At 43.0% G+C, this 144,179-nt stretch overlaps 1 protein-coding gene across 3 annotated transcripts; it reads left to right on the top strand.

Annotated features, from left to right (window-relative positions):
• Window positions 1-68,075: 68,075 nt before the first annotated feature.
• On the top strand, window positions 68,076-130,016 carry LOC117506595 (rho GTPase-activating protein 40). 3 transcript variants are annotated; one of them, XM_034166110.1, is made up of 15 exons: window positions 68,076-68,221; window positions 95,500-95,726; window positions 96,218-96,438; window positions 98,934-99,012; window positions 100,788-100,945; window positions 101,475-101,640; window positions 106,075-106,166; window positions 106,547-106,624; window positions 109,519-109,678; window positions 111,890-111,972; window positions 120,127-120,333; window positions 122,096-122,239; window positions 122,482-122,633; window positions 126,596-126,651; window positions 126,939-130,016. In XM_034166110.1, the coding sequence occupies exons 1-15, from the start codon at window positions 68,154-68,156 to the stop codon at window positions 127,043-127,045; spliced, it is 1,998 nt and encodes a 665-aa protein (XP_034022001.1). In that variant the 5' UTR covers window positions 68,076-68,153; the 3' UTR covers window positions 127,046-130,016. The 3 variants fall into 3 exon arrangements, with proteins under 3 accessions (XP_034022001.1, XP_034022000.1, XP_034021999.1); XM_034166109.1 differs by lacking the exon at window positions 68,076-68,221 and adding an exon at window positions 69,922-70,199 and having other exon boundaries at window positions 100,800-100,945; XM_034166108.1 differs by lacking the exon at window positions 68,076-68,221 and adding an exon at window positions 69,922-70,199.
• Window positions 130,017-144,179: the final 14,163 nt, after the last annotated feature.

Below are 144,179 nucleotides of genomic sequence, written 5' to 3'. Positions count from 1 at the left end.
GGCACAATCGTACGGACGGTGCGGGGAAGGGTGAGTGCCAGATCCTTGCTGAAGACGTCAGCAAGATCATGGTACTCAACCGGCACTGCCGTCAGATTGTGAGGGACTTTGACCTCCTCCTTAGCCTGTAAACCGGGAGGAACCGAGGATCCTAAACACACCCGATGGCAGGTTTCGCTCCACTGAACCACCACTCCAGACGGCCAATCAATCCGGGGATTGTGCTTCAACATCCATGGGATGCCCAAAATCACGCGGGAGGTAGAAGGAGTTACAAAAAACTCAATCTCCTCCCGATGGTTTCCAGACACCACCAGAGTTACTGGTTGTGTCTTGTGTGTGAGTAAAGGGAGGAGGGTGCCATCTAGTGCCCACACCTGCAATGGCGAAGGAAGCGCCACCAGAGGGAGCCCTACCTCCCTTGCCCATCTGCTGTCTAGCAGATTCCCTTCTGACCCCGTGTCCACCAGTGCTGGGGCTTGAAGGGTTAAATCCCCGCTCAGGATTGTGACTGGGAGTCATGTGGCAATCTGTGTGTGTCTCACTTGAATGTTTTGACCCCCCCTTAGCCCAGTCTCTAAGGGCGAGTGTTGTCGTTTTGGCCGTTTGGGGCAGTTTTTCTGTATGTGCTCCTTTGAGCTGCAGAAAAAACACTCCCCGCGGATCAGCCTCCTCATTTTGGCCCTGTGCGTTTCCCTAACAACGTCAGCAGGGGGAGCTGTTGCCCCACAAAGCGCTGCGGCTGCTGTGGAGCGTGGGGAGGGCGGCCCCTTTTCGAACCCGGAAGGGAGAGGGGCGGCGCGTATCCGGTCACGTCCTTCGGCTCGCTCCCGACGGCGTTCCTCCAACCGATTGTCTAACCGTATAATGAGATCGATAAGCCCATCTAAATCTTGCGGTTCCTCCTTAGCTACCAGCTGCTCCTTCAGAACCAACGACAGTCCGTTTATGAAGGTGGCGCAGAACGCAACGTTATTCCAGCCGGACCTCGCAGCCGCGATGCGGAAGTTGACTGCATAAGCGGCTGCGCTCTCGCATCCCTGTCTCATTGACAGCAGCACAGTTGAAGCGGTCTCTCCTCTGTTAGGGTGATCAAACACTGTTCTGAACTCCCCCACAAACCCAGTGTATGCTGATAACAACCGTGAGTTCTGTTCCCAGAGCGCCGTAGCCCAGGCGTGTGCCTTACCCCGAAGCAGAGCAATCACATAAGCTATTTTACTAGCATCTGACGCGTACATGACGGGACGTTGTGCGAAGACGAGCGAACACTGCATAAGAAAGTCCGCGCACGTCTCCACACAACCTCCGTACGCCTCAGGAGGGCTTATGTATGCTTCAGGGGATGGTGGGAGGGGTTGTTGAACCACCACTGGAACGTTCATATCCTGCACAGGGTCGGCAGGAGGACGAGCTGCAGCAGCGCCCTGAGCGCTCGCCGCCATCTGCGCGGAGAGAGCCTCCACCCTGCGGTTCAGGAGGATGTTTTTCTCAGTCATTTGATCCAACCGAGCCGTAAAGGCGGTGAGAATGTGCTGCAGCTCACCAATCACGCCTCCTGCAGACACCTGCGCTCCCTGCTCTCCCATTGGTCGTTCAACAGCCGGGTGACGCCCCTCGGAGTCCATGACGCTGGCCGAGATATCCTGTTGTGAAAGTGTAGTGACACGGACCCACAACAGGGGGCGCAAATGAACGGTCAATAGATGAGCCAAAAAGTAACAATTTAATGTTGATGTCTGTCCTGAGAAGGGCCGGAACCACACGATTTCCGCCACCACCGAACCTGGTTAATACTGGAGCCGCCAAGTCCCGAATTCCCAGGTGATCACCGTCTCCGACTGTCGGATCTGGTACTGCTGGCGAGAACAAAGACAGTCAAGTGTGGGTGTGTGTACACCCAGTAACAACAACGGTGGGAATGCCACCTCCACCTCTCACTCAATATGTGATGAGTACCGCAGTGATTCCTCAAGGGAAAAGAGTGCCGTCCTGCACTCACTCAGCTTCCACAAAAAGAGGAACCGGTACTCCTGCAAACACTCACAATATACAGATATATTGTAACACAAAACGGCTGAGGATATTACCTTCAATGAAGTACGATATCTCGGCGATGAGGTGGAGATGACGTCTGGGTTTTATGGAGTGAGGTGATGAAGAATGAGTGACAGCTGTCAGGAAGTAATGAGTAACAGCTGTCACTCCCGGCTGTGTCCGTGGCGGCAGCGCCCTCTCGTGCCTGAAGCCCGCACTTCAGGCAGGGCGCCCTCTGGTGGTGGGCCAGCAGTACCTCCTCTTCTGGCGGCCCACACAACACAGACGTCACCAACATTTACAGGAACAGACCCATAATCGACATTCTCAGCAATTCTGTCTACATTGAGGTGAAGACCCACCAGACTCATGCAGCTATGTATACAGAGACACAATGATTCTGCAACATTTTTGGCCACACCATAGATATTTTCTCATTCCTCCTCAAGTACACTAATCCTCGCTGGACCCGGTCTGTCGAGAATAAAGCCATGAAGGCCAATACCTCCTCGGCGGTATATCTTTCACCTCTGCTATTTATGTGTTTCTGTTCTGTTCTTGCTCTTGTTTCAATTTTCTGGCTTACCTTGGCCTCCTGTGTGCATTAATGACCATTCAGCATCAACCCCAGGAATACTCCCAAAGTTCAAAATCCAAGTCGTCAACTCATTTGAACCTGCATTCACAATCCAAGATGGCTGCTCTGAGCATCACCAGTAGTGAAACCTGCCATTTTCAGTTTTGTTTTTTTTTTTTTTAACATTTCTGTCTGTTTTTGTGACCAATGTAATAAATTGTGCACATAGTACTGTCCTACTGCTGTCTGTGGACATGTTGCTCCACCATATTTATGTGTGAAATACCGTGCTACTATTGGCTAACATGGTAGATGTTGCTAACAACAACAGCTAGCTGCATTGTGCTACAAACTGAGCAGTAAATCACATTTATGTAGCATCTATGCCATCTGTCCTTTCTCCTTGGTGGACCACAATTTTTTTAGCACTCTATACTTCAAAAATTTTGGATTTTGTGTGAAAACTGTAGCACATTTAACTCAGGCGATGTCATTCCCATTTGTGATTTAGGTGTTCTAAGGTACATGGAACGGGTGTATTTCACCCCATTAAAAGGCCTCAAAAATCATGCACAAATGTGTCCAGCCCCCTAAAAATGTGGAAACGGGCCTATAGAGAAAAAAATCAGGTGATCTGCAGCCCTCTTGTTGAAGGAGCATCAAGGAAAAAACAATTATCAGAACTCATTGCTTGGTGCTTAATCTACACAGGTACACTCAACAAAAATATAAACGCAACACAAACCAGTCTAAATCTGTGATAGTGAACACTTCTCCTTTGCTGAGATAATCCATCCCACCTCACAGGTGTGCCATATCAAGATGCTGATTAGACACCATGATTAGTGCACAGGTGTGCCTTAGACTACCCTCAATAAAAGGCCACTCTGAAAGGTGCAGTTTTATCACACAGCACAATGCCACAGATGTCGCAAGATTTGAGGGAGCGTGCAATTGGCATGCTGACAGCAGGAATGTCAACCAGAGCTGTTGCTCGTGTATTGAATGTTCATTTCTCTACCATAAGCCGTCTCCAAAGGCGTTTCAGAGAATTTGGCAGTACATCCAACCAGCCTCACAACCGCAGACCACGTGTAACCACACCAGCCCAGGACCTCCACATCCAGCATGTTCACCTCCAAAATCGTCTGAGACCAGCCACTCGGACAGCTGCTGAAACAATCACAAACTGTCAGAAACCGTCTCAGGGAAGCTCATCTGCATGCTCGTCGTCCTCATTGGGGTCTCGACCTGACTCCAGTTCGTCGTCGCAACTTCACACAGCCATTGAAGAGGAGTGGACCAACATTCCACAGGCCACAATTGACAACCTGATCAACTCTATGCGAAGGAGATGTGTTGCACTGCATGAGGCAAATGGTGGTCACACCAGATACTGACTGGTATCCCCCCCCCCCCCCCCAATAAAACAAAACTGCACCTTTCAGAGTGGCCTTTTATTGTGGGCAGTCTAAGGCACACCTGTGCGCTAATCATGGTGTCTAATCAGCATCTTGATATGGCACACCTGTGAGGTGGGATGGATTATCTCAGCAAAGGAGAAGTGCTCACTGTCACAGATTTAGACTGGTTTGTGAACAATATTTGAGGGAAATGGTGATATTGTGTATGTGGAAAAAGTTTTAGATCTTTGAGTTTATCTCATACAAAATGGGAGCAAAACCAAAAGTGTTGCGTTTATATTTTTGTTGAGTATATAACTCTGCCTGCCACTGAACAGTCTTTTTGTCCCACATTGATCCACCATCTCTTTTATGTATCACTCACTTCCCATCCTTTTTTTTTTGTACTTCACTTTCTGTCAGGTGAAGAGTGCCAAGTCAATACCATGGCTGTCTCATCAAATACCTCCTTAGCACATTAAGAAGATTGCTATTATCAACCAGTTTTTGCAATCAATTACATTATAATCAGGCTGTAATTTATCATGGGGCAGTTTAAGCACATAAGCATTATTTTTTTTTTTTTTGGAGCACAACAGCATTTAATATTGATCTGACGCTGGTGGTTAACAGCACTTAGTGAAAAGTTGAGATGTCAGTACCACAACTGATGGTCCTTGGGTATTAATGTGGCTGTTTGAGGCATTCACTCTGCAGATTCTATGCTTTTATACACACTTTTATGGTCCATGTTTTCTGTGTAAGGTATGACACCATATCAGCACACATAAACACTACTTTTCACCAAAAGTAGATAGTACACTTCAAATGCTATTTGCACCATTGTTCTCTCTCAATATCTCTCTCTGCACACTTCACAGTTTACGCCATTAAATGGTACAATTTCATAAATGACTATCTGGTCATTGGAAATTTGGAAATTTTCTTTCCAAAGTTGGTATTTCAGATTCTCATCCACATGCACAATGCTTAAGGACATAGCCGCCGCTCAGACACGAACAAATGACTGGAAGAACACTATGCACGCACAAGTGGCGTGCAATGCCTGATGGGCCATGTATGAATTATAGCGCCTTGATTTCTCCTAATAGTCTGCCTCACAACAATACCCCCTATCCTCCATACAGTTTTGTGCTAATCTCCTTCTATTCAGGACATTTATTTCCTTACTGTAATGTATTGTTTTTAATTAAATTGAAAGATTATGCAGCATGCCCATCTTCTAACCTCTATGAATGCTGCAATATTTATTCCAACTGAATTGCCTGGAACATGTAAATATGCATAACTAACAGCTTTTGTGCACACGTATAAACAATATATTTGTGTTTAGTGACTGAAATGATTTCATTCTGACTGAAAATATTCCTTCAAGTAAAAGTACCTACACGTTAGATGCATTTACTGTGGTGCAATGGTGACTGGTGTTCTAAACTTTACACAAGCACTTCATTTGGGTGAATAAACCAAGTATAAATGCCACATTACTTGGATTTATGCACCTAGAAATTTCCTTGTGCTTTTTAATGGCCCTCACATCCTCCAACAAAAAATGATGTATGTTGTGAGGCCACAACTGCTGACAATTAACAGACCTGGATGATTGAGGTTGGACAGTCAGTCAGCAGCTGGAATGAGCTCATCATAGAGGCTGTGCCTTGCACAAGGTTTACGCCATCCACAGTGTTTGGTGTTGTGTACACACGTCAATAGAAATCAAATTACGTTTGATGCTACCAGCCATTAAATAGAGAGTCACATAGTTATTCAACACCTTATCTTATTTATATTTTGTGTGCTCAATATTAGCGTAATCTAAATGTTGTTGCTTTTGGAGGTGGCGTGTTAAATCAGTAAAGGTAATGATTTAGTAAAACATTAAAAATGTTATTCATTGAAGATATTTTCTGGCATATGAAACATTTTTCTTATTTTCCTTTTGACTTCAGATGAGTTTAAAGGGATTAAGAATGCAGCACCAAGTAATTTATGAACTGAAATTGTTCATAGACCCTCATAGCGTTCCACTTGCAGTGCACAGGAGTGCAAAAGAGTTATGGAGATGCAAATTCGACAGTTGCAAATGACACATGCTGTCACCTTGGTCATTCAGCTGTCAAATAGAGTTACGTTACTGGCATGGGAAACTGAAATACTGTCTGCACTTGAATTATCTTTCAGGTCCAAACTTCCTGGAGAAGGAGCACATTTCCACATCAGACACACTCAGAAATTTAAATGAAGTGAGAAAGCAATAGTAATTCTACAAAACTGACCTGTCATCTCTGGTTACTTCTGCAGATGATTTGCAATCCAGAGGGAGAGAAAATACATTTTTATGACCCCTCACGCTCACTAGTTAAATGCATCATGCAGGAGCAAAAATAAATAAATAAATACAAATTAATTTTGATAATACATGAGTAGCCCTGGAATTTAAATAATAAACATCCTTCACCACATTGTTTTACTATTGCAAACACTAAACATAAACTACAGATAATGTGAACCCACACACAATGCTTTTGCAGGCAGTAATGACATTTTTATTTTTTTTTTATTTTCTGCTGTACAAGCTTTTCTCTGAGAAATGGAGACATGGTGTCAGTAATGGGTTCAGTGGGTGAATGTCGCTTTAGTTTGTGCATATTACTAATGGCTGTGTTGAAAGGCGACTTCCTCTTCTCCGTATGTGGGGGAAAAACAAATTCTATTTACATTTATATTCTTGAATTTAATTTTCATGAGTGTAAATAAGATAATTTGTCGGTATTTTCTAGGTTTTATAAACATGTTTTTCTTTGAATCGACAGTGGCTCCATTATGTTTAGGATATGTTTGCAGATTTCTGTGACAATGATTATTGCATATCTGCTGGACCAAGAATAGGAAATCAGTCCTCTTTAAAAATCTTGGATGAAATATATGAATAGAAACTGGCAACAGGCCAGTTTCTACTGCCGGTTTCTACTGGCCACCATGTCCCTACGAATAGCAGCAAGGCTTCACATGCAACTAGACAGGCCTGTCTGTTCTTATTTTGTGTTGGGTTGTTGTCTGTGTTAAAAGTTGACAACATAGTCCAAAACAGGAGGTTCACTAGTCCTCATCTGTATCTATCTGAACCCAAAATTCCAAAGCTGAATATGCAGTAGTTTTTATAGAGCTGGATGAGATATGGCATGTTGAATACTATATTCTACAACTTCCATTTATGTAATTTCATTTTTAAGTGGTTAGTACAATATAGGTATACATTTTTTAAAATAGCAGTCTTAAAAAGCAGATAGCATAGGGCAGTTAGTTCAGTAGAGCTGGCCTGCCAATAAGTAGACCTGGGTTTGAATTCTGCTCATGCTACCTGTCTGTGTCCTTGGACAAGACAGTCTACATTATCTCAGTCCACCCAGCTGTAAGCGGGTGCCACGCTCAGCTGGGGAAGTAGCCTGTGTCGGTCTGGCGTCCCATCCAGGGATAGTCATAGACTCACATCCGCTTGATGCTGCAGAATCTGGAAATAAGCACAGGCATCAATGGGCCTCAAGGCTTATAGATTATAGTATTTCATTCTGAATTAATGACAGCTTTATAGTTAGGCATCACTTATCACTGTTCGAAAATGAAACACTTTCAAAGTCTTAAGTATTTGAGCAACTATCAGAACAACACATGCTCTGAATGATCTGTGTGTTTAGACGCTGTTCAGTCTCCTGAATATCGAGTAGTTCAGAACTTGTGCCTCATCACTGTTGTGCCTCAACAAACTGTTTAAAGTAATATACCAGTAACCTTTCCAGCTGTTTTTACAATGTAGTAAACCTAAAAATAAAGCCTTAAATAAACTGTAACCTTGCAGAAAGTGTTATTGAGGCACTCACTCACTCATCTTCAACTGCTTGCTCCAATTAAGGGTCATAGGGGGCTGGAGACTATCCCGCAGTCATAGGGCATGAGGTGGGGTACACCCTGGACAGGTTGCCAGTCTGTTGAAGGGCCACATATACAACCCCAATTCCAATGCAGTCGGCACATTATGAAGCGCAAAACACGACAATGGAGACCCCGGACTGTTGAACAATTGAAGTCTTCCTATAAAAATTAAAGTCATACATCAAGCAAGAATGGGAAAGAATTCCTCCTACAAAGCTTCAACAGTTAGTGTCCTCAGTTCCCAAATGCTTATTGAGTGTTGTTAGAAGGAAAGGTGATGTAACACAGTGGTAAACATACCACTGTCCCAGCTTTTTTGAAATGTGTTGCAGGCATCCATTTCAAAATGAGCAAATATTTGCACAAAAACAATAAATTTATCAGTTTGAAAATTAAATATCTTGTCTTTTTGGTGTATTCAGTTGAATATAGGTTGAAGAGGATTTGCAAATCATTGTATTTTGTTTTTATTTACATTTCGCACAACATCCCAACTTCATTGGAATTAGGGTTGTAGACAAACCATTATCGAGGCATTATGTTTCAAATATCTCAATAAGAAAATTATGTTCTTGCCATTAACATTGGTACTATCTATATATAAATAACCAAGTGGCCACTGTGTGCGTGCATGCATGTGTGTGTATGGCTTCGATCACAGAGAAACTGGGGAGAGCTGACATTTACAAACATGTTACAAACACTGATCTTACACTCCAACCTTAACAAAACAGAAAAAAACCTCAGTCATTCCATGTGCGTTCATTAGATTACTTTTATGCACAATAGCATAAAAGTGGACAGTTTTTACCTTAGCATTTACAGTGCTACAAGTGATGCACACACAGTCCTTCTCAATCCTTTAATTCATTAAATTAATGGACAGTGAACAATCTTACTACATAACAGTGGAGACACCAGGTGTTAATCCTGCTGTCATAGCAATCAGCACACTTCCAACTACATCTTTGTGGTACCTTTGCTTTGATCATGCAGAGTTGTTCCCACTTCTCAAATGCACCCTGTCAATAGCAATGCACAAGAACTTGAAATACTTGTGCTTTAAAAGTGCTGGCAAGTGTCACTTTTACTGGTTGATTTTATGTTATGCCCACAACTCACCTGTGACAAACGAGGTGACTTTCTCTAGCTCTAGCCCTTTTGCACTGAAAACATAGCAACGTGTAGTCGGACATATCTAAAATGCCTCTTTGCTTTCTGATCCAGATTATTCTGCCAAGCCTTCATTCTCTTTTATCTTAAAGCAACAAAAAATAATTTCTCTCCTCTTTTTCCTTTTGTTATTGTATCAGTGTTCTTTATTTTGCATACTAATGACTGCAAATGTTTCAGTGGCTATAGCAAGTTATAATAACTTTCTATTTCTGTTTTGCAACATATAAAAATGATACATCAGCCTTCCAAATCTCAACCACCAACAATAACAGCAGAGGTTATAATTCAGTCTCTGCTGGAGGCATTCTGCAATTTTTCTGCAGCTACAGGCTTCTGTTGGAGTTCCACTGGGGTTTAGGAAGGAGAACAGTCACTGGTTTTCCTCTAACACAAACCACTGGAATGTGACTGGAGCAAACTTGTGACTACAGAGAAGTGAAGTGAAGAAATGTAGTCCTGTGAGACCGTTAACTCACAGCTGCTCCAAAAAACTGCAGTCGTCTCTGCTGCACCACTTATTTCCTCTTCAGCTATTCCTGTAACTTACAGCTGCAAAAAAAGAGTTCTCACTCGAGTTACTGTGCTAAAGAAGCAGCAACTATACAGAATTAAATCTGGGAAATTAAGTTTGTTCATATGACGGAAAAAAAAAATTAAACTGGAAGCGCAACTTTTGATTTTGCACATTTAAAATATGTTTTATAATAATAACAACAATAATAACAACAATAATAACAATAATAACAATAATAATAATAGACTGTGTGTTGTGTGGGCAGCTGAAGAGGAGGTACTGCTGGCCCACCACCACCAGAGGGCGCCCTGCCTGGAGTGCGGGCTCCAGGCACTAGGGGGCGCTGCTGCCTTGCAGGAGCAGCCAGAGTGACAGCTGTCACCCATCACCTGCGACAGCTGTCATCAATCATCGGATCTGCAGGGGTATATCAGCAGGACGGCATCTCCACCTCATTGCAGCGATATCGCTCTACCAAAGAGGTAACGTTCTCAGCCGATTCTATTGTCTTCCTGACAGTGATACTTTGTTGCTTGTGTGCAGACAGTGAGTAGTACAGCTGGAGACTGTATTGGACGTTTTTGGATAAGTACTCACATTCTTACACTACAGTATTTTTCTGACGAGAGGTGGAGGTGGTGTTTCCACCCTACGTGTTGCTGGGTGCTGCCGCACCCACACCTGACTGTTTCTGTTCCTCGCCAGCAGTACCGGATCCGACGAGCGGAGGCAGTGGCCACCTGGGAGTTCGGGACTTGGCGGCTCCAGTATTCCCGGTGTTCGGTGGCGGAGGAAATCGGGTGGTTCCGGTTCGACTTGGACAGACGTCTCCTATCTTCGAGCCTGCCCACACGACACCGTTGACATTTGGCTTATTTCGACATTGTAATCAGTTGTGTTTGTTGTGTGTGTTCCACAACAGTAAAGCTTTGTTATTTGACTTCCTCCATTGTCCGTTCATTTGCGCCCCCTGTTGTGGGTCCGTGTTCCTACACTTTCCCAACAGGATATCTCGGCCAACGTCATGGATCCCGAGGGGCGTCAACCGGCTGTTGAACGGCCAATGGAAGAACAGGGCGCACAGGCATCCGCAGGAGGAGTGATTGGTGAGTTGCAGCGGATCCTCACCACTTTCACGGCTCGGTTGGATCTAATGACCGAGCAGAACGTCCTCCTTAACCGCAGGGTGGAGGCTCTCACCGCGCAGGTAGAGGCGCGCCCTCAGGGCGCTGCTGCGGCTCTCCCTCCTGTCGACCCTGTGCGTAACAGTGACGTTCCACAGGTCGTTCAACGACCCCCCCCACCTTCCCCGGAAGCATACATAAGCCCTCCAGAGCCATACGGAGGTTGTGTGGAGACGTGTGCGGACTTCCTTATGCAGTGTTCGCTCGTCTTCGCACAACGTCCTGTCATGTACGCGACTGATGCTAGCAAGATAGCTTATGTTATAAACCTGCTTCGCGGTGAGGCACGCGCTTGGGCTACAGCGCTCTGGGAGCAGAATTCACGGCTCCTTCAGACATATGATGGGTTTGTGAGGGAGTTCAGAACAGTGTTCGATCACCCAAATAGAGGAGAGACCGCTTCAGCCGTGCTGCTGTCAATGAGACAGGGGCGCCGGAGCGCAGCTGCCTATGCAGTCGACTTCCGCATCGCGGCTGCGAGGTCCGGCTGGAATAGCACTGCCCTCCGCGCCGCCTTTGTAAACGGACTGTCATTGGTTCTTAAGGAGCACCTGGTGGCTAAGGACGAACCGCGGGATTTAGATGGGTTTATTGATCTCGTCATACGATTAGACAATCGGTTAGAAGAACGCCGTCGGGAACGAGACGAAGGGCGTGGCCGGGCACGCGCCGTCCCTCTCCCTTCCGGTTCCGACTGCGCTCCGCCCTCCCCACACTCCATGGCCCCTGCGCTCCGTGTGGTTACAGCTCCCCCTGCTGACGAAGCTATGGACACGAGCAGGGCCACATTTAGGGCACCAGCTACACAGAGGAGGCTGGCCCGCGGGGCGTGTTTTGTTTGTGGCTCGGTAGAGCATCAGGTAAGAGACTGCCCCGAGCGGTTAAACACCAACGCCCGCCCCTAGAAACTGGGCTAGGGGTGGGCCGAGACATTCACGTGGGACACACCCACATTGCCACACGACTCCCAGTTACAATCCTTTATGAGGATTCAACCCTGAAGGCCCCAGCACTGGTGGACACGGGCTCTGAAGGGAATCTGTTAGACAGCAGATGGGCCAGGGAGATAGGGCTCCCTCTGGTGGCGCTTACCTCGCCTGTGCAGGTGCGAGCACTAGATGGCTCCCTACTCCCTCCAATCACGCATAAGACACCACCTGTAACTCTGGTGGTGTCAGGAAATCACCGGGAGGAGATCGAGTTTATTGTGACTCCTGCTACCTCCCGAGTGATTTTAGGGTTTCCCTGGATGTTAAAACACAATCCCCGGATCGATTGGCCGTCCGGGGTAGTGGTTCAGTGGAGCGAGACCTGCCATCGGGTATGTTTAGGTTCCTCGGTTCCTCCCGGTCCCCAGGCTAAGGAGGAGGTCAGAGTCCCGCCCAATCTGGGGACGGTGCCGGTGGAGTACCACGACCTTGTTGATGTGTTCAGCAAGGATCTGGCGCTCACCCTTCCCCCCCACCGTCCGTACGATTGTGCCATTGATTTGGTTCCAGGCGGTGAGTTCCCGTCCAGCAGGCTGTACAACCTCTCACGGCCTGAGCGCGAATCAATGGAGACCTACATCCGGGACTCCTTAGCCGCCGGGGTGATCCGGAATTCCACCTCCCCGATGGGTGCAGGTTTCTTTTTTGTGGGTAAAAAAGACGGCAGACTTCGTCCATGCATTGATTATAGGGGACTGAACAAAATCACGGTTCGTAATCGATACCCGTTGCCCCTGTTGGATTCGGTGTTCACGCCCCTGCATGGAGCCCGAATATTCACCAAGCTCGATCTTAGAAATGCGTATCACCTGGTTCGGATCCGGAAGGGAGACGAGTGGAAGACGGCATTCAACACCCCCTTAGGTCACTTTGAGTACCTGGTCATGCCGTTCGGTCTTATAAACGCCCCCGCGACGTTCCAAGCTTTGGTTAATGATGTCTTGCGGGATTTCCTGCACCGGTTCGTCTTCGTATACCTAGACGATATACTCATCTTTTCTCCGGACCCTGAGACCCATGTCCAGCATGTACGTCAGGTCCTGCAGCGGTTGTTGGAGAACCGGCTGTTTGTGAAGGGCGAGAAGTGTGAGTTCCACCGCACATCCTTGTCCTTCCTGGGGTTCATCATCTCCTCCAACTCCGTCGCTCCTGATCCGGCCAAGATGGCGGCGGTGAGAGACTGGCCCCAACCCACAAGCCGTAGGAAGCTGCAACAGTTCCTCGGCTTTGCAAATTTCTACAGGAGGTTCATTAAGGGCTACAGTCAGGTAGTTAGCCCCTTGACAGCCCTGACCTCACCAAAAGTCCCCTTCACCTGGTCGGATCGTTGCGATGCCGCGTTCAAGGAGTTGAAACGGCGCTTCTCGTCTGCACCCGTTCTGGTGCAGCCCGATCCTAGTCGCCAGTTAGTGGTTGAAGCGGACGCCTCGGACTCAGGGATAGGAGCCGTGCTGTCCCAGAGCGGGAAGACCGATAAGGTCCTTCACCCGTGTGCCTATTTTTCCCGTAGGTTGACCCCGGCCGAACGGAACTATGACGTCGGCAATCGAGAACTCCTTGCGGTGAAAGAGGCTCTTGAAGAGTGGAGACATCTGTTGGAGGGAACATCCGTGCCATTCACGGTTTTCACTGACCACCGGAACCTGGAGTATATCAGGACCGCCAAGCGGCTGAATCCCAGGCAAGCCCGCTGGTCACTGTTCTTCGGCCATTTTGACTTCCGGATCACCTACCGTCCCGGGACCAAAAACCAGAGATCGGATGCCTTGTCCCGGGTACATGAAGACGAAGTCAAAACGGAGTTGTCGGATCCACCGGAACCCATCATCCCGGAGTCCACTATCGTGGCCACCCTCACCTGGGACGTAGAGAGAACCGTCCGGGAGGCCCTGGCACGAAGCCCGGACCCCGGAACCGGGCCGAAGAATAGACTTTACGTCCCACCAGAAGCTAGGGCTGCAGTCCTGGACTTCTGTCACGGCTCTAAGCTCTCCTGTCATCCAGGGGTGCGAAGAACCGTGGCAGTTGTCCGGCAGCGCTTCTGGTGGGCGTCCCTGGAGGCCGACGTCCGGGATTATATCCAGGCCTGTACCACCTGCGCCAGGGGCAAGGCCGACCATCGCAAGGTTTCGGGATTGCTACAGCCGCTGCCTGTGCCTCATCGCCCCTGGTCTCACATCGGCCTGGATTTTGTCACGGGCCTCCCGCCGTCCCAGGGCAACACCGTCATCCTCACGTCCTCATCATCCTTCGTGGCCCTCCCGAAGCTCCCAACGGCCCAGGAGACAGCGGACCTCCTGGTCCACCACGTCGTCCGGCTGCATGGGATCCCCACAGACATCGTCTCCGATCGCGGTCCCCAGTTCTCCTCGCACGTCTGGAGGAGCTTCTGCCGGGAACTGGGGGCCACGGTCAGTCTCTCATCCGGGTATCATCCCCAAACCAACCGGCAAGCAGAACGGGCCAACCAAGAGATGGAGCAGACCCTGCGTTGCATGACAGCCGCGCACCCGGCGGCCTGGAGTACCCATCTGGCCTGGATCGAGTATGCCCACAACAGCCAAGTGTCGTCATCCACCGGCCTCTCCCCTTTTGAGGTGTGTCTAGGGTATCAGCCCCCGTTGTTTCCGGTGGTTGAGGGAGAGGTCGGTGTGCCCTCAGTCCAGGCCCACCTGCGGAAGTGCCATCGGGTGTGGCGAGCCACCCGTTCTGCTTTGCTGAAGGCCCGGATGAGGACAAAGGCCCATGCAGACCGTCGGCGGACCCCGGCCCCTACGTATCGTCCAGGGCAGGAAGTGTGGTTGTCAACCAAGGACATTCCACTCCAAGTGGCCTCCCCGAAACTACAGGAACGATACATAGGTCCCTTTAAAATCCTCAAGGTCATCAGTCCCGCCGCAGTGAGGCTTCAGCTTCCGGCCTCACTGCGGATCCATCCCGTGTTTCACGTGTCAAGGATCAAACCACATCACACCTCACCCCTCTGTACTCCGGGTCCGGCACCACCTCCTGCCCGGATCATCGATGGCGAGCCGGCTTGGACTGTGCGCCGGCTTTTGGATGTCCGACGGATGGGCCGGGGCTTCCAGTATTTGGTGGACTGGGAGGGGTACGGCCCCGAAGAACGCTCCTGGGTGAAGAAGAGCTTCATCCTGGACCCGGCCCTCCTGGCCGACTTCTACCGCCGCCACCCGGACAAGCCTGGTCGGGCGCCAGGAGGTGCCCGTTGAGGGGGGGGTCCTGTTGTGTGGGCCGCTGAAGAGGAGGTACTGCTGGCCCACCACTACCAGAGGGCGCCCTGCCTGGAGTGCGGGCTCCAGGCACTAGGGGGCGCTGCCGCCTTGCAGGAGCAGCCAGAGTGACAGCTGTCACCCATCACCTGCGACAGCTGTCATCAATCATCGGATCTGCAGGGGTATATCAGCAGGACGGCATCTCCACCTCATTGCTGAGATATCGCTCTACCAAAGAGGTAACGTTCTCAGCCGATTCTATTGTCTTCCTGACAGTGATACTTTGTTGCTTGTGTGCAGACAGTGAGTAGTACAGCTGGAGACTGTATTGGACGTTTTTGGATAAGTACTCACATTCTTACACTACAGTATTTTTCTGACGAGAGGTGGAGGTGGTGTTTCCACCCTACGTGTTGCTGGGTGCTGCCGCACCCACACCTGACTGTTTCTGTTCCTCGCCAGCAGTACCGGATCCGACGAGCGGAGGCAGTGGCCACCTGGGAGTTCGGGACTTGGCGGCTCCAGTATTCCCGGGGTTCGGTGGCGGAGGAAATCGGGTGGTTCCGGTTCGACTTAGACAGACGTCTCCTATCTTCGAGCCTGCCCACACGACACCGTTGACATTTGGCTTATTTCGACATTGTAATCAGTTGTGTTTGTTGTGCGTGTTTCACAACAGTAAAGCTTTGTTATTTGACTTCCTCCATTGTCCGTTCATTTGCGCCCCCTGTTGTGGGTCCGTGTTCCTACACTTTCCCAACACTGTGGGGTGTGCCCCCCCTGGGGAGTGCCAGAGTTCTTCAGTCGGGTGCAAAAAAATAACTGTAAACACTGTTAACCAACAAAAGAAGAAGGGGAAAAAAGGGGGGAAAAAAACATTGTTAGCTAACATGCCAGGAGCAAAATGGATAAATTTTTAGTGTGTAAATCTACCAGTGAGAAGACAAGTTTAGGGCAACAAAAAAAGAATAGAGGATGATCTTTGGTTGCTCCTCTCCACAGTGCGTCCCTGCATCAGCCGCCTGTGTGCGTCAAAGGCCCAGACTCACTGCTCAAACCAAACAAGCGGTGAGACTAGATGAGACTAAATATGTATAAAAGTTTAATTAATATTATCTATGTTAAAATGTGTTACTTATCTCAACACCGTTTAAAAACACACAGAGATGTTTAAATGTTAAAAAATGGTGTTCAAAATATGACAAAAGGTAGAAATAGAAAGTTCTTTAAAAACATGTTTAAAATGTTTGAAAAGGGTGTAAAATGTGTCCGTGCTCCGTGCATAGACAGTTCCTTAAATACACATAAATATATTTAAAATGTGTTTAACATGTGTAAAAGAATAAAGAAACACGAAGATGTTTAAATTGTGTGTATGTGTGTCGGGGGGGCGAGACTATTCATTTGTTCTCTGGGGGGGGTGGAGGGAGGGAGGGAGACTCACCCTCCCACACTTTGAAAACCCTTGATCCATAGGCTTTTTTTTTCTACTTTAGTTTTAACCCCACCACCACCACCACCCAAAAATTCAAAAAAAAAAAAAAAAAAAAAAAATTACAGGCCTGAAGCGATAATATTCAAACAGGGGGGAAAAGAAAAAAGTTGCTTACGCATTTCATTTATTTAAACACATTGTTATATTTTTAGGCTATTAAAAGTAAGTTCAGCTTCTTCCCCTTTTTTTCCATGATGCATCTACATGTTGATTTTGCACAAGTTTTACACCAGATGCCGTTCCTGATGCAACTCCAAATTGCATACAGGATTACATTGGTGTATTTTATTTCATTCCACTTATTGCATATTAACAAACCTTTCCCAAACTGAATCCCATTCAGCTGCACGTTTTCATTGAGGCTGCTGGACGGGTTCTCCAAACAGAAAAACCTGAGCCTCTACGTTTGATTACGTTATATCTTTGCTTGTACAAGAGCTCCATCTGGTGGCTGAATTAAGACAATCGTCAACATTTGTAGCTGAAACATACAGCATATGTTGGAAAAATTCTATTCATCTTATGTCATGACTCGACTTCACCATGACTGTCTTTGTGTTCTGACAGCGGGTTTTCTTTTTCAAACACTGCTCAGACTCCTCTGTAGTACCCCCATTAGTACCCAAAGACATGCTGATGCTCTCACACAGTTTTGCCTCAGTAGGCCATTCCATGCAGCTGGGTCATTACTCTGGGAAATCTGCACTTCTGAGCGCTTCATGCTGACTCAGTGCACACATATAACCAGAGTGCTGAATGTGGAAGAAGTCTCGCTCACTTCACTAATGATGGAATGAATCCAGGTGGAGGGGAATTACACAGGATTGAAGTGGGACATGTAGCCTGTGAGTGGATGGAGGTCAACATTTTGACTTTTGTTAGGTGTTCAATCCACGCCATCCACCAGGAGGCAGGGGTGCACTAATATGCACATACTAGCGTGTCCTAGTCTAGATTGGTCCAGCAGCAGATGAATGGGTCAAGGTCATTGAGGTTACAGTGAAAGAATTTGATTTTAATCCTGATTTGGACTAAACATGGCACAAATATGTTGGTGGATTCCAGGATTACCCTCTGCAAGTTCAGCCAGAGGTCACTCATTTAGGTAAAAATCAAGTTTACGAGTATATGGCACAAAAGTCAGATTTCCACCACGCAATGACTTGTGTTGTTTACCAAGAAATTCTATCCTAAACAAAGTGACCACATCCTTATCGATACTATACTTACCCAACTTATCTGTCACAGGCTTCAGCATGTCCAAGGTCTTCTCCAGCAGCTAAGGTCCTCAACACAGAGGCATCATGCTCAGAGAAATCCTCACATTTCACCTGGCTGTAGCAGATAAATACTTTCTTTCAAGAGGTGGGGATGGACCGGAGAGGTACTGGGTGGTTGCCATCCAGGATTCAAGGCGGTTCTGTACTGTGGTGGATGTGGCAACACCATGGCACCAGGACATGTTCCCAGAGCTGACCGAGACTGCTAACCCATTCACTCTCGTTCATTCTTTACAAAATTAATTATTCATACACTCTAACAAATGAGCCACTTTCTCAACCAGAAAAACTGATGTAACAATTTGCATAGATTTTTCAAAAGTTATTTCAACTTTCAACTGAGTTAATGCCACAAGACGTCTCTAGTTGAGATTAAATAACTTTAAAAAAATCTTTGCAAATTGTTACAATTTTCCACTCTTGTCAAAAACTCATGTAAAACGCAGATGCACACACTCCTGCAGATGCTGTTAAAACATATGGTTTATGATTGATTGATTGAGGGGCTTTATTGAACATGTAGAAATTGTACGTAAGACAAGGATCTTAATAATAAATGAAACAATGCTAATATAGGGTATTTTAGCATTGCATTATATTTATAATGTGGATGACAGCTGTGACTTTCAAACATAAGGAAATATTGCCTGACAGATTGAACGATTGAGAATTTTGGTTACTGGGGTGATTAATGTGTGATTAAGCTCTTTCAGCATAAAAGCATCTATACCAAATACATCCTTTGTTCTGGATGATTTGAGAGATGTTACTATCTGTGAAACTTCATGTTCTGAGATATGATCATAATTCAAATGAAGAAGCAAATTTGAAAATGAAAAAAAACATTTCTGTTATTGCTTTTTATTTTTAAATTTACTTTTTCATTTGAATTATGATCACCAGATGTGAGACTCCTTTTACTGAAAGCTAGATCTGTAATATTTTTGGTCCAGGACTTACACTCAACAAAAATATAAACGCAACACTTTTGGTTTTGCTCCCATTTTGTATGAGATGAACTCAAAGATCTAAAACTTTTTCCACATACACAATATCACCATTTCCCTCAAATATTGTTCACAAACCAGTCTAAATCTGTGATAGTGAGCACTTCTCCTTTGCTGAGATAATCCATCCCACCTCACAGGTGTGCCATATCAAGATGCTGATTAGACACCATGATTAGTGCACAGGTGTGCCTTAGACTGCCCACAATAAAAGGCCACTCTGAAAGGTGCAGTTTTGTTTTATTGGGGGGGATACCAGTCAGTATCTGGTGTGACCACCATTTGCCTCATGCAGTGCAACACATCTCCTTCGCATAGAGTTGATCAGGTTGTCAATTGTGGCCTGTGGAATGTTGGTCCACTCCTCTTCAATGGCTGTGCGAAGTTGCTGGATATTGGCAGGAACTGGTACACGCTGTCGTATACGCCGGTCCAGAGCATCCCAAACATGCTCAGTGGGTGACATGTCCGGTGAGTATGCCGGCCATGCAAGAACTGGGACATTTTCAGCTTCCAAGAATTGTGTATAGATCCTTGCAACATGGGGCCATGCATTATCCTGCTGCAACATGAGGTGATGTTCTTGGATGTATGGCACAACAATGGGCCTCAGGATCTCGTCATGGTATCTCTGTGCATTCAAAATGCCATCAATAAAATGCACCTGTGTTCTTCGTCCATAACAGATGCCTGCCCATACCATAACCCCACCGCCACCATGGGCCACTCGATCCACAACATTGACATCAGAAAACCGCTCACCCACACGACGCCACACACGCTGTCTGCCATCTGCCCTGAACAGTGTGAACCAGGATTCATCCGTGAAGAGAACACCTCTCCAACGTGCCAAACGCCAGCGAATGTGAGCATCTGCCCACTCAAGTCGGTTACGACGACGAACTGGAGTCAGGTCGAGACCCCGATGAGGACGACGAGCATGCAGATGAGCTTCCCTGAGACGGTTTCTGACAGTTTGTGCAGAAATTCTTTGGTTATGTGTAACCGGTAGTGACTGACTCTGCGTTGTTTGAAGAAGAGTCTCAGACGTGGGTATCTTTGGAGGTCGTCTCCATTTAATTTCTGACAAACAATGAAATAAAAAAAATAAAAATCCTCCAGTCAGTGGCTTCAACACAACATGCCCCTACACAAATGACACAGATATGTTTCAGCATATCGTAGGTACTTTATAACAAACCTAAACTAGCCGATAAACTTAAAAAAAATGCAATTAACCAAGGCTAAAACAGAAATTCCCTCCTGAGTGCAAGACGACTTACCTCTCCCTCGGACATCAGTAACAAAAGGGGAGAGGAAAGGCGCGAAAACGCTACTTATAGAGGGCGGTGTCACATTAAAATGTGAACGTAAGGGGACAGGTGCATATTGAAGTTCCACATACTGACCTGGAGGCCCAACCTGTCAGGTATTAGCTAAAATAAATGAATAAAAATAAAATCAAGGTTACACAGATTTTGTGTAATTATACCAATAACTAATGTACAGCATATTTTTGCATACACACATTGTTGCTGCATAAACGCAACAGCTCTGGTTGACATTCCTGCTGTCAGCATGCCAATTGCACGCTCCCTCAAATCTTGCGACATCTGTGGCATTGTGCTGTGTGATAAAACTGCACCTTTCAGAGTGGCCTTTTATTGTGGGCAGTCTAAGGCACACCTGTGCACTAATCATGGTGTCTAATCAGCATCTTGATATGGCACACCTGTGAGGTGGGATGGATTATCTCAGCAAAGGAGAAGTGCTCACTATCACAGATTTAGACTGGTTTGTGAACAATATTTGAGGGAAATGGTGATATTGTGTATGTGGAAAAAGTTTTAGATCTTTGAGTTCATCTCATACAAAATGGGAGTAAAACCAAACGTGTTGCGTTTATATTTTTGTTGAGTGTATATTGTTGGATGAAAAACACTGGGTGATAGTAAATACAGAGCTGATGAAGAAGTTATTAAAGGCATCTGCTACCCAGTGTTGCCACAGTTACTTTGAAAAAGTAATCCAATTATTGATTACTCCTTGAAAAAGTAACTTAGTTACTTGATTACTCAATTTTAAAAGTAACTGTTAGATTACTAGTTACTTTATTAGTTACTTTCAGCAGCTACCAACAACAACCCCCCACCACTTCAACATGAAAATGATAACCTGTTTTGCCAATACTCACTTTCTAGTCACCCTTTCTTGACTTCAATGAACATAAATTCTTGTTTTATGACAAATAAAGACATCTTTCTTGACCTCATATTTAACTGTTGATGGCACTGTAACGGTAAAACTTACAATTTCTAACCTGCATTGTTTATAAATGTAACTATTAAATTCTTTTTAACATTTATCTAACATTTAAATTATGTTGAAACATTTTAGTTGTTGAAATTATTATTATTACTATTATTATTGTTATTATTTGTTGTGTGGGCCGCTGAAGAGGAGGTACTGCTGGCCCACCACCACCAGATGGCGCCCTGCTTGGAGTGCGGGCTTCAAGCATGAGAGGGCGCTGGAGCCACTGGGAGTGACAGCTGTCACTCTTCATCAGCACCAGCTGTCACTCAGTCAACTCATCACCATCACCATAAAGGCCGGACTACAACTCCACCTCCTCGCCGAGAAATCAGCTACCTTGGAGGTAATTTCTCTGCTGACTTAAAACTGAATAATAGTCTGAACTCTTTTGCAGCCGTTTTCCTGTGGTGTTTCCTTATCTGCGGGATTGGCGTTTGGTGTGATCAGCGACGGCTTCGCTTCACACCCCAACCAGATAAGTGGTTAGACAGGAGCTGCACGAGTATGTGACTGGAGGTGGAGGTGCTCCCTCCTTACTGAACACAGACTGTGGGATTACTGAGTGTGCGTACTCACACTCACCTGTGCTGTTTCTGTTCTCTGCCAGCAGTACCGGGTCTGACAGGTGAAGACGGTGACCACCTGGGGACCCAGGACTTGGCGGCCGTGGTGTTCTTCAGGTCCGTTGGCGGTGAGGGCCGTGTGGGATCTGGCTCGGTTCTGGACGGGCGTCTCCTATCCTCAAGCCTGCCCACACGTCACCCAACGTGTAATTGACTGTAGTCCCAAACTAATTGTTGTCTGTATTCCATTGTGCACAATTTACAACATTAAATTGTTACTGTTTGGCTTATCCATTGCCCGTTCTTTTACGCCCCCTGTTGTGGGTCCGTGTTCCTACACTTTCACAACAGGATTTCTCGGCCAGCGTCATGGATCCCGAGGGGTGTCAACCATCGCTTGAACAGCCAATGGAAGAGCGAGGTGCACAGGCGCCAGCAGGAGGCGTGTTAGGTGAGCTGCAGCACATCTTAACCGCTTTTACTGCTCGGTTGGACTTAGTTACCGAGCAGAGCATTGTTCTCAATCAAAGGATGGAGGCTCTCACCGCCCAGGTGGAAGCGCATGCTCAGGGCGCTGCTGCAGCACCTCCTCCTGCTGACCGAATGCCAGAGACAGACATTCCACTGGTCGTTCAATGAACCCCCCCCACCTTCCCCTGAAGCATACATAAGCGGAGGCTGTGTGGAGACGTGCGCGGACTTCTTGATGCAGTGCTCGCTTGTCTTTTCACAGCGTCCCGTCATGTACGCGTCAGACGCTAGCTGGGTGGCTTACGTTATAAATTTGCTTCGAGGAGAGGCACGCGCCTGGGCTACGGCGCTCTGGGAGCAGAATTCACGGCTCCTAACGGTTTACACTGAGTTTGTGAGGGAGTTCCAACAGGTGTTCGACCACCCTCATAGAGGCGAGACCGCTTCAAGCGTGCTGCTGTCGATACGACACGGGTGTCGGAGCACAGCGAAGTATGCAGTCGACTTCCGCATCGCGGCAGCACGAGCCGGCTGGAATGCTGTTGCGCTCCGCGCCGCCTTTGTAAACGGACTGTCTCTGGTCCTTAAGGAGCACCTGGTGGCGAAGGACGAGCCGCGGGATTTAGACGGGCTTATCGACCTGGTTATACGGTTAGACAACCGATTAACAGAACACAGACGGGAGCGAGACAAAGGGCGTGGTCAGGCACAAGCCGTCCCTCTTCCTCCCAGGTCCGAAAGGGAGCCGACTCACGCTGCCCCCACACCGTCCGCACTCACGCTGCCCCCACACCGTCCGTATGATTGTGCCATTGATTTGATACCGGGCGCTGAGTACCCGTCCAGCAGGCTGTACAACCTCTCACGTCTGGAACGCGAATCAATGGAGACCTACATCCGGGACTCGTTAGCTGCCGGGTTGATCCGGAACTCCACCTCCCCGATGGGTGCTGGTTTCTTTTTTGTGGGCAAGAAGGACAGCGGACTCCGTCCATGCATTGATTACAGAGGGCTGAACGAGATCACGGTTCGCAACCGATACCCGTTGCGTCTGTTAGATTCAGTGTTCACGCCCTTGCATGGAGCCAAAATTTTCACAAAATTGGATCTTAGGAATGCTTATCACCTGGTTCGGATCCGGGAGGGAGACGAGTGGAAGACGGCATTCAACACCCCGTTAGGTCACTTTGAGTACCTGGTCATGCCGGTTCGGCCTCACCAATGCGCCCGCGACGTTCCAAGCGTTGGTTAATGACGTCTTGCGGGACTTCCTGCATCGGTTTGTCTTCGTATATCTAGACGATATACTCATCTTTTCTCCGGATCCTGAGCCCCATGTCAAGCATGTACGTCAGGTCCTACAGTGGTTGTTGGAGAACCGGCTGTTTGTGAAGGGTGAGAAGTGCGAGTTCCACCGCACTTCTTTGTCCTTCCTGGGGTTCATAATCTCCTCCAACTCCGTCGCCCCTGATCCGGGCAAGGTTGCGGCGGTGAGAGATTGGCCCCAACCAACAAACCGTAGGAAACTGCAACAGTTCCTTGGTTTTGCAAATTTCTACCGGAGGTTCATCAAGGGCTACAGTCAGGTAGTTAGCCCCCTGACAGCCCTGACCTCCACAAAAGTCCCCTTCACCTGGTCGGATCGGTGCGAAGCCGCGTTTAGGGAGTTGAAACGCCGGTTCTCGACTGCACCGGTTCTGGTGCAGCCCGATCCCAATCGCCAGTTTGTAGTTGAAGTGGACGCCTCTGACTCAGGGATAGGAGCCGTGCTATCCCAGAACGGGAAGTCTGACAAGGTTCTCCATCCATGTGCCTACTTTTCCCGCAGGTTGACCCCGGCTGAAAGGAACTATGACGTCGGCAATAGGGAACTTCTTGCGGTGAAGGAGGCTCTTGAGGAGTGGAGACACCTGTTGGAGGGAGCATCGGTACCATTTACGGTTTTCACGGACCATCGGAACCTGGAGTACATTCGGACCACCAGGCGTCTGAACCCCAGGCAAGCCCGCTGGTCGCTGTTCTTCGGGCGTTTTGACTTCCGGATCACCTACCGCCCCGGGACGAAAAACCAACGATCTGACGCCCTGTCCCGGGTGCATGAAGAGGAGGTCAAGACCGAGCTGTCAGACCCGACGGAAACCATCATCCCTGAGTCCACTGTTGTGGCCACCCTCACCTGGGACGTGGAGAAGACCGTCCGGGAGGCCCTGACACGGAGCCTGGACCCGGGGACAGGTCCGAAGAACAAAATGTACGTCCCACCAGAGGCCAGGGCTGCGGTCCTCGACTTCTGTCATGGTTCCAAGCTCTCCTGTCATCCAGGGGTGCGAAGGACCGTGGCAGTGGTCCGGCAGCGCTTCTGGTGGGCGTCTATGGAAGCTGACGTCCGGGAGTATGTCCAGGCCTGCACCACCTGTGCCAGGGGCAAAGCCGACCACCACAAGGCCCAAGGCCTCCTCCAGCCTCTGCCCGTGCCTCATCGCCCCTGGTCTCACATCGGCCTGGACTTTGTCACGGGCCTCCCGCCGTCCCAGGGCATGACTACCATCCTCACGATAGTGGACCAGTTCTCCAAGGTGGCCCACTTCGTGGCCCTCCCGAAGCTCCCGACGGCCCATGAGACTGCAGACCTCCTGGTCCACCATGTCGTGCGTCTGCATGGGATTCCATCAGACATTGTCTCGGATCGTGGTCCTCAGTTCTCCTCCCAGGTCTGGAGGAGTTTCTGCAGGGGACTGGGGGCCACCGTAAGTCTCTCGTCTGGGTACCACCCCCAGACGAACGGGCAGGCAGAGCGGACGAACCAGGAACTGGAGCAGGCCCTCCGCTGTGTGACCTCCGCGCACCCGACGGCCTGGAGTGACCATCTGGCCTGGATCGAGTACGCTCATAATAGCCAAGTTTCATCTGCCACCGGCCTCTCCCCGTTTGAGGTGTGTTTGGGGTACCAGCCCCCATTGTTTCCGCTAGTGGAGGGAGAGGTCGGGGTGTCCTCGGTCCAGGCCCATCTGAGGAAGTGCCGTCGGGTGTGGCATACCGCCCGCTCTGCCCTGCTCAGAGCCCGGACGAGGGCTAAGGCCCATGCAGACCGCCGGCGTTCCCCAGCCCTTGCATACCAGCCCGGGCAGGAGGTTTGGCTATCCACAAAGGACATCCCCCTGCAGGTGGAATCCCAGAAGCTCAAGGACAGGTACATAGGACCCTTTACCATACTCAAAGTCCTCAGTCCGGCCGCAGTGAAGCTGAAGCTACCAGCTTGACTGCGGATTCATCCAGTGTTCCATGTTTCACGGATCAAACCCTACCACACATCAGCTCTCTGCACCCCCGGACCGGCGCCGCCTCCTGCCCGGATCATAGATGGAGAGCCTGCCTGGACCATGCGCAGGCTCCTGGATGTCCGTCGAAAGGGCCGGGGGTTCCAGTATTTGGTGGACTGGGAGGGGTATGGACCCGAAGAACGCTCTTGGGTGAAGAGGAGCTTCATCCTGGACCCGGCCCTCCTGACCGACTTCTACCGGCGGCACCCGGACAAGCCTGGTCGGGCGCCAGGAGGCGCCCGTTGAGGGGGGGTCCTGTTGTGTGGGCCGCTGAAGAGGAGGTACTGCTGGCCCACCACCACCAGATGGCGCCCTGCTTGGAGTGCGGGCTTCAAGCACGAGAGGGCGCCGGAGCCACTGGGAGTGACAGCTGTCACTCTTCATCAGCACCAAATGTCACTCAGTCAACTCATCACCATCACCATAAAGGCCGGATTGCAACTCCACCTCCTCGCCGAGAAATCAGCTACCAGGACTTGGCAGCTCCGGTGTTCTTCAGGTCCGTTGGCGGTGAGGGCCGTGTGGGATCCGGCTCGGTTCTGGACGGGCGTCTCCTATCCTCAAGCCTGCCCACACGTCACCCAACGTGTAATTGACTGTAGTCCCAAACTAATTGTTGTCTGTATTCCGTTGTGCACAATTTACAACATTAAATTGTTACTGTTTGGCTTATCCATTGCCCGTTCTTTTACGCCCTCTGTTGTGGGTCCGTGTTCCTACACTTTCACAACAATTATTATTATTATAAGTAGTAGTAGTATGTAGTAAGTAGTATGTAAGTAGTATGAAAAAAAATGTCTTCAAAAGTGGACCTTTAATCTAGGGGTGCTGTGGGGGGCAGTGCTCCCCACGCCCCGTTTCTCTCTGGATTTGCCCCTGGATTGCTGTCTGAGCAGGACGAATTGATAACGTCTATTTATAGAGAAAATACGACCAGACTGACAGGTAAGAAAGTTTTATCAGCATTTGTTTTTCACATCATGTCATCCTCAGAAAGAGAGTTTGCGCATTTGGGTGAAAAAAGTTAGTATTTGTTATTTAGGTGTCGCGGGTCTTCAGCTGTTTTTAGTGAGGCGACACAGAGCGGCTCAGAGTTTTAATGGAAAAAAGCGCTCAGTGCAGGTGTGCAGGTGTCGCCGCACTTTGACAGACAACAACTGTTTTTTCAATTCGGAGCTGGATGAAAAGCTGACAGCATGAAACACAAAGTGGGCGAAGTGGGCCTTTCAGTGAACCCCGACCTCCCTCTGCCCACGGGCCAGGTTAATGCTGCGATACACCCAAAATACAAAAATAATAGTAATGCACAGTGATTTCAAGAAGTAACTTTAATCTGATTTGGAAAGATGAACGTGGTAGATTAGTCATTACTGAAAAAAGCAGTCAGATTAGAGTAACGTGTTACTAAGCAGCACATTACTTCATCATTCTTTCAGGAGGAGTAACAGGAAGACAGAGGATGGGAAGGAGAGGAGCAGTTGTAGCCAATTGTCTCTTACTTCTACTAGAGGTGGGCAGATCGATCCTAATATTGATAATACCAATAATACTCAATAATTCAATACTTTTTTCTCTCCCGCACGCACTGACTGCTGCGAAAGCAGATTCATCAAAGGCTACTCTCTGTAAGAGCAGCGCTGCGCTGTGTCACACAACATGGAGCAGCGCACCCTTGTATTGTGGTTTGTCAGCCCTCTACCTCAGGAGATTTTGTTTTAAGTTGTGTTGAGTGATATTTTTTTAAACAAAAATGTTGATTGTGATAAAAAAAGTATTTTGTTGTCACGTACAATGTTTGACGAAATTCTGTCCTAGGTCTTTTGGATCCTTTGGATCTATGAAGCTTAAATATGAAAAAGTATCAGTATCTATATCAATATTGGCGATACTGGGCCTGTATTTACTTGGTATCAGATCAATACAAAAACTCCCGGTATCGCCCACCTCTAACTTCTACTGGTGATACTCTGTGTGCTTCTTACCCTGTGTGCTGCTATCCAATGCTGCTGGAACCTCAATTTCCCTGAGGGAGTCTTCCCAAGGGATTAATGCAGTTCTCTCTAATGTAATCCTTACATCTTTCTTTCCTTTCTTCCCTCCTCCTTTGATCCTTCCTTTTGTCATTCAAATGAATGACATTTTCCTTCCTTCCATCTTTCCTTCTTTCTTCCCTTTTTTTCCATCATTCCTTCCTCCTTTCCATCCACTCTTCCTATTTTGTTTCTCTCTCTCTTTTTTTTTACACATACCATTTAAATTCCACTCAGTCCCATGCTGGTGAGCTCAAAATCCTACCTGTCGTACTTTGGTGCCCTGACTTAATTCCAAAGCAGGATAATGCCATGAATGAACAGACAGGTGGATAAATGTGTCAAGTCGTATTTACTCCTACCAAGTATGATTTACTTTCCATTTTTTGCATCCACAACATCCCCTAGGACCTGTCTTTTAGCTGATCCAAACTTTTGCATTTTTGACCTTATTGTTGTGTGGGCCGCTGAAGAGGAGGTACTGCTGGCCCACCACCAGAAGGCGCCCTGCCTGAAGTGCGGGCTTCAGGCACGAGAGGGCGCTGCCGCCTCAGGAACAAGCCGCGGTTGGAGGAACGCCGTCGGGAATGAGATGAAGGACGTGGCCGGGCGCGCGCCGTCCCTCTTCCTTCCGGGACCGAGAAAGGTCCGCCCTTCCCACGCTCCCTGGCCTCTACGTCCCGTGGGGCGACAGCTCCCCCTGCTGATGAAGCTATGGACATGAGCAGGGCCACATTTAGACCACCTAATAGACAGAGGAGGTTTCCACGCGGGGCGTGTTTTGTTTGTGGCTCAATGGAGCATCAATTGAGCGATTGCCCCGAACGGTTAAACACCAATGCCCGCCCCTAGAGACTGGGCTTAGGGTGGGCCAAAAAATTCACGTGGGACACACACATATTGCCGCACGACTCCCAGTTACAATCCTTAGCGGGGATTTAACCCTTCAGGCCCCAGCACTGGTAGACACAGGGTCAGAAGGGAATCTGTTAGACAGCAGATGGGCCAGAGAGGTAGGGCTCCCTCTGGTGGCGCTACCTACACCATTGCAGGTGCGAGCACTAGATGGCACCCTACTCCCTTTAATCACACACAAGACACCACCAGTAACTCTGGTAGTGTCAGGGAATCATAGGGAGGAGATTGAGTTTTTTGTGACTCCTTCTACCTCCCGTGTGATTCTGGGGTTCCCCTGGATGATGAAACACAATCCCCGGATTGATTGGCCGTCCGGCGTGGTGGTACAGTGGAGCGAAACCTGCCATCGGATGTGTTTGGGATCCTCGGTTAGTCCCGGTTCCCAGGCTAAGGAGCAGGTCCAAGTTCCCCCCAATCTGTCGGCGGTGCCGGTTGAGTACCACGATCTTGCTGACGTTTTTAGCAAGGATCGGGCACTCACTCTTCCCCCGCACCGTCCATATGATTGTGCCATTGATTTGTTGCCAGGCGTGGAGTTTCCGTCCAGCAGGCTGTACAACCTCTCCCGACCTGAGCGCGAATCGATGGAGACCTACATCCGGGACTCCTTAGCTGCCGGGCTGATCCGTAACTCCACCTCTCCGATGGGAGCAGGTTTCTTTTTTGTGGGAAAAAAACATGGCGGTCTTCGTCCATGCATTGATTATCGGGGGCTGAACGAGATCACGGTTCGCAACCGATACCCGTTGCCTTTGTTGGATTCAGTGTTCACCCCCCTGCATGGAGCCAAAATCTTCACAAAGTTGGATCTTAGGAACGCATACCACCTAGTTCGGATCCGGAAGGGAGACGAATGGAAGACGGCATTTAACACCCCGTTAGGTCATTTTGAGTACCTGGTCATGCCGTTCGGCCTCACTAACGCCCCCGCGACGTTCCAAGCTTTGGTTAATGACGTCTTGCGGGACTTCCTGCACCGATTCGTCTTCGTATATCTGGATGATATACTCATCTTTTCTCCGGACCCTGAGACCCATGTACGGCATGTACGTCAGGTCCTGCAGCGGTTGTTGGAGAACCGGTTGTTTGTGAAGGGCGAGAAGTGTGAGTTTCACCGCACTTCTTTGTCCTTCCTGGGGTTTATCATCTCCTCCAACTCTGTCGCCCCGGATCCGGCCAAGGTCGCAGCGGTGAGAGACTGGCCCCAACCTACAAGCCGTAGGAAGCTGCAACAGTTCCTCGGCTTCGCAAATTTCTACAGGAGGTTCATTAAGGGGTATAGTCAGGTAGTTAGCCCCCTGACGGCCCTGACCTCACCAAAAGTTCCCTTCACCTGCTTGGATCGGTGCAAAGTCGCGTTTAGGGAGTTGAAACGCCGGTTCTCGACTGCACCGGTCTTGGTGCAGCCCGATCCTGGTCGCCAGTTTGTGGTTGAAGTGGACGCCTCTGACTCAGGGATAGGAGCCGTGCTATCCCAGAGCGGAGAAACTGATAAGGTTCTTCACCCGCGTGCCTATTTTTCCCGCAGGTTGAAACCCAGCAGAGCGGAACTATGACGTGGGCAATCGAGAGCTCCTTGCGGTGAAAGAGGCCCTTGAGGAGTGGAGACACCTGCTGGAGGGAGCGTCAGTGCCTTTCACGGTTTTCACTGACCACCGGAACCTGGAGTATATCAGGACCGCCAAGCGACTGAACCCCAGGCAAGCCCGTTTTTTTCTTCCGGATCACCTACCGCCCCGGGACCAAAAACCAAAGATCGGATGCCCTGTCCGGGGTGCATGAACAGGAAGTCAAGACCGAGCTGTCGGATCCACCGGAACCCATCCTCCCGGAGTCCACTATCGTGGCTGCTCTGACCTGGGACGTGGAGAAGACCGTCCGGGAGGCCCTGGCACGGAGCCCGGATCCCGGAACAGGGCCGAAGAACAGACTATACGTCCCACCAGAAGCCAGAGCAGCCGTTCTGGACTTCTGTCACGGGTCCAAGCTCTCCTGCCACCCAGGGGTGCGTAGGACCGTGGCAGTGGTCCGGCAGCGCTTCTGGTGGGCGTCCCTGGAGACTGATGTCCGGGCTTACATCCAGGCCTGCACCACCTGCGCCAGGGGCAAGGCTGACCACCAGAAGGCACAGGGACTTCTACAGCCACTTCCTGTGCCTCACCGCCCCTGGTCCCACATCGGTCTGGATTTTGTCACGGGCCTCCCGCCGCCTACCGCAGGGAGGCTCCAACTCCCGGCCTCACTGCGGATCCATCCGGTCTTTCATGTCTCCAGGATAAAACCGCATCACACCTCGCCCCTCTGTGCACCCGGTCCAGCGCCGCCTCCTGCACGTATTATCGACGGGGAGCCGGCTTGGACAGTTCGCCGGCTCTTGGACGTCCGTCGAATGGGCCGGGGTTTCCAGTATTTGGTGGACTGGGAGGGGTATGGACCCGAAGAACGCTCCTGGGTGAAGAGGAGCTTCATCCTGGACCCGGCCCTCCTGGCCGATTTCTATCGTCGTCACCCGGACAAGCCTGGTCGGGCGCCAGGAGGCGCCCGTTGAGGGGGGGGTCCTGTTGTGTGGGCCGCTGAAGAGGAGGTACTGCTGGCCCACCACCAGAAGGCGCCCTGCCTGAAGTGCGGGCTTCAGGCACGAGGGGACGCTGCCGCCCCAGGAACAAGCCGTGGTGACAGCTGTCACCCATCATCCGTGACAGCTGTCACTAATCATCACATCTGGTATAAAAGCAGGAAGACACCTCCACCAAACTGCCGAGATATCATCTTCATCTGGAGGTAATACTCTCAGCCTTTTGTGATTTATAAATCTGTTATTGTGAGTGTTTGCAGGAGAACCGGTCGTTTTTACGGAGGCTGTGCAAGACGGCGCTCCTTTTCATCTGAGACCGCTGCAACGTGTTGAGTGAGAGGTGGAGGTGGCATTCCCACCATTGTTACTGGGTGTTCACACACCCACCCTTTGACTGTCTTTTGCTTTCTGCCAGCAGTACCAGATCCGACACGCCGGGAAGGTGGCCACCTGGGGACTCCGGGACTTGGTGGCTCCAGTATTCCTCGGGTTCAGGTGGCGGTGGAAATCGTGTAGTTCCGGTTCGTTTCCAGACGGGCGTCTCCTATCGTCGAGCCTGCCCACATGACACCTTTATTAATTGACTGTTGCACATTCTGAATCTGCTGTGTTTGGTTGTGACATTCACAACAGTAAAGTGTTATAATTTGTCTCCTTCCATTGTCCGTTCATTTACGCCCCCTGTTGTGGGTCCGTGTCACTACACTTTCCCAACACTTATACAAGCTGAGAAATAAATCATAATTTATGGGTATGTGATTTTGGTGAAATCGGCTCTAGGGCTTAAGCGGCCACCTCCAGTGTTGATATACGAAGGCAACACAGTAAGTATATGTTTACATTTAAATATATTTCTCAGTAAATATATTTCTAAAGGTGTTATTGACATGAAATTTTCACTGGATGTCAGTAACACCCAAGTAATCCAAACATACAAAGAAACAACACTTTAAATTTTAAAATATTGATGAACAGTGCGGTAAATAGTCCCAATTTTTTCTGTGAGTACAACAGGTTTATTTCTATTTTTTTAATTAAAAAAATGTGATGTTGCTCCCTTCAGACAGGTTTGGGATGTTGTCGTGGTTTTGAAAGAAATGAAGCAAAGCACAGGTTCTACCAGGAATACTCAGTTTTCAGCTCGTCTCACATTTGCACAATGTTTCGTCCCACAATCCTGACTCACCTTTTGCCTGTTTATAAACACTGTCTGAGGCTTTGCTTCCTCCACCCCGCCACCTCCTGGTTGCTTGCGGACGTGCCTCTGTGTTCTGCGGCCTCCCATTGGTCTCCCGTTTGGCCACCGTCCTGAGCTGCGCCCTCCTCCACCCCACTGCCACCAGTTGGTCCCCATCCGATGCCAGGGAGGTCGGCTCCACTCCTGCCTTCTTCCGATGGCAGGATTCGAATGTAATATACCCTGACACCATCAGGAAAGGTGACCAGCCCCAAAACAAAGACTATCGCGTTTGTACAATTTTATTTATGGGATAAATGTACAAGTCGTTTTCCTCAGGAATCTTAATGGTAGAACGTGAGCAATACTCAGACAATCCTTGTATTGGGGACGATAAAAGGCCACCCAAAAATGTCCTGAAATGTCAAATGGTACAATGCCACAGATGACACAAGTCATGAGGGAGTGCGCCATTGGCATGCTTAATGCTGGGATGCCGACTAGAGCTGTTGCCACACAGTGTAATGTCCACTTTCGGGAATTTACAGACAATCGACCACACCCTCGCAGACCACACACTAACACCCCAGCTCAGGCTCGGTATATCCGACTCCTCCAAAGAGTGGCACAATATTCCACAGGTCACAATTGACAAGCTTGTGAGATCCATTCACAGGAGATGTACCTCAATGTGATGCAAACTGAGGCCACGCAAAATCCTGACTAGCAAATTTTGACACATGACCCACCACCCCACCCACTTCCTGCCCACGCATTGTAATGAATTTCGTGAGATCCAAAGTATGTCGACTGAACTGAGTAATTTCTTTAACCCTATAAGTGTACAAAATATTTAAAAACGTCTGCTGTTGTGTTTAGAATTTTGTTCAGTATATATTCAGGTTTGAGTCTGCATAGTTGGGTTGGCTTGTTTTACGCAGGATGCCCTTCCTGACGCAACCCTCCTCATTTATCCGGGCTTGGGACCGGCACTCAGAATGTACTGGCTGCAAAGGATCAGATGGTGGAAGCTGAAGGAGGAAGACTGGTGTGTGAAATTTAGCGAGCAGGTGAGAGAAGCACTAGTTGGAGGGGAAGCAATTTTGGACAATTGGAAGAGTACTGCAGATGTGGTGAGGGAGACAGCTAGGGCAGTACTGGGTATGACATCTGGACAGTGGAAGGAAGACAAGGAGACTTGGTGGTGGAATGAAGAGGTCCAGGAAAGCATAAGGAGAAAGAGGTTGGCGAAAAAGTTTTGGGATAGTCGGAGAGATGAAGAAAGTAGACAGGAGTACAAGGAGATGCGGCGTAAGGCGAGAAGTGGCAAAAGCAAAGGAAAAGGCATATTGCGAGCTGTACAAGAAGTTGAATAGTAAGGAAGGAGAAAAGGACTTGTACCGATTGGCCAGACAAAGGGACAGAGCTGGAAAGGATGTGCAGCAGGTTAGGGTGGTAAGAGATGCACATGGTAATGTGCTGACAAGTGAAGAGTGTGTGCTGAGAAGGTAGAGGGAATATTTCGAAGAGTTGATGAATAAAGAAAATGAGTGAGAGAAAAGGCTGGATGATGTGGTGAGAGTAAATCAGGAAGTAAAAGAGATTAGCAAGGAAGAAGTGAGGGCTGCTATGAAGAGGGTGAAGAGTGGAAAGGCAGTTGGTCCAGATGACATTCCAATGGAGGCATGGAAATATCTAGGAGAGATGGCAGTAGAGTTTCTAACCAGATTGTTTAATAAAATCTTGGAAAGTGAGAGGATGCCTGAGGAGTGGAGACGAAGTGTGCTGGTTCCTATTTTCAAGAACAAGGGTGATGTGCAGAGCTGCAGTAACTACAGAGGCATAAAGCTGATCAGCCACAGCATGAAGTTATGGGAAAGAGTAGTAGAAGCTAGGCTTAGAAAACAGGTGAAGATCTGTGAGCAGCAATATGGTTTCATGCCGAGAAAGAGCACTACAGATGCAAAGTTTGCTCTGAGAATACTGTTGGAAAAGTACAGAGAAGGACAGAAAGAGTTACATTGTGTGTTTGTGGACTTAGAAAAAGCTTATGATAGGGTGCCAAGAGAAGAGTTGTGGCATTGTATGAGGAAGTCTGGAGTGGCAGAGAAGTATGTTAGGGTAGTACAGGACATGTACAAGAATAGTGTGACAGCGGTGAGATGCGCAGTCGGAATGACAGACTCATTCAAGGTGGAGGTGGGATTACACCAAGGATCAGCTCTGAGTCCTTTCTTGTTTGAAGAGAGTAGAGAGCAAGTTGAGTCTAGTCTGGAGAAGTGGAGATATGCTTTGGAGAGAAGGGGAATGAAAGTCAGTAGAAGCAAGACTGAGTACATGTGTGTGAATGAGAGGGAGCCCAGTGGAATAGTGCAGTTACAAGGAGTAGAAGTGGTGAAAGTAGATGAGTTTAAATATTTGGGGTCAACTGTTCAAAGTAATGGACAGTGTGGTAGAGAGGTGAAGAAGAGAGTGCAGGCAGGGTGGAGTGGGTGGAGAAAGGTGGCAGGAGTGATTTGTGACTGAAGAATATCAGCAAGAGTGAAGGGGAAAGTTTACAAAACAGTAGTGAGAGCAGCTATGTTGTATGGTTTAGAGACGGTGGCACTAACAAAAAGACAGGAGGCAGAGCTGGAGGTGGCAGAGCTGAAGATGTTGAGATTCTCTTTGGGAGTGACAAGAATGGACAAGATTAGGAATGAACATATCAGAGGGACAGCTCAGGTGGGACGGTTTGGAGACAAAGTCAGAGAGGTGAGATTGAGATGGTTTGGACATGTGCAGAGGAGGGACCCAGGGTATATAGGGAGAAGGATGCTGAGGATGGAGCCACCAGGCAGGAGGAGAAGAGGGAGACCAAAGAGGAGGTTCATGGATGTGCTGAGAGAGGACATGCAGGTGGTTGGTGTGACAGAGGAAGATACAGAGGACAGGGTGAGATGGAAACGATTGATCTGCTGTGGCGACCCCTAACGGGAACAGCCGAAAGACAAAGAAGAAGATATATTCAGGTTTGAATCACTGAATGCGAAAATGAAAATGAGTCAGTATTTTCACGTCTGGCACACCACATGAAACAATTGCTTTAGAAAATGATGTAGTATTTAGAAATACTCAAAACAATAAATTAAATCAAATACCTTCACACAATGACGAGCCAAAATCACCTTCTCAAATTTGGCCACTTTAGATTCAAGTTAAATAGATTTGGCATTAATATAGTACAGTTTACAACAGTTCACAGACATCCAACACAATCCTCGGTTTGATTCCACTTCAGAATGGTGAAGTCAGTAAAGGTGATCTTGACCAAAGTACTTGTGTGTGTGTGTGTGTGTGTGTGTGTGTGTGTGTGTGTGTGTGTGTGTGTGTGTGTGTGTGTGTGTGTGTGTGTGTGTGTGTGTGTGTGTGTGTGTGTGTGTCTGTGAAAGAATGTAAGCCATTACTAGGGAGGGGTGTTATTTCAAAAAATGTGGAAATCTACAAATGTTTGCATGGAATATGGAAATATACACGGAATAAACCATAGCAGGATAAATTTTGGGTCATTTGGTTCCAAAAACCCATATGGACGGAGCGTTTGAAAATTTCAAGTAACGCGTGTGTCGTATATGTGCTGTTGACGTAGAAAACCACTCTGTTGCTTATAATTAGTTCATTGTGGCCATGTCATTCTTTACATGTGATGATTATACTCAAATGATGTTCCTGAAATAAAAACTACATAGATTTTGTTTGTTACAATTGATCCTAACATACACTCAACAAAAATATAAACGCAACACTTTTGGTTTTGCTCCCATTTTGTATGAGATGAACTCAAAGATCTAAAACTTTTTCCACATACACAATATCACCATTTCCCTCAAATATTGCTCACAAACCAGTCTAAATCTGTGATAGTGAGCACTTCTCCTTTGCTGAGATAATCCATCCCACCTCACAGGTGTGCCATACCAAGATGCTGATTAGACACAATAATTAGTGCACAGGTGTGCCTTAGACTGCCCACAATAAAAGGCCACTCTGAAAGGTGCAGTTTTATCACACAGCACAATGCCACAGATGTCACAAGATTTGAGGGAGCGTGCAATTGGCATGCTGACAGCAGGAATGTCAACCAGAGCTGTTGCTCGTGTATTGAATGTTCATTTCTCTACCATAAGCCGTCTCCAAAGGCGTTTCAGAGAATTTGGCAGTACATCCAACCAGCCTCACAACCGCAGACCACGTGTAACCACACCAGCCCAGGACCTCCACATCCAGCATGTCCACCTCCAAGATCATCTGAGACCAGCCACTCGGACAGCTGCTGGAACAATCAGTTTGCATAACCAAAGAATTTCTGCACAAACTGTCAGAAATCGTCTCAGGGAAGCTCATCTGCATGCTCGTCGTCCTCATCGGGGTCTCGACCTGACTCCAGTTTGTCGTCGTAACCGACTTGAGTGGGCAAATGCTCACATTCGCTGGCGTTTGGCACATTGGAGAGGTGTTCTCCTCACGGATGATGCAAAGGAGATGTGTTGCACTGCATGAGGCAAATGGTGGTCACACCAGATACTGACAGGTATCCCCCCCCAATAAAACAAAACTGCACCTTTCAGAGTGGCCTTTTATTGTGGGCAGTCTAAGGCACACCTGTGCACTAATCATGGTGTCTAATCAGCATCTTGATATGGCACACCTGTGAGGTGGGATGGATTATCTCACCAAAGGAGAAGTGCTCACTATCACAGATTTAGACTGGTTTGTGAACAATATTTGAGGGAAATGGTGATATTGTGTATGTGGAAAAAGTTTTATATCTTTGAGTTCATCTCATACAAAATGGGAGCAAAACCAAAAGTGTTGCGTTTATATTTTTGTTGAGTATATATACTGAAATTAGTTTTTTTGTCAATTACTCTTAAAAAACACCAGATAGGCTTATTGTTACTATAGAAGTTGAATATAAACGTGGGGTCAAGCAACATTTGGAGACAAATTTCAAGTCTCTAGGTGCAGCGGTTCCCAAGATATCACATTTTCGTCGATATTTTTGGCGATTTTTGAACCTGATATCTTCACTGGCTCTGTCCATATGGGTTTTTGGAACCAAATGACCCAAAATTTACCCTGCTATGGTTTATTCCGTGTATATTTCCATATTCCATGCAAACATTTATAGATTTCCAAATTTTTTGAAATAACACTCCTCCCTACCATTTACTGTAAATGTTTTGAGCACCTGTATCAGATGGTCAAACGCTAAAAAATGCAATTCATTTAACCCTCAAAACAACATCCCCCCCCAGAGAAAGTAAAAAATTCCTGGCTACACACCTGAACATAACTGACAACAGTTATGAATGAATTGGCAAAAAAAGAAAGAAGTTTTGTCCGCACTGTTTCTATTTAAAATAAAAATAAAATAAAAATAAAAAACAGCTTGTGGTGCATTGTGTCCATGAATGGCTTTCAGCGGGAGACATAATCATCTGCAGGCATATTCTGTGTCTCCATGGAAACAGGGAGCAGCTATAGGAGGACTGGACCAACAGAAGGGGGCGCAAGCTGATGTGCAGGAGGCGGGTAGACGGCCAGGCCTCATGTGGGGGGATTCTTGGGCTGAAACAATAGCAGGAAAAGACTGGGCTGCTTCACTGGCTCCCTGAACCCTGGATCATCACGCTCTCCTTTCTCTCTGTGTGTGTATGTGTCTGATACACACATATGCATACATGCATATATGTGTGTTATATACATATAAATACAAGCATATGTGTGTGTGTGTGTGTGTGTGTGTGTGTGTGTGTGTGTGTGTGTGTGTGTGTGTGTGTGATACACACATATACGTACTTGCATATGCGTATGTTGTGTTAGAGAATGTGAAGGGCCCACACACGCACACACACACACACACACACACACACACACACACACACACACACACACACACACACACACACACACACACACACACACACACACACACACACACACACACACTCACTCACTCAGCACTGGAAAGTGTGCGGCCTGTCTCTAAGTATGCTGAAGGGACAATGAAAACAAAAACAGGATGCCAGAAAGAATTAATCTGTCCATGAGGAATGATCCGGCCACCTAAAAGCTGCAAGCGGACACAAATACGGCTGGGTGGAATCCATTTACAGGATATGTTTGGAATGTGTCTGTGAATCTTGTACTCGTCTGCAGATATGACCGAATCATTTAAGCATGTGCGCACACACACACACACACACACACACACACACACACACACACACACACACACACACACACACACACACACACACACACACACACACACACACACACACACACACACAGATATACTCCACACGTTACACTATTGCCCAACTCACTCTATGACGTAATTCGTACCATAATTCTCTGAGGCCCAAATCTGTGTCTGCTATTTAGTTAATTAGTCTGTCCAGTGAAAATGTCAAAACTACACATGTGCAGGCAATATGTTAAATTACCTGAAAATGTGCAAAATTGTAAGTATGTTTTTAAGGGCATTCTAAAACCCATTGCTCAAAATGGAGGCGCTCACTTCCTGCTAATGTTTGCCTGTAAAGCCCCTTTCACATCGGACCTGCTTTGAGTTGCTTCGTGTGATGACGTGACAACGCAGGAATGCCTGCGTCAGGTGCGTGCAGCAGGGGGGCAGAGAGGAGGTGAGAAGGCAGAGGAGAACCTGCAGACAATCTGGCTGCAGCCAGACTGTGCACTCTGATTTCTCTTCTAGTTTATATTTGTTCTTGTGCTGAGCTGGAGGACTGTGCTCTGATTTCTGTTATAGTTTATGTTTCTTCCTTTGACCGTGAGCTGTGTGCGCACTTGCACACGTGCGCGCGAACGAACGGTCCATGTGTAAATGCGGAGATGTCTGGAGTTATACTTGATGTGGACATGTCCTGTCTCTGGTAATCAGCCTGTGAGCAGGACTCATTAAAAATGCACAAGATGCTATGAAAATTGTCCAGTCTTCTAGATTTGAATATTTCAAATTCTAATAACCTACTTTTCAGGATATCCTTGACTTTGGTGACCTTGAGAGGTCGTTGACCTTTTAGATTGCTCCGTTCAACTTCATTTCACAGAGAGCTTGTTGAGTATCAATTAAAATGTTTTTAATTATTTGTCAAACTGTGTCCCAAGTTTAGATAATCTCCTTTTGTTAATATAACATTTATGAAAATACCTTACTTGACCTTTGTGACCTTGAGTGATTACATAATTAGCCCTGTGGGTATGACTGTTAATTCATGCACGAGCATATGTTTGTGTCTAAACACATCACTAAATCAGCACTAAAACACGTATCACTAAATCAGCACTAAAACACGTATCACTCACAATGAAAGCAACCCTACCAGACAGAAGCTTGATTTGAAGGATGAGAACAACACCTTAGCCAACTTGCAACGTTTTCTTGTCTTTGCGGATGAACAAGACAAAATCTGCAAAATGTTGCAACAAAGGATGTGGTACCAGAGAGCAGCAGCGATGATCTACTCAAGGCTTGTTAGAAAGGTCAAGATCAGCTGATAGAATTTGTCAGGGACAGACTTGAAATTGGCGAAGATGGCAGGACAACAGTTGCTTTCACCGAACGTTTGTGCAAGAACAAGTATCTTACCTTTGCTTCTCTCTTTGACATAAAGCACAAAGTATCTACAACCACAAAGATGGTTGTATGTGCAGATAGGAAATTTCTGCAACGGGTACTCACTGCATGTCAGGTTGGAAGGGATGTGAACTTGGAGGAAATCCTCCAAGTTCATCAAGGAAAGCATGAGCTGCTGCCTTCTCCTCCATCTCTGGCAGATATGAAAGGAGAACTTTGATCTGGTCAGAAGTCTGTCTTGGGGGAGTCATTGATTGGAGTTATTCCTTGTCCTGAGTGAGTCCCTGACTTCCAGGGAAATTGGTACTAATGGAACTATCATCATTGATGGTCAGGCACATGTCGTTACAATGAGTAAACCATCAAAGGCCAGAACCTTTGGTGATTTGGCTGATATGTTTGTGAACTCCATCATGAACTTGGGGACATTGTTCAGTCGCATTGATGTTACCATCGACAGATATTATGATCTCTCCATTAAAAGTGGTACAAGAGCCAAAAGTTCTCACAAAGTTGTAGCAGTACAACGTGAGATCAAAAGCAGAGATGTTCCCTTGCCCTTGAAATGGGACAATTTCATGACACACAATCAGAACAAGGCAGATTTGGCAAGGCTTCTATCCCAGCCACTGTTGCTGTAGATACCACAAGACAAAGTCATCATAGTTGCAGGTGGTTTCACTGATGAGGAACAGGTGGAATCCTCTGCTGGTTACATCAACACACAGGAGTTGGAGGCCAAACATGAAGAAGCTGACACAAGAATGGTGCTGCATTGCATCAAGAGTCAAGCATCAGGTGTTGTTGTTGCCTCTCGTGATACAGATGTCCTGGTTTTGCTGCTGACCCACTTCAACAAGATGTCCTGCAAGAAGGTTCAGATGAAAACAGGAACAGCAAAGAAACTGAAGTACATCCCCATTCATGCAATTGCAGCAAGTCTTGGAGATGATATACTCGATGCACTTCCACCATTTCATGGTATCACAGGTTGTGACCCCACATCATTTCTAGCTGGTCATAGCAAGAAATCCTGCTTTAAGACGTTCAAGGAGTGCTGCAACCTGCTGTCAAGTCTTGGCAAAGGGAATCTCAGTGACCACATCACTGCAGATGCAGAGGCATTCATTTTCAAAGTCTTCAAGACTGACTGCGTTTCATCGGACAGAGCTAGGGTGACACTTTTCACTCAGACACATTTGCCTGAAACCTTGCCACCAACCCATGATGCCCTGTCATTTCACATACAGAGAGCTCATTACCAAGCAGCTGTGTGGAACCAAGCAGACCTACATCAACCTGTACTGCCTCCACCGCAATCCATGGGATGGAAAACTGAAAATGGAGCACTGGTACCAGTTCTGATTTCCAATGTTTCTGTACCACAGAGGCTTGTCAGTTTAGTTATCTGTCGTTGTACAACTCATTGCATGAAAGGTAATTGCACATGCAAAAAAAAAAAACTTCAGTGCACCGCTACATGTAGTTGCCATGCATCTGTCTGTAGAAACAAGGCGGAGTAAATACAAAGCCGTGAACAACATTATGAGCTTCAGTTGGATGACCTCTCAAGGTCGCCAGGGGTCAAATAAGTTTCCAAAGTGATGAAATGATACCAAGATTGTATATTGAAAATGCATGATACCAGAATGTGTGACATTAAACAACATTTTGATTTGGAAAAAACTGTACTCTTGCAAGCACAAATTAAGTTGAAGGAAGCAACCTCTCAAGGTCACCAAAGGTCAAGGACATCCTGAAAAGTTGGTAATTAGAATTTGAAGTATTCAAATCTAGACGACTGGACAATTTTCTTAGCATCTTGTGCATTTTTAATGAGGTCAGGTTGATACATGCTCAGAGTGGGATTTCTGGTCAGGTCAAGAGGTACAAAGTTCAGTGATGTATCAAGGTCATCAGAGGACAGATACAGTTTGGCAAATGGCAGATTTGGAATCAGCACACCCAAACTGACAAAGTAACTATTTGTCAAGTTTTACTCAAAAATGCCTGTAGGTGACAACATTTCAAATTTTGGCACCAGTCTATTGAGGGGAGAGCGAGGAACTGCCTGCAGCCAGCCAGTTTTTTTTTTTTTTTTTTTTTTTTTATGTTCACATGTGGGTGTGCGAACAAATCGTCCGTGAGTGGACTGGAGATGTCCAGACTTTTTACTGGATGTGGACATGTTCTGTCTCTGGCAATCAGTCTGTGAGCAGGACTTTTATGGACTTTAGTTAAACATACAACCCCTGGCAAAAATTATGGAATCACCGGCCTCGGAGGATGTTCATTCAGTTGTTTAATTTTGTAGAAAAAAAGCAGATCACAGACATGACACAAAACTAAAGTCATTTCAAATGGCAACTTTCTGGTTTTAAGAAACACTATAAGAAATCAAGAAAAAAAAAATTGTGGCAGTCAGTAACAGTTACTTTTTTAGACCAAGCAGAGGGAAAAAAAATATGGAATCACTCAATTCTGAGGAAAAAATTATGGAATCACCCTGTAAATTTTCATCCCCAAAACTAACACCTGCATTAAATCAGATCTGCTCATTAGTCTGCATCTAAAACGGAGTGATCACACCTTGGAGAGCTGTTGCACCAAGTGGACTGACATGAATCATGGCTCCAACACGAGAGATGTCAATTGAAACAAAGGAGAGGATTATCAAACTCTTAAAAGAGGGTAAATCATCACGCAATGTTGCAAAAGATGTTGGTTGTTCACAGTCAGCTGTGTCTAAACTCTGGACCAAATACAAACAACATGGGAAGGTTGTTAAAGGCAAACATACTGGTAGACCAAGGAAGACATCAAAGCGTCAAGACAGAAGCAATATGTCTCAAAAATCGAAAATGCACAACAAAACAAATGAGGAACGAATGGGAGGAAACTGGAGTCAACGTCTGTGACCGAACTGTAAGAAACCACCTAAAGGAAATGGGATTTACATACAGAAAAGTTAAACGAAAGCCATCATTAGCACCTAAACAGAACAAAACAAGGTTACAATGGGCTAAGGAAAAGCAATCGTGAACTGTGGATGACCGGATAAAAGTCATATTCAGTGATGAATCTCGAATCTGCATTGGGCAAGGTGATGATGCTGGAACTTTTGTTTGGTGCCGTTCCAATGAGATTTATAAAGATGACTGCCTGAAGAGAACATGTAAATTTCCACAGTCATTGATGATATGGGGCCGCATGTCAGGTAAAGGCACTAGGGAGATGGCTGTCATTACATCATCAATAAATGCACAAGTTTACGTTGATATTTTGGACACTTTTCTTATCCCATCAATTGAAAGGATGTTTGGGGATGATGAAATCATTTTTCAAGATGATAATGCATCTTGCCATACAGCAAAAACTGCGAAAACATTCCTTGCAAGAAGACACGTAGGGTCAATGTCATGGCACAGGGTCAATGTCAATGAGCAGATCTGATTTGATGCAGGTGTTAGTTTTGAGGATGAAAATTTACAGGGTAATTCCATAATTTTTTCCTCAGAATTGAGTGATTCCATATTTTTTTCCTCTGCTTGGTCTAAAAAAGTAACCGTTACTGACTGCCATAATTTTTTTTTCTTGATTTCTTATAGTGTTTCTTAAAGCCAGAAAGTTGCCATTTGAAATGACTTTAGTTTTGTGTCATGTCTGTGATCTGCTTTTTTTTCTACAAAATTAAACAACTGAATGAACATCCTCCGAGGCTGGTGATTCCATAACTTTTGCCAGGGGTTGTAGTTGTGAGAGAATTTAAGAGCGAGGAGCTGCAGCAGCAGCTGTCAGGCTGCAATCACCATTTTTTTTTCTGTGCTCTTTGAATGTGTAGTTTTACTGCATTGTGTACATGGTATAAAAACAGTCCTGCATGATTTATACTTCAGGAACAATGGAACACAGCAGGAATCATCATCATTTGCATCAGGTAATATTGTATTGTAAGAGTGTGGCTTCCAGTCACGTTGAGTGTCATCGCTATGCCCTGACTTGTGTTGAAACCACTTCCTTTCTACGTCAAGCACAGGACGCAAAAAAATTAAACATGTTTAAAATGTGGAACAACACTGAACTGTAACTTACCAATGTTAAAATAATCATACGTATATTATTGTAGAACTTACAAATGACTGTAGTTTAAACACAGAAAAACTGTAATACCACAAACTGTACAATACAGTTAGACTTTATAAATGAGAATTTTCTCAAATTTGGTAAAATACTGATAATTAAGGGTTTGAAGAAAGCAGCGATGTGTCTGTTTAAACTACATTTTGAGGATATTTAAACATAAGGTGACCGTTTTGCAGAGATTTTATCTTCGAAATAGACAATCAAATTACAACAGGCTTACACTGTAAAGTTTACATATTTTATGTAAAACTATTTACATATTGACTGTAATTTTTACAGAATTCCCCTGGCAACCACAGCTGTCAGAATTTTTCCGTAAAAACAAGGGATTTTTTTTTTTTTTTTACAGTGGATATAGTGTTTTCAGGTGATGTCACAAACCCTGCATCTGTTTTTAGGGGTCAGATGCTGTCATGGTGAATTATTATTGCATTGGCGGCGGCCACACTCGTTAGAGAGCCGACTTGCTTTACTATAGACTGCTGAAGGTGATCAGGAATCAGGGCGAAATTTGTGGAAAAACTGCATGAGAATGTAATTGTCTACAATATGACTTCTTTAATAATTATCTTATTGGTTCCGAGACCATTTTATTTTTAAATTTGTGCATTGAACATTAAAATCTGAATGAGAAACCACAAATCAAACATTTTTAAGCTGTTTTAAACCTGGTGGAGCTCCAGGCTGTTAATTAACAATCGTTAAGCCGAACAGAGCCTGAACATTGGTAAAACCACAATCTCCTCCATTTAAGATTTGACAGTGACCGATATTAAAGCAAGTTAACTTTCGTTTGAAAAGTATTTAACATTTATCTTACCTGCATGTGTGGCACAGCAGCAGGAAACATTAATGTAGGAGTAGAAGAAAAACAAGAGCAATCCGAGATTTCTGACGTCTGGCAAGGGTTGACAAGGACTCAAAATAACAGATATGCTGTTTACATCTTGACCCGGCTTCAGATTCCACAACATAATGCAATAATTGCATGCTGATCCAGAATGGTCCGACTGATCAAGATGCTGCAATCTGATAATTAATTCACAAGCTGAAACAAAATAGTGTCTTCCTGATTTTGATTTTACATTATAATGTCGTATCTGTGAAGTAATTTTGACATAATCCTTAAAAGTCTACAAAGTGAAATCCTGAGACAGAATCTGGATCCAGATCACCTCCAGAATTTAATGGGGTCTTCCAAGGCTTAACATTAATGTGCAGTGAAAATTTGATGAAAATCCGTTAAGTAGTTTTAACGTAATCTGCCAAATCCGACAAAGTGGAGTGTACAAATTGAAATCCTGTGTTGTGTGGGCCGCTGAAGAGGAGGTACTGCTGGCCCACCACCACCAGAGGGCGCCCTGCCTGGAGTGCGGGCTCCAGGCACCAGAGGGCGCTGCCGCCGACGAAGGCTGTCAGGATGACAGCTGTCACCCATTACTGGACACAGCTGACTGCACTCAGGACGGAGTATATCAGCAGGACAGCGTCTCCACCTCAGTGCCGAGATATCGCCTTGAGCCTAAGGTAATCTTCTCTGCAGCTTATTTAAGTAAAATATTATAATACGTGTTAAACCTTTCAGGACAGCTGACTACCGAAAGCCGAGTGATCGGATAAGTACTCACCTTCCTGCTTATTGTGACAAGAGGTGGAGGCGGCTTGCCCCTCTCATCTACTGGGTGCGGTCGCATCCCAACCTGTGTGTTTGTGTTCTTTCCCGCCAGCAGTACCGGATCCGACGAGCGAAGGCAGTGGCCACCTGGGAATTCGGGACTTGGCGGTTCCAGTACTTCTGGGTTTCGGTGGCAGAGGAAATCTGGGTGGTTCCGGTTCGACTAGGACGGACGTCTCCTACCTTCGGGCCTGCCCACAGGACACCAGCAGATTTCGGCTTACACCTCCAAATTGTGAATTATTGTATCAGTTGTGCTGATTTCACAACAGTAAAACTTGTTATTCACCTTTCTCCATTGTCCGTTCATTGCGCCCCCTGTTGTGGGTCCGTGTACCTACACTTTCACAACATCCTGATCCAGAATCTGGATCCAGATCACCTCCAAAATTCAGTGGCGTCTTCCATGGTCTAATATCTGTCTGTGGTGCAAATTTGGTGAGAATCCGTTAAGTAGTTTTGACATAATCCTTAAAAGTAGCAGGAGGTGGTAAAATCACAAGTCAGAATTTCAATACATCCACTTGGGAAATGATTCACAATATTAATACCAGCATTTTTGTTGGGAAAGTGTCGGTACACGGACCCACAACAGGGGGCGCAAATGAATGGACAATGGAGGAAGTCAAATAACAACACTTTACTGTTGTGAATGGGCACAACAAATACAACAGATTACAATAATGGACAAAAAGCCAAATCACAAAAGGTGTCGTGTGGGCAGGCTCGAAGATAGGAGACGTCCGTCCAAAGTAGAACCGGAACCACACGATTTCCTCCGCCACCAGACCCCGGGAATACTGGAGCCGCCAAGTCCCGAATTCCCAGGTGGCCACTGCCTCCGCGTGTCGGACCTGGTACTGCTGGCGAGGAACAAAGAGACAATTAAATGAGGGCGCGTTTGCACCCAGCAATCCGCACGGCAGGGAAAACTACCTCCACCTCTCGTTGGAAAAGAAGTCTGTTACAACGCACAAAGTCACAAGAAGGTTTACTGTCACACAGTTAGCTGAGTACGTTACCTTCCAGGTAGAACGATATCTCGGCAAAGAGGTGGAGACGTCGTCCTGCTGATATTCCCCTGCTGATCAGATGAGTAGTAACAGCTGTTGCAGGTGATGCGTGACAGCTGTCACCCTGGCTGCTCCTGTGCGGCGACTGCGCCCTCTCGTGCCTGAAGCCCGCACTTCAGGCAGGGCGCCCTCTGGTGGTGGGCCAGCAGTACCTCCTCTTCTGGCGGCCCACACAACAATTTTGGCATCAAAATTAATCCTATATCTTGAAAATAACCCCCCACCCCTTGAATGTAACAAAGTATGGTCTATTTTCAATTATCTGGCTATTCCGCTATGTGTAAAGTTTGTCCATGCTCTTCAAAAACTTTATAAACACAATTCTTTCACAAAGGTTTTATTTCAGTAACACTGTGTGAATAACAGAACTTAGGAGGAGGCCATGCTTTTCAAAAACTTTAAAAACATAAACCATTGTCAAAGGTTTTATTTCAGTCACACTGTGTGAATAACAGAACTTAGGAGGAGGCCATGCTCTTCAAAAACTTTAAAAACATAAACCATTGTCAATGGTTTTATTTCAGTCACACTGTGTGAATAACAGAACTTAGGAGGAGGCCATGCTCTTCAAAAACTTTAAAAACATAAACCATTGTCAAAGGTTTTATTTCAGTAACACTGTGTGAATAACAGAACTTAGGAGGAGGCCATGCTCTTCAAAAACTTTAAAAACATAAACCATTGTCAAAGGTTTTATTTCAGTAACATTGTGTGAATAACAGAACTTAGGAGGAGGCCATGCTTTTCAAAAACTTTAAAAACATAAACCATTGTCAAAGGTTTTATTTCAGTCACACTGTGTGAATAACAGAACTTAGGAGGAGGCCATGCTCTTCAAAAACTTTAAAAACATAAACCATTGTCAAAGGTTTTATTTCAGTAACACAGTGTGAATAACAGAACTTAGGAGGAGGCCATGCTTTTCAAAAACTTTAAAAACATAAACCATTGTCAAAGGTTTTATTTCAGTAACACTGTGTGAATAACAGAACTTAGGAGGAGGCCATGCTCTTCAAAAACTTTAAAAACATAAACCATTGTCAAAGGTTTTATTTCAGTAACACTGTGTGAATAACAGAACTTAGGAGGAGGCCATGCTTTTCAAAAACTTTAAAAACATAAACCATTGTCAAAGGTTTTATTTCAGTCACACTGTGAATAACAGAACTTAGGAGGAGGCCATGCTCTTCAAAAACTTTAAAAACATAAACCATTGTCAATGGTTTTATTTCAGTCACACTGTGAATAACAGAACTTAGGAGGAGGCCATGCTCTTCAAAAACTTTAAAAACATAAACCATTGTCAGTGGTTTTATTTCAGTCACACTGTTAGCCTGAGATCTTGTTTTTGGCTTGACCACGACACTTGATTTACTACAACTTGCCATGCTGTGACTTGAAATAACATGTGTAACTGCATGATCACTGTAATAATATCAGTACTTATGTAGCTTTTGTGACTTCTCTAAAACAAGTACTACCAAGTCAGGAGCATTATATATCATAACCTTGAATGCTGTGTTCAATGCAGGGTTCATCAAAACTAATCATGAAGTCAAAACAATTACATTCTAATATTTTGAAAGATGTTACAATTACAGTATATATTGCAGTTTTCTTTTTTGCATGGGGTGGGTTTTTTTTGTCATGGTAGACACCCACTTCCTATAAGAAATATCTCCCAAATTACACAATGTACAATCTCTGAAGTGGATGTAAGATGTAAAAAAAAAAAAAAAAGAAAAGAAAAAAAATTCTACCATTACCACCTCCTGCTATTAAAAGTCTAAATAAAGTGAAATATTGATCCAGAATCTGGATCTGCATCACCTCCAAAATTTAATGGAGTCTTCCATGTGGTGAAAATTTGTCAAATTCTATGCAGTAGTTTTCACGTAATCCTGTTAACAGACATACAGACAAATAAATAAATAAACATCAATGATTTTGTTACGTCGTTGGCCTACATAATAATCTGTGCTGTGATTGTGCTGAAATGTTACTTTCCCATTTGTCCCCCACAATCCGTGGCACTTTTTCTTTGACCCAGCCACAAAGATACTGGTTATAGACATCCAAGCTTTTGTAGTTTTTCAAGTTGTCTGAGAGGTCCAGCTGAAAAGAATAAATAATTCACAATGCCCATGTCCATAACACCACCTCTGTGACCAGCAGATGACAGGATTTTACACGATCTTCATCACCAATTAAATTCATTTCATAGCGCGATCCTGCTTCACTGCTGAGTCCATGTCTATATCTCACAGCTGTCTCGCAAAGATTTGCAATGTTTTCGCAAACGTTCGCCATTGGGATGGGTAGAATGTATGCTTCCTCTAAATATTGTTTACTCGCCGATGCTGCCAACATTTCCAAAATGGCTGGCACCCCAAAAATTCTGATGTCAGTAAAAACACTCTATAGGCTTGGACTGCAATTCTGAATTATCTTTTGTTAGTGGCCAGCTTTTTTTGCTGTTTTAGTGATTAATAATTTTGTTTTGGATTATTACTGCCACACCCTTTGTCACTCGGGGTCACCACAGCAGATCTGAGGGGGATCTGCTATAACATTACTATAATGTTAGCTACTATTAATATTATTATTATTTCTTGTGGTTGGAGTTTCTCACCATTATGATGTGAACTTTTCACATTATAAGAATAGAAAATATAACATTAAGGTGAAAAGTCTCAGTCTGTCATAATAATGTGAAAATATCTCATTATGTGAAAGGTGTCACATTAAAATGTGAGAGGATTCATGGGAGCAACTTTTTTCTTCTTCAATTTTTATTTATTTATGTATTTAACAGGTGTGGTAGCACCTTGCTTCCATATGCAGTTCATTTTTTTTGTGGTTATTTTTCAGTTTAGTTAGCTTTGCTCTTTGTTTTATGATTTATGATTAGGATTATATTTATATATGTTTAGTTCTGATTACTTCAATTTTACCAACATTTCTTGAGAAGAGGTTAAGTTTTCACTCACTGAGTGCAATGTTGAAAAATGTTGAGATCTCAGAATGCAAAAGATGGAGAACCACCGCCTTCTTTTTCTGGGTCAGGCTCAAAACTTCTCAGTCGCCCCTAGTGCATGTAATTAAAGACGTAGGAATCTGTATTACAGTCCACCCAGCTGCAACCTTGACTGGGGAGGTTATGTACAATGGACTGTGTCCCATCCAGGGGGAGTCGTAGACGCTCATCTGATTGATGCTACATTATCCAGGGATAATGCTGCGTGCAGAACTCTTTGAAACTTGGAAAGACCCCGCATCACAGGAAACTTGACCAATTGTACATGTACCGGTAATGTGAATATATTACATATAGCAGTAATGTTAAAAATTCATTCATTGATGCCTTGACAACATTAGTAATGTTGTCTCAATAGTTGCAAATGCAATTGCCATGGCTGTGACGTCATCTCGGATTCCTCAGGTTGATCAATTTCCTCACGAGATCGTGAGCCAAAATTCTGGCCCATTGGAGCATTCAAGGCATTTTTCCCCAAGCTGGAGGTTGGAATCTCCAAGCTTCGGAGCGTTTTGAATGCAGCATAAGCACCAATAGGCCTGTATAGAACCTCTTCAGTCTATATGAACTTTTACCAAACATACTGGAAGTTAATGAAAATACAGTTGTCAAAAACATAACATATATAAACACAACATATTTTTCCAACTGAAATAGTATGTTTTCTCAACTATACATTGCACTGTATTCTGAGGGTGTTTCCACATTGTTTTTATTATTATTATTTATTTTTGCACATTGGTGGCCAAGTGGTTAACACACTTGGTTTCAGTGCAGAAGGTTCCGGGTTCAAATCCCACCCCTGCCACATTTCTCCATGTAATGTGGAGTTGCGTCAGGAAGGGCATCCAGCGTAAAACCTGTGCCAATTCAACATGCAGATCCACCTTGGATTTGCTGTGGCGACCCCGAGTGTAAACAAGGGAGCAGACAAAAGGACTTACTTACAGTTAAAGGAACCCCAAAAGAATCTGAGCACTTGGATTTATGATTGAAGAAACACCACAAGAAAAGGTTCTGTGTCATTTTAAAATGTGCCCATGCACAATTTCACATTTCCCCATGTTGTTATCAGGTTCCTAAAATAGCGAAAGATTGACCACCACCTGGTATATGAAGAGCAGTAACTACAAGATGTGACCACTATATTGTCTTGTATCATCATGGCAATCAATTCAAGTGTGAATTCACTCACTCACTCATCTTCAACCGCTTACTCCAATTAAGGGGGGGGGGGGGGGGTCCCAGCAGTCACATGGTGTGAGGCAGGGTACACCCTGGACAAGACACCAGTCTGTCGCAGGGCCACACATAGACAAACAAACACATTTACACACACACACACACACACCTATGGACAATTTAAAGTTTCCAATCCACCCAACCTCCATGTCTATGGATCAGGAGGGAACCCACGCAAACACATGGAGAACATGCAAACTCCACACAGAATGGTCACAGGTGGGAATCGATGACCTTCTTGCTGTGAGACAACAGTGCTAACCACTAATCCACCGTGCTGCCTGCAAGTGTAAATTGAAAAGTCTAAATCTCTGCATCTGTGAGCAGTTTTCTGTATAGTTACTGTCGTGGTGTACTTTTCCACTTGTTCATTTTTAACTCTCATTTCAATTTTTTTCTCAGTTCAATTAAAAAAAAAAGAATCACAACATGAAGTAGCTCCCTGATTGAACACAGTTCCACTACTCTTGCTTTGGGCCAAATGATTTTGTTTTTAAAATGATGCACAGTGTTGGTTTTGCTTTGGTACACACATTTTTGAACAATGTCACATTTTGATTTGGCTGTTTTTTTGTCTTCTTGCAGACTAGATGAATTTCTGCAAACATAGAGCAAAGTGCTTTATTATTTTTACATGACCAGATACTATTTCTGTCTCACTTCCTCTTCATGCTTTCAGAACAAGGTCAACTGTACTGCTGAGATATATTAATGTAATAAACACTGATGGCAACTCCCACATCCCTGTAGGTGCAAAGCAGGAATTTCTCCACTGCAGCACAGTCCTGTCATTGTGCCTGTGTTTGAAACTGAACATCCATGACAGTTTTTTTTTTTTCACTCCATACAAATGAGTGCTCCTGACGACTAAACACCACACTCTAAATTCGGGCTTTGCTATATTTTTCTATTTAAATATTGAGCTTTACTGTTCATTGAATGATGTTGTGTTTGCTGGATTAACAACAAATACATCAGATGAATAATGGAAGTCCAGTATTTGCAAAAACGTTTGTGTCTGTGCACATTTGCTGCACATATTATTCACGTGCAATTTCATTTGTAATTAAACTTGAAATGAGAGCCTGCATGACTGTCTTTTACTATGTAATTTCTATTCAAACAAAAGCACAGCAAAAGCAGTCTTAGACTTTTTTTTATCACCTCTCTCTATTTTCTGCTATGTTGAACTTCCCCTTTTCTCGCCCCTCCCCTTACCTGCATCGCTTGCCAGGAGGTGGATAAGCAGCGCACGAGGCAGAGCTAACTGTCACATGCCTTCTGCAGGGTCACGTTCAAACACTTCTTCTGCTCCAGGCGTATCGAACATCAAATTTGTTTTACCTGCTTATTCCAATTAAGGGTCACAGGGGAGTTGGAACCTATCCCAGCAGTCACAGCACCAGATTAAGGGGTACACCCTGGACAGGACACCAGTCTATGGCAGTGCCACACATAGACAGGCAAACACATTCACACTCGTAGGTACAACTACGGTCACTTTAGAGTGTCCAGTTCATCAAACCTGCACGTCTTTGGAGGTGGGAGGAAGCCGAAGCACCCGGAGGGAACCCACACAAGCACAGGGACAACGTGCAAACTCCACACAGAAAGGACCAGGCAGGACGCAATCCCAGAAATATCATGCTGTGAGGCAACAGTGCTAACCACTATGCCACCGTGCCTCCCCATTGACCATTTTCTGATCAGATGATTTGAAATTTTTTATTTTCTTTAGTCTGACCTCAACGTACATTTGCATCTAAAGGTAACAGGTAATGCTTGGTTCATGCCATGCATGTCCTCCAAGTTTTTAACCTCTGCAAATGAAGTTGGAGGAGGTTATGTTTTCGCCCGTTTGTTTGAGATGAGATGAGATATATTTTATTGATCTCACAGTGGAGAAATTATGTTTACACTCCAGTTACCTCAGACAGCAATTAGCCCACAATTATTACTTGTTTACCATAATAATGGCACACATCAGAATTAAAGACAGCATTGAGGCAAGTGGGTGAAGGCCAGGCAGCAACCCTGAGATGCGCCGCCATCAGCTTGGGGGGAGGAACGGAGGCCAGCTGCAGCTAAAACTGCACCGCCCCCGCAGAAGGGGAAAGACGCCGGAGTGGGAAGTGTTGATGGGGGTGGGAGGGGGATGGAACATGCTTCAGTCCTGTGAAAACAGTTTATTGTCTTTGTGAGTTGAGATAAGAAACAGCCAATGTTCCCCAGGCCGAAGAAATTCCTCTGGAGGGAAAACAGTCGGGCAATTTGACCTTCAGGCTTGATAAGCCTGTAATGTTGTGGTTTGAGCAGTGAAAAACACTTTTAACAGTTCCACTTGAACAACCAAACCCCAATTATGAATTAAGAATATTCCCAATTATGAATTAAGAATATTCACCGGCCTCTGAAATCTTCACTCCAACTGCAAGGCATGCATCAGCTCTAAGATGTCATCCAATTTGCGTCTGAGTTAAAGAGTCATCGCAGTCTGAGAATGCACTGCCTTGCCAACCTCGTTAATCATGACGGACAAGCGAGGGGCCGTGGTTCTTGATGCCGCTGTCCAATTTTCCGGTAGATCAGGGCAGCACATAAGCCAAAAAGTACCAGTCCTGCTACCATAAGACCAAAAATGAATAAATCCTCGACGTCCTCAACAGAGAAAGGTACAAAGCATGCAATATGCCAAGAACTCCAGGAGTCGAGAACATAGCCCACAGGATGCGTTCCATCTGGGCAGGTAGGATCCCCTGGTCCTGACCTTGTAGAAAAAAAGGTGTTAATAGTGTTCAGAGACCAGCTGATCAATTCCATGGTTAATCCCATAGTAGTCCAATAGATCCAGTATCCAATATAATTTGAGGAATTCACAGTCTGGTGAAGTAGGGACTTGAAGGTTAAAGCAGAGAGCAGAGATAAGGGAGAGTGGAGGAGATGCGACCGCCCTCGTTGGAGTCCCAAGCTGTTTGTCTGTTTGTGAAAAGGAGCCCACAATTTTTCATATATCATTATGACATTTTTCCTGAAGATTCATATCCTGATAGACAAGAAGTGATTGTTTTCAAGGTTCATAAGTCAAAGGTCAAAGTCAGGATAAATCTTGGAAAAAAAAATCCCTATCTGTAACATTGAGTGAATTTTCAAAAATTCATACCTCTGTCATAAAAGATAAGATTTCTTTTGTTTTTGAGAGTGTTATGTAGGATGTAGGATAACCTTTATCAACTGACAAAGTTTGATGCAGATCTGATTCAGATTACAGATTTTGTGGCCATTTAAATTTAACATTGAAAACCCATTTAATGGATATTTTACATTATATGTAAATCGAACACGCCCCAATCACTCTCATATCTGAAAGTGAGGTGCAGACTGGCACTCACTATCGTCTGACAAAGTTTGATCTGGATCTGATCCGGATTGTGGATTTTGTAAACATTTGAATTTAATATTGAACAGCCCATTTGGTGTACACTTTGCATTATATCTCATTCAAAAGTGCCTCAATCACTCTCATTTTTCTGTTCTGGATTTAGTTACACCACCAAAATTGGATGGAGGTTCCAATTTTATGCCTGTTTGTCTCTCTTCCAGTTATCAGCCAGAAACCAAGTGCCAAAAAGCAGTGACAAATTGTCCGAAGCAGAGATAACCAATGTTCTGTGAAAATTACATGAAAAAGAATTCAGAAACCAAAAAAGTTGAAAAACACCACAAAAAAAAAAAAAAACTTTGACTCAACTAAATGCATAGTCCTGACATTTGATCATATCTAATTTAGATTATGAAAAGCCACTTGTAACAGGACTTTGACCCAAGTTAAAAATTTGTGGAATTGGAAACTAGTGTTGGTGGAGGTTTGCACTCTACGGTGCTTTAGTATGAAAATGGGTTACAGTGGTTTTCAAATTGTGAGGCAGAGTTCTTCGGGGGAGGGGGGGGAAGGGATGGGTATGGATAACTGGTTCTTTTCAAGAATCGCTAAGAAATGATTTGATCCACCGACATCAATAGCCTTTTTGCTTAACAATTCCCTTATCAGTCCTTCAGAGCAGCTTTTGAGGGTGTTTGTCAGGAAAATGATCATTTCTTGATGTTGATTACAGACCCTGCAGCTGGTCTGTAATCAACTGCTTCTGCAGCAGCTGTTCTTGCACCTTGATCCAACGAAGCAGTGCTCCCACCCACTGCTTCGTTGGATCATTGCTTCGCTGCTTTTCAGAAGTTGCAAGTCCGCCTCTTAACCCCTCTCAAAGTCATTTAAAGATGTCAGTCGTGAGTCACTTTTGTGCGGATTAAAGTCACTAACTGAAACTCATGTCTTGAAGAAGAAATGAGAATTGTCTACTATTCCATTTGCACAGCTCCAAACGCTGCGCGACTCTCTGCCGAGTCAAGTTAGAGTCCAGCCAGAATTAATAACTTCAAAAGGAATCACCATTTTAAATCAAATGACACCTCTTTCCAAACATTGTAACACAGGCAACAAACTACAACAGACTAAATAAAACATTTTTGTTTTTGTTTGCCCAAAATGAGTCGTCCTGCGTTCTTTATGAATTATATTGATGTTGACGTGCAGCACAGCTGGCTGAGCTCATCTCAGAGGTATGGATTTACATTCATGCCATTAATGTCTGAAAGGAAATGCTTTTCGAAAAACTACAGATTTTTTTTTTTTTATGTCCAGAGATCAAGCATCCAGTGACCAATTTCATTTATTTACTTTAACACTCAATAAAATGTTATTGACATAGAAAACCTGTAAAACCTACTTTTAGTACACAGAAAATTCACAGGAGGTATTGATAAGGGAATCAGTAAGGAATAATGGCATCGATATCAATAAAATCTTATCAATACCCATCCCTGTTTGAATTAATATTATTTATGTTAAAATGTGTTAGTTATGCCAAACACTTTTAAAAACACAGAGATGTTTAAATGTTAAAAAAAACTATGTTTAAAATATGACAAAAGGTAAAAAATAGAAGAATAGAAAGTTCTTTAAAAACACGTTTAAAATGTTTGAAAACGGTGTAAAATGTGTGAAAGAATAGAAAGTTCTTTAAAAACATGTTTATATCAAGGCTGTTGGACAAAGAAGGCTGGAGACAAATGCAGGACTCGACAACGTAGCTCTGGTTCAATGAGGCATTTACTAAAAGGCTCAGCAGGGTTCGGTACACAGAGAGGAAGTCCATGAGAAGCAAACAAATAAAAAACATCAGGCAATGGTGTGGTTGATATAACAGGCAGGTGGTCAAAACACAACGTGGAAGCAGGGCACAGGGCACAACGATCAATCAATCAATCAACTTTTTTCTTATATAGCGCCAAATCACAACAAACAGTTGCCCCAAGGCGCTCTGGCGAAAAAACAGTGCAACCAGTGGTGTTTAAATACTCCCAGTGATACACTGTAGATAGGAAACATGTGTGGAAACATCCAGAACAGGGCGTGACCCAACCAGAGTGAAATACCCCCACCACGCTCAAAGAAAGGTAGACAAGAGAAATGGGGACCAGAAAACCCAAGCAAGACACACCCAGCCAGAAAAATAACATAATCCAAAAACAAAACCCAACAGCACAATATAAGACAAAACACAATACATGACAGTTTAAAATGTTTACAAAGGCTGTAAAATGTGTAAATGCATAGACATTTTCTTAAAAACAGACAAATACTTTTAAAATGTGTTTAAGATGTGTAAAAGAATAAAAAGAAACACACGAAGATGCTGAAATTGTGTGTGTGTGTGTGTGTGTGTGTGTGTGTGTGTGTGTGTGTGTGTGTGTGTGTGTGTGTGTGTGTGTGTGTGTGTGTGTGTGTGTGTGTGTGTGTGTGTGTGTCAGGGGTGGGGGGCAGCTATTCATTTGTTCTGTGAGGGGGGTTCACTCTGCCACACTTTGAAATCCCCTGGGTTAGTATGTGTTTGACCATTACCAAACAAACACTGGTGAGACAGGCAAGCAGCATGTGTCAAAGAAAGCAGTCGAGGAAAAGCGGGGAAAAGTTGTGTCCTCCCTCATCTATGTTGACTGAGCTACAGTCAAACCAGTTTTAAGACATGATTGGACAGATGCCAGACTGCAGAGAATCCTCTAGTGATTCTTCTACAGATTCAACAACATGTAACCATGACATTTGAATGAGTGCGACTGAATGTACTTTAATCAATGACTAAATGAAAATATTTTATATTGCCTTGAATCAACTCTTATAATTATGTGAATTAACTCTGTTATTCTTGATCAATTTGAATATTTATTGAATAGCTTAACAGGGTTGGTGTAACAATGTCAATGTATTTTGAATGGGTCCATGTGCTCTCAGTGCAAAATTTGGTGTATACTGCTGAAATAAACTTTTCACCTTGCTGAAAGGGGGAAATCTTACCTAACATATAAATAGTTCATTTCACAGAAATAATTAATGCAAACTTGTGAACTTTTCTTCTCATATGACAAGAAGGTTGAGCTATTTGGGGCATTCAGTGACTTTACTGCATGCCCTCCTCTGTAATTTTGGAATAGTTCACAATTAATTCAGAATCCCCCCCCCCCCACACACACACACACACATACACACACACACTACACTTCTTATACAATGTACAGTTGTATGTAACAGTTTGGGCACCCCTGATGATTTCCATGATTTTCCTTTATAAATCATTGGTTGTTTGGATCAGAAATTTCAGTTAAATATATCGACGAACACACTGATATTTGAGAAGTGAAATGAAGTTTCTAGTATTTACAGAAAATGTGCAATAATTATTTAAACAAAATTAGGCAGGTGCATAAATTTGGGCACCCCAACAGAAAAAATATATCAATATTTAGTCAATCCTCCTTTTGCAGAAATAACAGCCTCTAAATGCTTCCTATAGCTTCCAATGAGAGTCTGGATTCTGGAAGAAGGTATTTTGGACCATTCTTCTTTACAAAAAATCTCAGGTTTGTTGGTTTCTGAGCATGGACAGCCCACTTAAAATCACACCACAGATTTTCAATATTATTCAGGTCTGTGGACTGAGATGACCATTCCAGAACATTGTACTTGTTCTGTTCTGTGTGCCGACGCGGCCCGGAGGACCCGAACCAGCGTCTGACCAGACCCAGCGTTAAAAGAACAGAGAGCGGTTTCAAGAAAACAGATTTATTAACCAACTATGTGATAATGTGCAAAAGGGAGCAGCGGTCTGGGAGGACAGCGCGCGCAAATGGACGGGAGCCACAAATGTTCTGGACTCAGTAACCCTGCCGACACCCCCCCAGGCGGCTGCACGGACCACCGAGTCTGTGAAGAGGAGAACGAGGTTAGTCAGCCCAAACCTTCAACTCAGAGGGAAGTTCACACCAGCATGTACTCAGCAAACACTTCCAGGCTTACGTTAAAGGTAGCGCCTCACCGCAAGTGCCAACCAACACTTTCCATGAACGGCGGTGAGGAGCGAACCAAACAATTAACGTAACACGCTCAATTACAGCTGTTAATTATTAGAAACCATAAACATTAAGGTACCTCAGGAAGTGCGCAGTACAGCTTGAGAACCTCACTTCTCCTCTCTCACAGACACGTGCGTCAAACCTGGAGCGGTCCTCAGCGTCTGTTGTAATGAAGCTGATCTCTCCAAGTCAGCCTCACACGGATGGCACAAAGGTAATCCTCTGGCAAAGAAGCCCTGTATCTTCAGGGCTTAAATCCAGCAGGCCTCATCAGGGAATGCACTCCAGCTGTTCTCCTGTTGATCTGCACGTGTAGACAGGCAGCAGGTGCAGGCAATGAGTAAGGTTCTCTGATCCTCTGCACACTTCATCTCTTCTCAACTCAGGACCAAATGCAAACCACCTGGGGAGACACAGAGAAAGCAGGCCCAGCCAAACACCCCCCACTCCATGACAATAACCCCCCCCCCCCAGAACCACCTGGGGAGACAGAGAAACACAGGGCCAGCCAAACACCCCCCAATCCATAACATGTTCCTCTGCATGAATGCCTTAGTAGATTTTGAACAGTGTTTAGGATCGTTGTCTTGTTGAAAGATCCAGCCCCGGCGCAACATCAGCTTTGTCACTGATTCATGAACATTGTTCTCATGAATCTGCTGATATTGACTGGAATCTATGTGACCCTCAACTTTACCAGCACTGGTCACACAGCCCCCCAGCATGATGGAACCACCTCCAAATTTTACTGTGGGTAGCAAGTGTCTTTACTGGAATGCTCTGTTCTTTTTCAGCCATGCATACTGCCCCTTGTTATGTCCAAATAACTCAATTTTAGTTTCATCAGTCCACAGCACCTTATTTTAAAATGAAGCTGGCTTGTCCAAAGGTGCTTTAGCATACCTCAAGTGACTCTGTTTGTGGCGTGTATGCAGAAAAGGCTTCCTATGCATTACAGCATCTCCTTGTGCAAAGTGCGCTGTATAGTTGAACGATGCACAGAGACACTATCTGCAGCAAGATCATGTTGTAGGTCTTTGGAGCAGGTCTATGGGTTGACTCTGACTGTTCTCATCATCCTTTGCTTCAGCTTATCTGAGATGTTTCTTGGCCTGCCACTTCGGGCCTTAACTAGTACTGTGCCTGCAGTCTTCCATTTCCTCACTATGTTCCTCACAGTGGAAACTGACAGCTGAAATCTCTTTTTGTAACCTTTCCCTAAACCCTGAGGTTGAACAATCTTTGTTTTCAGGTCATTTGAGAGTTGTTTAGAGGCTCCCATGTTGCAACTCATTAGAAGAGATACAAAGAGGGGAAACATTTGCAAATGGCCACCTTAAATACCCTTTCTCATGATTGGATTCACCTGTGTAAGGAGGTCAAGGGTCAATGAGCTTACCAAACCAATTTTGTGTTCCAGTAATTAGTGCTACATAACTCAGCCACATGGGGTGTGCAGCCAGTACATTCTGAGTGCTGGTCCCAAGCCCGGATAAATGAGGAGGGTTGCGTCAGGATGGGCATCCGGCGTAAAACAAGCCAACCCAACTATGCAGACTCAGAATCGAATTCCCATACCGGATCGGTCGCGGCTCGGGTTAACAACGTCCGCCACCGGTGCTATTGCCCAACAGGGTGCCGGTGGAAATTGGGCTACTGCTGGGCGAAGACGATGAAGAAGAGGAGGAAAACGTTGCCACAAACAGCGGGAGAAGAAGAAAACTAGAAGGGTGGAAATGAGAGTGGGGACTTTGAATGTTGGTAGTATGACTGGTAAAGGGAGAGAGCTGGCTGATATGATGGAGAGGAGAAAGGTAGACATATTGTGTGTGCAAGAGACCAAGTGGAAGGGAAGTAAGAGCAGGAGCATTGGCGGTGGGTACAAGTTGTTGTACCATGGTGAGGACAGGAAGAGAAATGGTGTTGGGGTAATTTTAAAGGAAGAGTATGTTAAAAGTGTGTTGGAGGTTAAGCAAGTGTCTGACAGGGTGATGAGTGTGAAGTTGGAAATTGAAGGGGTGATGATGAATATCATCAGTGCATATGTGTTGTGAAAGTGTAGTGACACGGACCCACAACATGGGGCGCAAATGAACGGCCAATAGATGGGCCAAAAAGTAACAATTTAATGTTGTGAAACGTGCACAACGAATATACAGACAACCTCAGAATATAATTACAGTCAAATCACAAAGGTGACGTGTGGGCAGGCTCGAGGATAGAAGACGTCTGTCCTGAGATGAACCGGAACCACACGATTTCCTCCGCCACCGAACCCAGAGAATACTGGAGCCGCCAAGTCCCGAATTCCCAGGTGATCACCATCCCCGACTGTCGGATCTGGTACTGCTGGCGAGAACAAAGACAGTCAAGTGTGGGTGTGTGTACACCCAGTAACAATAACGGTGGGAATGCCACCTCCACCTCTCACTCAATATGCTGATGTGTTTGCAGTGATCCCTCAGAGAAAAAGAGTGCCGTCCTGCACTCACTCAGCTTCCACAAAACAAGGAACCGGTACGCCTGCAAACACTCACAATGTACAGATTACAGATAAACACAAAAAGGCTGAGGATATTACCTACAATGAAGTACGATATCTCGGCAACGAGGTGGAGATGATGTCTGGTCTTTATGGAGTGTGATGATGAAGAATGTGTGACAGCTGTCAGGAATTAATGAGTGACAGCTGTCACTCCCGGCTGTGTCCGTGGCGGCAGCGCCCTCTCGTGCCTGAAGCCCGCACTTCAGGCAGGGCGCCCCTTGGTGGTGGGCCAGCAGTACCTCTTCTGGTGGCCCAAGAAGTAGACAGGAGTACAAGGAGATGCGGCGTAAGGCGAAAAGAGAAGTGGCAAAAGCAAAGGAAAAGGCATATTGCGAGCTGTACAAGAAGTTGAATAGTAAGGAAGGAGAAAAAGACTTGTACCGATTGGCCAGACAAAGGGACAGAGCTGGAAAGGATGTGCAGCAGGTTAGGGTGGTAAAAGATGCACATGGTAATGTGCTGACAAGTGAGGAGTGTGTGCTGAGAAGGTGGAGGGAATATTTTGCAGAGTTGATGAATAAAGAAAATGAGCAAGAGAAAAGGCTGGATGATGTGGTGAGAGTAAATCAGGAAGTACAACAGATTAGCAAGGAAGAAGTGAGGGCTGCTATGAAGAGGATGAAGAGTGGAAAGGCAGTTGGTCCAGATGACATTCCAGTGGAGGCATGGAAATGTCTAGGAGAGATGGCAGTAGAGTTTCTAACCAGATTGTTTAATAAAATCTTGGAAAGTGAGAGGATGCCTGAGAAGTGTAGACGAAGTGTGCTGGTTTCTATTTTCAAGAACAAGTGTGATGTGCAGAGCTGCAGTAACTACAGAGGCATAAAGCTGATCAGCCACAGCATGAAGTTATGGGAAAGAGTATTAGAAGCTGTGCTTAGAAAACAGGTGAAGATCTGTGAGCAGCAATATGGTTTCATGCCGAGAAAGAGCACTACAGATGCAATGTTTGCTCTGAGAATACTGTTGGAAAAGGACAGAGAAGGACAGAAAGCGTTACATTGTGTGTTTGTGGACTTAGAAAAAGCTTATGATAGGATGCCAAGAGAAGAGCTGTGGTATTGTATGAGGAAGTCTGGAGTGGCAGAGAAGTATGTTAGGGTAGTGCAGGACGTACAAGAATAGTGTAACAGCGGTGAGATGCGCATTCGGAATGACAGACTCATTCAAGGTGGAGGTGGGATTACACCAAGGATCAGCTCTGAGTCCTTTCTTGTTTGCAGTGGTGATGGACAGGTTGACGGATGAGATCAGACAGGAGTCCCCATGGACTATGATGTTTGCAGATGACATTGTGATCTGTAGTGAGAGTAGAGAGCAAGTTGAGTCTAGTCTGGAGAAGTGGAGATATGCTTTGGAGAGAAGGGGAATGAAAGTCAGTAGAAGCAAGACTGAGTACATGTGTGTGAATGAGAGGGAGCCCAGTGGAATAGTGCAGTTACAAGGAATAGAAGTGGTGAAAGTAGATGAGTTTAAATATTTGGGGTCAACTGTTCAAAGTAATGGAGAGTGTGGTAGAGATGTGAAGAAGAGAGTGCAGGCAGGGTGGAGTGGGTGGAGAAAGGTGGCAGGAGTGATTTGTGACTGAAGAATATCAGCAAGAGTGAAGGGGAAAGTTTACAAAACAGTAGTGAGAGCAGCTATGTTGTACGGTTTAGAGACGGTGGCACTAACAAAAAGACAGGAGGCAGAGCTGGAGGTGGCAGAGCTGAAGATGTTGAGATTCTCTTTTGGAGTGACAAGAATGGACAAGATTAGGAATGACCATATCAGAGGGACAGCTCAGGTGGGACGGTTTGGAGACAAAGTCAGAGAGGTGAGATTGAGATGGTTTGGACATGTGCAGAGGAGGGACCCTTGGTATATAGGGAGAAGGATGCTGAGGATGGATCCACCAGGCAGGAGGAGAAGAGGGAGGCCAAAGAGGAGGTTCATGGATGTGCTGAGAGAGGACATGCAGGTGGTTGGTGTGACAGAGGAAGATACAGAGGACAGGGTGAGATGGAAACGATTGATCTGTTGTGGCGACCCCTAACGGGAACAGCCGAAAGACAAAGACGTAATTAGTGCTACATGTATTCAAATCAATAAAATGACAAGGGTGCCCAAATTTATGCACCTGCCCAATTGTGTTTAAATAATTATTGCACGCTTTCTGTAGAAACTTAATTTCACTTCTCAAATATCAGTGTGTTCGTCTATGAAATATTTAACTGAAATTTCTGATCCAGACAACCAATGATTTATAAAGAAAAATCATGAAAATTATCAGGGGTGCCCAAACTTTTGCATACAACTGTAGATGTTTCAATGTTTCCACTGATTGGTACCACACCAAACTAGAACTAGGATTCAATGAGCTGAGTTTCTTCCAGTTGACATGAGAAGACATTTTCACCATCTTTGCATTGCTGTTGGTCAATACCCCCCTGAAGCAAGTTGAAGAAATTAGATTAAAATGCATGTAAGATCAAAGCCAGTGATTTTAATTTAAACATGTATTTATTGTCTTTCAGCTATGGGGAGGTGATGATCTAGTGGTTAAGCTTGAGGCCAAGTGGGGTTCAAACCCCACTCAGACCAGACATTCACTAATTCATTAAGACGTTCCTTTTAGGACCTTGTTCAAGGTCTGAAAAGGAAACTAAAGCTCCATATAAATGCAGCCCATTTACCATCATTATCATGTTTGCAATGGCCAGTTCTCCTAACACAGGGGTGGACAACTTGTTCCAGAAAGGGCCAAGAGGGTGCAGGTTTTCTTTGCAGCCACTGACTCCACCAGGTGACTGATTCCATGTGCTCAAAGTGATGTTAATCAGTGAAATCACCTGGTTGGCTGGTTTGAGTGACCAGCCATGGTGTGTTGACACTTTTTTAAAATTCATTTTGCTCATGTGTTGACACTGTAGGGGATCAGAGGCCCAAACTGCAGCTTTTTTTTTTTTTTTGCATTTTATTACAAATAGTTGTAATGCAGCCGGTCTGCTCTGTGTCAGCCTGATCTCATCAGATCTCAGAAGCTAAGCAGTGCAGGATCTGATTAGTACTTGCATGGGAGACCTCTTTGGAAAACCAGCTGCTGTGTGTGTTTCTCCAGGTGAAACTGGAGTTGTGTCAGCAAGGGCATCCAGCGTAAAACCTGTACCAAATACAATGCGGATCTGGTTGTATCCGCCAAACAATACGGGAGCAGCCGAATGGACAACAACATTACAAATAGCTGTAATAATATGACTTATTGTGTGGTTAATTCTATGAACGGATCATCTAAGATGTGTGTGCACTGGTGTTTGCACTGAGTGAAATTAATGTATGATGTAAATTTGGATGCTAACTATGTTGCCAGATGTATCAGGTATCAGTTGTAGTAGTAGTTAATCCATGTTTACTGTGGAAATAATTGGGACATAATTTTTAATACCCACACCAAAGCCAAACCATTATGAAAACCACAGCTGAGCCCCCAAAATATGATGTAATAAACACCTGAACCAAGCTGAGCTTGTTGGTGTTCAAGCTTCATTTGTCCTGTTCAGGTTATGCACTGTTTTACCCACAATCCACCTCTTTACCATATATGAACTACAACCCTGGCAAAAATTATGGAATCACCGGCCTCGGAGGATGTTCATTCAGTTGTTTAATTTTGTAGAAAAAAAGCAGATCACAGACATGACACAAAACTAAAGTCATTTCAAATGGCAACTTTCTGGCTTTAAGAAACACTATAAGAAATCAGGAAAAAAAATTGTGGCAGTCAATAACGGTTACTTTTTTAGACCAAGCAGAGGGAAAAAAATATGGACTCACTCAATTCTGAGGAATAAATTTTGGAATCACCCTGTAAATTTTCATCCCCAAAATTAACACCTGCATCAAATCAGATCTGCTCGTTAGTCTGCATCTAAAAAGGAGTGATCACACCTTGGAGAGCTGTTGCACCAAGAAGACTGACATGAATCATGTCTCCAACATGAGAGATGTCAATTGAAACAAAGGAGAGGATTATCAAACTCTTAAAAGAGGGTAAATCATCATGCAATGTTGCAGAAGATGTTGGTTGTTCACAGTCAGCTGTGTCTAAACTCTGGACCAAATACAAACAACATGGGAAGGTTGTTAAAGGCAAACATACTGGTAGACCAAGGAAGACATCAAAGCGTCAAGACAGAAAACTTAAAGCAATATGTCTCAAAAATTGAAAATGCACAACAAAACAAATGAGGAACGAATGGGAGGAAACTGGAGTCAACGTCTGTGACCGAACTGTAAGAAACCGCCTAAAGGAAATGGGATTTACATACAGAAAAGCTAAACGAAAGCCATCATTAACACCTAAATAGAAAAAAACAAGGTTACAATGGGCTAAGGAAAAGCAATCGTGGACTGTGGATGACTGGATGAAAGTCATATTCAGTGATGAATCTCGAATCTGCATTGGGCAAGGTGATGATGGTGGAACTTTTGTTTGGTGCCGTTCCAATGAGATTTATAAAGATGACTGCCTAAGAGAACATGTAAATTTCCACAGTCATTGATGATATGGGGCTGCATGTCAGGTAAAGGCACTGGGGAGATGGCTGTCATTACATCATCAATAAATGCACAAGTTTACGTTGATATTTTGGACACTTTTCTTATCCCATCAATTGAAAGGATGTTTGGGGATGATGAAATCATTTTTCAAGATGATAATGCATCTTGCCATAGAGCAAAAACTGTGAAAACATTCCTTGCAAAAGGACACATAGGGTCAATGTCATGGCCTGCCAATAGTCTGGATCTTAACCCAATTGAAAATCTTTGGTGGATGTTGAAGAAAATGGTCCATGACAAGGCTCCAACCTGCAAAGCTGATCTGGCAACAGCAATCAGAGAAAGGTGGAGCCAGATTGATAAAGAGTACTGTTTGTCACTCATTAAGTCCATGCCTCAAAGACTGCAAGCTGTTATAAAAGCCAGTGGTGGTGCAACAAAATACTAGTGATGTGTTGGAGCGTTCTTTTGTTTTTCATGATTCCATAATTTTTTCCTCAGAATTGGGTGATTCCATATTTTTTTTCCCTTTGCTTGGTCTAAAAAAGTAACCATTTCCTGATGTCTTATAGTGTTTCTTAAAGCCAGAAAGTTGCCATTTGAAATGACTTTAGTTTTGTGTCATGTCTGTGATCTGCTTTTTTTCTACAAAATTAAACAACTGAATGAACATCCTCCGAGGCCGGTGATTCCATAATTTTTGCCAGGGGTTGTACACACACACACACACACACACACACACACACACACACACACACACACACACACACACACACACACACACACACACACACACACACACACACACACACACACACACACACACACACTTTACATATAGGATAAATCAATGTTTTTGAGAGTTAAAACCTACAGATAACAGGGAGAAGTAAAATAACCTGACATTCAAAGACTCGGGTTCACTGCTGGCAAGGTCACATTTGCAAATGACATCGGTGTGTGAGTGTGTGTGTGAATGGGTGAATGCAAGGCATTACTGTAAAGCACTTTGAGCTTCTGATACAGATGGAAAAGTGCTTTATAAATGAAGTCCACTTACCATTTAAGCCTCTTTCACACTGGGCCAACGTAGAGTTGCATAATGCACTATACCAACTATGCCAAGTTTATGCAACCCTGCGCAGAGCTTATGCAGCCCTACGTGGCAATACTCTGAGGGACGCAAAGGGGTCCGCGAAATGGATGAAAAAAATTAAACATGTTTAATTTTTCGTGGACATTCTGCATAGAGCACTGCATTCAGTGCTCTGTGCAGGTCTGTGCAACACTTCGTTACTGTATGCAAGTCTTTGCAACACTGCGCTACTGTACACCATGCCTCCGGAACTGTACGCTACCCTACACCAGACCGGCAAAAAAATCCTTTCAGGTTTTTTTGTCAGTAAATACCTGCATATATTTTATTCATCCCCATGGACTCTGCTGAACTTTGCTGGCTTTGAACCAACAAAAGCACAAAAGAAGAAGAGTCAGGCCATGTTTTCCCCCTACGTGCAACATACACAGCCATTCCTGCGTAATAGATACGCAGCACAATGCAACTCTATGCAGGCCCCGTGTGAAAGGGCTTTACCAAATAAGAGTTTGAATATCAATGTGATTTTAAAAGTATGAATCTCAGTGTGATTTTAATCCAGGTGAAATAAAGAAACCAGAAGTGCAGTTGGATGAAACTATGATGAATGTTGCAAAATGTAGCCAAGAACACTTAGCTTGGATTTAAAAGTAGACACGTAAACAAATGTTATCTGGTCTCAACTGGATTGTGTTGTTTGGAGGGTTTCCATTTAAATGTAGCAGATGCTATATTGTCCACAAGCCTTTGTGAGGAGGTAGCCTCTCTACCCTTCTATCAGTCTAGTTCTGTGCCTGCTGTGGTCCATAGTTTACTGATTTACTAATCCCATCTATTTTCGTCAATATCTCTAAAATTATTGGCACAGGTGTGTTTCACGTAAGCACTGTCCCCGCTCTTATCTGTTGATGTTCACCTCTATTGTAAATAAGTGACAGCGTGATGAATCAAAATGTCCAGATACCAAAAAAAGAAGAGAGGTGAGGTTAAGGAGGACTGAATTTGTGTGTTTTTGCTTTACTAAATCACTCACTGAAGCCTCCAAGGATATTTCCACATTTTTTGTGCTGCTGGTGGAAATGATGAAGCTTCAGTGATACTTTACTCAGACATTTAACCAAGCCTCCCGGCCGACCAGCGGGTAGTGCAGCTGTTGTGGTCTCGGCTCATCCATTCAGATGGTATACCACCGTCTCTGCTCCAAAGCCATCTACCAAAGTAACTATTCAGTCTGTCTGTGTCACAGCCCCAGTCAACCATTCAGCCACTCCTTTGCCCCCCCTCTCCCAACGCCATGTGCCTTCCTGCCCCAGGATGCAGTGCAGCGGCGCACTGTCAGTGCAGTGGCGCATTGTCAGTGCAGTGAGTGTCCTTGTGGTAATGTGTTTGTGCGTTGGGGAGATTAGAGGGAAACAGCTTGCCAGGGGCAGGCAGCTGCTGTTTCCTACAGCTTGCAGCACTTTTGGGGGGACAAGCACAGGATGCCGTGGGGGAGAGGGAGCTTGGCTGTCCTGCAGCTCCTCTCGGGCATCAGGCGGACCAGAGCCAGGTAGGATTAGAACTTTGTTGCAGTGGGGATGCAGGGTAATACCTGCATTAACCCACTCTGGTAACATGAGCCTAAACTAGGTTTAGTTACTGGGCAGGGTTTTTTAAATTATGTTTTGGTTTTGCTTCGGCTAACTCAGTTGTTTGAAGCTGATTGTGTTGGTGTGAATACTTTAGGCTTTTAATAGCTCTGCCTTGCTCTTGGAGGTACTTCTTCTAGATTACGTTTTAGAACTTGTACCTTTACTATGATTTAAAACCATTGCTCTATTTTTAGGATTTTGTAAATCTCATTTCATAAGTGGAATTTGGCATTTTGTGGCAGGCCTTGGGCATAAAACACTTTTTCAGAGCTGTGTGAGCTAACTATTACTGTGTGTGGAAATTAAGAGGCTTGCAGTGGAATTCAGCAACACTATGTTGCTTTCAACAACAGTCTCTTTTTCAAGCGGATTATTGTATTCCGTCACTGGAGTTGTTGGTTGGGGTTACTTGGTGTTACGTCCCACAGTGCTGACACAATCATTATAAAGGACCAGTGGTTTGACATTTTGGTCATTCTTGTCTAAGAGCAGTAGGTTTCCTGTTTATTCTCCACATCCAATGCAAAGCCCACTCTACAAGAAACAATAACTTTGACATTTTTACTTGTCCATGTTTTAGATCTATTTAAAAAGTGTCCATCAACCTTTGTTGTTCGATTTATATAACTTTTTGGCAAGGGAAAATTCTATATTATTAGATATAAAAAATAAAGCAAATGTACTTTTTTGCTTGCACAAGGAGGCCAAGAAGATTTGTAAATCTAAACTTTTAAACATATGTGGATTTTCAGCAGTCTTGTATTCATATCTTCCCATATATATGAAATCAGCAAGTCAGTATCTTACATATACAATACACTGTCATCAGCATATAACAAGTGATAATGAGAAACTGTCATTTGGTGATTTCACAAAGCTGCTGGTGGGTTTACAGGTGCTGCTAGCTGGGGGGTGCTGACAGACCTGTTTCACAGAAACATGAGAAGCATTTTTCCTGTAATCTGTTTCTGTTTTTTGACTTCACATCCACACACAACTTATTTATAACAGCAGTTACTATGCCTTTAGGTATGTTAAAAATGGTGCACTGGCTAGATGGTCTTCTGCTTACACAACATGATTTTATATGTCATGCAGTGCGCTGTCAGAACACAACTATGTGCTGCACAACTGGAACGTTGTCTTTACAAAACAATCCCAATGACAACATTTGAAATGGAGCTCAACAATTTTATCTTTGGATCCATTTGATTAACTTATTTCTAAATGCATACACTACAAACCGGACAAAGAGGTGATAAAATACCTGATCTGTTCAACAAGTACCCCTTGATTAATTATAATTAATTCCCTGATATGGTTACCAAGGTTGATTGTTTACCTCCCTCAGATGCGAAGGAAGAATTCCCTCATTGACAATGAAGAGTTTTTATGGGTAGTCATTGTGATATTTTTATTTAAAGTACAGGAAGTTAATGCCTATCATGTTTTCAGGACAGGTGTGACATCTCAGAGTGGTGAGGGTGGGGTCAGGTGTGAATGATTTGTTGATGTTCAGGAGAAGTCACGCCCTCCTGCATTCCAGCTGCACTCAGCTCAAAAACATGTTAAGCCTCTATAAAACCTTGCAACATCACTTGATTTCACCACACTCAGGTTTCACACAGGAGGGACTGGAGCAGCAGACAGACTTATGCCACATGATGCTGACCACCACTAATGGATCAAGATAGGATTTGTGCTGGATTTGTAATTTTTGGATTCCTGTAGCATTGTGGATATGATAAGCGGTGAAGGGGTAGTGCTGAGCAGTTTTGGTTTAGACATGCAGGTTCCCCGCAACAAGTTGAGCCATTTGAGGCTTCGTCCAAACCGAAGTCCAATGAGTCATAGCAGGCATGTAAAGAAGTCACTGGCCAACAAGAAAAAGTCAAGGTAGGTGTGAGGAACAGAACTGGAGTTGTAGGTGGAGTAGCACTACTGTATGTATGCGGAAAAGTTTGAGTGTGGGACAGACAGTCTATGTGTGAGATGTTGTAGTGCAGATGACATTTTGTAGTAAAGTTATAAAATATGTGTGCATGTGTGTGCGTATGTGCGTGTGTGTGTCAGAAAAACCTGGGAACTCCACAGTGATCTGTGCATTTGCTTTAACTTTTTGACAATTTCATTGCAGACAGTATGAAACCAAGGTAGTTCGTTTTTTATGTAATCAACTAAATTTCATTTGTTAATATACATTCATTCCTGCATTTCAGGCCTGCAACACATTCCAAAATAGTTGAGACACTAAAAGCATATCGCAGTTTGTAATATTGCCATTTCTTCTCACAACACTTAAAAGATGTTTTGGCACAGAGGACACCAAGCAATAAATGTTTCAGCTGTTGTTTTGTCCCATTCTTCCTGCAAACACATCTTAAGGTGTGCAGTAATGTTTTATTTTGTATATAAAGGGTTTATGTGATGTGTCAAAAATATTAAGGTTTGCACTTTTTGCAGATGATACAAATTTCTTCTGTTCTGGAAAGAATTTGGATGAATTATTTAATATAATTGAGCAAGAAATGGCCCTACTTCAAAAATGGTTTAATGCGAACAAACTTTCATTGAATTTAAGCAAAACAAAGTATATGTTATTTACGAATCAAAGACAAAGAGATACTGTTGAATTTATTTTTCATGGGATTAAAATTGAAAGAGTGTCAGAATTTAGATTTCTGGGGGTTATTATAGATGAGAAGTTAAAATGGAAGCAACACATTGCCTATATAAAAAAGTCAGTAAAAACTTTGCTATTTTGAGCAAAGTAAAAATTTTGGTTAATTATAATGCAATGAGAATTTTGTACTGCTCCTTAATTCTCCCATATTTTATGTATTGCTTGGAAGTCTGGGGTAATTCCTATAATTCTAATTTATTGCCCTTATTTATTTTACAAAAAAAAAGTGATACGAGTTCTGCACAGAGCTCCTCCAAAAGCGCACACTTCTGGACTCTTTTGGAAGTCAGGGCTGTTAAAACTTAAAGACCTTATCTCTTTACAGACATTGATAATCATGTTCAAAGCTCGACATAATTTGTTACCACAAATTTTGCAAAATCTTTTTATTATGAATGATGAAAATAGTAGACGAAATCTTGATTTTAAATGACCTTTTTCTAGAACAACACTTAAAGAAATGAGTGTCTCACATGCTGGAGTTAAGTTATGGAACTCTTTGGGAAACAAATTAAAATCATGTTTGAATATTATTCAATTCAAATATAAATTTAAAAAAGAAATGTTGAAGTCTTATTTGTAAAAACAATGTAAAAAAATCATACTGTATGTGGCCATCTATGTTAATTGTTTACTGTATTCTCTGTGTGAGAATGGGGTAGGGATTAAATAAGACTTGGTCTTCATCCTACTCCTGTTCTTACTGTGAATGTATTGTGTCTGTACTGTACATTCTCATGTAAAAGAATAAATAAAAAAAAAATAAATAAATAATAGTGTTGTATGCAAAGGCACCCCTGACAATTTCCATGATTTTCCTTTATAAATCGTTGGTTGTCTGGATCAGAAATTTCAGTTAAATATATCACATAGCAGACAAACACACTGATATTTGAGAAGTGAAATGAAGTTTATAGGATTTACAGAAAGTGTGCAATAATTTTTTAAACAAAATTAAGCAGGTGCATAAATTTGGGCAGCCCAACAGAAAAAAATACATCAATATTTAGTAGATCAGCATAACAGCCTCTAAACGCTTCCTATATGTTCCAGTGAGAGTCTGGATTGTGGTTGAAGGTATTTTGGACCATTCTTCTTTACAAAACATCTTAGGTTTGTTGGTTTCTGAGCATGGACAGCCCACTTAAAATCACCCCACAGATTTTCAATAATATTCAGGTCTGTGGACTGAGGTGACATTCCAGAACATTGTACTTGTTCCTCTGCATGAATGCCCTAGTAGAGTTTGAGCAGTGCTTAGGGTCGTTGTCTTGGTGAAAGATCCAGCCCCGGGCACAACTTCAACTTTGTCACTGATTCATGAACATTGTTCTCAAGAATCTGCTGATATTGACTGGAATTCATGTGACCCTCAACTTTAACAAGATTCCCAGTACCTGCACTGGCCACACAGCCCCACAGCATGATGGAACCACCTCCAAATTTTACTGTAGGTAGCAAGTGTTTTTCTTGGAATGCTGTGTTCTTTTTCTGCCATGCATACCGTCCCTTGTTATGTCCAAATAACTCAATTTTAGTTTCATCAGTCCACAGCACCTTATTCCAAAATGAAGCTGGCTTGTCCAAATGTGCTTTAGCATACCTCAAGTGACTCTGTTTGTGGCATGTACGCAGAAAACGCTTCCTATATATTACAGCATCTCCTTGTGCAAAGTGCGCTGTATAGAGGCTTTGCACGTGACGTCATAGGTCATGTGCAGGGCGATACCACCCATAGCTGCAGGTCAAGTTTAGCCGGTCACAATCGACTTGGCTGTGGAAACAAGCCATCTCAACCCATCTTTCCTCTGTTTTTTTTTCCCACCATTACACTATGGGTAGGGTTAGAAACAGAAAAATAAAAAATAACACATCACTAAAACATTACTCATTTCGTTATGGAAGCCCGGCTGGACCATGCAAAAAAAAAAGTCAGCTGAGTTTTTTCCACAATACCACACCAACATACACAAAATTCAGCAAAGTTAATGATGAAAATTATCACTAAGGGTAGAGTTAGAAAGAGTAAAATAAAATAAAAAAGCTGCGTCGTAAAAATGTTACTTATTTCGTTCCTTATGGAAGCCGCAAAAAAAAAAAAAAGCGGCTGAGTTTTATTCCACAATACCACACCAATGTATACAAAATTCAATAAAGTTAAAGTTAATAAAGTTAGGGTAGAGTTTAGAAAGAGTAAATAAAACAAAACAAAACACGTGGGGTGATAACAATGGCCTCCAGGTACAGTCAACAAAGGAAACAACACGCCCAGCGCTATGTACAACAAGCACCCAAAACTGCAATTTTGTCGATGTACTGCTGTAATTCAGTGCCAGAAAGATGCCTGGTATATTCAAATACTCCACAATCAGGTTCAGAGATGATGAGTTTATCTCAAAGCTTGTCCAAAACTTTGCAGAATGTACGTTGTTTCTAGTGTAAATAATCCTGGAAGCCCTGCACTTGACCTGCAGTGTGGTGATGGAGTATGGCCCGGAAGTGACCAGGTCACGTGTCTGCAAAGCCTTTATAGTTGAACGATGCACAGAGACACTATCTGCAGCAAGATCATGTTGTAGGTCTTTGGAGCAGGTCTGTGGGTTGACGATAACTGTTCTCACCATCCTTTACTTCAACTTATCTGAGATTTTTCTTGGCCTGCCACTTCGGCCCTTAACTAGTACTGTGCCTGTGGTCTTCCATTTCCTCACTATGTTCCTCACAGTGGAAGCTGACAGCTGAAATTTCTGAGATAGCTTTTTGTATCCTTCCCCTAAACCCTGAGGTTGAACAGTCTTTGTTTTCAGGTCATTTGAGAGGGGTATTGAGGCTCCCATTTTGCCACTCATTAGAAGAGATGCAAAGAGGGAAACATTTGTAAATGGTCACCTTAAATACCCTTTCTCATGAATGGATTCACCTGTGTAAGGAGGTCAAGGGTCAATGAGCTTACCAAACCAATTTTGTGTTCCAGTAATTACTGCTACATGTATTCAAATCAATAAAATGACAAGGGTGCCCAAATTTATGCACCTGCCCAATTTTTAATTATTGCACACTTTCTGTAAATACTAGAAACTTCATTTCACTTCTCAAATATCGGTGTGTTCATCAGCTATATGATATATTTAACTGAAATTTCTGATCCAACCAATGATTTATAAAGGAAAATCATGAAAATTATCAGGGGTGCCCAGTCTTTTGCATACAACTGTATGTGACTGTCATTGAAGCCTTTTTTTTAATTATTATTCTCCACACAATCTCAAATGTGGACAGGTTAGGACTGCAGGTAGACCATGCAGTATCTGTATTTTTTCATCTTTGGTCCTGCCTTTGTAATGTGTGCAGAATGTGGTTTTGCATTGTCTTGTTGGACATCCCTTGAAAAGATGCCATCTTGAAGCAGGGCTGGACTGGAACAAAAATTCAGCCCTGGACTTTTTGGTTCACCATTACAATCTGCGTGTAGCTACTGTGCCAACTCGCCCCTAATTGAAGTACATATAAACACACAAGCCCTTAATAACACTACTGTACTGAAGAATATCCCTTTATATTGGGAGCCTTGATTAAAATAAATGATGAATACACAGTATGTTGCTCACTTGGTCTTAAGAAGGATGCTGGAGAAAGGATTTAAGATTATAGAGTGTTTATTTATCACTCACTCACACATAGGTGGTGAAACTCTCATGGCATTGGCAGGGTGACAGGAGGGTACTGTAGGTCACACAAATAAAGATGCCTGTGAAAGACAGACAACAAAAGATGTCTGCATTATTTAAACTCATTGAGTTTTGCAGTCCTCTTGCTTGCCTCTACTGGTGGTTGGCTCTCACTGCGGTATTGTATCACTTCCTGTTCCGGAGCACAGCGGTGTTTTTCTGTATCTGTTAGCTGTTTAATCTGCGCAGTTAGATTGATCTAGTTATCTAGATTACGATTTGTTTCCCAGTGTAATCTTTACGTGTCTTAACTAAAGCACTCCTTCTGCTGAATCACCTCTAAATTATTTACACATTATTCACTTTGCGTGTTTTTAGGAATCCGCTAGGTTAGCGTAGCTACTAGCTCTTAGCCGATTTAGCATGGCGGCTTCTCCTGTCTCTCCCGCACTTTTCTGCTCTGGGTGTGAAATGTTTAGTTATTCCTCGGCCTCCTTTAGCAGTAACGGTACTTGTAATAAGTGTAGCTTATTCGTAGCTTTGGAGGCCAGGCTGGGCGAATTGGAGACTCGGCTCCGCACCGTGGAAAATTCTACAGCTAGCCAGGCCCCTGTAGTCGGTGCGGACCAAGGTAGCTTAGCCGCCGTTAGTTCCCCCCTGGCAGATCCCGAGCAGTCGGGAAAGCAGGCTGACTGGGTGACTGTGAGGAGGAAGCGTAGCCCTAAACAGAAGCCCCGTGTACACCGCCAACCCGTTCACATCTCTAACCGTTTTTCCCCACTCGACGACACACCCGCCGAGGATCAAACTCTGGTTATTGGCGACTCTGTTTTGAGAAATGTGAAGTTAGCAACACCAGCAACCATAGTCAATTGTCTTCCGGGGGCCAGAGCAGGCGACATTGAAGGAAATTTGAAATTGCTGGCTAAGGCTAAGCGTAAATTTGGTAAGATTGTAATTCACGTCGGCAGTAATGACACTCGGTTACGCCAATCGGAGGTCACTAAAATTAACATTAAATCGGTGTGTAACTTTGCAAAAACAATGTCGGACTCTGTAGTTTTCTCTGGGCCCCTCCCCAATCGGACCGGGAGTGACATGTTTAGCCGCATGTTCTCCTTGAATTGCTGGCTGTCTGAGTGGTGTCCAAAAAATGAGGTGGGCTTCATAGATAATTGGCAAAGCTTCTGGGGAAAACCTGGTCTTGTTAGGAGAGACGGCATCCATCCCACTTTGGATGGAGCAGCTCTCATTTCTAGAAATCTGGCCAATTTTCTTAAATCCTCCAAACTGTGACTATCCAGGGTTGGGACCAGGAAGCAGAGTTGTAGTCTTACACACCTCTCTGCAGCTTCTCTCCCCCTGCCATCCCCTCATTACCCCATCCCCGTACAGACGGTGTCTGCTCCCAGACCACCAATAACCAGCAAAAATCTATTTAAGCATAAAAATTCAAAAAGAAAAAATAATATAGCACCTTCAACTGCACCACAGACTAAAACAGTTAAATCAATCAATCAATCAATTTTTTTTTTATATAGCACCAAATCACAACAAACAGTTGCCCCAAGGCGCTTTATATTGTAAGGCAAGGCCATACAATAATGATGTAAAACCCCAACGGTCAAAACGACCCCCTGTGAGCAAGCACTTGGCTACAGTGGGAAGGAAAAACTCCCTTTTAACAGGAAGAAACCTCCAGCAGAACCAGGCTCAGGGAGGGGCAGTCTTCTGCTGGGACTGGTTGGGGCTGAGGGAGAGAACCAGGAAAAAGACATGCTGTGGAGGGGAGCAGAGATCGATCACTAATGATTAAATGCAGAGTGGTGCATACAGAGCAAAAAGAGAAAGAAACAGTGCATCATGGGAACCCCCCAGCAGTCTACGTCTATAGCAGCATAACTAAGGGATGGTTCAGGGTCACCTGATCCAGCCCTAACTATAAGCTTTAGCAAAAAGGAAAGTTTTAAGCCTAATCTTAAAAGTAGAGAGGGTGTCTGTCTCCCTGATCTGAATTGGGAGCTGGTTCCACAGGAGAGGAGCCTGAAAGCTGAAGGCTCTGCCTCCCATTCTACTCTTACAAACCCTAGGAACTACAAGTAAGCCTGCAGTCTGAGAGCGAAGCGCTCTATTGGGGTGATATGGTACTACGAGGTCCCTAAGATAAGATGGGACCTGATTATTCAAAACCTTATAAGTAAGAAGAAGAATTTTAAATTCTATTCTAGAATTAACAGGAAGCCAATGAAGAGAGGCCAATATGGGTGAGATATGCTCTCTCCTTCTAGTCCCCGTCAGCACTCTAGCTGCAGCATTTTGAATTAACTGAAGGCTTTTTAGGGAACTTTTAGGACAACCTGATAATAATGAATTACAATAGTCCAGCCTAGAGGAAATAAATGCATGAATTAGTTTTTCAGCATCACTCTGAGACAAGACCTTTCTGATTTTAGAGATATTGCGTAAATGCAAAAAAGCAGTCCTACATATTTGTTTAATATGCGCTTTGAATGACATATCCTGATCAAAAATGACTCCAAGATTTCTCACAGTATTACTAGAGGTCAGGGTAATGCCATCCAGAGTAAGGATCTGGTTAGACACCATGTTTCTAAGATTTGTGGGGCCAAGTACAATAACTTCAGTTTTATCTGAGTTTAAAAGCAGGAAATTAGAGGTCATCCATGTCTTTATGTCTGTAAGACAATCCTGCAGTTTAGCTAATTGGTGTGTGTCCTCTGGCTTCATGGATAGATAAAGCTGGGTATCATCTGCGTAACAATGAAAATTTAAGCAATACCGTCTAATAATACTGCCTAAGGGAAGCATATATAAAGTGAATAAAATTGGTCCTAGCACAGAACCTTGTGGAACTCCATAATTAACTTTAGTCTGTGAAGAAGATTCCCCATTTACATGAACAAATTGTAATCTATTAGACAAATATGATTCAAACCACCGCAGCGCAGTGCCTTTAATACCTATGGCATGCTCTAATCTCTGTAATAAAATTTTATGGTCAACAGTATCAAAAGCAGCACTGAGGTCTAACAGAACAAGCACAGAGATGAGTCCACTGTCCGAGGCCATAAGAAGATCATTAGTAACCTTCACTAATGCTGTTTCTGTACTATGATGAATTCTAAAACCTGACTGAAACTCTTCAAATAGACCATTCCTCTGCAGATGATCAGTTAGCTGTTTTACAACTACCCTTTCAAGAATTTTTGAGAGAAAAGGAAGGTTGGAGATTGGCCTATAATTAGCTAAGATAGCTGGGTCAAGTGATGGCTTTTTAAGTAATGGTTTAATTACTGCCACCTTAAAAGCCTGTGGTACATAGCCAACTAACAAAGATAGATTGATCATATTTAAGATCGAAGCATTAAATAATGGTAGGGCTTCCTTGAGCAGCCTGGTAGGAATGGGGTCTAATAAACATGTTGATGGTTTGGATGAAGTAACTAATGAAAATAACTCAGACAGAACAATCGGAGAGAAAGAGTCTAACCAAATACCGGCATCACTGAAAGCAGCCAAAGATAACGATACGTCTTTGGGATGGTTATGAGTAATTTTTTCTCTAATAGTTAAAATTTTGTTAGCAAAGAAAGTCATGAACTCATTACTAGTTAAAGATAATGGAATACTCAGCTCAATAGAGCTCTGACTCTTTGTCAGCCTGGCTACAGTGCTGAAAAGAAACCTGGGGTTGTTCTTATTTTCTTCAATTAGTGATGAGTAGAAAGATGTCCTAGCTTTACGGAGGGCTTTTTTATAGAGCAACAGACTCTTTTTCCAGGCTAAGTGAAGATCTTCTAAATTAGTGAGACGCCATTTCCTCTCCAACTTACGGGTTATCTGCTTTAAGCTACGAGTTTGAGAGTTATACCATGGAGTCAGACACTTCTGATTTAAAGCTCTCTTTTTCAGAGGAGTTACAGCATCCAAAGTTGTCTTCAATGAGGATGTAAAACTATTGACGAGATACTCTATCTCCCTTACAGAGTTTAGGTAGCTACTCTGCACTGTGTTGTTATATGGCATTAGAGAACATAAAGAAGGAATCATATCCTTAAACCTAGTTACAGCGCTTTCTGAAAGACTTCTAGTGTAATGAAACTTATTCCCTACTGCTGGGTAGTCCATCAGAGTAAATGTAAATGTTATTAAAAAATGATCAGACAGAAGGGAGTTTTCAGGGAATACTGTTAAGTCTTCTATTTCCATACCATAAGTCAGAACAAGATCTAAGATATGATTAAAGTGGTGGGTGGACTCATTTACTTTTTGAGCAAAGCCAATAGAGTCTAATAATAGATTAAATAATAGACCACATTTAACTGTTTTAGTCTGTGGTGCAGTTGAAGGTGCTATATTATTTTTTCTTTTTGAATTTTTATGCTTAAATAGATTTTTGCTGGTTATTGGTAGTCTGGTCTATTAAATGTGGTCTATTAAACATTAGGTCTCTCTCTTCTAAGTCCCTGTTGGTAAATGATATAATAATTGATCAACATATTGATTTATTCTGCCTAACAGAAACCTGGTTACAGCAGGATGAATATGTTAGTTTAAATGAGTCAACACCCCCGAGTCACACTAACTGTCAGAATGCTCGTAGCATGGGCCGGGGCGGAGGATTAGCAGCAATCTTCCATTCCAGCTTATTAATTAATCAAAAACCCAGACAGAGCTTTAATTCATTTGAAAGCTTGTCTCTTAGTCTTGTCCATCCAAATTGGAAGTCCCAAAAACCAGTTTTATTTGTTATTATCTATCGTCCACCTGGTCGTTACTGTGAGTTTCTCTGTGAATTTTCAGACCTTTTGTCTGACTTAGTGCTTAGCTCAGATAAGATAATTATAGTGGGCGATTTTAACATCCACACAGATGCTGAGAATGACAGCCTCAACACTGCATTTAATCTATTATTAGACTCTATTGGCTTTGCTCAAAAAGTAAATGAGTCCACCCACCACTTTAATCATATCTTAGATCTTGTTCTGACTTATGGTATGGAAATAGAAGACTTAACAGTATTCCCTGAAAACTCCCTTCTGTCTGATCATTTCTTAATAACATTTACATTTACTCTGATGGACTACCCAGCAGTGGGGAATAAGTTTCATTACACTAGAAGTCTTTCAGAAAGCACTGTAACTAGGTTTAAGGATATGATTCCTTCTTTATGTTCTCTAATGCCATATACCAACACAGTGCAGAGTAGCTACCTAAACTCTGTAAGGGAGCTAGAGTATCTCGTCAATAGTTTTACATCCTCATTGAAGACAACTTTGGATGCTGTAGCTCCTTTGAAAAAGAGAGCTTTAAATCAGAAGTGTCTGACTCCGTGGTATAACTCTCAAACTCGTAGCTTAAAGCAGATAACCCGTAAGTTGGAGAGGAAATGGCGTCTCACTAATTTAGAAGATCTTCACTTAGCCTGGAAAAAGAGTCTGTTGCTCTATAAAAAAGCCCTCCGTAAAGCTAGGACATCTTTCTACTCATCACTAATTGAAGAAAATAAGAACAACCCCAGGTTTCTTTTCAGCACTGTAGCCAGGCTGACAAAGAGTCAGAGCTCTATTGAGCTGAATATTCCATTAACTTTAACTAGTAATGACTTCATGACTTTCTTTGCTAACAAAATTTTAACTATTAGAGAAAAAATTACTCATAACCATCCCAAAGATGTATCGTTATCTTTGGCTGCTTTCAGTGATGCCGGTATTTGGTTAGACTCTTCCTCTCCGATTGTTCTGAGTTATTTTCATTAGTTACTTCATCCAAACCATCAACATGTTTATTAGACCCCATTCCTACCAGGCTGCTCAAGGAAGCCCTACCATTATTTAATGCTTCGATCTTAAATATGATCAATCTATCTTTGTTAGTTGGCTATGTACCACAGGCTTTTAAGGTGGCAGTAATTAAACCATTACTTAAAAAGCCATCACTTGACCCAGCTATCTTAGCTAATTATAGGCCAATCTCCAACCTTCCTTTTCTCTCAAAAATTCTTGAAAGGGTAGTTGTAAAACAGCTAACTGATCATCTGCAGAGGAATGGTCTATTTGAAGAGTTTCAGTCAGGTTTTAGAATTCATCATAGTACAGAAACAGCATTAGTGAAGGTTACAAATGATCTTCTTATGGCCTCGGACAGTGGACTCATCTCTGTGCTTGTTCTGTTAGACCTCAGTGCTGCTTTTGATACTGTTGACCATAAAATTTTATTACAGAGATTAGAGCATGCCATAGGTATTAAAGGCACTGCGCTGCGGTGGTTTGAATCATATTTGTCTAATAGATTACAATTTGTTCATGTAAATGGGGAATCTTCTTCACAGACTAAAGTTAATTATGGAGTTCCACAAAGTTCTGTGCTAGGACCAATTTTATTCACTTTATACATGCTTCCCTTAGGCAGTATTATTAGACGGTATTGCTTAAATTTTCATTGTTACGCAGATGATACCCAGCTTTATCTATCCATGAAGCCAGAGGACACACACCAATTAGCTAAACTGCAGGATTGTCTTACAGACATAAAGACATGGATGACCTCTAATTTCCTGCTTTTAAACTCAGATAAATCTGAAGTTATTGTACTTGGCCCCACAAATCTTAGAAACATGGTGTCTAACCAGATCCTTACTCTGGATGGCATTATTACCCTGACCTCTAGTAATACTGTGAGAAATCTTGGAGTCATTTTTGATCAGGATATGTCATTCAAAGCGCATATTAAACAAATATGTAGGACTGCTTTTTTGCATTTACGCAATATCTCTAAAATCAGAAAGGTCTTGTCTCAGAGTGATGCTGAAAAACTAATTCATGCATTTATTTCCTCTAGGCTGGACTATTGTAATTCATTATTATCAGGTTGTCCTAAAAGTTCCCTAAAAAGCCTTCAGTTAATTCAAAATGCTGCAGCTAGAGTACTGACGGGGACTAGAAGGAGAGAGCATATCTCACCCATATTGGCCTCTCTTCATTGGCTTCCTGTTAATTCTAGAATAGAATTTAAAATTCTTCTTCTTACTTATAAGGTTTTGAATAATCAGGTCCCATCTTATCTTAGGGACCTCGTAGTACCATATCACCCCAATAGAGCGCTTCGCTCTCAGACTGCAGGCTTACTTGTAGTTCCTAGGGTTTGTAAGAGTAGAATGGGAGGCAGAGCCTTCAGCTTTCAGGCTCCTCTCCTGTGGAACCAGCTCCCAATTCAGATCAGGGAGACAGACACCCTCTCTACTTTTAAGATTAGGCTTAAAACTTTCCTTTTTGCTAAAGCTTATAGTTAGGGCTGGATCAGGTGACCCTAAACCATCCCTTAGTTATGCTGCTATAGACGTAGACTGCTGGGGGGTTCCCATGATGCACTGTTTCTTTCTCTTTTTGCTCTGTATGCACCACTCTGCATTTAATCATTAGTGATCGATCTCTGCTCCCCTCCACAGCATGTCTTTTTCCTGGTTCTCTCCCTCAGCCCCAACCAGTCCCAGCAGAAGACTGCCCCTCCCTGAGCCTGGTTCTGCTGGAGGTTTCTTCCTGTTAAAAGGGAGGTTTCCTTCCCACTGTAGCCAAGTGCTTGCTCACAGAGGGTCGTTTTGACCGTTGGGGTTTTACATAATTATTGTATGGCCTTGCCTTACAATATAAAGCGCCTTGGGGCAACTGTTTGTTGTGATTTGGCGCTATATTAAAAAATTGATTGATTGATTGATTGAAGTGATTACTGAACAATATCCATGCAAATTATAAAGTCTTGACTAAAATAAATGTATAATCGATAGCCAAGAAAAGAGGAAAGTAAATGAAAGTAAGTGTATCCTTGTGGACCAGCATCCTCCACAAGGATTGATGCTGGTCTAAAGCACATCGGGACTCTGGCAGCAAAGAATAATGCAAACAAAAGGAACAGGCAGGTAGAACCTAATCTCTCCGCTAAGCAAGTTGTTGGCGGTCAATGCCGTGTTGTGCTTCAGCGGGTCTTCGTCTCCATGCCACGTCTGCAGTGCTGCTGCAACAGTCTTTGAAGGACCACGCTCGGTAGCAAGTTAGCTACACTGAGGCAGCTAAGCTAGCATAGCAACACAGTGAAATAACAGCTCAATACGTACACGGAAATGTGTGACAACCTGCTTGAGCAATCACACTGTTGCCACCAATGTAACCAAGCTGATGAGGGTTCATTACAGGTGTGTTCAGCATTAAAACATGGGACAACGGAAGACTGTTTGGGTGCAGCAAAATGGCTGGCTCCTTCATTCCACAGCCCCGCGCTAGCCACATACATGCGCAGGCAGGGGCATGTCACCTTGCACTTCCTGTTCTACGGCACCACAACATGCCAAAATTAAACCCCATACAACATATAGAAAGTGAAATCTTGATTCAGAATCCAGATCACCTCAAAATTAAATGGAGTCTTCCATGTCCTTATATCTATCTCTGGTGAAAATTTCATCTAAATCTGTGCAGTAGTTTTCACGTAATCCTGCAAACAGACAGACAGAAAAAAAAAATGTATTTATTAAAACATTTATTTACATTTATTTATTTATTCATTGCCCTGGATATATACGAGGTCTGTGAGAAAAGTATCCGACCTTATTATTTTTTTAAAAAAACATATGGATTTGAATCACGTGTGATTACATCAGCCAAGCTTGAACCTTTGTGCGCATGCAAGAGTTTTATCACGCCTGTCAGTGACGTCGTTCGCCTGTGAGCACGACTTGTGCTTTCTGCTTTAACCTTCAAGTCCCTACATCACCAGACTGTGAATTCCTCAAATTATATTGGATACTGGATCTATTGGACTACTATTGGATTTACCATGGAATTGATCAGCTGGTCTCTGAACACTATTGACACCATTTTTTCTACAAGAAGGTCAGGACCAGGGGATCCTACCTGCCCAGATGGAATGTATCCTGTGGGCTATGTTCTCAACTCCTGGGGCTCTTGGGGTGTTGCATGCTTGGCGCCTTTCTCCATTGAGGACGTCGAGGATTTATTCATTTTTGGTCCTATGGTAGCAGGGCTGGTACTTTTTGGCTTATGTGCTGCCCTGATGTACTGGAAGATTGGCAAGACGGCGGCATCAAGAACCACGGCCCCTCGGTTGTCCATCATGATTAACGAGGTTGGCAAGGCAGTGCATTCTCAAACTGCGATGACTCTTGAACTCAGACACAAATTGGATGACATCTTGGAGCTGATGTGTGCCTTGCAGTTGAAGTTGAAGGATTCGGAGGCTGGTGAATGTTCTTAATTCATAATTGGGAAAATTCTTAATTCATAATTGGGATTTGGTTGTTCAAGTGGAACTGTTAAAAGTGTTTTTCACTGCTCAACCACAATTTTTTAATTTCAATTTATTTTCATTTATATAGCGCCAAATCACAACAGAGTTGCCTCAAAGCGCTTCATACAGGTAAGGTCTAAACTTACCAACCCCCAGAGCAACAGTGGTAAGGAAAAACTCCCTCTGACAAGAAACCTCAAGCAGACAGACTCAAAGGGGTGACCCTCTGCTTGGGCCATGCTACAAACATAAATTACAGAACAATTCACAGAACAATTCACGGATGAATATACAAGAAATGCTATTGGCGCACAGGACAGGAGGATCACCAACATGAATACAACTCCTATCTCTGGATGGAGCTGCACCTTAAACAGAGAGAAAAAAACAGAATCAGGCATCAGAAAGACAAAAGACAGGTGACAATCCTATGGGCATCACACAGATTAAGGAGCGGTACAACTGGTTTAAAGACGTCCGCACAACGGTGGAGAGTGAGCCACGCTCCAGTCGGCCATCAACATGCTGAAATAACCAGCTCATTTCCAAAGTGAATGCTGTGGTGATGCGGGACTGTCATGTGACTATCCGAGAAATTGCAGAAGAGGTGGACATCAGCACTTTTTCGGTACAGTCCACTGTGACAGAAGATTTGGTCGTGGAAAGAGTGGCTGTGAAATTCATGCTGCTGCTGACGGCGGCACAAAAGCCGTCCTGCTGCAACATGAGGTGATGTTCTTGGATGTATGGCACAACAATGGGCCTCAGGATCTCGTCACGGTATCTCTGTGCATTCAAAATGCCATCAATAAAATGCACCTGTGTTCTTTGTCCATAACAGACGCCTGCCCATACCATAACCCCACCGCCACCATGGGCCACTCGATCCACAACACTGACATCAGAAAACCGCTCACCCACACGACGCCACACACGCTGTCTGCCATCTGCCCTGAACAGTGTGAACCGGGATTCATCCGTGAAGAGAACACCTCTCCAACGTGCCAAACAGCAGCGAATGTGAGCATTTGCCTACTCAAGTCGGTTACGACGACGAACTGGAGTCAGGTCGAGAACCCGATGAGGACGACGAGCATGCAGATGAGCTTCCCTGAGACGGTTTCTGACAGTTTGTGCAGAAATTCTTTGGTTATGCAAACCGATTGTTTCAGCAGCTGTCCGAGTGGCTGGTCTCAGACGATCTTGGAGGTGAACATGCTGGATGTGGAGGTCCTGGGCTGGTGTGGTTACACGTGGTCTGCGGTAGTGAGGCTGTTGGATGTACTGCCAAATTCTCTGAAACGCCTTTGGAGACGGCTTATAGTAGAGAAATGAACATTCAATACATGAGCAACAGCTCTGGTTGACATTCCTGCTGTCAGCATGCCAATTGCACGCTCCCTCAAATCTTGCGACATCTGTGGCATTGTGCTGTGTGATAAAACTGCACCTTTCAGAGTGGCCTTTTATTGTGGGCAGTCTAAGGCACACCTGTGCACTAATCATGGTGTCTAATCAGCATCTTGATATGGCACACCTGTGAGGTGGGGTGGATTATCTCAGCAAAGGAGAAGTGCTCACTATCACAGATTTAGACTGGTTTGTGAACAATATTTGAGGGAAATGGTGATATTGTGTATGTGGAAAAAGTTTTAGATCTTTGAGTTCATCTCATAAAAAATGGGAGCAAAACCAAAAGTGTTGCGTTTATATTTTTGTTGAGTGTAACACCTCCCTTTTTTCCACTTGGGGTCACCACAGCAGATCCAGTATGAATCTGAATGTTTATTAAACACAAATTGTACTTGTGCCCTTTCTGACCCAACTCCACATTACATGAAGAATGGTAGGGATGGTCTTGAATCAAGAACCTTCCACCGCTTGGCAACCACACTACTAACATGAGGCACACCACCATTTTTAAAATAAAGTTCAGCCAGTATTTATCTTGACTATTCCATTATTTACCTAGTTATTGTTATTTACAGTCAGGTACAGTACATAAGTATATGGACAGTGATACAATTTTTGTAATTTTTCCTCTGCGCACACCACAATAGAGTTGAAATGACACCATCAAGATATAACTGAAGTCTACTCTGTAGATCTGTAATTCAAAGGGTTGCAGCCATTACACAATTACATACACTAGTCCTCCATGAGTAAGTCCTATATAGGTCCTGTGGTGCATTGGTGCTGGTGCTTATCCCAGGATTTCATATCATGAAGCAGGTATGAGTCTATGACTTCTACAAGACAGGATGCCAGTCTGATGCACATTATTTTACCAGCCAAGGCAAGTACCCATTGACAGTGCAGCAGATAACCAAAACAATTATTCAGTTTGTGATAAAAGCATGAAATTTGGTACACATATTCTAAATTAACTAATGTTTATTTTCAGACATGGAGACACCTGGAGCTGACCTCTAATGAGCTACAGGGATCAATAAAGAATTAGACAGGGGGCAAAATTTAAAAAAGCTCCAGTCATGTTGAAAACTATACCACACTATTTGTGTGACCATAAGAATTCCAAATAGGTATAGTTTGGACTATCTATGACTGAATGTTCTGGAGTTATGGGGTAAAAACATCAAAAATGGTGACAAAGTAAGACAAAGTAAGCAAAGTAAGAATTTCATTGCACAGGGAAACATGTTTCTTTACTGTGCATATGACAATAAAAGCTTTGAATCATTGAATCTTTGAAAGGTCAGTTTCAGTTTGTACAGGGGTGAAAATTTGAAGTTACCTCAATTTTGGTAAAAAGTGATGCAAATTAATGGTTGAGTGAATAGGATTAATAAATGGAATAGTTTTGACTATGTTGAATGTTTGGTCTCCAAAGTAAAGGTCAAAAAAGGTTGACGTTCATTGGATTCTATAACATGTGACATATGTTACCCCGTAACATGATAACTAAGCATGACAGATGGTGCAAACTATTCATTTTTAAAATGCTATTAACTCAACCAATAAGTAAATAATAGTAAGTAAAAGTAGTAATAGTAGTAAATAATAATGAAGTAACGGCCTGGTACATATCCCTCCATGTTCTGTCTCATTTATTAGATTTATTCGGCACATGTGCCTGTGATTTAGATCAATGAATAATGAACACAGGTGGGAAAAAAAACGCACTGATTTGTATCACAACAGAGCAATGTGACAGATTACGCTGCCCTTTTAAAAGATGCCTACAGCAAATCATTCGCCGACCCGATATCCAAACTCGAGTCCGGATGGATGGATGATGTAGCAAGGTGAAGTCCGGATTGAAAAGATGTTACTGTTAGCTTGGCTAGCGGGGAATGCCCCTTTGGTTGACCTGGTAGAGTCTTGATCTCGAGTGCGAGCAATCTGGTGTTCCAATCCCACCGCCATCCCTGTCACAAAAATAGATCATCTGGTCACAATGATAATCGCAGCATGACTCAATGGCACTGCCACACAATTTGCCGTGCCAACGTGACCTGCTGGATGTTGCATTAAAAAAAATAATTATTTGGTAGCAGATTAATCATTTGTTCTCAGAGATTGGCTGATAAAACCATCTCTAATCGCTCCGGAAGCACAGAGGAATTTTCTACAGCATCTTAATTTTCTTGTGCGCTCCATGGGATGGAGAAAGTGTTTGGGATCATCTCAAAGGACATTATTTATAATATTTGTATTGTAATGTCTTGGTAAAACAGTTGCATTTTCACTCCTTCTTATAAGCATCTGTAAAATTCTGTTTATTATGGATTTAGACAGTTGTTTGAGTCTGTTACTGACCGACCGAGTGTCTATGTTTTTACACCTCTCGACCTTTGAACCAACCTGGTTGCGTATGCGCATTCCCAGAGTCTTATACAGATGAAGTGTCTTCTCCGAGGACACAGACACATAGCATGACCAAGTTTTTCACAGGCCACAATTGGATAAACTAAATATAAAGGTTGAAGTTGATTTTTTTTTTTTTAATGGAAATATAGTTGTGCTAAAAAGTGTTTGTCATATTTTTCTGCTTGTTTTTGTCTTCTCAATTTTTGTGGGTGTGTTAGAGCCTGGTATATATACACTACAGCATTTTCAGTGGCTTTGTGTGCATGCCAAAGGAGTTGTGCTCAAAACTTTACATACACTGGCAGAATTATTAGTGGGGTTTTTGTTTATTTGTTTGTTTGTTTGTTTTGTTGCTGTTTTTCAGAGAATATGAATGATAATACAAAAAACATTTTTTCACTCATGGTTAGTGGTTGTGTGAAGCCATTTATTGTCAAACAACTGTGCTTACTCTTTTTAAATCATAATAACAGCAGAAATGAATCAAATGACCCTGATCAAAAGTTTACATACCCTGGTGATTTTGGCCTGACAAAATGCACACAAGTTGACATAAACAGGTTTGAATGGCTACAAAAGGTAACCATCCTCACCCGTGATCTGTTTTCTTGTGTGTGTAGAAAAGGTCCACTTTTGAAGACATTTTTTTCATACTATTACTATGACTAATACTACTTATAATAATAAGAAGAAGAATTTCAACAATTAAAATGTTTAGAAATAATTTAAATTTTAGAATAATCTTAGAAAGAATTTAATAGTTATATTTATAAACAATGTAGGTTAGAAAGGTTTTACCGTTACAGTGCTGTCAACAGTTAAATATGAGGTCAAGAAAGATGTCTTTACTTTTTACAAAACAAGTATTTATGTTCATTGAAGTCAAGAAAGGGTGACTATAAAGTGAGTATTGGCAAAACGGGCTATCATTTTCATGTTGAGGTGGTGGGGGATGTTGTCGGCAGCTTCTGGAAAAAAAAAAACTAATGAAGTAACTATATCTAACTTAGTTACTTTTAAAACTGTGTCATCAGTAAAATAACTAAGTTACTTTTTCAAGGAGTAATTAATAATCAGTAATTGGAAGTAACTGTGGCAACACTGGGTGAATGTGAGGCATCATTGTAAAGCACTTTGAGCATCTGCAGCAGCTGAAAATTGCTATTGAAATGCAGTTCATTGACCATTTGGGCTTCATCTACGAATACAAACTGTAAGACACTGTGTGGCAATTCTGTCTTGAGTAGGCAGTTCTTAAAAGCTGGGTGTCCATGCAAGAAGCCACCAAGATGTTTGTGCTGTTGTCTTGTATGAAAATCCTTTTCTGTGATAGTTCTGTTGTACCTTTGGAATTAAAGCTGAAAGTCTACATTTCAGTCACGTCTTAATTGCAGTGGTGTACAGAGTTAAAAATATTGTGTCATGTTCCCAACACATATGTACATGTGTATTGTAATAGTGGTAAGGGTTTGGGTTGTCCAAATTATAGTCTTCTGAGATCTCCATTTCGCTTCTAAAGTGCTCAGAACATTTTTAGAATGACGGACAATGGTAAATGTCTTTCTATGGCCTTGCGTTAGTGACAATGATAATGATAACACATGTTCACCTGGCTGTGATCTCATTTGAATTCATGATCTAATTTGAATTCTCGCTGTGCCTGCTGTTGTTGGAGCAGCAGGATCCAGACAGAGCTGATGTGTGCCAGCTGTCTGCAGGCCTCTGATCTTTCGGCTTTGTGTGTCTGTCCGTAAGAAGTGGCAGGATGTGAGCACATGTTGTGGCTTTGGACAGCTGAGCCATGTCTCATATGGGAATGAGCCCTTTTCTTTCGGTGCTGTTTATGTAGGATGTGATACACATGTACTGTATGCACACATGCATGTGCGTGTACTTGTGTATGTGTGTGCGTATTGTTGAGAATTGGTTTGAGAAAACTTTCAGATGAATGACTGCATTGAATGTGTAATGTTACGTCACTCTGCTGCGGTTGGAATGTAACCATGCTGGTTTGTAAGTCAGTAAGAATATGAATCACTATACTTCACAACGGTGGTTTACATATGAAGACACAGACACAGATCTGTTCCCAAAATTATATTCTTCACATTTCTTTTTATTACCTCCGTTGTTGAGGTTTGGGTGTTTGTATCACTTTCTGTCTGACGGATGTGGATAGACAGAATAATGCAACTTAATCAATACATTTTGAATATATTGTTATTGTACAGAATGGATTTGGGATTGAAATTTGGGGAATTATTCAAATCCATATCTGGACTGAGTATGTTTTGTTTGTTTCTGAATTTGTTCCAAGATTTGAGGCCTTGTGATCCATTCCACACAGAAAAAATGTATTTCTTACAACTCCAGAGACTTTTTATGATACACTGTGACACACAGTATAAATAAATTCACATTTCAAAGTTAGTTTCACACTGACATACGCATGGAAAAATTATACGCAAGCAATAGACTTTTAGGCATATGTACTGTGTTGCAAACATTTGATATGTTGGTGAATGTATGTGTATATATATATATATATATATATATATATACACACACACACACAACAGAAGTGGGCAAGATCTAAGGACCAGTTGATTTGCTGAATACCATTTCTTTGGTGAAATATAATTTCTATAATTTTTATTAGAGAGCATATTTCGTGAATATTATTGTTCAATTGTGTGTCTCTACATCTGCGATCTCAGTGACTGGGTGAGATAAGGGCTGTGAGCAACTTCTTTTTTGAACATGAAAACACCTTCTTGATAAGTTTCCTTCTGCTGACAAAAATAATAGATTAGAAGTTACAGTTTAATTTGATATTTCAGACTCAAATAAAGTCAAATATTATAACAATATCAACTGCTATGTCATTAAAGACCATGAAATAATATTTTTTAAATCATGTATGTTTTTCAGTTCATTGAGTGAGTCAGAGTCAGTCAGTCCATAAAAACCTCAACATACTTTTGCTTTGATATTTTGGGTTCTGATGTGTAAAGGTGATGACTAGTGAAACTCCGAATTTCAGTCATGTTAATATTTTGTAACATCAAAAATAAATTGCTATCGAAGGGCCCACTAGTGGTCACTGTTGTTGTTATGGTTTTGTTTTGTATATCTTCTTTGTTAGCAGTCACAGTAACACTATTTAAATATGTTTAACAGTTGAAAGGTTGTCTCATAAAAGTGCAGCATGTATCACAGTTTTCTGACTTGTTTCCAACTTTGGAGGCTCGCATTTCAACTTTGAAAATATTTTGGATTTTATGAAACTGATATGAGTCCTTATATAACATTCAAGAAGTAATGGCACAAACTTTGAATGAGTGTTTCCTTCTTGCTTTGCGCAGCGCTGACACAAAGGACTCACCACCTCAGGCTGCTTCACCAGTCACATCATCCTCTTGTTAAAGAGGAGACAAAAAATTTGGGCTCAAGTGTTACAAGTGGAATCGGGGATAAATAAAGGCACCAGCAAGTCTCAGGGCCTACATCTCTGAATGTTAACCTGTTTTGCCCCACTGGCAATAGTTGTTGCCGAAGTGTATCACTGTCATTTTCTACTCACAATAAAAAAAATCTCAAAGGTACTAATGCAACTTTTTCCACTTATTTAAAAAAAAAAAAAATCTGGGCATAAATGGGATAAACATTGAGTTTCGACAGGCATACAGGTGACCTTAGTAACACACAATAAGCTGGCACTCTTAATACAGGACGTGGCGGCACATAGGACTCAACCACATCTGTCAGATAAGAGGGTGCACAACCATTCAACAATTTATATGTTACAAACAAAACCTTCATGAACAGGGGGATCCAGATAAAAGTGGATAACACCAGTGTAATATCACTGAATTTCCTATTTCCAACTGTATTCTGGATCTTTTAAAGTCTCATACTATTATGAGATAAGTCATAAAATATAACAATCAGTTCTGGAAAACACAAAAGCATGAGCCAAAATCTCTGTATTAGCTATACACAACCTCATTCTAACTGTTGCATGGGCACCTCTGTAATGTGCAGGTCAAAAGACATTGACTGGTCAAAAATTACACCAAGATTTTTAACTCATTCACTGTGTTGAATCACACAATAACCCAGTGACAGTGTGAAATGACCATAGATGGCTGTCTAGTTGAGCCAGTAATCATCATGTCAGTCTTCTTTGTGTTAAAAAAAAATGAAGTTGACTTGAGCTTTTCACTTCAGCCAAATGGTCTCCCAGTTGTACATTATGAGACATTTTACATGAACAAGCATGTGCACCTGCATATAATCAGCATAACAGTTCAAATTAATTTCATGGTTGCATATAAGTTGAAGAAAAGGAGCTACATAAAAGGAGAACAGCAATGAACCTAGAACTGAGCCCAGAGGTCCTCCATACTTCACTGTGGGGGAAAAAGCAAGGAATCATCAATGTATGACATAGTTAGCGAGAAAAAGAAGACATTTTTTGAACATCTTGAAAATCAAACATATGAAAACAGCAAAATGACAGAATACCCCAAAGACAACTTCCTGGGTCTGCTAATGGTTTTAAAGGAATTTACAAGATTTCAAACAACAACCTTTCAAGATGCATATCTGTGAAAGGTGGGGCTTTAGACCTCAACGTAAGAGTATATGTCCAGAGACACCAAAATAATTATGATAATTATATATAATTATCATAATTATTAATAATAATGACAATAATCATTTTCAATTTTGTCCAACAATATACAATGATTGATTACATCAACCACAGTGCTCAGATCTAATTGTCATAGCACTGAAGTGGGGCCTACAGCCATAGCCAAGAACAAGTTGTTCCACATTTTAACAAATAGAAATGGTGTGGCGTGCCTAAATGCTTACTGCTGAGGTTTTAAGATTACAACAAATATACAAAAATTTAATTAGAGACCTTTTAAAAAATGTTTTATTTTATTTTTTGATAAAAACGATGAATAAGGAACAGGTCTATAAATTTGACCTATCTCTTTCTGTGCTAATTTACCGTACTTGTAAAAGCCCAAGGTCAATGCTATGAAGGAAATACCAAGAGAACTAAACTGAATCATAGGGGGGTAGTGATAAAATCATTGTGGAAGCAATCCAAATTATGATTCATATCTCTAGCTGTGATCAGTTTGACAACAATTTCATTATCTTCATGTAATTACTCTCTACATCGGCAGTTCTTGCACTGTGTGGATTCCACAGACTTGTAGTTCAGACATGTCTCTTTAGAATTAGTGACTTGAAGAATGCAGCTGAACTGCACACTGATGGCATGAGTCAGCTGACATCTATGTGTGTGATCTCCATGTCATGTTTTAATGCTGTGGACAGAGATCTGCCTCAGAGAATAGTGTCCACCACACAGGAACAGCAGGGACATTTGTCTGTCCTCAGAAAAATTCAGAGATCACTTTAATATTTTTTCCTTCTGTGTTTATACCTTTGAGGATCTCCTCAACACTACTGACATGCCCTCCTTTGAGGAGGCGGGAATGGAAGACTCAAACGAATCTGGTGCCATCACCCAAGCGAAGTCCTCGGTGGCAGATTGCCGGGGATGGATGAGATTTGACCTGTGGACGTGAACTTTGGGTAATGACCAAAAGGACAAGGTCCTGGATACAAGTAGTGGAAATGAGATTCCTCCGTTAGCTATCTGGCCTTACACTCTGAGACAGGGCGAGAAGCTCGATTATCTGGGAGGAACTCTGAGTAGAGCCGCTTCCTCTTCACTTTGAAAGGAGCTGGCTAAGGTGGTTCGGGCATCTGATGAGGATGCCCCCTGGTCATCTCCATCAGGAGGTCTTCCAGGCACATTTAACTCAGACTCACAACATGCTGCAGGGATTATATTTATGGGGATTTAGGGAAGGGATAGGGAAGTCTGGGAAGAGCTGCTTGGTCTACTGCCAGAAAATGAATTAATTAATGTTTGTATCATCAAGCACTATGTTACACTTTTTTATTTATATTTTTCATGTGTTACAATCCTGTATCACCCTCATATGTTTAACAGAAGTCAGTGTTGCCAGATCGTTGAAAAACAAGCAACCATGTCTGTAAAAATGAGGCAAAAAATAAAAATAAAAAAATCTCCCAGACAAGTCCAAATTAGCAATGTCTTCAAAGTGATCAAGTTAATAATTCTTTAATTATATTTTTTCAATGTAACGACCACCACCATTTTCACTGGGGTCACCACAGTAGTTGGGGTGTCAAGCCATATATCTATTGATTGATTTCTCAGGTTTTGTGCCAGATGTCCTTCTTGACTTAACTCCAGAAGTACAAAGAGAATGGCTCATAATAATAATAATAATAATAATGCATGGTATTGGCCATTCCAGGCATTTAACAATTGCAAAAATGAATGAAATGCAAGAACCCATTGCATTAGTTTTCCTTTTTTTAAATCTTCACACATGTACTAATCTGTTCATTTTACAAGTCTAAGTCATAAAGAAGTAATAGGATCAAGCATCAACATTAAGAAACTACCGTTGTCATACAAAAATATCTCCTAGTAATTATGTTAATTAACACTGCACATGATTGTAGGTGAGGATATTTGATGACATAGACTTTGGTCATTATTAACCAGGTGGATGTTACAAGTACAAATGAACAGCTATAATTTAAAAATGTGACATGCAACATCTAGTATTTATAGATTTGAATGCAGACATTTGGGTCCCTTGGCAATAGGGGTGTAATGATACAGTAGTTTCATGATACAATACATATTACAATCCACAATTACATCATTGTTCCCACTAATTATGTAAAAAGTAATGTGCGGTGGATGTTTTCTAGAGTATAAATTGTAATGTTATCGCGTTCCTGTTTGTATATTTTATAAATCATTTATTATTCTTTTCCATGCATTAGTTGATTTTTGATGGTATTACAATACTAATTGGAAAAAACACCATCTGATACAGGCTTCACGATGCAATTATTGCAATGCATGATGTATCTTTTATTTTATTCACGAATCCTCATGCAGATGTATTACAAACTGTGCTTGATAATCTCATAGTGACATTATTTAAAGTAAATAAAATGCAAAACGCAAAGCCGATTACATAAGCATACACTCCCCTTTATATATAACAACTAAATGATCGTTTTTATAGCCACTTAACTTTAGATCTGTCAGCAGATGAATGTTTCATTCACTAATAAGCAGAAAGAACATGCCACATTATTTTTATTTACCTGCTAATTTTGAACTTTGAGATTAAATGACTTTTTTTGCTTTTTTTTTTTAATCCATTTTTTTTAACTGGTTTCATCAAGAATAAAATAAGATAGTGGTAGCTAAGGTTTTGCAAAAACCTGTAAGGAAAACAGAATTAAAGCTTCTGGTAATCAGATCTGGCAACACCATTGCTCGGGCGTAACCTTACAGGAAAAAGCAGCTACATTGTTACGATGACATCTAGCGGACGCAAACTGTACTGCATCTGCGGGCTGCGGTTGGGAAGAACAATAGAGACCCCCCGCTCTGTGTCTGTGCTTGTGTCTCTCCTCCCTCCGTTCTGCTCCTTTGTCTCTGTGTCCTTGTAGCATCAGTCCTGTCCCTCTGTGATTGTCTCCTTCCGTTGCTGCTGTTTGTCTGCATGCACGCGTGTGATTTCTTTCCGTGTGTGTATGTGTGCACCAGAGATCCCAGCCCCTCCGAGATGAGCGTGGAGCCCTGGCCCAGCCCGCAGGACCAGGCCGCCGCTGAACACACGCCGTCCCCGCACGACCAGGACCAGGACCAGGACCAGGAGCAGCACCCCGACAAACTGTGCCTGGACTCCTTCTGGAGTGAGGTGGAGACCATCCGACAGGGGAGTGGCTACGTAGACCTCGACTCCTGCAGGAGGGATTCCAGACAATCAGACGGTAAATGATCTAACTCCAAAAAAAAAAAAAAAAAAAAAAAAAAAAAAACCTCACTGTGAATGCATGTGGTGCAGGTTTTCATGTTTAACACCTCAGCTCCTGACGTCCTCCATGCAGTGATGTATTGCCATGGCAACCTATCAGGATTTCCACTTTCATGCAGCAAACCAGCAGCGCCCGATCACTATGGCAACGCTGTCACACAGTATCTTTGCACATAAGAGAGCGAATGTCCTCATGTGGTCATAGATCAGGATCAAAGGTCACAGAGAAGAGTGTTCAGGAAGCAGGATAGCAGTTAGGATCTTAAAATGTTAAGGGAAGACATCCAGGGTGTAACCCTCTCACAAAGATAAAGAAAGGAAATGTCACCAGCAATGTAAACAAAGCATTCATGGTCCATGAGGGAGGTATGCGCTCTATGAGTGCGCTTCTAGTTGTGTTTGTTTCTGCATCTCCTAATGCCAGCTGGGCATTTGTTTGTGTCTCAGACGGTGAGCAGGAGGAGCAGTGGCTGGCGGATGCCGGGTTGTCCACGCTTATCAGTGAGGACAGCGAGGATGTAGACAAGGCCATGTTGCTGTCCACCCTGACCCGGACCCAAGCCGAGGCTGTGCAGCGACGACTTGATTCCTACACGCTGTCCCTCCGCAAGAGGAACAAACCTGCACCTCGTGACGTGCGCGACATCTTCAACTCCCCCATTTCTCAGGTTAGCATTTTAAAAATCTGCATTTGGCGATAATCAGTTACATTCATATGTAACAGACATGGGGCCAAATACAAAAGTATTTGTATTTGAAAATACTTAAATACATTTTTCGGAGTATTTGCATTTGTATTTTCTGATTTTGAATTCAAAGTATTTGTATTTGTATTTCAAATACATCGCCGATCCCAAGTATTTCCAAATACTTTTCCAAATACTTTTTCAAATACTTTTCAAACTTGGGAATCTCTGTGACACCGTGTTGAATATAGATTGTGATAGTTTGATTATTGCCTGTGATATTATAATAGTGAATTTTTGAAAAACATTCAATTCTTTACTTATCAATAGTATTTGGTCATGCTATTTTCACAATAAATTGTCACCGGTTTATCAGTTTTTGTGTTGATTTGTTGTTTATAGTTCATAGAAAGTATTTGTATTCGAAATACTCAAAATATAAAGTATTTGTATTTGTATTTGAAAAAGTACAAAGCATTTGTATTTGTATTTGGAATTCAAAAATCTAAAGTATTTGTATTTGTATTTAAATACAATGCAAAGTATTTGACCCCATGTCTGATATGTAAACAAAATAAAATAGCATGTAATATGAATTATACTTTTTTTTTCTTTTTTTTTTTTTAAATTGGGCCCAATTTCCCCAAATCTAAAATCGGGATATGAACTAGAGCCAAAAATTGTCAAAGGGAGATCGCCCTAGCTCAAACAAGCACGAAGGGCAGCTAAATGTCATTCTACAAGTACAGCCTGTAGGGGGCAGCGAATGTCCAGATTGAAATTGACAGTATAAAATTTGGATAATTTACGGAAATAAACTGCCATAAAATTGTACCCTTGTTGATTAAAAAATAATGTTTCACAATTAAATAAAACCTAAATGAATATTTGAAGGGAAGCATTGGAGAGCTATGGTTGACATCATCATCCATCCATCCATCCATTTTCTTCCGCTTTATCCGGAGTCGGGTCGCGGGGGCAGCAGCTCAAGCAAAGCCACCCAGACCTCCCGATCCACACACACCTCCTCCAGCTCCTCTGGGGGAACCCCAAGGCGTTCCCAAGCCAGCCGAGAGATGTAGTCCCTCCAGCGTGTCCTGGGTCGTCTCCGGGGCCTCCTCCCAGTGGGACATGCCCGGAACACCTCTCCAGCGAGGCGTCCAGGGGGCATCCGGAAAAGATGCCCGAGCCACCTCAACTGACTCCTTTCGACGTGGAGGAGCAGCGGCTCGACTCCGAGCTCCTCCCGAGTGACCGAGCTCCTCACCCTATCTCTAAGGGAGCGCCCAGCCACCCTGCGGAGGAAACTCATCTCGGCCGCTTGTACTCGCGATCTCGTTCTTTCGGTCATGAGCCAAATCTCATGACCATAGGTGAGGGTCGGAACGTAGATCGATCGGTAAATCGAGAGCTTTGCCCCCCTATTCAGCTCTCTCTTCACCACGACGATCCGATACAGCGACCGCATCACTGCAGATGCTGCACCGATCCGTCTATCGATTTCACGCTCCATCCGTCCCTCACTCATGAACAAGACCCCGAGATACTTGAACTCCTCCAGTTGAGGCAAGGACACTCCACCGACCTGAAGAGGGCAAAGCACCTTTTTCCGGTTGAGAACCATGGCCTCGGATTTGGAGGTGCTGATTTTCATCCCGGACGCTTCACACTTGGCTGCAAACCGCCCCAGTGCACGCTGAAGGTCCTGATTTGACGAAGCCAACAGAACCACATCGTCCGCAAACAGCAGAGACGAGATTCTGTGGTTCCCAAACCAGACCCCCTCTACACCCTGGCTGCGCCTAGAAATTCTGTCCATAAAAATAATGAACAGAACCGGTTCTGACATCATCATTTATCTCTGAAATGAATAAATAAAAATAAAACAGACGTCCTGGGGAGCTGTTGGGACACACTGAGGGCTTTGACATTGTTCCAGTGTCACCTGCTGTCTTGTTCATGCAGAGTAGCTGACATGTGACAGTGAAGGCGATTCATGTTTTAAAGGCCGCGCTTTGTTCTCGCTGTGCGAGCAGCCCTGAGAGGGGAATACAGACGGTGCTCCAATGATCACTATCAGTCTTTTATCACAGGAAACGTTCCTCCTCTTTATGTCCACCTGCTCAAGAGACAAATTTAAACACGGGCAATATTTCCCAGTGGTGGGAATAAAGGGGACCCACTAATATTTGAGATTGAGCATATTATACACATTTTCAGTGAGCGGGACTCCTGTGACATATGTCGCAGAAGTCTAAATTAAGTGTTTCAAGCCTCAACTTTGATTATAGCAGGGTAGTTTCTCCAAGCTGAAACACAGGATTGTGGGATTTTTATGGGCGTTCAACGCGAGGCTCCAACTGTGCTTCACTGTAAAAGCTGGATAAAAAACAGATTTTTGCACATTATGAGCTTTTTAACTGACGTTGCACCTCATAGAAAATAACATGTAGGTGTTTTTGATGACTCTGCCCCAGACCCTTGTGCCTGAATCTCAGCACGGTGACGAACTGGCTCAAAACAGCATGGCATCAGTTACCAAAACTCCACTATCAGGTAAGACCTACAAACAAGGCACAGTTACCCTAAATTATTGCTGACAGGTTGACAGCCGAACAGCAAAGCATTAAAAGTTGGCTCAGGGGTCACTTCAACCACTTGTGAGCTTCTGTGGATTAATCACATGAGAAGATGAGTTCATAAAATTTGTAAAGACATCAGATGAGCAGCAGAACTCTCTCTGGATCAGACCAAAACCGCTTCATCTGTTGTCTAACTGGTTCTGGGTAATCGTCAGGTAACTGGCAGTGTTGCAGGTTAAAGTTAAAGCTCAAAGTTGCAGGCAAAATAGTTTGTGAATATTAAAAGAGTCATACACCTTTTCAACAAGCTTGAAACAAATGTTTTTGAAAATGTGTGGCGCATTATGAAGTGCGAAATATGACATCGGAGACCCCGGACTGTTGAACAACTGAAGTCGTACATCAAGCAAGAATGGGAAAGAATTTCACCCACAAAGCTTCAACAATTACTGTCCTCAGTTCCCCAACACTTACTGAGTGTTGTTAGAAGGAAAGGTGATGTAACACAGTGGTAAACATACCACTGTTCCAGCCTTTTTGAAACATGTTGCAGGCATCCATTTCAAAATGAGCAAATATTTGCACAAAAGCAAAAAAGTTTATCAGTTTGAACATTAAATATCTTGTCTTTGTGGTGTATTCAATTGAATATAGGTTGAAGAGGATTTGCAAATCATTGTATTCTGTTTATATTTACATAACATCCCAACTTCATTGGAATTGGGGTTGTACATTTTGTAGCAAAATTTGATGGGATATATGCTACAAAGCTGGAAACGGTACCTATAATTACCACTCGTACTTTTTGATTGGGTAGCAAAAAAAATATTGATTGGTGATACGGCAGCATTTTTTGGCAAAGCAGCACAAATCGTCAGAACACCGGCAACCTTCCACACAGAAAATGGGGAAGTGATGACCTGAAGTAAAGTTGTGTTCAGAAGGTCATAGGTTCTATAACCTGACTGGTTACATTAGAGACATAATTGATTTCAAAAGGGAGTGAAACATTTGTGGAGGTGATGGTCTAGAGGTTACAGAGGCAGGTTCTTGTGTGTGTGTGTGTGTGTGTGTATGGTGGTGGTGGTGGGGGGTGGGGGGAGTTGAACGTGAGGCATCATTGTAAAGTGCTTTGAGTGTCTGCATCAAGTGCATAAGTGCTGTAAAAATGCAGCCCATTAACTGTAGTGTTGTGTACTGTGGCAATAAATGGCACGGCTATGTCCTGTTTTTTTTTTTTTTAAGTGTTGTGAACTTTGATTGCTCAACAAAAACGTTTCTGCCAAAAACTTATCTTTGTTCTTCTACGGAACAAATATGTTGGTAAGATAATTCCAGTCTTGTTTTCTTCCTGTTGTTTTCCTCCTCTTGTTTCCTTGTTGGTGTGCAATAAAACATTTTTATGTGGTTTAATTGTACAGTGTCAGAGCATGTAGGTATTCAATAGAGTAAGGAGTTGTGCTAGAAGTACTGTATGTAGACCTAGGTTTGTTTCCCAGTCATGCTACCTGTGTCCACGGACAAGACACTTCATCTGCATTGTCCCAGTCCACCCAGCTGTAAGTGGTTAGCATTCTTGGCTGGAGATGTAACCTGCATTGGTCTTGCTTCCCATCTAGGGGAAATCATAGACTTTAATCTGCTTCACGCTATAGAATCCGTAGATAAGTACCGTCACAAACGGGCCTCGGGGTCTATATATATTACTTAACTGATTCTATGGCTAATAAATGTGTGTGTCTGTTTTAGCTGTGACCTCAGAACATCGGAAGCACCCGAAAGGATCCCTTAAGGAGGAGATCTTCATCACCGACATGGCTTACTGCGAGCAAGCTGCCATCTTTCTCAAACAGGCCAAACTGCCGCAGAATAACACCCACCGCAGGAAAGAGGACAGTGCGCTGCCTGTGAGCAACAAAACGCTTTGTGAATGTCCCTGTGATGTCATCAGATGACAGAGAATTTACAAACGAGGTCTTATAAGGGATACCCTCTTTGTTTCTAATAATTCTAAACTATTTTTATACAAGAGGATGTAATAAGAATCACAGTTTTGGAGTTAACGGATGTAAATGATGGATGTGATTGTAATAGGCCCTTCTGTTTTTTCTGGATAACGGGACTTTAAGCAGCATAAAGGAATGAAGAATAAGTTCAGAACAAAGGCACAGTTGCTACACTAAGTCCAGGAGGTTTGTTTTTCTATTTAAGGACACACATAAATCTCTTAGGGGTGGAAAGATATAGGGAGCTTGAAACAAATTTTTAGAGTGTAGTATTTGAATGAGTCGACGCCTCTCCCTCATTTTTTACATTTGTGTGGAAGCAGCAGTGCTTGACTTGACACTTCTGTGTTTTCTCTCCTCCATCGTCTCCACTTTCTACTTTTCCTCTTCAAACCTCTTTGTTATCCCCTTTCCTACTCTCACCGCTCAGCGGGTGATCTGTCCCAAGTGCCGTCTCGGAGTGACTTGTATCCACGATCTGTCTCACTCCGACATGAAGAAGGTTCGTCAATTGGCGCTCATCGACATGACGGCGCTGTGCGACCTTTTAGAGCTGGAGGTCAAAAGGCACAAAACGAGCAAGAGGAAAATGCCAGGTATGACAGCAGCAACACGTGTGCACGCCTCAGAGAGCGCAGGGGCATGCACTATATGCACAAGGAAAAAGACATTCTGCACACACTTGTAGCTGTTATGTCTGACATAATAACATTTTAAGAGAGGGCCGAGTGCTTGTTGTTTCTATACTTTGCTACCGACTGTGAGTCATTCATGCATTTTCTGCTGCAAAATGTGGTCATATTATGCAGCTTTTTCAAAAAGCTGATACAGGTCACCATGTGTCTTAAGGTGCACTGACACTTATTCACGCACTTGCACGACCTGTGTCGTGCAGGAGAGTAAACTTGCCTTTAACGGGTGCAGACTGAACGCGAGAGGGGCACTGGCATGTGCAATTGCGCAAAGAGAATTTTGAAATGTTCAAAAAATTCTTCACACATAAATGCCGTGCTACGTGGTGCGATCTGCTCGCCAACACGACGTGCAGCTCGTCAAGTGGAGCAAAGAAGAAGTGAACAGAGCGAGTGGTTGCGTCAGCGGATCGCATCAAGCGGATCGCATCAGAGCGCAGCTCATTTGAATGATTATAAGGAGATGTTAACTCTATCATAAACATACTTTAACAGCTGCAGACAAGAAGGAAAGAACATGCAACTGTTTTATGAAGCCATGACAATGTAAACAAGACCTTTTTAGATGACTCCAAATGCTTTCTCCAGCTTATTCAGCGCGCGCGTGCCAACGGTGCTACTGGAGCGGTCCTCTGTGATTCAGGAAGCGATTAGAGCCATTTTCAACAGACACATTGCAGAGAAAATGATTATTTCGCTACGAAATAATTATTTGATATAAACAGCGTTGAGCACAGAGCACGTGGCAAGCAGTGGAACAAAGCACCTTTATAGACAGACAACAACAACATTTGTTCTTTTATTATTGGGCTTTATTTTGTTTAGTGCTTTGATCCTTGGGAAAGCCATATATAAATAGTTATTCATATCATTATTCATAACGAATGCCTGATTTTTTTGTGTGTGTGTATATTAGTCGCACAGGAGTGTATGTCACAAGACTTCCCAAACTAGTAAAAATAAAAAAGATAAATTAAAATTAAAAAAGCAACTTATATTATGGAAAATCAGGTAATTTTATTCCATGTATGAAGTCATGCACGGTTTAATGTAGCTTTGAAGTTTCTCATCCTCTGTGAGAAAAGCTGTCACATACAAAGTTACAGTTTCTTTGACCAACATTTTGGACAGATTGATGAGGTTTTGTCACTTAAAGCAGACAAAAAGCAGGAATATGTTGCAGCATTTTTAACTCCACTCACTTATTTTTGGTTGTTTGCTTAATTTTCACAAGGGTTACTCAGAAATATATGGAGCAATATTCATGAACCTTGGACCAAGGAACAACCAGTTCAGTGTTGGTACAGATCTGGATCAAGGTGTAGTTTCTTCACTTTTGTCAATGTTGTAAGATTTTTCATGATTTTATAAGGTAGGTTCATGGCATTGTGAAGAGCAATTGCTACACATTCGCCAAAAGTGCTGAATCACTTAAACAGAATTTTCAGTTTTCAAATAGCCTTTTTTTTAACAAATTAAAAAATGACATATTTACAAATACAGATTTATTTGTAAAACCCACCACACGTTACAGTAACTTGTGTGTTATATACCAACCAACCACTGATGTCAGGAAGCTAATTTTCCCATAATGCATTGCGGCATGTGTGTCTTTAAACACTAAAACCTTCAAAATTAGTGCATTACTTTAAAACTAAAACATGAAGCTGATATTTTCACTTTGTAAAATGGCAGAGGTGATGTTAAGTTCAATAACCTGTCCAGAATTAGTTTGTTTAAAATTTTAAGTAAGTAAGAAAGTAAGTAAGGTTTATTTATATAGCACCTTTCAAGATAGAAATCACAAAGTGCTTCACATAAGAACAGAGAAATTAAAAACAGCAGAAACATAAAACCATAAAAACTAGGTAAAAGCCAGCCTATACAAAAGGGTCTTTAGCTCCACTTTAAATGTTTCAACAGAGTCCACGGAGCGAAAGCACAGTCTCCCCTGGTCTTCAGTCTTGTCCTAGGCACAACCAATAGGCCCAGGTCCGAAGACCTCAGAGATCTACTTGTCACATATGGATGTAATAGCTTGGTGATATAAGATGGCATTTGACCATGCAGAGCTCTAAAAGTCAGTACTAGAATTTTAAATTTGAGTCTGAAATGGATGGGGAGCCAGTGCAAGGAGGAGAGGATTGGGGTTATATGTGACCTCTTTGATGACCTTGTCAGCAGCCTCGCAGCCGCATTCTGAACCGTTTGTAAGCGGTCCAAAGAGGACTTGCTAAGGCTAAAAAATAGAGAGTTACAGTAATCCAAACGTGATGACACAAATGCATGAATGATCATCTCCATCTCCGCCCGAGACACAATGCTGCGCAGACGGGCAATATTTCGCAAATGGAAAAACAAGACTGTGCCAGGCAGGTAACATACGCGTCAAAATTGAGGGAGTGATCGAACGTAACACCCAAGTTCCTTACTGCTGAACGAACAAAAGGGGCCAGAGAACCAAGATTCCCAACCACAGTGGGAACAAACTCGTCAGGGGCACAAACAAGGACCTCAGTCTTTGCTATATTTAAGGACAAATAGTTGGCCGCCATCCAGTCACTAATAACCTCAACACAGTTCTGAAGAGCAGATACACTAGAGACCGTTTGAGGAGTGAATGAGATGTACAGCTGGATGTCATCCGCATAACAGTGGTAGGAGACATCTTTAAAACTACTCAAGACATGACCAAGTGGGAGCAAATATAGAGCAAACAATATAGGTCCCAGAACAGAACCCTGAGGCACACCACAGGATAGCATGGCAGAGGAGGACATAAATTTACCAGCAGCAACAGCGAAAGTCCTGTGTGAAAGATAAGACAAAAACCAGTCCAGAGCAGACCCAGAAATGCCCACCCAAGTCCTTAGTCTCTCAACTAAGACTCCATGATCCACCGTGTCAAAAGCTGCAGAGAGATCCAAAAGGACAAGCACAGAATATTCACCTGCATCTCTGCGCATTAAAATATCATTTCAAACTCTGAGAAGGGCAGTTTCTGTAGAGTGCAAGTGGCGGAACCCAGACTGGAATTTATCAAGAATATTATGTTCAGCTAAAACCTCATTAAGCTGTTTGGCCACCACTTTCTCTAAGACTTTGGAAATAAAAGGCAACTTTGAAATTGGTCTAAAATTTTGAAGGAGTGAAGGATCAGCATTAGGCTTTTTTAAAAGAGGGTGAATAACTGCCTGTTTAAAATACTGAGGGACATAGCCGGAAAGCAGTGATCTATTTATTATCAATAAGACAACCGGGCCAATAGAATGGAAGACCTTTTTAAAAAAGGAGGTAGGGACGATATCAAGTGGGCAGGAGGAAGGTTTCAATCTGTCCACCAGACCAGTGAGCTCTTTCAGTGATATAGGTATAAAACTATCCAGAACTGATGGCCGGGTAAGATAGGGAACAGAAGAAGAAAAAGAGGGATTAATATTTGCCCTGATATCACGAATTTTGCTGATAAAAAAGGACAAAAATTTGTCACAGTCTTCATTTGACTGAATGATAGCAGCAGGAGATGCAGGTGTAACAATGTCTCTGATTGTGTCAAACAAAATTTTTGGATTCTGTCGGCTGTTAGAAATTAAAGTGGAAAAATAAGCAGCCCTCGCATCTTTCACCATATTATTACAAGAGATTAAAAGCTCCTTTAAATGAAGGAGGTGGACCTGGAGCTTTGTAGATTTCCACAACCGCTCCACTTTCCGACATGATCTCTTAACACTACGAATACTGTCATTCATCCAGGGGGAGGAGTTATTCAGAGGGGCGTGTCTGGTTTTAAAAGGAGCCACTCTGTCCAAAATTGAGAGACAATGATGATTAAAAGAATTAACTAAAATATCAACATCATCTGAACTACACAACTCATCAAGGTTAAAAGCAGCAGAAAATACATCTGCAGTAAAATGATTAAAAATGCGAGAGTAGATCACAGGAGGAGCAGACGGACAATCCAGATTAAGAGACAAATTAAAAAGAATACAAACATGATCAGAAATAAAAATATCCTCAGAATAAATAGACTCAATATTAAGACCCAGAGTAAAAACAAGATCTAAAACATGACCTTTGCTGTGTGTGGGACCAGACACGTGTTGGATCAAGTTGAAAGATTCCATCAGACTGATGAATTTAGCAGCAGATTTATCAGAAGCATCATCAACATGGAAATTAAAATCACCGACAATTAAAAGCAAAGTGGTTGTTTTGTGTTGAGTCATAGTGGAACACGCAGACGTACGACACAAGACACCCCATGCTGTTTTATCTACACGTCTATGTGCGATAGAGAAAGAAGGGCTAACTGCACCACACGTTGTTCTTTCACAGACAGTCCACTCTTTGGGGTGCCACTCGCCACACTGCTGGAGAACGACCAGAAAGTCAAAACCAGTGCCACAACCCCTCTGTTCCTGCAGGCGGTGAGAAACCAAAAAATATCCTTAAAGCACTTTTTATGGACCTAACACCAGTTAATCAACACTGTACATGGAGCAGATAAAGACAAAAGCTTTATGTGCATTGTGAACAAACGGTCGTACATTTAAATATGTGCTACATGGGGATTTAAGGCTTCACCACTAATCTGCACAGCTTTTCTTTGACAATACATTTTACCTTTGTGGAAAAATAAAACCCTGCTTTCATAAGATAGTGTGATTGTGAAGTCCTTTAACCACACCCTGTACGCAGCAGCAGCAGCAGTTACTTGGAACCGCCAGTAGAGCTGAACGAGAGATGCTTATCTCAGCCTGACTCTCTGCCAATGTCTCTCTCCTTTCCTTTCTCGCTGTCTCTGCAGTTGTTGTCCTTTCTGGAGAAAAAAGGTGTGGATTCTGAAGGGATCCTGCGGGTTCCAGGATCTCAGTCCAGAATCAAGGTACAGTATCTGAGTCTGCAACTTCTGTTGTGACACACTGCTGGCACAGCACCACAATTTGACTTGGGTTTTTTAATCACCTGTTTCTGACCTCTGAAATATTAAAAAATATAGCACAGTGCTAAAATATCCTCAGCTGTATGAGCATTGTGTTCTTTATAATTTGTAGTTGTTTAATAAATTATTAAGATTCTGTTGTCGTATGTACAATTTGTACATGTTCAAATCAAATCATCATTTGTTCATGTTGTGCAAATCAAAGAATATTTGTACATCACCCTCTGTACATTTTCAGTTATTAATGAGACAAATTTAACTCCATAGGAAGTTAGCTTTGAGTTAGCAAAAGTTAGCATACAAGCTAACGTCCGAAAAATGTCTTGTAAATGACTCCAGAGGTGTCATCAGGTTACATAAATAGCGTTTTCAGTTTTAGAAGTGTTTATATCTCACTAGCTTTTACATAATATACCAGAAATGATGCTGTTAGCAAGTAGCTACACCAGGAAGTGACATCACCATGCTAACCTCGGCGAAATGTCTTGTAAATAAGCTTTAGCTTTGCATTAGCAAAAGTTAGCGTACAAGCTAACGTCCACAAAATGTCTTGTAAATGACTCCAGAGGCGTCATCAGGTTACATAAATAGAGTTTTCAGTTTTACAAGTGTTTATATCTTCCCTTACCAAAAAGTACTACATGCAAGTATGTTTCAAGTATACTTCCAGTTTACTTTTTATATACTTATCAGTACTATTTTTTGGTAAGGGTTGCTAGTGCAACGGGTGTGCGCCTGTCCACGTAATAATTTACTGCTGACTTGCTGCACTTCCGTTAACCTGTGATACTCTGCGTTGTGTTCATGTCTGTGCTTCGTGTAGAGGAAGGAGGAACCAGACACCGGTTGACACTAGAGGCACTTTTTACTGGAGCTCTCATCTCAGGCTGCACAACTGCACAAATGAAAAGTGATACAAAATCCTGGTCAACATACAGTCTCTCCATACACAGCGGTTCATCAGCCCCTCCTCTCACGTAGTGAAACACGGACTGAGGGAGGAGCTGCTGCAACAGTCATACACAGTCTCTTAAAGCGACAGTACAGTGCAACACTCAATACATGGAAACCACAACAAAAACCCAGAACTCGCCTCTAAACATTAAATGAACATAAATCATAAAGGATTTGGTGAAGTTCACATATATATATACACATATATAAAAAAAAAAAAAATAAATAAATTCTTTACATCGTTACACTAGCTTTTACATAATATACTAGAAACGAATCTGTTAGCAAGTAGCTACACCAGTTAGTGACGTCACCATGCTAACCTCAGCGAAATGTCTTGTAAAATAAGTTCAGAGGTGTTATTAGCTTCCAAAAGCAGCATTTTCAGTTTTAGAAGTCTTTATTTCTCGCTAACTTTTACATAATGAATGAGAAACATGTATATAAACACACAAAACAAAGTGGTTTTGAAGAGACCAGCGACTGACGTCACAGTGCAGCTCTACTCTGATTGGCTGTCACCCACGTCACTCAAAAACAAAATGGATCAGATTGAAACAGAATGTGACTTTTTAACCTCTTAAAATACATCAACGTTAGCCATCTTTGAACTTGTCCAAGATCTGTGTCCCAAGAATGCTCCCTGTGAATTTCAAGAGCCTGTCAGTAACAGGGCTGGAGTTATGCTGAGCACAGACAGACAGAGGGATGGACAGACGAAAAGCCTTCGCAACACCCGATGGCCATATTTGATGCCATCAGGTAAATGAAGCTATTGGACCAATATGACTGCTATAATGTGAAATATATATTAAAAAAAATTGAACATCAGTGAAGAAAACAGCCAAAAAAAGAGTGGAAAAAAGAGTTTATAGAAGAAAAAATGCACACGTAACTGTTATATATGTGTATTTAATACATTATAATACTCTGTCAGTTAAATGAATACTATCACATGGGGGCGCCATTTAGCACTGAACAAGGAATCAAAGAAGGGACGATGATGGAGATGGATGATGGTAATGAGTCATTCACGTCATCAAGGGAGCCATCAGAAAGGCATCCATCCCATCATTAGAGGGACAGCTGTCCTGTCATTAGGTGTGCTAACTAGAGCACAATAGTTGCTAATTAGAGTTATTGTTTAGTCACTAGCCTATAGCAGTCTGCCTCTCAGTAGGAGGGGTCTGGTTAGGTTTGAAACTCCAGCTTTTGTTGGCTTCTGTTTTATTCTTCTCTACAAGAGTCAGACAGAAGTCAGATTTCCAGAGCAAGAATTTTAGCTGAGGAAGCTTCTGCGATTTGAAGCGAAACATCCTCGCATCAAGCAACTCAGTCCAGTTGAAGATTCAAGCTTCTCTACTTTATAGAAAAATGTAATTCAACCTTGTGTTCTGGTTCAAATTTTTGTCCAGCGGTCCACAACACTGCATGTTTCTCTGAGTGGGATCCAGTACACATGTACTTAAGTGCTGATGACACAAGCAAGTGGAGAAGGCCAGAAGGTTACTTAGGAGTTGTGGATGCGGAGCAGTCAGTTGTCTTCCTGGGTGGTTCCCAGAGCCAACTTGACTTGACTGGATATGTGTAGGACTTGAAGTTGTGAGTGGTTTGAAACTGAGAAAAGATGGAATGAGTCTCAGGAGAACCAAACTGATTTGGAGCTGAATGTCACCATGTTTTCTCTCATGGAGGATTGCTTGTCTTCCTCATGTGTTGGGCCACTATGTTGGAAATGAGGAATTTCAAACATCTGTAGTGTAGCTGTGGCACTTTGAGAGATCCAATTAGTGAGATTTTGTCTGCTGACATTCAAACACACACCTCCAGGTTGATTGTAGCTATTGTAACCTACAAACTAACAGGGTGATCTCTGTCCTCAGATACTGCAGCAGAAGATGGAATCTAACTTCTACTCGGGGGAGGTGAGCTGGGACAATGTGATTCCGAACGATGCTGCCGCACTGCTGAAGAAGTTCATCCGGGAGTTGCCTGCACCTCTACTGACCGCCGAGTACCTCAGCATCTTCAGCGCCGTGAGAGGTTGGTAGTACTGGTGTCAACATGCATCAGGTTTACCTCCAGGTGTTTAGTGCATGTAAATGAATAACACTGTTATACAGAGAAACAAGCAATACTGTATGCAGTCAGGTCCATAAGTGTGTGGACAGTGACACAATTCTTGTGATGCTGCCTCTGAGCTCCGCCACAGTGGAATTAAAATGAAACAAAGAAAGCGGTCTTGTAAAGGCATTCTACTTTAGAGATGAGTGAGGGAAGCCACCAAGAAGCCCATGACAACTTTGAAAGGGTCAACGGCTTCTGTGGCTTTGATTGGACAAGCTATAATATTAGTGTCATTTTTATATATTACCACCATTCGCAGCTTCATGGTGGAGTGGAACAGTGAAGGATTTTCATAAAGAAAACAGATATCTAGGCTCAAGTCTCACACGTGCCTTTTGGCTAATTGTATCTGAAATTCAAGTCTTATTTTTAAGAAAATCCTTCTCTGTTCCACTCCACCATGAAGCTGGTCAGGTCTGGGAACAACGCGCTGGTGCCACGCGTCGCCTCATCCACCACATTGTGGAACCGCCTTGGGTGGTGGATGGCAACCACCCAGGAATACAACTAGACCATCCTCACCTCTCAAAAGCAACCATCTATCTGCAATGCAGGTGATGCGCCTCATCTTCTTGACACTTGCACAAGTTTGATCTGTGCACTGGTACGCAATCTGCCGTGCCAGACAGTAAACTTGTTGTAAACCGTTGTAAAATGTGCGCTGCTGTGTGTAAGTACGCAAAGAAAATTTTGAAATGTTCAAAATCTCTGGCACGCATTAATTTTGTGACCTACACGTGAACATTGTGCAAACAATTCAAAACACTGTGAGTCATTGCGGTCAGCGCTGTGCACCACAGCTCATCTGAATGATTATACGATATGTTAAATCTATAATAAACATAATTTTACAGATACTCATAAGAAGGAATGAAAATGCAACTGTTTTACCAAGCCATAACAATATAAATATTACAAATAATTACCTTTGAGATGATTCTAAATGCATCGTCCACGCCATGAAGCGCCAAAGAAAAGCTGCAGCTGTAGAAAATTCCTCTGTGATTCCGAAGCGATTAGAGGTGGTTTCATCAGCCAAATTCTGAGAGCAAATGATTAATCCACTACAAAATAATTATTTTATATAATGCAGCATCCAGCGGCAGACAGCGGGTGGCATTGGCATGACGAATTGCACGGCAATGCAGGGCTTTAATGCGTGTAAGTGTCAAGGTGCCTTTAGTCTCCACTTGTCACTAATTGACAAAACATCATTCCAACAGATCCCGAGGTTCCTCTGAAGATCTCTTTGTCATTGCCACATTAACAAGAATTGAAGCGCTGCATTCTTCCATGTCGCCACCTCATCCCATTGTTGTCATGGTGACAGCACAGTCCTGACACATGACTGTGAAGTACTGTCTAGTTGGGCCACAGATAATGATTAAGTTGAATTATTATCAAATTAATTGTTAGCTCCAGCCCCACTGGGGTGTACAAATTAATTGACTTTATATAGTTGTTCATTTAATTTATTTTTACATACGCAAACTAGCAATCAAGCTAACTTTCCAAGAACCGGTTGATATAATGAAGTTCCAAGAATGATCCCAAAATGCTTCCAAGAATTGGACGCTTGTTTCTTTTGTGCTTATGTTTGTGTTTGTTTTGTATCTGGTTGTATTTCACGAATTACTACACAGTAACTATGGGCAACAGTTACTAATTTACGCTCTTAGGTTGAGCCAATTAAAAAGTTTCATATCATAATTATGGAAGTCTCTTCATTATGGTGACAGCGATGGGTGTTGCTTATCTTTTGTGATCCAACTACGAAAGTCCACATTAAGATGAACAAGCTGATAGCCTTTTAAGAGGCGCCCCCATACTGCCGCAAAAAAGCACGATTGGCTACTTTCACATTAGTTTCACCTTAAGAAAACAGATGGATTGATATTAATATCGGCTGATTGATGACTCACTAATGTATAGATGGTGAGAAGATTGGGTACGCTCTGTGCAAAATGATGAACGATGTGCGACCGCAGAGACATAAGCTAACAGAGCTAATGGGCGCCTGTCACGCTGCCATTAATCTTTAGATGAGCCATTATTGTTACATCAAATACAGAGGAAATGAAGAGAGTTTGTGCGTCTGTTAAATCTTTGCCCTATCCCTGTTTGTAGACATCACAGAGCTGAAACAGAAACTCCACATGCTGAACCTGCTCATTCTTCTGCTGCCAGAACCTAACAGGAACACTCTGAAGGTACAAATCAAACGTTTCGTTCACTGGAAGGAACAATGAAGCCTTTTTTAGTGAACGTGATGTGATCTTTTTCCAGTTGTGGGCACAGCTATCCTAAGAATTACCTATGATAACCACTAATCTGATAACTGAAACGTTGCTGTGATATTGCGAAACTGATAAACCGCTAAAATATTTAGCTGAAGCTACCGAAAACTGCTAACATTTATCATACAAATTTAATTTTGGGTTTTTGTCTCTTTTTTCCCTAAAAAAAAAAAAAAAATTTAAAAAAATTTAAAAAAAACTTTTCCTGAAAAACTGAGCCAATGAGCTGACATTTTAATATGTTGAAGCATAAACATGGAGGTTCCCAAAAAGGTTTAGCATGCTAAGATTGCTAAAATAGGGATTGGCATGGTTAGACATTAACTTTGTGAAGACCCTTGGGGCAACCTATGTTGTGATTTGGCGTTATATTAATAAAATATAAATAATAATAATAAATAATAATAAATAATAAATAATAAAATATGGTAAATTGATCAATGATGATCAACATGTACACAAATAATTAAATTAAGGGCCCCTTCACACATAGTACAAATGTGGTTGAATTGCACATGACGCAGGAATCATATGCAATACGTGTAAAATCGAAGCTGCTTCCCACGCCTCGTACAACTGCTACAACTGTTTGCGCACACCAGCAGCTAAAAGACAGAGTGTGGCTATGAGAGCCCATTCGATCCCTCCCGCGGCAGATGTCGGCCAAATTCCAGGTCACACATGAACGTCTAAAACCACTTGCTTGGCACTTAGAAAATGTGTGGCTATTCGCACTGTTAGCACGAAAGCAGGCTGTCACTTTCGACCTGGATGTGAAATTTGTCTAAATGCCTCCACGACTGTGGATGTGTATGTGTCTCGCACGTGTGTGCGTGTGTTGGGCCCCCTCCCCGCTCCCCTTAACACATACGGTGTGCCGGGGACGGGCACACTTACATAAAATGCTTATATGTATATACAGATCTGATCACATGGGGGTCGGACAGCCAGGTCTGATCGCACACAGCATGGGGTGGGGTCTGTCAGCTGATCACAGCACACTGCCAGCTGGATGACGGCTCAGTGCACACATTACAAACACAGGCACCACCACCAGGACAGGTATATAAATAATTACGACAATACCTACATACGCAATTACATAACAAATAACGAAAATGAATGACCACATAACACAGAGACATGATGGTCTGGGCACTGAACGGACAAGGGTGGGGGGGGGGGGGGGGGCGCGTCTGCACACAGCCGCTGCTGTTGGGATCTCTGCTCCTGGACGTCCCTGCTGGAGAACACGTACTGTGTTTTGAAGGACATGAACTTACAACATTCATCCGTAAGGCGGGTGTCTCTGCCTGCTGTCCTCACGTGGAACTACATAAAACATATATCGCTTTTTGCACATTGACCATCAGTTCATGTGGACACGCAGCAGGCGATCTGAATGTCATGCTTGTCTGACAGGACATGCGTATCCTGTGAGCGGCATGCCGCAGGACCATATGACAAGCCAACAGTGCAACAAATATGCCACTTTCAGTCACATGTCAGCAGAAAAATGCCATAACAAACACCGTTTGTCAGTTATCATGGCTTTTTTTTTTTTTTTTAATACGTTTATCTCCTTGTTGGTTTTAGCCATTTCACACTCCTGTTATGACAGTGATTCTAGCGCAGTGGTAAATTTTCTGTCTGGTGATTAGAGCTTGCAGGTTCAAATCCTGTGAGTGGCACTTTTTTTTTTAACCAGGGTTATTTACTAGCAGGTTTCTGTATTGCGTCCCCTTTTATTTATTATTCATATCAAGCCAGTGATATTCACTAACTATACACTTGGTTTTTATTTTATTTTCCTCCACATCAGCGGCGTGACGTAGTGCACCACGTCCCAGCTGCTCGCACGACACTGTCGCATGCACGATACCATTGCATGCACGATACCATCACAGCGGGATTGTGCACGCCTGCCGTCAGCTCAGTGTTTTTGTGGTTCGCTCATACAAGCTGTTCTGCCGTGATTCGCCCTGATTTGTACTTATTCATACTATGTGTGAAGGGGCCCTAACAAATTAAATTAAACAGTAGTTTTTATTCAACATACAGTTTATCACAGTACATAAATTATTAAATGAATAAAAAATATAAATACACATGGAGAATAATTTCAGTAAACTACTTAATGTGTTTACTTTGGCTTTACTTCCTCCTCCTCAATGTGATGCTTGTGGAGGAGGAAGTCCTCCTTAAACTGCCTCCTCCTTGGGGAGGTGATGGTCTAGTGGTTAAGCGTTGGGCTTCAGACCAGCTGATCTTCGGTTCAAAACTCAGCCAGACCAGAAAATCACTAGAGGCCCTTGGGCAAAGTCCTTAATCCCCAAGTTGCTCCCAGTTTGTAGTGAGCGCCTTGCATGGCAACAGTGTGTGAGTCTGTGTGAATGGGTGAATGTGAGGCATAATTGTAAAGCATTTTGAGCTTCTGATGCAGATGGAAAAGTGCTAGATAAATGCTGTCAATTTACTATTGCCTTTGTGCAATGTATCAATTTCATTTATAGAGCCTTTCAAGTCCCATGATCCTTTGTGCGCATGGAGGGGTTCCGGTTTGACTCCCTGGTTGTAAACAATGAAAATAGTGTCACTGCTTGCCACACACAAGGGGAAAAAAGCTAAGCAGCATGAAATGTGGTCACTGAAGGCATTCAAGTGTAGGTTTATGTTTACATAGATTTATTTAGTTACTGGTATTTATTGATAGATTTTTTTAATCAAATCCCACAATGAATCACATCCAGAACATGTGCAATCAATATTCCCGTTCCAGAAGGTCCTTATTTCCAGAAAACTGTGGGGAAACAACGAATCTCCGTGCGACGTCATGTTGCCACAGGGCCAGAAACCCTCCATACCCGCAAAGGATCATAGAACCCTGAAGTCGAGAAATGGATTAGTGTCTCGGCTTCAGCAGGAACAAACACATATGACTTTTGAGTTAACAAATATTTTTAACTGTTAAATCTTATTAAAAATTGTTAGCTGACTTAAATGAGTGGAACTAAATTTATTTGAAGCTAATTGGTCTGCTAATGGGTTTTGAAGTTAGCCAATAAACTCATCTACTAATGAAACAGATAGCTTTTCAAATTAGCTAATAAGCTAATTAGCTATTAGCTAGTAGGTCAGGGCTAATCTGATTGGACTGTGGCCAGGAGTTATCAAGCAATCATAAAAAAAATGGCAAATAGCATTTTTGTGAGGTAGACACTTCCAACCCACAACTGTTCTCCTCGAGCAGCTATGAGGTATGAGGAAACACATTAGCTTGGTTCCATATCTGAAAGAGAACACAAGAAGAATGAGATAAAAGAAAAGAAAACCCCTCTTATCATGTAAAAGGAATTGATAAATTTGCATGCATCTTCCTTGACCCAGTGGCCATTTGTCTACAGAATTTCACCATAATTGGCAAACCAGTTTTTTTAGATTAAGCGACATTCAAACAGACAGTCAACATGACCTGCCTTTGTCTGTCAGTTGGCAAGGTTAATACAAATATGAGAAAAGTCACCACTTGGGATTAAGTTTAACATTCATACACCAATACATAGCAATATAGCAATACAATTTAAATGGACAAGAGAAAACAAACTTTAAAATTATATTTTTATTTCACTTTGATGTGAAAGGATGCAGATATTTCTAACACTTGTGTACAAAAAGTAGTCTTGAAAAAAATAAGAATTTTCAAAATTACAAGAACAGTTTTAACATCTGCTGCAATATCAACAATCCAAATTTGATTTTAAACACATTTGGAACACATACGTATTTGATTTTAAAGTAATGATGTGCTGTGACATTGTCTGAGTAATTGTTTTTTCAAACCTAATGTTTATTTTCCAGCTAACAACTACATGAACAACCATCATGTTCACTATGTGGTTAAATATAAGCAAAAACATACAATAACATGGGAAAGTAAAACTAGCACTAGAGAATAGATAGAATGTGTGGCTGGGGATGTTGCCAAAAACGTTTCGACATTACTGCAAATTGAATTGAATTGAGCTTGTGTGGGAGGTTGAGAGATACCGACTAGAGATAGTCGGGCTCACCTCCACGCACAGTTTGGGCTCTGGTACCCAACTCCTGGAGAGGGGCTGGACGCTCCACTTTTCTGGCGTTGCCCATGGGGAGAGGCAGAGAGCTGGGGTCGCATTGCTTATCGATCCCCAGCTCAGTCGCCATGTGTTGGAGTTCACTCCCGTGAACGAGAGGGTCACGTCCCTACGCCTTCGGGTCGGGGACAGGTCTCTCACTGTTGTCTCGGCCTATGGGCCGAGCAGCAGTGCAGAATACCCGACCTTCTTGGAGTCCCTGGGAGGGGTACTAGATAGCGCTTCGACTGGGGACTCCATTGTTCTCCTGGGGGATTTCAACGCCCACGTGGGCGGCGACAGTGAGACCTGGAGGGGGGTGATCGGGAAGCACGGCCTCCCCGATCTGAACCCGAGTGGTGTTCAGTTGTTGGACTTCTGTGCTAGTCACAGTTGTCCATCATGAACACCATGTTCGAGCACAAGGGTGTCCATAAGTGCACGTGGCACCAGGACACCCTGAGCCGGAGGTCGATGATCGACTTTGTAGTCGTATCATCTGACCTTCGACCACGTGTCTCAGACACTCGAGTGAAGAGAAGGGCTAAGCTGTCCATCGATCACCACCTGGTGGTGAGTTGGATCCGCTGGGAGGGGAGGAAGCCGGTCAGACCTAGCAGGCCCAAACGTATCGTGAGGGTCTGCTGGGAACGACAGGCAGAACCCTCTGTCAGTGAGGTCTTCAACTCCCACCTCCGGGAGAGCTTCTCCCAGATCCCGGGGGAGGTTGGAGACATGGAGTCTGAGTGGACCATGTTCTCCACCTCCATTGTCGATGCGGCCGCTCGTAGCTGTGGCATAAGGTCTCTGGTGCCTGTCGCGGCGGCAATCCCCAAACACGGTGGTGGACACCGGAAGTAAGGGATGCTGTCAAGCTGAAGAAGGAGTCCTACTTGTCTTTGTTGGTAGGTGGGACCCCGGAGGCAGCTGACAGGTACCAGCAGGCCAAGCGTGCCGCAGCTCGTGCAGTTGCAGAGGCAAAAACTTGGGTCTGGGAGGAGTTCAGGGAGGCCATGGAGGAGGACTATCGGTCGGCCTCAAAGAAATTCTGGCAAACCGTCCGACGCCTCAGGAGGCAGAAGCAGCTCTCCACCAGCACTGTCTACGGTGCGGGTGGGGAGCTGTTGACCCTGACTGGGGTGTCGGGCGGTGGAAGGAATACTTTGAGGATCTCCTCAATCCCATCGTCACGTCTTCCGAAGAGGAAGCAGAGACTGGGAAGCCAGAGGCGGACTCGTCCGTTACCCAGGCGGAAGTCACCGAGGTGGTTAGAAAGCTCCTCAGTGGCAAGGCTCCTGGGGTGGATGAAATCCGTCCTGAGTACCTTAAGTCTCTGGATGTTGTGGGACTGTCTTGGCTGACATGCCTCTGCAACATCGCGTGGTGGTCGGGGACAGTGCCTCTGGATTGGTCGCTCTGTTTGGTCGCTCTGTTTAACTACAGGGGGATCACACTCCTCAGCCTCCCCGGTAAGGTCTATTCCAGAGTACTGGAAAGGAGAATTCGACCGATAGTCGAACCTCGGATTCAGGAGGAGCAGTGTGGTTTTCGTCCTAGTCGCGGCACACTGGACCAGCTCTACATGCTTCATCGGGTGCTCGAGGGTTCATGGGAGTTTGCCCAACCAGTCCACATGTGCTTTGTGGATCTGGAGAAGGCGTTTGACCGTGTCCCTCGAGGCCCCTTTGCTAAGGGCTATCCAGTCCCTGTACGACCACAGCAGGAGCTTGGTTTGCATTGCCGGTAGTAAGTCAAACCTGTTTCCAGTGCATGTTGGCCTCCACCAGGGCTGCCCTTTGTCACCGGTTCTGTTCTTTATCGTTATGGACAGAATTTCTAGGCGCAGCCAGGGTGTAGAGGGGGTCTGGTTTGGGAACCACAGAATCTCGTCTCTGCTGTTTGCGGACGATGTGGTTCTGTTGGCTTCATCAAATCAGGACCTTCAGCATGCACTGGGGCAGTTTGCAGCCGAGTGTGAAGCGTCCGGGATGAAAATCAGCACCTCCAAATCCGATGCCATGGTTCTCGACCGGAAAAAGGTGCTTTGCCCTCTTCAGGTCGGTGGAGTGTCCTTGCCTCAAGTGGAGGAGTTTAAGTATCCCGGGGTCTTGTTCACGGGTGAGGGACGGATGGAGGGTGAGATCGACAGATGGATCGGTGCAGCATCTGCAGTGATGCGGTCGCTGTATCAGATCGTCGTGGTGAAGTGAGAGCTGAGTAGGGTGCAAAGCTCTCGATTTACCGATCGATCTACGTTCTGATCCTCACCTATGGTCATGAGATTTGGCTCATGACCGAAAGAACGAGATTGCGAGTCCAACCGGCCGAGTGACTTTCCTCCGCAGGGTGGCTGGGCGCTCCCTTAGAGATAGGGTGAGGAGCTCGGTCACTCGGGAGGAGCACGGAGTCGAGCCGCTGCTCCTCCACGTCGAAAGGACCCAGTTGAGGTGGCTCGGGCATCTTTTCCGGATGCCCCCTGGACGCCTCGCTGAAGAGGTGTTCCGGGCACGTCCCATCGGGAGGAGGCCCCGGGGAAGACCCAGGACACGCTGGAGGGACTACGTCTCTCGGCTGGCTTGGGAACGCCTTGGGGTTCCCCCGGAGGAGCTGGGGGAGGTGTGTGTGGATCGGGAGGTCTGGGCGGCTTTGCTTGAGCTACTGCCCACGCGACCCGACTCTGGATAAAGCGGAAGAAAATGGGTGGATGGATGGATGGATGAGTTGAATTGCACTTGAAATGCTGTTGAGAAGCATTTTCAAACCTATTTCAAAACATTGTTCCAGAATCATATCAAAGGGAAGGCATACACTGCCACCTGCTGGACAGATTACAAATATGCATCCATATCAAAATGTAAATTTCACAACCACATATGTTGCTTCCTAAAAACGTGAAAGCTGCATTTGCCATAAATACACTTTTTATATTCTGTTAATTGTGTTGTTTGCATTTGCAAATGTAGTTAAAAGCACTTAGTGAATATCTGTAGATTGTTTATTTGAAAATGATTGATTAATTAATATGAAAGTTTTTTTTTTAAAAGGAAGACAATGTTGTATTTTTACCAAATCTATAAAGAGCAGATCTGTTTAGGGTCCACATTCGTATCCGCCACAATTGACAGTGTGCCTTCAGGTTAGAAACTTTATATATGTACGTACTGTGTTATCACTGCCAGCCCAGTCTCACCTTTTTGTTTTGTTTTTTTTCATGCTCCTGTCACAAAATTATTAAAATTTTCGTGACGGGGTTTTTTTAAACTCAGTGTTACTAACCCTACTCCTACCCCCAACCCTAACCGTAACCATAACCTAACCATCCTCCTTCCCCCAACCTTAACCATAACCACCCTGACCCCGCCCCGTTTCAGTTTTAATTTCGTGTAGCCATTACGGAATGAATTAGAATGAATTTGTGCTGCCGTGACGAAAATGTGGCGCTTTTCATCACAATATCACAAATCAATAGATTAATGTATATTTCGTGCTGCTGAATCACGACATGCTGTGAGACTGGGTTGCATCACTGCATAGTTCTGTACCTATTCCACATTTGAAACACTCTGCTGTTATATAATGATGAACATTAGCCATGAAACACTTTCACCGTGCAGTCGGCTTACAGTGTCCACAAGTATCAAAACCACCTGAAGTAATTACTTTGACTCCAGTGGCTGCAGATAAAACTCACCGTGCATCAGTATGCAAAGTGTCAGGCGTGATTCATGCACTCGAATAATTCACTTTACTCCATTTTATGCTGCAATATGAGTCATCTCTTTCTGTTTCATAAGTAAGATGGTCAAACAAAGAACATTAAACACTGAAAATTTGTGTTTGTGTTTGTATCTGTATAGTAATGCTCAGGTACAACCAAAAAAACTGATTCTTAAATTGCATCTTTGACTTCATGTTGGATTTTGTTGCCATGTCTGCATCTGTGTGTGTCCTTCAGGCTCTCCTGGAGTTCCTCAGCAAGGTCGTGTCCAGGGAGAAGAGGAACAGGATGAACCTGTGGGCTGTTTCCACGATCATGGCTCCAAATCTGTTCCTCCATAAGGCCGTGCCCAGCAGACTGACTGAGGGCACGGAGAAAGGACAGGCGGAGAAGGCAGCAGATGTTATGAGGCTGCTTATCCGTTACCAGGATCTTCTTTGGACGGTAGGTGGTGGAAATGGAACATTTCGGTGTTTCCTGGCCAAATGCTGTTAGAATATTAGAAGCCATTACAAGTTTTCTACGTGGCTGTTATTATATGTGTAGATTTACAGAATGGTGCAAAAGTCTAAAAGGGATCATATTGCCCAATTGCCCTATTGTTTTTTGTCTGCTTTTACAACATATGGTGAAGATTTCATGTTAATCATCCAAAAAGTTCCACAATTTTGTATCAAATTTCTTTATTGTTAAACAAAATTCCTGCCTGAAACCGTTCACTTTAGACTTCTGTAACATATGTCATATATGTCAGATCATTATTATGGAGAAGTGAAAATGCTTTTTGTTTGGTTATTTGATCGCCTCAGTGTCTGTTGGATATTTTGGTAACAATCTTTGATATTTATTTTTAAAAGAGAGTGACTTGAACTTTTCAAATGTTAATGTACAAAATAAGAAATAAAAAATAATAAAACAATAAAGAAAACAAGAGCAATCCCAGATTTCTGACATCCGCCAAGGGTTGGTGAGGACTCAAAATAAAAGGCATGTGATTCACATTGTGGCCTGGACTTTGCCTGGATCCGGATTCCACAACACAATGCAATAACTGCATACTGATCCAGAATGGTCCGACTGATCAAGATGTTGCAATCTGATATTTAATTTACAAGCTGAAACAAACTTGGTTTTACATTGTGATGTCATATCCGTGAAGTAGTTTTGACGTAATCCTTAAAAGTCTACAAAGTGAAATCCTGATCCAGAAACCGGATCCGGATCAAGATCACCTCCAAAATTTAATGGAGTCTTCCAAGGCCTAACGCCAACGTATGGTGAAAATTTAGTGAAAATCTGTTAAAAGCGCCTTGGGGCAACTGTTTGTTGTGATTTGGCGCTATATAAATAAAATTGATTGATTGATTGATTGATTGAGTAGCTTTGATGTAATCCTCAAAATCCGACAAAGTGAAACGTACAAATTGAAATCCTGATCCAGAATGTGGATCCCGATCACCTCCAATATTCATTGGCGTCTTCCATGGCCTAATATCTATCTGTGGTGAAAATTTCATCAAAATCCATGCAGTAGTTTTGACATAATCCTACTAAAAATCAGACAAATAAATAAACGCCAGTGATTTTATTACATCCTTGGCGGAAGTAATAATGGACTTTTTCAGATGAATAAAATCCTGATTACTTCCACATCCACAAAGACAACAAACAAGAATTGCGCAACGTGATGAGCTTGAAAAATCATGGGATAGTTCAACCCCAAAAATTCAAACTTAAAATTTCACTGTAGCTACATGAGATATTTTAGCTTTTAATACTTAGCCATTTTTAACGTAAATCATTTGATATCTAGCTTTGTGTTACATTTGTTTGATTTTTTTAAAGCAATTTGTTTTGTGCTGCTTATAGTCTGTTGTTTTTTTTATTTTGTTTGTTTGTTCTCTTAGCTTTGCAGTATATGTTGGTTTTTAATATGTTTGTATTCGATGTTTTATTTTTTCTACTGTTATTATGGGTGTTAAATTGTTCTCAATTCATGTGTATTATGTAGAGCTCTATGAATGTTTTGCTTCAAAGTATTATATCAATAAATGTATTATTATTTTTGCACAGTATTCTAAATTACTTTTGTTAAACAATGATTGACCTTCCCACAAAAGGATTTCCTCTTCTAGTCCAGTTGTAATCTAGCACTCTTTGCAACCACCAAAAATGGCTTTTAATTTTATTTATTTATTGTGTACAGGTCCCTAATTTCCTCATGAACCAGGTGCGTAAGCTGAATGAAAACAGCAGCCGACGTTACCAGTTTTACGATCGTCACATCAAGAACCTGCTGAGGAAAATCCACACGGACAGCAGAGATAAACCGGAAAAGAATACCTCAGAGGTCAGCTGATTTAACACATGACTTTTGCAGGAATGACATAATTTTGGAGACATTTGTAACTAATGCTTCTCACATGTTGTTTAGACTTGGAACAACAGCACTGCTTATCACTGTTTAGGTCGGACACATACATATCATTTGGATGTAATAAGATGCACGTTTCACTGCATTTTTTCTTATTCAGTGTTTTAATGGCATTGAATGTTCTGTTCCTTTTTTTTTTTTTTTTTTGTCTTTTATAGCCACGCCGTACTGTCAAGGTCCAGGTTGGAGATCTGGTGAGCAGTTCTATGGAGTTCCAAGTCAACGTCAACTCTCAGGCCTCAGATCTGCTCGCCCAGTTTCACCGCCAGTTCCTTGGCACACTTGAAAACGGCAAAGGCAAAGTGCGAAGGTACAATACCAGGTTTTTTTTAAGACAATTTGCTGTCATTTAAGTGTGGTTTAGGTTTTTTTTTTTGCATTTGTTCATCAACTCCCTAAATATAGTTTGCACAATCCACATAGCAAACAAATAGAAACGTCCATGCAGTTGTTTGCAAGTAACAACTAACGTGGTGGACAAAACATCCAAATTAGAATAACACTAGCAAATGCAGAAAACACAAATACAAAAACCATCTGCATCAATTCAGCAACAGTTAGGTACATCAAAAATCATCTTACAAATGGGGAAAAACACAAAACACAAACAAATAGCACATGTAACAACTGAATCTGTCTGCTGCAAATTCACACAAACACATGCAAAAAAATACAGAAACAATGCAAATAACTCCAGCAAGTACTCGCAACACAAAAACCTGTTTCTGCCCAGAGGAATTCTGTTGATGCACTATTCAGTGAATCCCGACACTTGATTATCTTTTCAGCACATACATGGTCTGCAGAGCTGTGTAAATATTCCACCAAGTCTCCTGGGCAGAAACCTCTTTTTGTGTTAATAGTGCTTCTGTTTTGTGGATCTTTACAGCCCATCTGTATTTATACATGTGTTGTGTGAATTTGCAGCAGGAATGTGATCAAATAAAAAAGTTGCAACTGCTGTAAGTTACTTAATTACTTCTATTATTTATTAGTTTATTATTTATTAGAAGGAGAGAGCATATCTCACCCATATTGGCCTCTCTTCACTGGCTTCCTGTTAATTCTAGAATAGAATTTAAAATTCTTCTTCTTACTTATAAGGTTTTGAATAATCAGGTCCCATCTTATCTTAGGGACCTCGTAGTACCATATCACCCCAATAGAGCGCTTCGCTCTCAGACTGCAGGCTTACTTGTAGTTCCTAGGGTTTGTAAGAGTAGAATGGGAGGCAGAGCCTTCAGCTTTCAGGCTCCTCTCCTGTGGAACCAGCTCCCAATTCAGATCAGGGAGACAGACACCCTCTCTACTTTTAAGATTAGGCTTAAAACTTTCCTTTTTGCTAAAGCTTATAGTTAGGGCTGGATCAGGTGACCCTGAACCATCCCTTAGTTATGCTGCTATAGACGTAGACTGCTGGGGGGTTCCCATGATGCACTGTTTCTTTCTCTTTTTGCTCTGTATGCACCACTCTGCATTTAATCATTAGTGATCGATCTCTGCTCCCCTCCACAGCATGTCTTTTTCCTGGTTCTCTCCCTCAGCCCCAACCAGTCCCAGCAGAAGACTGCCCCTCCCTGAGCCTGGTTCTGCTGGAGGTTTCTTCCTGTTAAAAGGGAGTTTTTCCTTCCCACTGTAGCCAAGTGCTTGCTCACAGGGGGTCGTTTTGACCGTTGGGGTTTTACATAATTATTGTATGGCCTTGCCTTACAATATAAAGCGCCTTGGGGCAACTGTTTGTTGTGATTTGGCGCTATATAAAAAAAAATTGATTGATTGATTGATAGTGTACTCTGTGTTTGTGTTTGTATTCATATTCTCACTTTGCAAGATTTTTTACCCGAGGCCAACATATGGCATCCGTCCGTCCATCTGTGTGCAGCGTAAGTCCAGTTGTATTATTCACAGGCAACATTCTTGGGACACAGACCTTGGACAAGTTCAAAGATGGCTAACCTTGATGTATTTTAAGAGGTTTAAAAAGTCACATTCTGTTATCTGATCCGTTTCATGCTTGAGTGACGCAGGTGACAGCCAATTAGAGTAGAGCTGCACTGTGATGTCAGTTGCTGAGAAGTAAGCACTTCTAAAACTGAAAATGCTGTTTTTGGAACCTATTAACACCACTGAACTTATTTATAAGACATTTTACGGCGGTTAGCATGGTGATGTCACTTCCTAGTTTAGCGACTTGCTAACTGTTTCGTTTCTGATATATTATGTAAAAGCAAGCGAGAAATAAACACTCCTTAAACTGAAAACGCTGTTCTTGTAACACCTGTGTTCTGATAACACCTCTGGTGTCATTTACAAAAATTTTGTGGACGTTAGCTTGCATACCAGCTTTCCCTAACTCAACTAACTTTCTATGAAGTTAAATTTACCTCATTAATGTTAATACGTGCAAATACACAGAGTGATCTACAAATATTCCTTGATTTGCACAACATGAACAAATGATGAGTTGATTTGAACATGTACAAATTGTACGTAAAGCCTGGGTCCCACCGAATAATAAGCCATGAATAATGAGCCACGCATGGGTGTGTCAGCGATTATTCGAAGAATGACCCACGTTTTCATCTATCACGTATCCGCTATGAAGGTGCCTCTATGTGCCTCTCTGTACAGCCTCTAGTGAGCCACAACCGACCTGTTATTAGAGCCTCGAATGGCTCGCATCAGCCACACTAAGCCACGTAGTGCTGTGATAGCACCATGATAACGCAATGTTGGCGCACGTTTAGGCATGATGGGTTTGGTCCAAACCTCCTGCCCTCCCACACCTGGTCCCTTTAAAGTGTGGGTTTTCAATTCACAGATTCACAGCAGCATTTAAAGATGTAACATTTTTTAAATGCAGTCCAAAAATAGATGCTCCAGTACAGACCCGTGGTTGTGCGCTGTGCACCAGGCTACTGTCCACCTGTATTGCACCAGACCAGCTAGAACCGAATCAAGGGTTCCTGGACAGCTGCCTCTGTGCTCCTCTCTGGCTCCGCGACTCACTGGCTTTATTTCTTCTGCGGTTTTCTTTTAACTTTATGTTTGTCCGTTTATTTCTGCAAAATCGCTCTTTTGCACGCATGCTGCTGTCCATTCATGGACAGCCGCCTCTGTGCTCCTTCTCACTGGCTTCCTTTCCATCCATGGCTTGCTGGCTTTATTTTTTCCCTGGCTTTAAACACAGTCATTCCCCCCCCGATCCCACTTTTAACTTTATGTTCGTCTGTTTATTTCTGCAAAATCGCTCTTTTGTGCGCAGTGCCGTTCTGCCTAAATGCTCATTTGGAGCGTGATGAGTCACTGCGTCAGTGTGCAATGCGCGCACACAGCGGAGCTCATGTGATCCATTAACAAGATATTAAATCAACCATAGACATACCTTAACAGCTAGGAACTGTTTTATCAAGCTATAAAAACATTAAAAATAGTTACATTAAGCTGTTCAAAATACATTCCACATGGAGCAGGAAAGAGAGGGGGAAAAAAAGCGTCCAGATGAAACAGTCCTCTGTGATTCCAGAAGCGATTAGAGGTGTTTTCAGCATCCAAGGTTTGGCAGAAAATGATTAATCTGCTACAAAATAATTATTTTATACACAGTGTCCAGCACACAGAGCAGGTGGAAGTGTGTGTGCAAGAGGGCAGCCGCTCCAAAAATAGCCTCTCAGGTCCTGCGTAGCTGCCAGGCGCACAGATAATGGGCTTTTAGCAGACTCGTAAGCACCACACAAATGCCTCTAAGTCATCGCAGTAACTCGCCACGCTATTGTTGCTAAATTTTGAACTTCTTGAAATTAGCGCCACACTCAGAGAGGAGTCTCGTTAACTGAAGATAATGCCTCTAAGAGCCACGAAACTCCCACGATAGGTGAAGAAACCCTCTCATACCAAAGAAAACATGCTGCATGGCTCATTATTCATCCTTCATTAGTCAGTGGGACCCAGGCTTAAGACAATAGGACCGTAATAATTAATTAAACAACTACAAATTATAAAGAACACAATGCTCATACGGCCAAGGGTATTTTAGCATTGCGTTATATTTTTTAATGTGGCTACCTCTAGTAGACTTGATGCAGGGGGTTTTTTGTTTGTTTGTTTGTTTTTTTGTAAGTGTTTTCTATATTTGTTTGTGTTGTCTTAATTTGGAAGTGTTGTCGTCTCTCTCAGCCACTGTACTAAATCATGTAAATCAACAACATTGAAAAACTAAAGATGAAATCTGAGAGTCCAGTTTTTTTATGTGACCTCATGGATGTTTTACAGAAACGGTTCTGTGGCCTACTCCGACTGCGCCATCTACGAAGTGGGCGGGAACATCGGTAAGTGGAGTCGGCTGCATCACTTTCCTTTAGCCTGATGGTGACGACTCTGACATTTGCATGTCTTTATGCTCATTGAGCTGACGAGGTCTTATGTAATGAACTGTGCGATCGCCAGAGTCACACGAGCGCCACATCTGCAGTTATCAGAGCAGGCAAATGCTGATTACGCACACGTCCTCAACTCTGGGGAAGTTGACAGAAAACGTTTTCAAGTCAGTTCAACTTTTGTGTGTTAAAAAAAAACATAGTTTGATTTATTTGGAATGACATATGTTTGTGTGCAGGTGAGCATTGTTTGGATCCCGACACGCACCTCTTGGATCTGTACAACATCAACCCCAGCGGAGAGTGGGTCATCAAGCTGAAGCCAAACACCAGCAGAGGGTCGTGATGTGGACAGCTCCTGGAGATGGTTACTAAAGAGTGCAGCTTAAATCCACAGAGGCCGTTGCGCCTGCTCCTTCTGCTCGTCATCGAGGACAATTGAGGCAGATGGACAAACCAGAACTGGAAAAGTGGACAATCTGCCCAGAGCCGAGGCCTGAATATAGTCCACGTTAAGATGGATACTCACTACCGTTCCTTTCTCATTTCCCTTCTGTTATTCACTTTGTGTTTATCTCCGCCTGCGTCTCCTCCATCATTCACCTCCTGCGGTACGGCAGTACGGCGGGGCTGCGAAGCTGCAGGTCAGACTGCCTGACGCGCCTCATTACTCCCAGCAGTGCCAGCGCTTCAGTTTGTCATCTTCTCTCTCCAGCATCCATCTCTTACCATGAGGGAGCAGATGGGGATGCAGAGCATCTCTGATGATAGAGCTGAAGCCCCACCCTCTTTTTCAGGCTGGCCTAAGTTCCACTGCAGGCAGTGCTTCTTGATCCTGCTCCGTGCAAGCGCAAATACTGCGTTTATTCCATCTGTCCTCGCTCTGCCTGTGTGCAGTCAGTCAAGACAAGAGGCAGTTGAACATCACAAAACGCCTGATTTGGTTCATTATAAGAGACTAAAGCAGTGAAAGATGGAAAATAGGCAGTGTTTTGGATCCCAGAGCACAGGAAGAAGAACTGCACACCAACTACACTACAGCGAAATGATGACAGGTCCAATTGTTTTGTTTTAATCAGTTTCCTTTTGAACTGAAACAAATACTATTCTGTCCACATGTTCCTGTATTTGACTGTAAATTTTTAGCATCCTTAATAATATGGAATTAGATTTGTGTCACTAGCATGAAACAAAATTTGATTGTAGTAAAATATTACTTAAATTTGGAGAAATATTTTTAAAGCAGTGAGTAACCACCCTTTTTTTTAATTGGAAGCATAACCTGGGAGCGAACTCCATGTCCCATATACAGAGGAAATCAAATAACAGAATAGACTACACAGACCCTTTAATGTAACCTCAACATAAATTGATTCTTGGGTGTGTGTTGTACTCATAAAACAGACAATTCAGGAAAAATCATTTGGTAATTTGTATAATTGCATTGAATTGGTTTACTATTAAATAGCTTGATCACAGAGATATTCACTGAAACACTTATTTTGTTTTCTGACACTCGATTTGGAAATATAAACAACCCTCCCAATCCATGACAACAAGAAAAACATTTATGTGGCAAGTGCTTCCTGAGTGGCCAGGAATAATTTTTTTCTTTCATTTCTTGTTTCCTCCATTTTATACCTGAACACATTTTTATTGACACAAATCTATTTCCATAGATCCCTCCAGTGACGCTGTGACAGCTCATCAAAGGCTAAGACTGATGGGAGTTGTAGTTTTCAAATCTGGTAGTAAAACAATGACTGTTTCCTCTCAGTTATTGTACCAGACAGTTGTAATAGTTTTAAACAGAGAACATTGAATGTTTTCAGATAGCCTAAATAAAGAAATGTTTACTGTAAAAAGCTGATGAAAAAGAAGCACCCAGGCCTCCACACTGATTGACCTGCTTCTTTTCCTCCTCATCTCTAGATGATTTAATTACAAATTTTAAAAGTGATTGTTTCTGTGAATTGGCTTTTTTTCTACATCAGTGCCATTCAAAGGGGGAAAGAGACTTTGATGAACTAACATCATCAGAACCCCTAAAGTACAACAAAACATTCAACAAAGTGAGCCTGCCTTTCCCTTTTGGCACCAAAGGATTCAGTGTTGTAACCACAAGGACACATTAATATACCTCTAAAGGGCGTTAAGGACACTTGGTGAAGCTGGTCTTCAGTTCTCTGTTTTCATTTTTCAACACGAGGGGGGCTGAAAGCACCGATGGCTGTCCAGGCATTATTATTTATATGAATGTAAAGTGAGTATCGCTTCTGCATGGTGATGAGTGTTGTACAGTTTAGAGTCATTTTAGTGCCAGTATCTGAACGGTTGTGTTAAGGCGTTCACACCCAGCATGGGAACTTGCAGTGTTCTTGTTCGTATCAGCGAAAGTCAGTATGCTATGCCAAACAAGCAGCAAATGAATGTTGATGTTTTGACGGACAGACTCGCTAACTCCTCGGGTTGCAGCCATGTTGGTATGCCGCGGCCATTTTGTGCCGAAGCCTTTTGCACTCTCACCGTCTCGATCAACGGTGGTAATGACAACTGCGAGGAATCGACATCTGTCACCGCCCTCTGCTCCGACGCTGTCACCTCCCCGTAATGGACCATTATGGCACCGCAAGAAATCCTGTTCCTCTGAGAAAGCAGAAGGTAATAAATGGCCTGTTATAAATTCTGCACGGCCCGGACTCAGAGGCGGCGGTGAAAGTGTGTGTGCGTGCATACGTGTATGTGTGTGTGCGATGAGCTTCATTACACAAGTCCAATTGGCCTGTCCCAGTGTCCAAGGCACAGTTCAGTGCCTCGGCACAAAGCGATGCTGATGAAACCCGCCTTCTGCTGACAATCAGAAATAGGTCACCTCTGAAGCAGCGTCTCAGAGGGCGAAGCAGTGAGACACCAAGCACCCCAGAGCAGAGCACGCCAACACGGATTGTATAAACACACATGGCTCCCGTGGACATGTTGAACATGATATGGAGTCGGGCAGAAACACAAGTTCACACTACGTTGCTTCTTTATTCACTCTGACTGTTCGAACGTGTGAAGCTTCACACAGCGGGTTCCTCTCATCCAGTGTTATCACCACTTTATCAACAGTCACATTTTTCTTGCCATTTTTGTTTGCATTTGTGCAGCTGTGAACTTTTTGTCTTAATCTCCTGAGTATGTTTTGGTGAAGATGCAGACAGAATGTATATTTATGCCCTTTAAACAGTACAGCTGTGAACAAACCTTCTGCTTCACTGTAGATAAGAACAATTCTGAAACATCTTTCTGTCAATAAATGTGAGCCTAACTTTGCAGCAAAGGTGTTTGATTTTCACTATTATCTGTGTGTTTGTGGTGGAAAGACACCCATACGTTGCACGCGGCGTGAGCTCTGTTGTGAAGCAGTGGTTTATCCCCGCCTCAGTAATCAATAGAGAGATTAACCTCGTGACGTGTGCGGCTGCAGAAGCCAATGCTGTTCACTTCTTTGATTAATCATTGCCCAGCACCTCAACAACTTCCATTATTCAAGGTCTCGCTGTGTCCAAATGGGCGCTTGAAAGACAGGAAGAACGATGCTGCTGTGTCTTATTATTATTCATCTGTTGCAGCCACAAAGCATCACTTTTAGGACAAACATACGATTAATTTCTTAAAGTGGTCACACTGTGTAAAATCTGTTCTTCTCCACCTGCAGCAGTGACGTATGGCTGCTACTTAAGGAGGTTAAACATCCTTAAAGTCTCACAATTCATTGAGAATGTGGAAACTACCCTGCTGTGAGGTTGAAATGACTCATTTTATGCCTCTGTGACATAAGTCACAAGCGTCCACATTTGGTCTTCTGCACACTCTGGGTGACACACCCGAGTCAAGCTGCAAGCTGCTTGCCATGCCCATACACTGTGTAAGAAACAAGTGGCTGAAAGAAGGGGTGTGGCAAGCAGCTGCTTTTCCCCTTTAAAGTAGACCTGCATTGAAATAAATGTGGTCAGATCTCAGAAAGAAATACTTGATATGTATTTATAAGACCCTTATGAATGCAGTAAAGTAAATCTGCAAGCCCAAATTTGTAATTCAGCGGAGAAATCTTCATTTAAAAATGACAAATTTGCAGCTAAAATTTGGCCCTCAGCGAAAACTGTTTGTACATCCAGGTCATTGCAGTGACGTCCGGCAGAAGACGGCGCGCTCCCGCCTTCAGTCCGATCCCGCATTGAAATTGCTTTTATCTGTTAGTAATGTTACTGTTATACACATCCTGGTTTCAGCATCCAAACGTAAGCTGCAATGAATGTGAGATACAGCTCTGCATGCTCAGATCAGCGGCGAGCGACATCGACAGCATGCGACGTTCTTCCCCGACGCCTCGCTCTCTACCTCCGCTGCGCTTACTGAGTCGTGATCGGTAACCACTGAAGCGGGCCACTCACCACGTCCCTGTCTACTGAATGGAGGTGCAGCGAACTTGGCAAAAGTCCAGAGAATACGCTCGCTGTTTTGATGCGGAGCGGCCGGTAACACCTGTTGCTGCAAGGACAGACTTTCCGCAGCTCCTCACATCTCAGTAATCGGAGCCACAGAGCTCCGTGGCCGCTGAGAGAGGGTTATATCTTTTTAATGACTTGGATTCTTTGCAGGTCTCACCTCCGTACCCCGCGACGGTACACCGGAGGTGAAAGACAGTAGATTTTCAATGCGACAATCAATCAAATGGCTGTATGAAAAGGTCCCCCAAAATAATTTTCAAGCACAAATAAAAGAAATGTGTACTCACCAAACGTGCCGCAAGACAATATGAAGTTTTAAAAAAGTAGATCCTTCCGTATAAGACAAGAAAAATGTGCAGATGCAAACTGATGTAAATCCACAAATTACAGTTGGCGCGCACAATGCATGCTGAGATAGGGTCTTTTCCCTGACATCTCGGCAGCGTCCCGGATGTGATGACAGTTTTGCGGAGGGCTAAATTTTAGCTGTAAATTTGTCATTTTTAAATGATTTCTCCGTTGAATGACAGATCTGGGCTTGCAGATTTACTTTACTACATTCAGAAGGATCTTATGTGTAAATGTAAGTCATTTTTTGGTCCAAAGATCTGACTGCATTTATTTCAATGCAGGTCTACTTTAAGGTGGAAAATGGAAGACAAAAAAAGCTGAGAAAGACTACGGGGTCTGTTAGAAAAATATCGGACCTTTTTATTTTTTTCAAAAACCTGATGGATTTGAATCACGTGTGCTTGCATGAGCCAACCTTGAACCTTCGTGCGCATGCGTGATTTTTTTCATGCCTGTCGGTTGCGTCATTTGCTTGTAAGCAGCCTTTGTGTGAGGATGGGTGTAGTCGCTCGTCGTTTTTTCTTTGCAAGGAAATGGCGGAACAACTGGAGCAGCGCGACTTCATCAAATTTTGCCAGAAACTGGGCGACAGCCAGGTGGAAACCATTCGGATTATTCAGACGGCTTTCGGTGGCGATCCTCTCGGCATCACACAGATTAAGGAGCGGTACAACCGGTTTAAAGACATCCGCACAACGGTGGAGAGCGAGCCACGCTCCAGTCGGCATCAACACGCTGAAACGACCGGATCATTTCCAAAGTGAACATTGTGGTGATGTGGGACCGTCGTGTGATTATCCGAGAAATTGCAGAAGAGGTGGACATCAGCACTTTTTCGGCACATTCCACTGTGAAAGAAGATTTTGCCATGAAAAGAGTGGCGGCGAAATTCATCGGCACAAAGCTGATGGTGCAGCAACAGCGCCTCCGTGATGAAGCCTCACAGGACATGTTGTGGCATGTCCACCTCGTCCACAATTTCTCGGATAGTCACACGACTGAAAAGCCACCGAAAGCCGTTTGAATCTTCCGAATGGTTGACGAGCTGGGCATGTTACAACATGTCCTGTGAGACTTCAACACGGAGCTGCTTTTGCTGCGCCATCAGCTTTGTGCCGATGAATTTTGCCGTCGCTCTTTTCATGGCAAAATCTTCTTTCACAGTGGAATGTGCCGAAAAGTGCTGATGTCCACCTCTTCCGCAATTTATCAGATAATCACACGATGGTCCCACATCACCACAGCGTTCACTTTGGAAATGATCCGGTCGTTTCAGCGTGTTGATGCCAATCAGAGCGCGGCACCCTCCACCGTTTGCGGATGTCTTTAAACCGGTTGTACCGCTCCTTAATCTGTGTGATGCCCAGAGGATCGTCACCGAAACCCGTCTGAATAATCCGAATGGTTTCCACCTGGCTGTCGCCCAGTTTCTTGCAAACTTTGATGCAGTCGCGCTGCTCCAGTTGTTCCGCCATTTCCTTGCAAAGAAAAAACGACGAGAGACTCCCCCCATCCTCACACAAAGGTTGCTTACAAGCAAATGACGCAATCGACAGGCGTGAAAAAAATCACACATGCGCACGAAGGTTCAAGGTTGGCTCATGAAAGCACACGTGATTCAAATCCATCAGGTTTTTGAAAAAAATAAAAGGTCCGTTAGTTTTCTAACAGACCTCGTATTTAAAGTTTTATGTTTTTGTTTTTTGGTCTACAAATATTAATAACTATTTAAGACACAATTAGCTTGTTAAAAAGGCACATAATATGACCCCTTTAACACAATAAGGCAATGCAGTAAAACATCGCTGTGGGTTAATAATTTGTACTGTCATTACACGGACCAGTTTTTTCTTCAAATTATTGTAGGTTTTTAAAAATAAAAAATAAAAATTCTGTCTTACTTTCCAACATTATTACACTGTTTACTTAGAAGTATAATTTTGATAATCACTGATCAATTAGGTTGTGATTTTTTTCACTATTTCTCACTGCTACATTCTCCTTTTCTCTGTTTATGTCACTGTCAAATGGAATATATCAGACTTCATCTGAAAAAAATAATAATTTGATGATTTTTGTGCAGTGCTGCAACTAAATATTGTTTTGGTTAATCTTGAACCTGTGTGTGTGTGTGTGTGTGTGTGTGTGTGTGTGTGTGTGTGTGTGTGTGTGTGTGTGTGTGTGTGTGTGTGTGTGTGTGTGTGTGTGTGATTAATTGAATACATGCTTACACTCTAAAATGTGACACCCCCCCCCAAAAAAAGATTTAATTCAAATTTCCATAAACCAAGACTTGTTTTGTGTGACAATCAGTCCAACACATACCTACCACCAAAATACATTTTGCTTTAAAAAGGACAAAAAAGAGCAAATTCAGATTTTTCCTTCGTAAATCTTTGAACATTAATTATCAGTTTGTTTGTTTTTTGTTTTGTTTTGTTGTTTTTTTTGTCTTAGACATGTTCAGTAGTTGTTTGGCAAAGTTCAGCTTTTTAAGACTGATTGATGCATCAAAATTAATCAACATTTATCCTCATTATGTGCCCTTTAAACGCACATAGTTATGACAATGTTGGTGAACTGGCGATAGCTGGGTATTGCTTTGACTGGTGTGACTGTGAACAAGAGAACTCAAAACCATTTGGACGGATTTCCTTCTATCTTGGTGGGAATATTACTTGGATAGATATGTAGAGGTGATTAAATTTTGGAGTAGTTTGGAAAACACGGTGGGTGTGAAAAACACCTTTTTTTGTACATCTCAACAATCCAATGCCTTTAAACAATAAAATATTTGTGATGATATGAATGATTTCATAATGCATAATTCATAATGGAATCATTTATTTTGTGGTGTGTAGAGTGTGCACGGTGTGCATTAGCCCTGTGATGTCTATCATTGTTTTTGAGTTATTCTGTTCTAAATGGATTGGAAGGGCTCATATATATATATATATATATATATATATATATATATATATATACACACACACTGAGGTACAGTGCATCCGGAAAGTATTCAGGCGCTTCACTTTTTCACATTTTTTTAATGTTACAGCCTTATTCTGAAATGAATGAAATTCATGTTTTTCCTCAACATTCTACATAAAATACCCTATAATGATAATGTGATTTTTTTTTAATTGATTTCTTTTTGCAAATTTATTAAAGATAAAAACAAAACTAAGAAATCACACGTATTCACAGCCTTTGCCATGAAGCTCAAAATTGAGCTCAGGTGCATCCTGTTTCCACTGATCTTCCTTGAGATGTTTCTACAGCTTAATTGGAGTCCACCTGGGTTAAGACAGGATTATCTCATGCACAAATCTGGGGAAGGTCCCAATGACCACAGGGGCCTCCATCATCTGAAAATGGAAAAAATTTGGATCCACCAGGACTCTTCCTAGACCTGGCCACCCATCTAAACTGGACGATCGGGGGAGAAGGACCTTAGTCAGGGAGGTGACCAACATTCCTCTGTGAAGAGAGGAGAACCTTCCAGAAGGACAACCATCTCTGCAGCAATCCACCAATCACACCTGTATGATGAAATGGCCAGACGGAAGCCAGTCTTTAGTAAAAGGCATATGGCAGCCCACCTGGAGTTTATTAAAAGCATCTGAAGGACTCTCAGACCATGAGAAACAAAATTCTCTGGTCTAATGAGACAAAGATTGAACTTTTTGGTGTGAATGCCACGTGTCATGTTTGGAGGAAAACAGGCACCATCCCTATAGTGAAGCATGGTGGTGACAGCATCATGCTGTGGGGATGTTTTTCAGTGGCAGGAACTGGGAGACTAGTCAGGATTGAGGGAAAGATGAATGCAGCAATGTACAGAGACATCCTGGATGAAAACCTGCTCCAGAGCGCTCTTGACCTCAGACTGGGGCGGTGGTTCATCTTTCAGCAGGACAATGACCCTAAGCACACAGCCAAGATACCAAAGGAGTGGCTTCAGGACAACTCTGTGAATGTCCTTGAGTGGTCCAGCCAGAGCCCAGACCTGAATCTGATTAAACATCTCTATAGAGATCTGAAAATGGCTGTGCACCAACACTCCCCATCCAACCTGATGGACCTTGAGAAGTGCTGCAAAGAGGAATGGACAAAACTGCCCAAAGATAGGTGCAGCAAGCTTGTGCCATCATATTCAAGAAGACTTGCTGCCAAAGGTGCATCAACAAAGTATTGAGCAAAGGGTGTGAATGCTTATGTGCATGTGATTTATTAGTGTTTTATTTTAAGTAAATCTGCAAAAAAAAAAAAAAAAAAAAAACTTTTTCATGTTGTCATTATGGGGTTTTGTGGGTAGAATTTTGAGGGGAAAAAATGAATTTCATCCATTTTGGAATAGGGCTGTAACATAACAAAATGTGGAAAAAGTGAAGCGGTGTGAATACTTTCCAGATGCACCTTCAATGACTCTGCTTTTCCAAACCCTGGGAATAAATATGATACACAAATTAAGTGACAGTAAAAATAACTGTTGGCTCCAACTGGATAACAAATGTTCACATATTTATTTTCTCAGAAAGGATCATAGGAGCAGCTTTTGTTGCTGCAGGATGTAACACCCCCCCCCCCCCCCCATGTTTGAGTCTTTTACTTCAAAAAAAAAAAGAAAGAAATCCCACACAATCCCCTGCGCCCCCCTGGCTTGCCAGACGCGGGACCCTTTGGCCTGCTGCAGATCTAAATGACTGTAATCAGTGGATGAAAAGCAATCAGCAGCTTTGTATGAGATGCTGGCACATCGCCTGACCTCCAGCTCACTCTCTCCACCAATCACAGAGCTGCATCCTATTCACAGGAAAACACTGATGGAGGAAGCTCTCCTCTCCTGTTTTGTCTTTTGACCAGAGTTGACTGGATTGATGAGGGAAAGTACTGCTGTCACATGAAGATTATGGGGGTTTTTTTTAGCAGAAAGTTTCACATTCAAATTCCTCCTCTGTGCTGCTAATGCTGCGTTCAAGTGCAGCAGGAAACTGAAAGTTAGAAATGGTGCCATCAGTGCTGAAAATAAGTGAAGTGGTTTTTGGCGACATGTTGGAAGCAAAAGCTCACGGTCTTCATTGACAAGTTTGTCAAAGTCCCATTTAAAGTCGAGATAAAACATATTAATCTGAAGGCATCAAATCAATTATACCCCTGAGGGGAGCAAACAACAGGCCCTTTTCAATCAATCAATCAACTTTTTTCTTGTATAGCGCCAAATCACAACAAACAGTTGCCCCAAGGCGCTCCACATTGCAAGGCAAGGCCATACAATAATTATGAAACACAGTCTACGTCTAAAGCAACATAACCAAGGGATGGTCCAGGGTCACCCGATCCAGCCCTAACTATAAGCCTTAGCGAAAAGGAAAGTTTTAAGCCTAATCTTAAAAGTAGAGAGGGTATCTGTCTCCCTGATCTGAATTGGGAGCTGGTTCCACAGGAGAGGAGCCTGAAAGCTGAAGGCTCTGCCTCCCATTCTACTCTTACAAACCCTAGGAACTACAAGTAAGCCCGCAGTCTGAGAGCGAAGCGCTCTAATGGGGTAATATGGTACTATGAGGTCCCTAAGATAAGATGGGACCTGATTATTCAAAACCTTATAAGTAAGAAGAAGAATTTTAAATTCTATTCTAGCATTAACAGGAAGCCAATGAAGGGAGGCCAACACGGGTGAGATATGCTCTCTCCTGCTAGTCCCCGTCAGTACTCTAGCTGCAGCATTCTGAACCAACTGAAGGCTTTTTAGGGAACTTTTAGGACAACCTGATAATAATGAATTACAATAGTCCAGCCTAGAGGAAACAAATGCATGAATTAGTTTTTCAGCATCACTCTGAGACAAGACCTTTCTGATTTTAGAGATATTGCGTAAATGCAAAAAGGCAGTCCTACATATTTGTTTAATATGCGCTTTGAATGACATATCCTGATCAAAAATAACTCCAAGATTTCTCACAGTATTACTAGAGATCAGGGAAATGCCATCCAGAGTAACGATCTGGTTAGACACCATGCTTCTAAGATTTGTGGGGCCAAGTACAATAACTTCAGTTTTATCTGAGTTTAAAAGCAGGAAATTAGAGGTCATCCATGTCTTTATGTCTGTAAGACAATCCTGCAGTTTAGCTAATTGGTGCGTATCCTCTGGCTTCATGGATAGATAAAGCTGGGTATCATCTGCGTAACAATGAAAATTTAAGCAATACCGTCTAATAATACTGCCCAAGGGAAGCATGTATAAAGTGAATAAAATTGGTCCTAGCACAGAACCTTGTGGAACTCCATAATTAACTTTAGTCTGTGAAGAAGATTCCCCATTTACATGAACAAACTGTAATCTATTAGACAAATATGATTCAAACCACCGCAGCGCAATGCCTTTAATACCTATGACATGCTCTAATCTCTGTAATAAAATTTTATGGTCAACAGTATCAAAAGCAGCACTGAGGTCCAACAGAACAAGCACAGAGATAAGTCCACTGTCCGAAGCCATAAGAAGATCATTTGTAACCTTCACTAATGCTGTTTCTGTACTATGATGAATTCTAAAACCTGACTGAAACTCTTCAAATAGACCATTCCTCTGCAGGTGATCAGTTAGCTGTTTTACAACTACCCTCTCAAGAATCTTTGAGAGAAAAGGAAGGTTGGAGATTGGCCTATAATTAGCTAAGATAGCTGGGTCAAGTGATGGCTTTTTAAGTAATGGTTTAATTACTGCCACCTTAAAAGCCTGTGGTACATAACCAACTAACAAAGATAGATTGATCATATTTAAGATTGAAGCATTAAATAATGGTAGGGCTTCCTTGAGCAGCCTGGCAGGAATGGGGTCTAATAAGCATGTTGATGGTTTGGATGAAGTAACTAATGAAAATAACTCAGACAGAACAATCGGAGAGAAAGAGTCTAACCAAATACCGGCATCACTGAAAGCAGCCAAAGATAACGATACATCTTTGGGATGGTTATGAGTAATTTTTTCTCTAATAGTCAAAATTTTGTTAGCAAAGAAAGTCATGAAGTCATTACTAGTTAAAGTTAATGGAATACTCAGCTCAATAGAGCTCTGACTCTTTGTCAGCCTGGCTACAGTGCTGAAAAGAAACCTGGGGTTGTTCTTATTTTCTTCAATTAGTGATGAGTAGAAAGATGTCCTAGCTTCACGAAGGGCTTTCTTATAGAGCAACAAACTCTTTTTCCAGGCTAAGTGAAGATCTTCTAAATTAGTGAGACGCCATTTCCTCTCCAACTTACGGGTTATCTGCTTTAAGCTACGAGTTTGTGAGTTATACCACGGAGTCAGACACTTCTGATTTAAAGCTCTCTTTTTCAGAGGAGCTACAGCATCCAAAGTTGTCTTCAATGAGGATGTAAAACTATTGACAAGATACTCTAACTCCCTTACAGAGTTTAGGTAGCTACTCTGCTCTGTGTTGGTATATGACATTAGAGAACATAAAGAAGGAATCATATCCTTAAACCTAGTTACAGCGCTTTCTGAAAGACTTCTAGTGTAATGAAACTTATTCCCCACTGCAGGGTAGTCCATCAGGGTAAATGTAAATGTTATTAAAAAATGATCAGACAAAAGGGAGTTTTCAGGGAATACTGTTAAGTCTTCTATTTCCATACCATAAGTCAGAACAAGATCTAAAATATGATTAAAGTGGTGGGTGGACTCATTTACTTTTTGAGCAAAGCCGATAGAGTCTAATAATAGATTAAATGCAGTGTTGAGGCTGTCATTCTCAGCATCTGTGTGGATGTTAAAATCGCCCACTATAATTATCTTATCTGAGCTAAGCACTAAGTCAGACAAAAGGTCTGAAAATTCACAGAGAAACTCACAGTAACGACCAGGTGGACGATAGATAATAACAAATAAAACTGGTTTTTGGGACTTCCAATTTGGATGGACAAGACTAAGATACAAGCTTTCAAATGAATTAAAGCTCTGTCTAGGTTTTTGATTAATTAATAAGCTGGAATGGAAGATTGCTGCTAATCCTCCGCCCCGGCCCGTGCTACGAGCATTCTGACAGTTAGTGTGACTCGGGGGTGTTGACTCATTTAAACTAACATATTCATCCTGCTGTAACCAAGTTTCTGTTAGGCAGAATAAATCAATACGTTGATCAATTATTATATCATTTACCAACAGGGACTTAGAAGAAAGAGACCTAATGTTTAATAGACCACATTTAACTGTTTTAGTCTGTGGTGCAATTGAAGGTGCTATATTATTTTTTCTTTTTGAATTTTTATGCTTAAATAGATTTTTGCTAGTTATTGGTGGTCTGGGAGCAGGCACCGTCTCTACGGGGATGGGGTAATAGGGGGATGGCAGGGGGAGAGAAGCTGCAGAGAGGTGTATAAGACCACAGCTCTGCCTCCTGGTCCCAACGCTAGATAGTCACAGTTTGGAGGATCCCAAAAAATTGGCCAGATTTCTAGAAATGAGAGCTGCTCCCTCTAAAGTGGGATGGATGCCGTCTCTCCTAACAAGACCAGGTTTTCCCCAGAAGCTTTGCCAATTATCAATGAAGCCCACCTCATTTTTTGGACACCACTCAGACAGCCAGCAATTCAAGGAGAACATGCGGCTAAACATGTCACTCCCGGTCTGATTGGGGAGGGGCCCAGAGAAAACAACAGAGTCCGACATTGTTTTTGCAAAGTTACACACCGATTCAATGTTAATTTTAGTGACCTCCGATTGGCGTAACCGAGTGTCATTACTGCCGACGTGAATTACAATCTTACCAAATTTACGCTTAGCCTTAGCCAGCAATTTCAAATGTCCTTCGATGTCGCCTGCTCTGGCCCCCGGAAGACAATTGACAATGGTTGCTGGTGTCGCTAACTTCACATTTCTCAAAACAGAGTCGCCAATAACCAGAGTTTGATCCTCGGCGAGTGTATCGTCGAGTGGGGAAAAACGGTTAGAGATGTGAACGGGTTGACGGTGTACACGGGGCTTCTGTTTAGGGCTACGCTTCCTCCTCACAGTCACCCAGTCAGCCTGCCTTCCCGACTGCACGGGGTCTGCCAGGGGGGAACTAACGGCGGCTAAGCTACCTTGGTCCGCACCGACTATAGGGGCCTGGCTAGCTGTAGAATTTTCCACGGTGCGGAGCCGAGCCTCCAATTCGCCCAGCCTGGCCTCCAAAGCTACGAATAAGCTGCACTTATTACATGTACCGTTACTGCTAAAAGAGGCCGAGGAATAACTAAACATTTCACACCCAGAGCAGAAAAGTACGGGAGAGACAGGAGAAGCCGCCATGCTAAAACGGCTAAGAGCTAGTAGCTACGCTAAGCTAGCGGATTCCCAAACAGGGAATCCGACACTAGACAGGCTGTGAAGCAGCACAGGTAACGCACGACAACAGTGCTAAAATAAAATAAAAATCCACTAGACAGGCTGTGGAGCAGCACAGGTAACGCACAACAACAGTGCTAAAAAATAAAATAAAATAAAAATAAAAATCCACTGGACAGGCTGTGGAGCAGCACAGGCAACGCACGACAACAGTGCTAAAACAAAATAAAAATCCACTAGACAGGCTGTGGAGCAGCACAGGTAACGCACAACAACAGTGCTAAAAAATAAAATAAAATAAAAATAAAAATCCACTGGACAGGCTGTGGAGCAGCACAGGTAACGCACAACAACAGTGCTAAAAAATAAAATAAAATAAAAATAACGACCAACGCTGGTCGGTTTTTCTGAACCAAAACCGACCAGCAACGGCAGAGTAACTACAGAGCATTTACTCAAACCGCAATTTTAAGGTATCTGTATTTTCCATTTATGGTTCTATTTTACTGCATTTCTGAGTGATATTTTGGGCTGCTGCTGCCACATTTGTCTTTATCTTTAAAAAAAAAAAATCACATGTGCCTTATTAAGTACATTTCTGTCACTCAACAAAAATATAAACGCAACACTTTTGGTTTTGCTCCCATTTTGTATGAGATGAACTCAAAGATCTAAAACTTTTTCCACATACACAATATCACCATTTCCCTCAAATATTGTTCGCAAACCAGTCTAAATCTGTGATAGTGAGCACTTCTCCTTTGCTGAGATAATCCATCCCACCTCACAGGTGTGCCATATCAAGATGCTGATTAGACACCATGATTAGTGCACAGGTGTGCCTTAGACTGCCCACAATAAAAGGCCACTCTGAAAGGTGCAGATTTATCACACAGCACAATGCCACAGATGTCACAAGATTTGAGGGAGCATGCAATTGGCATGCTGACAGCAGGAATGTCAACCAGAGCTGTTGCTCGCGTATTGAATGTTCATTTCTCTACCATAAGCCGTCTCCAAAGGCGTTTCAGAGAATTTGGCAGTACATCCAACCAGCCTCACAACCGCAGACCACGTGTAACCACACCAGCCCAGGACCTCCACATCCAGCATGTTCACCTCCAAGATCGTCTGAGACCAGCCACTCGGGCAGCTGCTGGAACAATCGGTTTGCATAACCAAAGAATTTCTGCACAAACTGTCAGAAACCGTCTCAGGGAAGCTCATCTGCATGCTCGTCGTCCTCATCGGGGTCTCGACCTGACTCCAGTTCGTCGTCGTAACCGACTGGAGTGGGCAAATGCTCATATTCGCTGGTGTTTGGCACGTTGGAGAGGTGTTCTCTTAACAGATGATGCGAAGGAGATGTGTTGCACTGCATGAGGCAAATGGTGGTCACACCAGATACTGACTGGTATCCCCCCCCCCCCAATAAAACAAAACTGCACCTTTAAGAGTGGCCTTTTATTGTGGGCAGTCTAAGGCACACCTGTGCACTAATCATGGTGTCTAATCAGCATCTTGATATGGCACACCTGTGAGGTGGGATGGATTATCTCAGCAAAGGAGAAGTGCTCACTATCACAGATTTAGACTGGTTTGTGAACAATATTTGAGGGAAATGGTGATATTGTGTATGTGGGAAAAGTTTTAGATCTTTGAGTTCATCTCATACAAAATGGGAGCAAAACCAAAAGTGTTGCGTTTATATTTTTGTTGAGTATATATTCAAATACAGATGCAGGCATGAATTTACATACTTAAAAACTATTTATTTTCAGCTGTCTATAATACGTTTACAGGTTTTATCTTATCTCAGCTATATCTGAAGTTCTGTATATTCTATTTTATTTACATTTAATTTTAACTTATTCTTATGGATGTAAAATTTTATTTTAACATTGTGTCTTGATGTTTACTATGTAGAGCAGTTTTCTATTTTATTTTAAGCCTTGAAAGTGCTATACAAATAAAATTATTATTATTATCATTATCATTATATACACCTGGTGGAAAATTTTCCCCAGATGTCCATCTTTAATTTGCTCAAACAATATGTGTGTTACCTCTGTGATAATGTTTGCTTTGAGTCCATACTGAGTTATTTAAAACATATACAATATAGATTTTTGTTCACTGTGTCAGATTTCCAGTGGGTTACATGCACCAAAATAAATGCCTCTTTAAACATCATGGAATAATTGATCATAATTGCTGTAATTACTTGTAGAAGCTTCTGAATGACTAAATGCAGTAATTTGTAGGTAATTGGGACCTTGTTGGCTGAATTTACGGGCTTTCCTGAAAAACTACTACTATTTTAGCATGTAAAAGCAGGAAAGAAATAAATCAATAACAAGACAAGACAACCAGAGCAAAATTTTGGATCGCCATAAATCAAGTTCCTGCTTAGCAGTCATGTCTAAAAGATTCACAGTTACACAAGCAACTGTCGATTACACAGAAATGGAGGAGTCTTGGGACCACACATTTTTTTTACATCTTTGAGGAATTGGTGTAAAATGAATACCAAGAAATTAATGTGCTTTTGTTTTAAAAGTCCACCAGAACATCAAGATGAAACTGATGAAGGACTTGGAGGCATTTCAATTTCAATTTAATTTCACTTATATAGCGCCAAATCACAACAGAGTTGCCTCAAGGTGCTTCACACAAGTAAGGTCTAACCTTACTAGCCCCCAGAGCAGCAGTGGTAAGGAAAAACTCCCTCTGAGGAAGAAACCTCAAGCAGACCAGACTCAAAGGGGTGACCCTCTGCTTGGGCCATACTACAGACATAAATTACAGAACAATTCACAAAACGAATATACAGGAAAAGCTGTGGGTGCACAGGACAGGAGGGTCGCCAGCACAAATACCTCACCCATCTCTGGATGGAGCTGCACCTTAAACAGAGAGAAAAACAGAATCAGGCTTCAGAAAGACAAGAAATACTGTATAATTTGTCAGCATTAAACAACAAGAAAAACAGAGAAATACTAAGGCGATCGCTGGCCACTAGCCCTAAGCTTCACTAAAAGATCCAGAATTTAGGTAACGTTGAGGTCGCGGCCTGCTCCGTTTCCTAATAAAATGAATTAAAAGAGTAAAAAGCGTAGAACTATATTATGCCAGTATGCGCTCCATACGAAAGGGAAAATAAGTGTGTCTTAAGTCTGGACCTGAAAGTCTCTACAGAATCTGACTGTTTTATTGAGGCAGGGAGATCATTCCACAGAACAGAGGCACGATAAAAGAAAAGCTCTATGACCCGCAGACGTCTTATTCACCCTAGGGACACA

This window comes from Thalassophryne amazonica, chromosome 3 (assembly GCF_902500255.1).
Source record: "Thalassophryne amazonica chromosome 3, fThaAma1.1, whole genome shotgun sequence".
NCBI lineage: Eukaryota > Metazoa > Chordata > Actinopteri > Batrachoidiformes > Batrachoididae > Thalassophryne > Thalassophryne amazonica.
The sequence above is the reverse complement of the archived record's forward strand: the minus strand, read 5'-3'. Positions and strand labels throughout refer to the sequence as shown.

Bases quoted from the DNA above. Each gene is read 5' to 3' on its own strand.
- LOC117506595 (XM_034166108.1), top strand. From the start codon at position 70,045: ATGATAAGCGGTGAAGGGGTAGTGCTGAGCAGTTTTGGTTTAGACATG. The intron at 106,167-106,546 runs GTGAGAAACCAA...CTGTCTCTGCAG, and splicing joins CCCCTCTGTTCCTGCAGGCG to TTGTTGTCCTTTCTGGAGAA. The intron at 126,652-126,938 runs GTAAGTGGAGTC...GTTTGTGTGCAG, and splicing joins CGAAGTGGGCGGGAACATCG to GTGAGCATTGTTTGGATCCC.